The 144,179-nt window shown below is 44.5% G+C and overlaps 1 protein-coding gene across 4 annotated transcripts; it reads right to left on the bottom strand.

Annotated features, from left to right (window-relative positions):
• Positions 1–22,880: 22,880 nt before the first annotated feature.
• On the bottom strand, positions 22,881–122,660 carry LOC147429499 (UDP-Glycosyltransferase superfamily protein). Of its 4 annotated transcripts, XM_086495769.1 has the most exons (16): positions 122,484–122,656; positions 102,685–102,804; positions 102,493–102,526; positions 88,914–88,969; positions 88,701–88,835; positions 26,320–26,468; positions 25,804–25,893; positions 25,659–25,725; positions 25,397–25,593; positions 24,848–25,002; positions 24,638–24,748; positions 24,427–24,488; positions 23,997–24,049; positions 23,830–23,905; positions 23,458–23,586; positions 22,881–23,386 (listed from the first exon to the last, which is right to left on the bottom strand). In XM_086495769.1, the coding sequence occupies exons 2-16, from the start codon at positions 102,775–102,777 to the stop codon at positions 23,363–23,365; spliced, it is 1,431 nt and encodes a 476-aa protein (XP_086351895.1). In that variant the 5' UTR covers positions 102,778–102,804; positions 122,484–122,656; the 3' UTR covers positions 22,881–23,362. The 4 variants fall into 4 exon arrangements, 3 of the variants coding, with proteins under 3 accessions (XP_086351895.1, XP_086351897.1, XP_086351896.1); XM_086495771.1 differs by lacking the exon at positions 102,685–102,804 and having other exon boundaries at positions 122,484–122,654; XM_086495770.1 differs by lacking the exons at positions 102,493–102,526; positions 102,685–102,804 and having other exon boundaries at positions 122,484–122,654.
• Positions 122,661–144,179: the final 21,519 nt, after the last annotated feature.

The raw sequence follows: 144,179 nt of genomic DNA, 5'->3' as shown, positions 1-144,179 counted from the left end.
TAACACATCTCTGCATCAAATGTGGATGGTAGGGGGAAAATGATGGAGCCCTTTTGTTGCTTCTCTAATTATCTAGGAAGAGATTCATCGTTATGATTGCATTGTCCAGTACTTTCCATGATGGTCTTGTGGGTGAGAATACTTTAGTTTAGGTTAGCTATTATATATCGTTTACCCTCCATGACACCGTGTTGCATGTGGTTAGTATTAACATATTTAGGGGATAGCTAGGCTTTGTAATAGTTAATTATTTTGTTGAGATCTTGATAATTAGTGGTTACTAATGGTGAGACTGATGATTGTGTAGATTGAAATTTGAAAAGTTGAGGAGGCTACGTAGATAATCACTTCGATTCAGTTATTTTATTTCAAGTGCAATAATCAAATCATTTTATCTCAGGTTTTCATTAGCTATTTGATTCCTTTCAATAAGCAATCCCACTGGGCTCAATTTACACATATTACAATAAGTGAGAACCATGCCTTGTGGTTGGCCATGCAACATTATGTAAAGAGTGTCTCTATTTGTTGGCACTAGTCTATTTTTCAAAAAGAACAAATATCAAGATCTAGAGAGTATTGTGCACTTGGTGTAATGTGTTTAGAGCTTTTATCAATAAATTTTGCTTCCACACAAGGCCCTTATTTTAAATTTAAGAGCATTTTTAAGTGTATTATTATTTAGGGATTCCTCAAGACAATCGGTTCTAAAATTGGACTACACGCAAGTTATGTTAATTCTATGTTTTAGATCTCGGAGAATAAAGAAAAGGCTCTAGAGGCCTTACTTTTAGGAAAGTGGGTGTTGAATAATTTGTGGCTCCCGGCTAGCTAAGAGAAAGGAACTCCAAAAATAGAGGCCGATGTGAACTCATAACTAAAAGCAGAGGTCGGTCATTGTTGGGATTAAAGCCCAAGTGGCCTCTTATGCGGATATGGCTGGCATTCCGCCTAACTCACTTTGTTCTAACTCTTTGTATATACTAACTTATACTTTGTGAATACTAAGGTATTGGGAGATAACCCTTCTAACAGTTCTCTACGTACTGTACTGTGTAAGCTCACTGTGTGTGTGTGTGTGTGAGAGAGTCGACCCACGCTCCGCTCCGCGACTTCAATTGGTATCAAACCTCTGAAACATGTAAAGTGTACAGAGTTCCTGACTTGCTGCCATGTGCTACAGTCATCGAACCTTTGGATATCTTCCAAGCACTGTTCCCAAAAACTGTCACATAACCCGCATCATCCAACTTCCCTGTACTAATCAAGCTCTTTCGGATTGTTGGAACATGTCTGACATTCTTGAGCCATAAAGAAGAGCCATTCTGAAACTTCAACTGCACATCTCCCACTCCAAGTATGTCACAAACCTGCTCATTGCCAAGTCTGACATAATCTTTAGTAGCCACATATGATGTAAACCACTCTTTGTGCAGAGAAACATGTAAAGATGCCCCTGAGTCGATAATCCAATCACTCATAGCATGTCCATCCTCTGCAGCCAAGAAAACAGAATCAAGATTGCTTGTAAGGAAGATGTCACCAGCTGCTATACCAGAATCACTGTCTGAACCAGATCCTGTGACATTCACCTCTTCAATCTTCACTGAACTCTTCTTTTCATCTTGCTCAGAACTCTTTGTTTTGCCTTTTTCTTGTTTCCACTTCGTACAGTCTCGCTTCATGTGACCCTTCTTGCCACAATGGTAGCATTCTATGTCATCCTTTGACTTTGAATCACGAGACTTACTTCGGTTTTGTGCCTTCTTACCCTTCTTCTCTTTAAACTGTTGTCTCCCTCGAACGACCAAAGCACTATTGCCTTTGCCTTTGTCAATGTTCTTCCTGTTCACTTCCTCTGTGAGCAAGCTGCCTTCTACATTGGCACTTGTAAGACCTTCTGGCGCGACAGAATTACTTAACGCTGTACGAAAAGTATCCCAACTGTCTGGCAAAGTGATTAAGAGAAACATAGCCTTCACTGAATCTGGAAAGACTATCTCCTGTGCTGTTATTTGCCTGGCTTTTCATTTCAAGATTTTGAGTTTTGTGAGCATTGTGTTTATGGTAAGCAAACACAGGAACCGCACAGATCAAAGAGGAATCGTAGGGACGAACGGTTAGCTCTTGTACACAGTGACCTATGCGGACCAATGCCTAGTTTGTCACTAGGGGGAGCAGCGTACTTTTGTACATTCATAGATGACTATTCTCGCAAAGTATGGGTTTACTTCTTGAAGTACAAGGATGAGGTGCTCAAGGTCTTTAAGACATTCTTGCAGCTGGTGGAGAATCAGAGTGGTCAGAAGCTGAAGTGCTTGAGAACTGACAATGGTGGAGAGTACGTTTCCAAAGTTTTTCAAGACTTTTGTGAAGCAAAAGGGATTAAGCGGGAACTTACTGCACCATATAATCCTTCACAGAATGGGGTTGCAGAACGTATGAATAGGACCATACAAGAGAAGGTCAGAAGCATGTTGTCAAATGCTGAGTTGCCTGATGGATTTTGGGCGGAAGCAGTGGCTACAGCAGTCCATTTGATCAACAGGTCTCCTAGTAGGGTTTTGGATAAGAGTGCAGTGGCCGAGATGCTATGGACAGGCAAGGCACCTTCGTATAAGCATCTCAGAGTCTTTGGTTGTGAAGCTTATAGCCATATTCCTAAGGAGTTCAGAAATAAGTTAGAACCAAAGAGCAAGAAGTGTATATTTCTTGGCTACGGAGAATCGGGCGAGATGGGTTACCGGCTTTGGGATCCTGAGTCCAGAAAGCTTATTTGTAGCAATGATGTGCATTTCAATGAAGCCAAGTTTCACGCTAAGCCAGAGAAGACAGAGGAGATCAGAAGAGTTGTCTTCAGGGAAGATGGACCTAGTGCTAGCACATCAAGACAGCATGGTCAGGCTCAGGAACAGCCTATAGTGGCTAGAGAGGCAGAATCAGTTGTGGTGAGACGTTCTGAGCGTGTCTCCAAACCACCTGATCGTTATGTGCCATCTCTAAATTATGTCATGCTCACAGATTGCGGAGAACCATCTTGTTACAAGGAAGCATTACAAGTGGTTGACTCGAAAAAATGGCAGTTGGCCATGCAGTCAGAGATGACAGCTCTGCATAAAAACCAGACATGGAAGTTGGTTAAATTACCACAGGGCAAAAAGGCTCTACCTTGTAAATGGGTTTACAGGTATAAGATCACCGCTCATGATAGTCAGCCAAAGTACAAAGCAAGGCTTGTTGCCAAGGGCTTTAAGCAAGAACAAGGCATTGACTTTGATGAAGTCTTCTCTCCAGTGGTCAAGATGACTACATTGAGATGCTTTCTTGCATTGGTTGCTATATTGGATTTGGTGTTGCACCAAATGGATGTCAAGACAGCGTTCTTGCATGGTGATTTAGATGTGGAAATTTACATGCAGCAGCCAGAAGGGTTTGTTGAGAAAGGCATGGAACATTTGGTATGCCAGTTGTTAAAGAGTCTTTATGGCTTAAAACAATCACCGAGGGCATGGTACCATAAGTTCCACCAGTTTATGCTTTCTCAAGGCTACAAACGTAGTGAGTTCGATCACTGTCTATATACAAAGAAGGCTAAGGATGGCAGTTGGCTGATCCTTATTTTGTATGTGGATGACATGTTGATTGCTGGCAAACACTTGGAAGAAATTTCAGCTTTGAAGTCAAAGATGGCAAAATCATTTGACATGAAAGACATGGGTGAGGCAAGTCATATACTTGGTATGCGCATTGAGAGAGACAGATCAAAGAAGTTGATTTGGTTATCTCAAACAGAGTATATTGACAAGGTTTTGCAACGTTTCAATATGGAGAAGGGAAAGGCATTGAGTGTTCCATTGCCACCATATGTGAAACTTAGCAAACAAGATTGTCCTGTGTCTGAGGAAGAAAAGGCTGAAATGGATAAGATTCCATATGCATCTGCAGTGGGTAGTTTGATGTATGCAATGATTGCTACACGTCCGGATATTGCATTTGCAGTGGGAGTGGTTAGCAGATATATGTCAAATCCCGGCAAGAAACATTGGGAGGCAGTGAAAGGTATCATGAGATACTTAAAACATACAAAGAGTATGCGCATATGCTATGGTAGTCAGGATTTGAGTGTCAGAGGATACACTGACTCAGATTATGCAGGAGACTTGGATAAGAGGAGATCTACATCAGGCTATGTCTTTACATTGGCTGGAGGTGCCATATCATGGCGATCTCGATTACAAGATTGTGTTACGCAGTCTACTACAGAAGCTGAGTATGTTGCAGCAAATGAGGCATGCAAAGAAGCTATTTGGCTTGGTAGATTGGTTGCAGACTTGGGAATCAAAGTAGATATGCCAGAGTTATATTGTGATAGTCAAAGTGCTATACAATTGGCAAAGAATCCAGTGTTCCATTCGAAGACTAAGCATATTGATGTCAAATATCACTTCATTAGGGAAGTACTTGAAGACAAGCAGATACAACTGCTGAAGATCCACACCAAGGACAATCCTGCTGATCTACTCACAAAGGGACTTCCAGGAGAGGGCTTTGTACATTGTCGTGAGTTATTGGGCATTGGATAGATGGCAGCCATGTAAATCTTTGTACATTTATGTTCATAGATTTACAGTTACTTAAAGTGCCACATTGGACTTTAAGTGGGAGGTTGTTGGGATTAAAGCCCAAGTGGCCTCTTATGCGGATATGGCTGGCCGTCCGCCTAACTCACTTTGTTCTAACTCTTTGTATATACTAACTTATACTTTGTGAATACTAAGGTATTGGGAGATAACCCTTCTAACAGTTCTCTGCGTACTGTACTGTGTAAGCTCACTGTGTGTGTGTGTGTGAGAGAGAGAGTCGACCCACGCTCCGCTCCGCGACTTCAGTCATAAGGCGAGGACCAAGGGATAGTGTTATCACTATGATTACTACTTTTGGATATTTATCAATTTTGCTTGTGTTTTATTCTCAAAAAACATTTAAAAGAAGCAAATTAAATAACTCTTCTTCACCTACTATTCTTAGAGTTTAAGTGAAAAGCAACCACTTCTATTTTTTGGATCCATGCATGAAGAGAGAAAGGGAATCTCGAAATCGTGTCTTCTCGTGCATCGCACTTTTTCAGCAGAGGAATAAACTTCTTGACTCTTCACAAGGAAGACGAGCTCTTTGAGAGCATTCTAAGCAGGTGACCTCCTTTTGAAGCCAACGGAGCCATCAGAATCTCCATCAACTAATTTTATCACTTTATATTTTCATATACTCTCTTGATTGCGTAGTTCATGCTCTCTTATCTTTCATATATTTATCTTATTGTAATTGATGCTCCATGAGATGAATAAAGAGGGGGAAGGTAGATACTCAATCATATTGATTGAGGAGGATGATTGGTATCCAGTATGGCATCTTATATATTTTATCACTTTATATTTTCATATACTCTCTTGATTGCGTAGTTCATGCTCTCTTATCTTTCATATATTTATCTTATTGTAATTGATGCTCCATGAGATGAATAAAGAGGGGGAAGGCAGATACTCAATCATATTGATTGAGGAGGATGATTGGTATCCAGTATGGCATCTTATGTTTTGATTTTTGTTTATGTTATTCCCTTTGTGTGTTGTGATTATTCAATCGATCGCTTTACTAAATTTTTTTTAATTTAGTCAATCAAAGATGTGTTGAAAGTGTTGGGAGGATTTTAGGAAGACAACATTGGTATTAGAGCTTTGAAAACGCTCCAGATAGTGTGTATAAGCAAAGAAAAGTGCTTCTTGTGGGCAATTCGAATAAATTTTGGCATGAAGACTCTCAAGAAGATCGCTTTTGGAAGGTTCAAGATGCAAGAACAACAAGCTTTCTCATCTCAATAGTTCCAATCTTAACTACGAGCAACTTACTTCAACAAAAATGATGCACACTCAAGGGACAATCACAAAGTGTTAAAAAATCAGCTTTAAAATCAATCAAAGTGCCTACAATCATCAAAGAAACAAGAAGACACTCTCTCACTTGCTTCCATCCACTATTTGGATTGTTCAAAGGCTTTGCATAATCACTAGAGGTCTTCTTGGAATTGTTTTGGCTCGTTTGACATACATAGATATCATCTTATTTGTTTTCTTATTCTCTTTTTTCATGTTTTCAATTTAACTCTTGAATATATTTTGGATTTATATCTATATTTAAATTTTTCTTTTGCTTGAGTTAACCAACAATGACCACCCAAGATTCTCTTGTTATGGATCAAAAGATTGATGTTCTTTTTGAAGAGCTTAAAAATGAACGTGTTTCACGTACTCTGTGTTGGAATTAGGGTTGCAGAGAAATGAACACAACTTGGAGAAGATGAAGGAAGCTCAAGGCACACAATAGAGAGTATATTACTTAGTGTGCAATGGAAAAATAGATAGCCCTAGAGTGATGGGCATATATACAATGCACGAGGGAAAAAACCTCCTAAAGAGGGGAAAAGTGCCCCGGCGGTCCTAGTGTGTTCACACACATCACTACCACATGTATATGGTAACAAATCCCCCCTGGAGTGATGCAATGAACGAGAGTTGGCACATGAGTAAAGGGAAGTGCCATGCCCTGAGGACATGATCAATCCACAAAGGGGATTAAGCCCAAAGCTTTGCAGAAAGCTTCGAGCTTCTCATGAGACAATGCCTTTGTGAAAATATCTGCAAGGTTGTCCTGTGTTGGCACATAAGCCAAGCTGATCTCTCCTGCTGAGAGCCTCTCCCTGACATAGTGGTAATGCACCTCAATGTGCTTTGTGCGAGCATGAAAAATTGGGTTCCTTGCAATTGCCAATGCGCTTTGACTATCAGTGTAGATAGTGTTGGCAGTGTCGTGTCCAACACCATCAGCCATAAGGCGTCTGAGCCATACACACTCAATCGTAGCTGTGAAGACTGCCCTGTACTCAGCCTCACAACTCGAAGTGGCTACAGTAGGTTGCTTCTTGCTCAACCATGATATACATGAACTGCCAAGCATGAAACAAAAACCACTTGTGGACACTCGCGTGTCAAAACAACCAGCCCAATCTGAGTCCAAAAAAGCATGTAAGTCTGGTGGCAATGATCCCCCCTTGGGATAAAACAAGCCAAGATGTAAAGTGCCACTAAGGTAGCGAAAAATCCTCTTGACAACCTGCCAATGCTTAGACCCTGGGCTATGCATAAATCTGCTGACCTGTGAGACTACAAACTGAATATCCGGCCTCGTGTTGCATACATAAATGAAGCAGTCGACAACAGTTTGGTAAAGAGTGACATCGGCAAGATCACCAGCATCATGAAGACTCAATTTCAAACCTGTTTCCATGGGAGTGGCAATAGGTTTGCAATCCTCAAGTCCAAATTTACATAGCAATGTCTCTATGTAACTTTTCTGACACAAGGCAATACCACCATCACACTGCTCAAATTGTATGCCCAAGTAATGATGCAACAGCCCCAAATCTTTCATCTTGAAAGTTGCATTCAAATCAGCGTTAAATTCAGCAATATGTCTCTCATTTGGTCTAGTGATCCACTAGCTTTGTCTCAATCTCAAGGATTCAGCCACGCAACATGTCTGGTGTCTCTCCTTGGCTTGCAAGGTCTTGTTCTTGGCTGGCTAAACCGATCAATATCTCTGACTCTTCAAAAAATAGAACTACATGGCGCTTGTGTGGAGGCACTGGGTTATTTGCATTGCGTTTTGCCACTTTTTTTTCAATGCATCCACAAAAAAATAGAACTACATGGCGCTTGCATGGAGGCACTGGGTTATTTGCATTGCGTGTTGCCACTTTTTTTTTCAATGCATCCACGACCAATGCCAGTGGTGTCTAGGCGGTCCGACCAATCCACTTGCCTCCCTAGGATGCCATTCTAATAGCATTACTGGTATGATGCAGATTGTTGTTTGGTTGTTGTTTGGCATACATCTCTCTCACTGCATGAACCTTCGTAGCAACACTCATGCTAGCCCTTTGTGCTGCAAATCTGGTAGCTTCAATGGAGATGTATCTTTTGCATTGTGGTTGATTCAAAATAATTGTTGTTGCACAAAGTAATTTGGGAAAAGCAAAAAGCTTGCTGCATTTCTTGAGGCTTAGTGGCTTGCCCTACAACTTGGATTCATCCTCTTCAATACTAGCAATATGTGTGAGGGCCTCTTTCCCATATCTTACTTGATCTTCTTTGAATATCACTTGGGCTTTAGCGTGGTTGAGTTGTTCTTCCATATCTGCAAATCAAGCTAACATGTCATGATTAGAGTGCTCAACGATCAAGTCAACATGTCATCACTGTGAATTGCTTATTTAGTTATATCCAACATCATGTTGCAAGACAGAGATAGAATCACATTCAATTACATAATTTACATTTGACACCAGAAGCAAGACAAAGATCGAATCATAATTTTAGTTTCACACTAGTCCTCAGTTGGTCGTAGACCAATGGCCGTAGACCAAAAGCAATGTTGTAGCCCACTCTATGGGAACCGTTTAGACAAAAAGAGAGGTCAAAGGCGCTAGGATGGGTTGTGGGATTAGTTTGCTTGCCACTTTCAAGGTGTGTAAGCACATTGCTGAAAGATTCACTCTTGTTTTGCTCTTGCGACACTACCAAGCACTTCAAGAGGTGTTTACAAGTATGGCACATGGAGAAAACAGCCATGCATTTAGTCCAAGAGCGGGGGTTAGTAGATATACACTCGAGGTGGCCCATGGATAATCTTTCTCGCACTGTGTTCTTGTTTCTATCTACAAGTCGCGGAGAGGAGATAAGTGGAATGTAGTTTTTGTCTTTGTGCATGACCTCCAATCCATAATGCCTACATAGACACCCTCCTAGCCAAAATGGAGCATCATGTTGCTAGAGTGGAGATCATTGTGGAGGTAGTCATGTGCATGCACAACTTTAGGGTTTGGATACGAGAATTGATCATCTACAAAATATTACTATAAAACAACTCTATTGTCCCTTCAGTGGCTACGTAATCACAAATGGTAGGCTGGATACCATCTGTAGTGCACTCTTTTATCCATTGCTCTACATGGCCACCATTTCAAAATCGCTAAATGAGCATCAGACACTCCACATCATGAACCGTGGCAAGTGGATAGATAATTTCCCAATGGGCGATGTCCAAAATTGTTGATTCATCTTTAACCTGCTAATCTACAGTGGGTCCATGCAAGTGCACTTTGAAAATTTTCACAGCATACGGTGGATCTTTGAAGGCAGGATGGGTGACATCCACATGCTTCACGCGTGCCCATCTTCCCTCTCCCAGATAAGAAGCGTGTATGTTGAAGATGGTGGTATCTGGTAGAAGCTGTAAAATAGGGGGGGAGTTGAGAGAGGTCTAAAGCGGGAGCGGTTGACACAGTAGGCTCTACCCTAGGGATGAATCCTGGATCCTCAACAACATTGGAAGAGCTTGCTTCCACTCTTGCATACTTTGTTGATCTTTCAAGCTTCTCCTTGCTCCTGAACTCTGTATACAACTTTTGCACAAGTTGTATGCAAGCAGCTATGTTTGGCAAGGTAGTAATATAAGGATTTTTTAGCTCTTGAAAGGTCTTCGTGATTTGCTCAATAGTTTGCTTGACCATGTCAATAATGAACCTAATGTCATGAGTGATATATCAAAATCAGTTGGCGCAGACACGATCTGCAACTGCTCAAATATAGACTTGGTCAAAGTCTCTGTAAACTAGTAATAATGCTCCAAAGTGGTAGGGTTTAGACAACGGCAAAGCTCAATCTTTTGACATGTGGTGAGAGTGTCTTACTATGACCTCGAGATGAACTTTTGTTGATGTTTTGATAGCCTAGTGTCTACCATATCTTTAAGATATAATTGCAAACTATAAGCACTATGATATGATTGTAAACTATAGACACTATGCTATGATTGTAAACCATAAACACTATAAATGATTGTAAACTGTAGATACTATGACATGATTGCATACCATAAAAACTAGGCGAATGAACTAAAAGTCTAAAGATAGACAAAGCAGAAAGAGAGAGAGAGAGAGAGAGAGAGAGAGAGAGAGAGAGAGAGAGGTGAACAAGCCATGGGTGTGAGGTACTCTCAGTACGAGAAGTGGAATCTATTTTGTTTGTGGGGGGAATGTAGAGTGATAGAAAAAACACCTAAAGTGCCGAAAGAGTGTACACGTGAACGTCCCAACTTGTGTGAGGTACTCTCAACACAAGTCATGGATGTTGTTGAGAGAGAGAGAGAGAGAGAGAGAGAGAGAGAGAGAGAGAGAGAGAGAGAGGTGAACAAGCCATGGGTGTGAGGTACTCTCAGTACGAAAAGTGGACTCTATTTTGTGTGTGGGGGGGAATGTAGAGTGATAGAAAACACACCTAAAGGGCCGAAAGAGCGTACACGTGAACATCCCTACTTGTGTGAGGTACTCTCAACACAAGTCATGGATGTTGTTGTAATGTTGATTGATAGTTTTTAACAATCTAGTCCCTGATGAAATATGTGGGATTCATAGCACAACCACCAAAAGACAACTTAATAATCTCAAATGTAGGTCAACCATCGCATGTATCTACATCCAAGACAATACCAAGTCATCTAGTACTGATGAACAATGGTGTATCTACGGGATACAAAGCAGAAGGATAATGGGTACGTCATACTAGGATGAAGGGGGCATGGAGTGCGCATCTCTCCACTCCCAGGTTGACGAGCATTAATTCTCGTGTTTCTATATAGTACTACTGATAGTGTGACCTAATCTAAAATTGTGAACCCTATAGGCTACTCTGAAGTGAGAGGTGTAGCATCATGCCTACTGCACTCCATGAGTCGAACACCAAGGTATAACTCCTCTCTGTGGTGAGAGATAAACTATCACACCACACCAGTGAGCATCTAGGTTTGTCTAAAGCCTTCCCTGGAGTAGGCCATATGGCTGCACACCACAGGACGAGGCACTAAATTCTATACACTTCTGGAATAAGCCATATGGTTGCACACCATGAAGTGCCCGTAGGGCCTACGGCCTGCAAGGCAACTCTATGGTGAGAGAGAAACCACTACACCACACGAGTTTGGCACAACACACAAAATAGGTTACTATTCATCAAAATTGGGTGAGAGATTATACATAAGTACTGCTCTTGCTACTACTGGTGGTGGCTGGGTAACTCGCAGAGCTGCTGGTGGCAGTACGTTATTGATTGAATACGGTGGCACTATTTTATAACTAGAAATTTCGATCGAAAAGATTTTATACATGTATTTACGTATTATTCAGGATTACACCAAATAATATTGTTTATACACATCGCTTTTCTGATATGGATGTATAAATGTAAACTAGTTGGGACCTCCTAAAGCACTTGTCTCGTGCTCATGTGGGTCATCCCACTCTAAAGTTTGAATGAGATGCACTGCCTCATTCGCTCTACAAATACTACACACAGGCAGCTTACCTCGCCAAATGCTCTCCCGTTGTTTTCTCTCTAAATCTGTAACCTTCTCGCAAAGAGGGATCTTGTAAGATCATGCCAGTGATTGAGTCACCAGTTGATCCAAGCTCTCAAGCTCTCTATGAAGCTCTCGTAGAATCTCCTGTTCATCTCTGATTCAACACTCTATCTCCTTTGCAATAGGGTCAAGAACCATCTTCGTTTCACATCTGCCTCCTCCAAAGGATAACTAGCCAAGCTTAGACTGTAAAATTAAGAGTCTCTTAACCAACTAGCAATGATATTTTAAGACTTAGCTACTTGCATGACCCCAAAGCATGAAAACTACTCATGAGCTTCATGTTTGCTCGAGACAAATTTCTCCAATTGCATAGTGCTCAAGAGGTTTCAAATCTTCGTGTGTATAAAAGAGTACATGCTCCAATTGCGCTCACAAGCACCGTCTAAGAAATCTTATGAATATTTGCATGAGCTATAGGAACAAATGAAAACTACAAAAACATCCAAGCGTAGAACGTGCTATGAATTTTAAGTGACAAATTAGAATATATGTGAGAGAATATCAGGTATTGTGAGATTGCACAAATTTAGAAGACTGGCTTTGCCATAGACTTGCCACCAAATGATGGGAAACTTCATAGCTTCCTGCCTCAAGGACACACTCCTCAAGAAAGACGGTCCTAGATTGTTCAAGTAACTGCTCATCTCATTATCGATCTCTAGTTTCTCATCCTCAATGAGCATGATGTGTAGGTATTGTCATCGCAAAGTGAGCAGACTGCTCTCTGCAAAAAGCTATGGAGTCTTGTAGAGAGGATGGAGTATAGCAATCATCCCATGAATGGGATGACGCATATACGTCCATCGGCTCTCCATAATAGCCAGGATGTCATCCTACCTACAATTCATAAGACTTCAAAGTTAAGACTTAAAAGAAATACAACATACAAGGATCACAATTGGAACCAAAATATAACACCAAGCGCATTGATTTACCACTCCCATGTCAAAACGGTACATGTTGCTATGTGTTGCATCATCTGCAAAGTTAAGACTTAAAACAAATACAACATCCAAGGATCACAATCGGAACCAGAATATAGTACCAAGCGCATTGATGTCAAAACGGTACATGTTGTTATGTGTTGCATCATTTGCATAAATAGATGATACACAAGGCCAAGAATGGACCCCTCCATGTTTGTCACACACAAGAGAATGTAGATAGGCTAGATAGCCACTACAAAGGAGTGCTCCTCTACCCAAAATCTCTAGTGAAACACCCTCCTCTGTATGTACTTGGTAGCTCAGTCTGTGCATGGTGCATCAACCGCCACTTATGGTCCACAATAGTCTGCAATAGTGGATCCCTCAACCTGTAAAGCCTCTGAAGTACTAGGTACATGTATGCAAACCTAGTCTTCAAGGGATGCACCATGTCTAGTGTGTTGTGACTCCTCAATATGGCAAGTGTCCAATGTTTCTTGCTGAAGAAGTAGTCATCTTTGCCACATCGAAAACAACAGGCTACACCCAGGACAACTTGATGAGCAAGTCAAGGCAATGTGCAGAACATGGAGTTCAAACTATGCAAAGGAACTCCGTCTCAACCATCTTCCCAATGGCCTTGCAGTTGGACACATTGTCTGTGACAACCTGCAAAATCATATGACCAATAACTTATTAGTTATAGCTACTTAAAGGCGCATGAGATCTGAGAATGATCATTGATGTCAAATGAAGTGAAAGGAAGCCATGGAATGTGGAATACCTACACCACATTATCCACCCCGACCTTGATAATGGCCCGCTGAATGTGCCCAAAAAATAAACTCCGTCGAAATACATTCATCCGCCTTGCCCGTGTCAACGGCATGTAGGAAGAACTTACCAAGGTGCAAGAGGACACAAGGATGTTGATAATGTGGCACCTATGAATATCACTCCACCCGTCAAAGATGATAGTACAACCAAATTGTTTCCATCCCGCTTTCACTGGGACCAATGCTCTGTCAATAATCTCTCATTGCTCATCTAACATGGACATGCACATGCACATCTTTTGATAGTCCAAGCCACTCCATTAATCCATGGCACTAACTTGTGCAATGGCTCAAACCACTCGCTTCCACTACTCTATCCAAGCCACTCCAGTAATCCGTGGCGCTCAATAGCTCAAATTTTTGCTTCCATTACTCTGTCCACAAGGCATTAAATCGTTGCAGAGACAAAAAATAAACAGCTCCTCAAGACGTCGTCATCTTGTTCTTGGTCTACTCTACACAAGTTCTCCCCCTCCCCTCTTCATCGCAAGTGGACTACAGACACTAGTGAGCTTCACTACCCGCTATGCAACTGTGTGTGTGTGTGTGTGTGTGTGTGTGTGTGTCTGAGAGAGAGAGAGAGAGAGAGAGAGAGAGAGAGAGAGAGAGAGAGAGAGAGAGAGAGAGAGAGAGAGAGAGAGAGAGAGAGAGAGAGAGAGAGAGAGAGAGAGAGAGAATGAAATGAAATGTTATATTAACGTCTTCAAAAGGCCAAAGTGATCTATGAGACCAGAAAGTTACAATGTGGTGGATCTGATACAAAGTCAGAGTAACAAGATGACAAAATGACAAAATAAAATACTATGGAATCCTAAACTGCTAGGTGTGGACTAAGCAGCTGAACAACTAGTTGGGAGAGAGAGAGAGAGAGAGAGAGAGAGAGAGAGAGAGAGAGAGAGAGAGAGAGAGAGAGAGAGAGAGAGTGAGATAGGAAAAGCATGCATGCAAGCCCTGCACAATTGCATGCCAAAAATCTCCACTCCTCCTCTCCCCTCTTCCTGAGCTCTGATACCATTAGAGGGTAGGGGACTAAGCCTTCCTTCTACACCCAACCGCATCCCTTTCATAGACCTCTAGCCTTCCTTTAAGGAACCACCAAACTGCTCAAGCGTAGCCCCCCCCCCCCCCCCCCCCCCCCCGCCCCAGCCGGTCCTACCCTTGTCATGACTTAGTATTTCCAATTTGCATCTTTAACTTGGCCAAGTGCATCCCATTAAGATTAGATTAGAAGAATGTCTTTAGACTACCAGATGCATTAAGAAACTAAATTGAAACTATGGCGTGCCGAATGAGAGACAAGAACTAGACCAGAATGAGTGTGTCCCCTCTCTCGAAAAGCACCTGCTTATATCAGGATTCAAGTATTTACAAGGGCGTTCATTGGGGCTTGTCTAACCAAGCACCTACACACCACCACAATTCTCTACTCTTAAATGCCACAAAGCTGAGACTATTTCTATGTCAAAGAGATGCACTTCCCAGTTTGCCTTTGGATAGTGACAACAAAAGTTATTCTTTCACACATATTCTTATGGAGAAATGTAACATGCAACCCAAGTGCAAACAATTTTGAGTGTCAAGCATTGGTAGAAAGACGAAAGAGGGTCAAAACAAGCCATGTCTTCAACTCATCCTCTTGATAAGTTAGTGGTCACGCGATGCATAGTTATCAATTACTTTTTGAAACAATTGTTCCTCATGCATGGTCACACATGCACGACATATTTTTCTTATGCAACCATGCAAGGCTTTTGTAACTAGCAGATTTTGGCATAGTTGCATCAGTAACATATTATGATAATTGATGCACGCATGACCACATAAGAAGTACACCACATAACTTGTATGACCTTTCTTAGCATGTATCTGCTACTCATCCATGGCATGGGCTGAGCACCAAAACTTTTTTATATGACCCAAAAAATCCTCATACTTGGGCTCTGCTGGTGACACGCACCACATAAGAAGTACACCACAAAACTCCTTAAGGCACAGAAGAGAGGGTAAAATCTCTTGTTGAAAAAGACGAGTGTCAAATGAATGTTGCTTGTGTTTAAAAAATATTTCATTTTTGCTAATACACCCATTAACCTTGGGATAAATACCTCACATCTTGATCCAAAATTTGCCATTGATCAACCCCTAGAATTAACCCTTTAATTAGCCTATAATTTAGGCCTCAATTATAGCCATTGGAAACCAGTGGGGGTCAACTAACTCTCTCTCTCTCTCTCTCTCTCTCTCTCTCTCTCTCTCTCTCTCTCTCTCTCTCTCACACACACACACACACACACACACACACACACAGGTATAGCTTCTTCAATTAGTTAATTGTAGTGGTGTCCATACATTGCAGTAAATCTTTTGTTCTCTCTCTCTCTCTCTCTCTCTCTCTCTCTCTCTCTCTCTCTCTCTCTCTCTCTCTCTCTCTCAAAAAGAAATGACGACCTCGTGGGTAGATGTCATCACAAAGACCCAGCAGAAAGCAGAAAAGGCCGAAAAATGGATCGAGATTGTCAAGAAAGGGAAAGGCAAGGAAATAACTCCCACCCCCACACCAACCATCATCAACCTGACACTCGAACAGGAGCGAAGGAGACGTGTGCGGGCCTTACACGTAAGGGTATGTGGCCTCAGAGACCAAGATAATGTAGACAAAGAGGTGAAAGAACTCATGACCTTGGTGGGGGTCAACGAGCAGACGCATACAACGGCTTGGAGACTGGGCACTAAGAAAAGTGGGAGCAACGGAGAAACCTCGAAGGAAAGGGCACTCATTCTCCGCTTCCCCTCCATGGAAGCGAAGAAAGATTTCTTGAAGAAGAGAGCGACTCTAAAGAAGACGGGCATCTTTCTTGGAGATGACCTCACCCTCTCGCAGATTGCTCATATGCAAGAAGTAATGCCGGAAATAAGAGCCGCAAGGGAAAAGGGGAAGATTGCCTTTTACAGGGATGGAAAGGTGGTGATATTGGAGCGACGCCCTGCATGACGGTGCGAGACCTATGGACCACACTAAAGATGGCAACCTGGAATTGTAACGGGTCACTCCGTCTTGATGTGGGGCCTTTGAGGATAGCTTTATGGGGAGAGACATCATTTTCTACTCTGAGACGCATCAAGCACCGGGACAATCCATGCCACAGGTGAGCGGATATAGATGGGAGACAGCCTGCAGACAAGAGACCAGATCGGAGCATCGAGGACGGGGCTCAGGGGGAGTGGCAGTTCTATTCAGGGAGGAACTGCAACCAATGATATATATAGCACGCAAGGATGAACAGGCTAGGTACATGTGGGTGAGGCTCAGGGCAGAGACGGGCAGATACCTCTACATTGCTATTTGTTACTTCCCTCCTAGTACGTCGGTATATGCATCACCTAGAGGACAATCCCCCTTTGCTATTTTGGATAATGACATATGGGAGTTTTCCAAGGATGCTAGGACATTATTATACTAGGGGATTTCAATGCTAGGACTGCCCACCACCAGACAATGTTCTATGATACTTCCGAAGAGATGCTCAGGGAGCTGGACGTCACAGAGATGGGTCTATCCAGACTATCAGAAGATGAGGAATACACTGAGTATGGTAGATACTTGATAGATATGGGAACCGCACACAGATTGGCCATTGTGAATGGCCTACAAAGATTTTCGATAGCTGGAGTTTTTACTTGCTTTCCACACCGACATGGTGCGAGCACAGTGGATTATGTTATGGCCCAGCCAGGTCTCATCCCATTCTTTCAGGATTTCATGGTGGGCACTAGGCCAGTTGGAATAGCAGTTGATCATGCTATCGTGTCTTTCACCCTGACCTTTCAGTTCAGCACAGCTCCATTAGGTGGGGTCCCCATACACACTCGGTATACCTTCATGAGGGAGACGGATTCTGTGTATATGGATGAGATATACAGGCAGCTATGCACCCAGGAGCCGGGACGGCCACTAGATGAACTCACTCAGATTTTGACAGAGACGCTCCATGATGCAGCATCAGAGGCATACCCCCACAGCCAGCCCACACGAAGACGATCTGGGAACATGCCCCAGAACAGTTGGTATGATGAGGAGTGCAAAGAGACGAGGATCAAACTACAGAGGGAAGTGCTCACGGGTATTACCACACATCGACAGTCACGGATTATCTTTCGCCGCCTAGTGCGACAAAAGAAAAGGGCCTATCTATCTCAGCTAGAGCGGGATCTATATCAGCTATTTATAAGTCAGGACTCAGGCGAAGCATGGAGGCTATTCCACGAGCATTCACCACCACCCGCGGTCACCTCCACTGAGACATGGGGGGAATATGCCACATCTCTCTACACAGCATTAGGGCAACCACCTCTGCCGGACCCACAAGAGACATGTCTCTAGACATGTCTAGACAGCATTAGGGCAACCACCTCTGCCGGACCCACAAGAGACATGTCTAGAGACATGTTCTTTCTTTACTGCGGAGAGGGTAAGGAAAGCCATAGACAGGATGAAGACAAGGAGAGCGCATGATCATGATGGTCTAGTAGCAGAGCATTTCATCCATGCCAGGGATATGCTTGCAGAGCTCCTGGCTATGATGTTTAATTGAGCCATGTATGAAGGCTTCCCAGAGACCTGGAGTATGTCTACGATTGTGCCTATTTTCAAGTCAGGAGATCCCATGATTCCCGCAAATTATCGCACCATCATGGTTGGCCACACATTAGCTAGGTTGTATGCATCCGTCCTTGAGCAGGAGCTGAGTAGATGGGCAGAGCGAGAGGGAATAAGAGCACCAGGGCAAGCAGGTTTCAGGAGAGGTTTCTCCACTCTGGACCAGATTCTGACACTCAGAGCTATTATTGAGGAGGGTAGACACCACGGCAAGAGAATCTATTGTAGCTTTGTGGATTTCCGCAAAGCTTTTGACACAGTGCCGAGAGCCAGACTTATACACAGACTACAGGACATGGGTGTGCCTACAGAGCTGATATGGGGTATTCTGGCTCTATACAGGACAGTGATGGGACGGGTACGCACCACTGAGGGAATGTCTGACATGGTCCACTCCACTATCGGAGTAAAGCAGGGATGCCCACTATCCCCGACTCTTTTTGGGATGTATGTGGATGAGTTTTTAGACTATGTAGAGCGGCAGGGAGACAGGGGGGCTCAGCTAGTAGGGACATGGATTCCACTGTTACTATATGCTGATGATATTGTGCTGATTTCAGACTCCCCAGAGGGGATGCAACGTCATTTGGATGCTCTGCGTACATTTGCTCGTGACAGTGGATTGTCGGTCAATCTGGGAAAAACCAAGGTTATGGTGTTCAACACCACACCACAGTGGGTCAGGAGGTCGGCACCCACATTTATGTATGGCCAGGAGACTGTGGAGTACACAGATGCATATACCTATCTTGGGGTAGCATTCAGTGGACCGGTGTTTTCACTAAGGAGAGCATCAGAGACTAGACTAATGAGGGCATATGCAGCTTTGGGAGGACTGGAGAGGATGTGTTCGCAGGTTCAGTTTCAGGAACCACGAACAAAGCTATGGCTCTTTGACACTCTAGTGACTCCAGCTATGCTCTATGGAGTTCAGGTATGGGGACCCTCATTAGACCACCATGGGAGATCTGGTAATACAGATGGATGGCGATGTATGGAGAGGCCTCTAGTCTCTATGATCGCTCGGATGATTCGGGCTAAGGCCTCAGTACCACATGAGATTATCCGAGCCGAGCTAGCCGCCCCCCCCCTCGTGGTGGAGGCACTGATGAGATCGGTGTCCTTTATGCACGGTTTATGGGATCTCCCCAGAGACAAATACGCTCGGCTTGCCCTGGAGTCATCTCGACAACTAGCTCTACAAGGCGATACAGCATGTTGGTATGGACAGATGGCATCATGGTTCCAGTCGCATGGTCTCAATATGGATAGATTACCTCCGCTTCAATACTCCTTGGATGCACCCTCCTTGTCTCTCACACGGACAGAGATCACCAGGCTCATACGTCAGGATCTGATTCAACTAAATACCAGGAGCACATGGATACAACCGACACAGGAGTTGGGCACGAAGATGGCCTTCTACAGAGAGCATCTTCTCCAACTCACGGAGGACGGATTTGTGACTAGGCCACCATACATTGATACACACTTATCTCATGGAATAAGATGCGCTATTGGACAGATACGCACATCCTCACATCAGCTCCAGATCGAGACTGGCCGATTCCGAGGGGTGCTGGCAGGAGCCAGGATATGTCACCTATGTAACTTAGAGCCAGAGACAGAACTGCACTACACATGCCGCTGCCCGGCATACTATGAGATACGCGGACGCTTCCACTGATTGTTTCGAGAAGGGTTCGGACCTTTTTCTAGAGTCATGAGATACAAGGATCAGAAGTGTCTCGGATTGTTCTTGCTAGAGCTGCGCAGACTTAGGGAGAGCTTGCTGAGGACATCAGGGGAAAGACAGTCTCAGAGACGAATCACAGAGTTCTTTACACCAGACAGAGGAGAGCAAACGGAGAAGTCATTACAGCCTACTCGTACTAGAGGTACACTGCTTGACAGAGCCACTCAACTTGGCAGATCCAAACGTCCACGACCTCGGGGGGTCTCCCACTACCGACGAAGGTTGCAACAGAAGATACAGATCACTCTAGCTCAACATGCAAGACGCCCAACCAGAGTTCTGACCATGGAGGAAGTCGATGAGATCCGACAGCGACCGATGAGAGATTTCATCTGAACCCACAAACCCCCCCTTTCCCCCCCCCCTTTTTATTCCCTTTCTCCTTAGTGCCTTAGTGTTTTAGTGTTAGTTCTCTGTAACTTGGTAACTTTGTAACCTGGTAATTTCCGTACTGAGACATGGTATCAGATTCACCAATTGTAACTTTTTGGTCTCATAGGTCATTTTGGCCTTTTGAAAACGTTAATATAACATTTCATTTCATTTTCTCTCTCTCTCTCTCTCTAGCTTTGTTATTGAGTAATCACGGGATAATTAGTTAATTAGCGTTAGCTGCAATAGTTGATTTATATTAGCACTTAGCCTATATTGCAGCATCCCAAGCATGAACTCTAAAAAAATCCAACTGAAAAACAACTGCTGTGGAGGACCCAATAAAGATAAGCCAAAAAGCCTGACACTCTTGCATTCCAATCATCATCAAGAAGAATTTTTTAAGACTCCCTATATATTATTATCCTCTGAATCACTCAAGGGCAGCTTGCCAGCAAATTTTTTATCTCTGATTGAACTCTGCAAGACACTAAAAAATGATGCTGTGCTAAGATCAGATGCCTCTGCTGTAAGATCAAATTAGAAGGAAGGCAGGCCAACATCACCTCTAGTTTTAGGCATCAGCTAGTGACTGTAAAGTGCATCTCCATTCAAACTAAAGGGGGTTTCAGAGGCTTTATTGCAGAGCTTTCTGCTATCAGCAATTTGAGGCACCGCAATTTGGCCCGACTCCGAGGATGGGGAGAGGGCAAGGGCTGACTATTTCTTGTCTATGACTATATGCCCCATGGGAGCTTGGACAGCTTTCTCTATAATGATTGAGCGTGCGTAGCCCTCGACTGGGCCAAGCGCTTCAATATCTGTTTGGGTCTAGGCTCTGCTTTGCTATATCTTCATGAGGAGTGCGATGGAGTTGTTCTGCGTAGAGATGTCAAGCCTAGCAATGTGCTGTTAGATGAGAATTTCAATGCTAAGCTCACAGATTTTGGTCTTTCCAGGCTGTTGAAGCCAGTAATATCTGGGCATGAGTCAATGATAGTGGCAGGCACTAGAGGGTACATAGCACCTGAAATCTGTCGCACGGGTAGGACAACGAAGCAATCAGACGTGTTTGCTTTTGGGGCAGTGATGGTGGAGCTCACAACCAGGAGAAAGCCATTGGACAGGCGCCTGCAGCAACATTATGACGAAAACATGCATCATGTGGATTGGATGTGGGATTTGCATAGCCAGGGCAGGCTTATAGAAGCAGCAGATGGGAGGCTGGATGGTAATTTTGACTTTGCAGCCCCCTTCCTTCGATACCCACCCTCAGACCCCTTACCGAGTTAAACCCCCTATTGAGCATGTCAGATGCATCTTAAGTAGCAGTTTTGATGCCTCCCATACACAGAGTTTGAGTGATGATAAGATTCAACAACCATATACATTCTCCCCTTCTACGCCATCCCAGTATTAGCGGCACACCGCCGCTGGCCTCCCTTTGTCTGTAAGTACTTAAAGCCCTTTTCTTCAAACGCAGTTGAAAATTCTCCACTTCAGTTGTTGGCTTTAGCTATTAGGGTTTAGGAATCCTCTTGTATCTGCGCTTTCCCAACATCCAAGTCAAGATTAGATGGATTGTAACAGTACTGAAGCTTAGGCTTCGCATCATGTGCATATTATAGAAAGAGCTTCTGTCTCTAGACTGCAAATTTGAAAGGATCCAAAAGGAAATAGTCCTTGCAAATGGAACCACGAAGATGCATATGTTTCAAGAAGATTATAAGGCATGGGACACCACAGATCAGTTTCATATAATGTGACACCTACATCTTCGTATTTGTCTCCTTGGTACATGCTAACAAGGGCTGAACTGCATCTTCCACAAAGACATCTTGACTAATCAAGATATGCTTCGTTTGCAGACTACACAATGACCAGTGCTCACATACACCGCTTTGTAGTGTAAATTTCCCAGTTGAAAATTGAAAAATGCCGGTTGTAATTCCATCGGACCTTGATCGTCAATGTTAAAAATTGGGCATTTTAGTTATAAATCCTAGTAGACACCCTAGATTTCCGCATAAATCCTGGTTGTCTGACTGCTTTTGCCCATTAAAACATGGCCAAGAAAAGGGGTTCTTTTTAGCAATGGTGTGACCAAAAGCTCACCATGTGGACTCTTTGAAGTACCATGCCTGTACTTAAAATTGGCTTATAAACTCCTTAAATTTCTATTGCGGTTGCAGTTACAACAACAAGATTGTAAAGAACTGATGTTAGGTCAATCAAGTAAATAAAAGAATGCCAAGGATCACTTCAAATTGGTTGTTAGGAAAGGAGTCACATAAAACTCTGCACTTGGGGCAAAAGCTGCTTGACTACTTAGTAATTTTCCAATGGGATTGTAACCAAGTGCTTGGCCAGTGGGATTGTGTAATACATTGTGAAGTTTAAATTATATCAAACCCAAAAAGAGAAGCTTAGAGTATTTGGTTACAAAGCCAGAAGGGGTGCTTTAAAACTTGGAGATAGCCACATAATTATTGGGACTATTCTTAACCATGGTTCCGATTCACGAGTGACCTATGCTCCATTCAAGGAACATACATGAAGTAAGGAGAAAATGCTAAAGAGTTGGTAAAGAAAGAATGAACGCCCACCTCTTAATAAACAGAGTAACAAATCCTTTGACTTTCCATTGTCAATAGGCTTTTCATTTCATCTCCTACCCTTCACTTTTTCATTTTGAAAAGTTTTCTATTTTTTTAACCTATTACAGCACAAGTAATTTAGGTGTGTCTTGGGCCCAACATAGGATAAAGCTATACGACGATGCCTACTTAAAATATGCAATAGGTTCAGAACATCAACACACCTCCATTTCAGAACTTGTCTCTCATATTTACCAAATGAGACTAAACGGGAGTGCTCTATACAAATCACCGTATGGCAAAGGCCATAACTTGTATGCTTTATAATTCTAATGATGCATGTGTGTCAAGATCTCTCTTGGAGTTGTTAGACCACACTACAGAATTGCAGGCGCCAGTAGACAACGCACTAGAGATGCATGAGCAAGTTCAGGTAAAGTGAAGTGTATAAATCGAGGGTTCCCAAAGTTTTTGTCACTCACTAGGAGCACGTAAGACAGACTTAAGTCTTAGCCACCACATTTTCCTGCTAAGGGTTGTCGCAGTCGACGTTTGTCGGATGAATGACCTTCGTCCCAAGAGCAGCTGTTACTGTTGGACAGTTCTGATATCAAGAAGCCAAAGTTGAACCCAAGCTTTTTTCTGACCAAACTTATAAGGTACACTTGTGGAGGCGTAGCAATTCATCATGCATGATCTCTCTCATCAAGCTGCAAAACACAAGAATGTTTACACTTTGATGGACGCAAAAACAGGACAAATAAACCCCAGTCACTAATACCTTTCTCACAAGAGGCAAAACCTTTTGAGCCCACTCATCCCCCCATCGAGAACTTGAACCAGAAGCTACAGCTCCGCGTTGCAGCTCACTTAAAAGCTTGCAATTAAGAGGAAAACCTTTGAATAACTCCTGCAAAGAGGTTCACATAAAAAAAGGCCATGAATAAAACCCTTATCAATGCAATCTTTGAATACCTGTTCTAATAAAGAATATGCAAAGTAGGATTGGGAGAATTCTCTTTCTGTTGAACCCATGCATTATGCTGACATACAGGTGGTCCCTGAGCGCTCAAGCTAGGTGTCAAGGACCAAAGAGGGCCTCTGCCTCATTGTACAAATAGTGGGTGACATGCGGGCTATATCTCACACCTACCAAAAATTGGTTTGCTAGCTGTGATGATGTCTCAAACAAAAGACCATTTTCGCCATCCCTTACAAGCTCATTGATACTACAAGTAGAAGAATCCACAGTTAGTATATCAAGATGAAGTACCATGACAAACAGAGATTCGAATGCTTCACATGACGATAGAAGACTACCATGAGTATGAAACAGCACAAACGGGCAGACCACATCCAAACATGTCCACCACCTGAAGCACAATGAAGGAGTAAGTAAACTGCATGAGGCACAACCTATATTACCCACATACTTGGATGAATCCAGGAGAAACCCTTTACCCTTAAACCTCACCAGTGGGCATAAAATTCGGCATCAATATATGCTCCCCCCCCCAACCCCACCCTCATGAATACGTGCACATGAGTGTCAATTGATACAAAGGTCTGTGAACTGACTGTGTTGTTATATTAATTTTTCTTATCTAATGTGTCGTTCAGTGCTAGGCTTTCTTATGGATATTCCACCTTGCACCTATGGAGCCTTGACAAAAAAATGATTTAGACGGGCATACAAACCACCAAAGCTTGAAACAGTTAACACACTATCAATTAGTCATAGCTATCTTACTTTCATAGGAAGATCTAGCCCTGAAGATGACGTATGCAAACAAACTCCAAGATCTGCTGAGCCTGCATACAAACAGCATTAGATCACCTTCAACGTTCCAGACGTAGCTAGTAGCCACTAGATTTTTAAGATCAACATTCTTTTTCCTGCATTCTTATCTGCACAATGCAGTACCTGCCTGAAAACACACCTCCACTTACCAACATCTTACCAAGTAGAAGAGGATAATCCCTGGCTGTCACCCACATGGTCTGAAATGAGACACGACTAAGTCGTAATTTCTGCATCTTTTTCTCATACTCTTCCTTCAAGGGTCCCTTTCCTTACCATCAAGGAAAGAGTCAAATTCTACTTATCAGTATATTACAAACAAACAGCATGCTATCAACACAAGTATACTTGAACAAAGGCAAAGACAAACCGGTTACAATTATATGAATGGATGGAAAGGGATCATTAGCTATTATTGCTTCAGAATCGATGCCTATCAAATAATCTTCTCCTAGAAGGGCATTAACACGACGATCATAGAGCACAGCTGCTTCTAGAAGCTTATTAAAATCTTCATCAGCTGTCCTGAAAAACAAAAAAGGAAAATCAAAAACCCTTATAGAGGCAATGCCTGATGAATAAAGAAACACCTGTTTTAACAACTACAAACTAATGACAGTTACAGCTCATCTAATTGGTGTCTTCCACAAACTGTAGTGTTAAATAATGTTCCCAAATTCCCTAATATTTTGTTACCATTAATGATGCATTGCTGAAACTGAAGAGCTTGTTAAGTGTCATATAGTCCCTACACCTTTACCAAATGCAAATTGTGAGGTTCAACACTATGAAAGAACACTCATAAATCAGCTCAAAATCCATAGGCTTCCTTTCATCCACAAACTAGAATACAAGGACACTGCTTAAATCAGTACAGAAGCCCTAGACAAAGAAACTTTTAAGTGGTTAATAGACCTACCAGCTCGTACTGCTTATGATGAGGGCCGGCCTATTTCGCTTTAACATGACCTTGATTGGGTCCGACCTTTGTATATCACTTTCAGAATAGGGTGAGCTGCTTGTAAAGAGCGTAGAGTTTACGTGGTCATCACTCACTGCAGATTCCACTAAACCAGAATGACCCTTTATATGGTGCAAGCCCAGCCTGAGGAAAAGCTGCAAACAAGCATTTTAAGTAAGAAGTAACCATGAGACAACAGTGATTGTTGAAAACAACCCACCTCATGTCTCTCCTTGATTGACGTAGGATGGAAGTGACCCGGCGCTCGATCGTACAAAACAGTGGCCCTGCCCATTCATACAGTCAAGCAGAGAAAAGACAGTAAAGACCTTCACTGCAGCCAAACAAAGAAGATCCATGCTTACTGTATGCCCCAGTTTTGTGCAAGCTCTTGCTGCATAGCCTTGGTAACACAGATATGGCCATGTCCCGACTTCCCAAACTTTCTCTCATACCTGACAAAATTTTCAAAAAGTCAATAGCAGACAATGTAGAGATGCCTTTGGAAAGCACTAACAGACAATATAGTTTATGGTACAAACTAATAGTGCTTGACTATGGATGCAATATCCTTATTGGAAGCGGGTATGAGATTCAGAGGAAAAGTTAACCAAAGACAGCCTTGGGAAGGGAATATTCCTTGCCTGAGAAATATGAAACAAAAAGGACTCGGCCAAAAGGAAACTGCAAGCTCTAAACTTCTTAGAAAGCCTTGATGATAGCAATAAGTTTATCTAGCTAATTGTTAAACTGCATCTGCCTCAAGAAAAGTGATAGGCACCTGCAAGAACTATCCTTGCATGCTCATAAATAATTCACTTCGTTTGGAACTTGAAATGACATTTACCACTCAGATGGTTTGTAAGAACCCCTCTACTTACCATGAATACATCTTTACAAGTGGATGCCTTGTACCAAGAGACATGCCAAGAAGTGTGTATCCAAAATTATGCCAATCAATGATGACAGCAGATTTTCTAAGCCAGCAAGCCCATCCAACAACCGTGAATGTTGGTATTGAAGGAGGATTCTGATATGCAATACAACATATATCAGGACAAGCATAATTGTAACCTCATGAGAGTCGTCACAGCAGCACAATAATTTGAACTCGACAAATTGTTCCAGTAACATGTGTTTCAATAAATGAGACTATAATATCAAACAAAAACCACATACAACAATGATGTCACCTTTCAAAAAAATAACCAGATAGATCATAGTACATACAAAAAGGATACTCTTTATTTGAGTTGGGTGCAGGTAAACAACAAAAGCCCTATTATTTCTGGCAGAGACCATAAACAGAGTTCACCCTCAACCTTATTGGCTCTATCCCTAAGTCGGATAAAATTTATGGCAGTTTCAATTAAAACCTCCGCTAAGCACCCTCCATATAACAAAACTGGCTAGTCTTCATCTTACACGCCCAGATTGACATAGGATGGAGCTAGTCAGCTTGATGCACTTCCCTGAGCATATAGATGTGCACCCATTCCCCCTAGAGATAGAGCTTCCCCCCTCCCCCCCCCCCCCCCCCCCGCAAGCACCTCCCCCGTAATATACCATGTATCTTGTATGCACTCACACACAAATCCTAAACCTCTCTAGCTAAACAACATGACAAGAAGGGCAACTTGCTCTTCTTCAATGTTCCTGCACTGGATACCCTCTCGGGGCTGCAGATTCTAATTAGTGGGCTCTCACACAAGCAACCTCTTTGCATTTTAGATGGAGAAATGCTCTTCCAATACCAGTTCTCACAATGAAACCATACAGGATAATATTCTGCATAAACAAAATTTCAGCACCAAACTTCCTCTATACGTGCTGTCACAAAGTGATGACACGGCATCACTGACCTGAAGGACTTGCCAAGAGGACAAGCGGTTAGACTTGAAAACTCTAACCTAGAAGAACTGTAAAAGTTGTGGTCGAGGGGCCTAAAAAGGGGTTAGGATTTTTCAAACCTAACCCACCAATGTGACCGACTTGAAGAGCACCAGCCGAGGGGCCTAAACCCTAAAATACAAACACATGAAGACTGAGCAGGATTTCCGTACATTATGCTAACTGATGATGTGGCAAGCTGTACGGACTTCTGCGTTTTGTGTTGGCTGTTTTGGGTAATTTTGAAAGCCTAGCTTTTAAATGCAGTTGATTTTGGTGCCGTCTGCTTTTGGACCATAGCTTTTCGGGCTCTACTCTTGGGCATCCCTTGTACTGTTTCTCACAAAGTGATGATGTGGCATGCCCAACTAGCAGAGAGATGGTTGAGAGTTCAAGAGAGACTGAATTGACCAACTTAAAGAACTTATGAACACCGGCCGAGGGCATAATCCTAAAAATCCCAAAGCCTGAACTCTGAGGAGGATTTCCGTAAAATGCGTTGACATGCTAACGTGGCAGTCAGTACGGAATTTCTGTGTTTTGCACTGCTAGTGCCAGGAGACAAGCTGTACGGATTTCCGCAAATTATGCTGGCTGCTTTTAGGAGATCCTACCGCTAGCTTTTGAGAGCAAATGCTTTTGGGAAGAAATGCTTTTGAACTGATTGCTTTTGGGGGCTCTGCTTCTAGGCAACCCTTGTACTGTTTAGAAAGAACCCTTGGGGCCTCACTCTACAGAGCATCTGGACGCAGAGTCTGAGAGCAAAGAACACTCGGGAGTTGTACTTTGCTGTAAGCAATAATAAAGAAATACCGAAAGCGGCGCCAGTCTTTGGGGCCAGTGCTTCAGGGCGCGAAACTCTGTCGTGCCGTGTCAACTCTCTCTCTCGGGTGTGTGTGTGTGTGTGTGTGTGTGTGTGTGTGTGTGTGTGAGCTAATAAAAGAGGAAAATGGTATAACCTTTCTATCACCCAAGTGTGGTAGATTGGTTATGCCATTTCCCTCTTGGATAACAGGTCTTGAGTTCAACTCTCCTCGTCGGCTAGATCTTTAAGGTCTCTTGGGATAGTTTCCTACGACGTTAAAACTCTCTTCTTCTCAGGGGGGGGGGGTTGTGTGTGCTAATAAAAGAGGAAAATGGTATAACCTTTCTATCACCCAAGTGTGGTAGATTGGTTATGCCATTTCCCTCTTGGATAACAGGTCTTGAGTTCAACCCTCCTCGTTGCCTAGATCTTTAAGGTCTCTTGGGATAGTTTCCTACGACATTAAAACTCTCTTCTTCGCGCGCGCGCGCGCGCGCGTGTGTGTGTGTGCGCGCGTGCGTGCGCGTGTGTGTGCGCGCGCGCTAATAAAAGAGGAAAATGGTATAACCTTTCTATCACCCAAGTGTGGTAGATTGGTTATGCCATTTCCCTCTTGAATAATAGGTCTTGAGTTCAACTCTCCTCGTCGGCTAGATCTTTAGAGTCTCTTGGGATAGTTTCCTACGACGTTAAAACTCTCTTCTTCTCGGGGGTGTGTGTGTGTGTGGGTGTGTGTGTGCTAATAAAAGAGGAAAATGGTATACCCTTTCTATCACCCAAGTGTGGTAAATTGGTTATGCCATTTCCCTCTTGAATAACAGGTCTTAAGTTCACCTCTCCTCGTCGGCTAGATCTTTAAGGTCTCTTGGGATAGTTTCCCACGACGTTAAAACTCTCTCTCTCTCTCTCTCTCTCTCTCTCTCTCTCTCTCTCTCTCTCTCTCTCTCTCTCTCTCTCTCTCTCTCTCTCTCTCTCTCTCTCTCTCTCGCGTCAAAACCCTAAGGAAGCTTCAAGCGCGTCTTTCCCTGGGCGAGGACGGCCCTGTGGGGGGGCGTCACTGCACCTACGCCGCCCAAGAACCGAGCCTAAGACCCGTTGTCGCTCCCACCGACATGCCAAAGGCCCGAGCTTCACTGAAGCTCTCGCTGCTGTCGCTCCTGCCGACATTGACATCAACCTCCTGTCGCTCCTGCCGACACACACCTACATACCTACATTCCTGCACAGAGCCCTGCTGTCGACCCGACTACACAGAGCTCCCTGCCGCCGACCCACTACATAGAGAGCCATTTTCTTAATTTTCTTAATTGAAATTAAGCCTAAGCCCCTACTTTAAACTAAAATAAGCCCTGTTTTCTTGTCCGAGTGCCTACCATGGACACTCGGGCCTCATCTCGAGGGAAGCCCACATTTGCTGGCATCGTGGCAACACCCCCAAAGGTGGACAGCATGGCCCGGCTGCAAAATGAACTCGACAGACTTTGCAAGGAAAACAAAGCTTTGAAGGAAAGGCTCGCAACCATCGAGTCTCGACTCACCAGAGTGGAAAACTCCAATAAGGGAGAAATGGAAGAGAAGGAAAGCAACCCAATACGGAGGTAGACATCACCCTCATAGAGAAGGTCAAGACTCAAGTGCAGGATGCCATCTTCCGCAAAGTTGAAGATCGTGTGGCGTCCACACTACGCGAACCACAGCGACAAGATGCTCTTGCTCTCAATGTTCGCATCGGCGGGCTCTCGAGTGATTGGCAAGGAAAGGAGGACCCCAAGTTCCACGAGTCCTTCGATCGCATCCGAACAACAACCCCCATGATACAATGGGATCCGGTAACAATCACCACTTTTGCTCACGAGCATCACACCAACCATGCAATTCTTACCTTCAAGACCAAAGCAGATCGAGTCAAGCTCCTTGAGCAATCGAAGCTTCTCAAGGACACAAAAATTTGGTTTGCTGAAGATCTTACACGCACCCAACTCAAACAGAAGAAGGTTGAACTCCAAAAGATGCGAGAAGCGCGCACAGCAGGGAAATGGGCAGTGTATCAAGGAGGTAAAGCCATCATCCAGGAGTTCAAAACTCCCAAATTGGCTCCCTCCTCCTCACCTACCTCATCTTAGGTTTTGTTCATCCCACCTTATCTTTTTCACCCTTTTTTCTTTTTCTACCCTTCGATGGACCCTCAGTCTTTAGCTGATATGTGTCAGACGGAATCCTTTGTACTGTTTTGCTTCTGGTCCCATAGGTCATATATGACCTCCATGGACGATAATTCAATCTCTCTCTCTCTCTCTCTCTCTCTCTCTCTCTCTCTCTCTCTCTCTCTCTCTCTAGAAAGATCTCGCCGAAGCACGATCAAGCAACACACTGGAAGAGGGTGAATTGCCACCCTCATTAATCAAAGAAATCAACACGATCAAGGAGCAAGTACGGGCCATCAAAGAGAGAGAAGAGCAACACAAAGGGATGACGACTTCTTGGGTGGATGTTCTTACCAAAACTCAGCAGAAGGCGGATGAAGCCGAGAAATGGATCGAGGTGGCCAAGAAAGGAAAAGGCAAGGAGATAACGTCCACGTCCACACCCACTATCATTAATCAGACACTAGAGGAGGAGCAAAGAAGACGTGTGCGCGCTTTACATGCGAGAATTTGCGGTCTTAAAGACAAAGGCAATGTGGAAGAAGAGGTAAAAGAACTCATGGCCTTGATGGGGGTTCATGAGCCGACACACACAAGAGCCTGGAGAGTGGGCAACATAAAGAAAAATGGAAGCAGTGGGGAAACCTCAAAAGAAAGGGCACTCATCCTCTGTTTTTCCTCCATGGAAGCGAAGAAGTCCTTGAAGAAAAGGCCAACTCTTAAAGAGACGGGCATTTTTCTCGGGGATGATCTTACCCTCTCGCAGATCGCTCATATGCAAGAAGTAATGCCGGAGATTAGAGCGGCAAGGGGAAAAGGCAAGATTGCCTTTTACCGAGATGGAAGAGTAGTAATACTGGAGCGACGCTCCACATGACGGTGCGAGACTTATGGGACCACACTCAAAGTGGCGGCCAGGAACTGTAATGGATCCATGCGTCTTGGTGTGGGTGCTTTTGAGGATAGCTTTATTGGAAGAGACATCATCTTTTACTCTGAGACACACCAGGCCTTTGGACAATCCATGCCTCACATCAGTGGATATAGATGGGAGACAGCTTACAGACAGGAGACACGCTCAGAGCACAGAGGACGAGGCTCGGGGGGAGTGGCAGTGTTATTGAGAGAGGATTTGCAGCCATTGATACATATAGCCCGCAGGGATGAGCAGGCTAGGAACATGTGGGTGAGATTGAAAGCAGAGACAGGCAGATATCTCTACATTGCTATTTGCTACTTTCCCCCGAGTACGTCGGTCTATGCATCACCCAGAGGACAGTCCCCCTTTTCTATTTTGGATGATGACATATGGGAGTTCTCTAGAGATGGTGACATTATCATTCTAGGGGACTTCAATGCTAGGACTGCCCATCACCAGACAGTGTTTTATGATACTTCAGAGGAGATGCTGAGAGAGCTAGATGTTGTAGCGACGGGCCTGTCCAGACTATCACACAATGCGGAATATACTTAGTATGGGCGGAACCTGATAGACATGGGCACCGCACATGGACTGGCCATCTTGAATGGCCTACAGAGGTTTCCTGCTTCGGGAGGCTTCACATGCTTCCCACACAGACATGGAGCCAGCACAGTGGACTATGTCATGGCACAACCGAGCCTCATCTCTAGTACCCAGGACCTCACGGTTGGACCCAGACCTGTTGGTGTGGCAGTGGATCATGCTCTTGCATCGCTCACCATTTCTTTTCAGTTTAGTGTAGCACACAGGCTACAGGCAACAGCCCCTACTCGCTACACCTTCACGCGGGAGACGGACTCTGTATACATAGATGGGATCTATAGACGCCTGTGCACAGAGGAGCCAGAGCGACCTCTGGAGGAGCTTACTACTATACTGACACAGACACTACATGATGCAGCAGCAGAGGCATACCCACATACCCAGCCTGAGCAGAGACGCCGTTCGGGGAACATGCCCCAGAACAGTTGGTATGATGAGGAATGTCGGGACACTAGAGCTAGACTTCAGAGGGAGGTGCTTTTGAGGGATATCACTCATAGGCAGTCACAGATTGACTTCCGACGCCTAGTGCGGTGGAAGAAGAGGGCATTTTTGGCTCGCCTAGAGCAGGATCTATACCAGCTATTCTTGAGTCGGGACTCACATGAGGCATGGAGGCTCTTTCATGCCCACCCCCCCCCCCCCGCCCCTGCCATCACTTCTACAGAGGCTTGGGGCCAGTATGCATCATCTTTGTACACAGTTCCTGAGCAGCCCCCCCCCTTCCCGATCCATGCCCACACACATGTTTTTTTTTCACCGTTGAGATGGTGAGGAAGGCCATTGACAGGATGAGGACTGAGAGAGCATATGATCATGATGGCTTAGTGGCTGAGCATTTCATGCATGCCAGAGATTTACTAGCAGAGCTTCTAACAGTTATGTTTAACCGTGCCATGTGTGAGGGCTTGCCTGATACCTGCAGCCTATCTACTATTGTACCTATCTTCAAGTCGGGAGACCCTATGGAGCCTGGGAACTATCGCACTATCATGATTGGACACACATTGGCACGGTTGTACGCATCTATTCTTGAGCAGCAGCTGAGTAGATGGGCAGAGGGAGGGGATGCGCGCAGCCAGGCAGGCAGGTTTCAGGAGGGGTTTTTCTACTCTTGACCATATCTTGACACTCAGAGCCAGCATTGAGGAGGGCAGATCGCGTGGGAGACGGATCTATTGCAGCTTTGTGGATTTCCGTAAAGCATTTGACACAATGCCCAGAGCGAGATTGATGCGCAGATTACAGCAGATGGGAGTACCCACAGAGCTCATTTGGGGGGTCATGGCATTATACAGGTCAGTAGTGGGGCATGTACGCACCCCAGAGGGTCTATCCACACCGGTTTATTCCACTATTGGGGTGAAGCAGGGCTGCCCTCTCTCTCCTACTCTATTTGGTATGTATGTAGATGAGGTTTCTGAATACATTGAGAGAGATGGTGATAGAGGTGCACAGCTGGCGGGGACATGGATTCCACTATTGTTATATGCTGATGATATTGTTTTGATCTCTGACTCTCCGAAGGGGATGCAACTTCACCTGGATGCTTTGCATAGGTTTGCCCAAGAAAGTGGTTTGTCCGTCAACCTTGGTAAAACCAAGGTCATGGTATTTAATACCACCCCACAGTGGATCAAGAGGTCAGCACCCGCCTTCACATACGGCCAGGAGAAGGTGGAGTATACAGATGCTTACACTTACCTTGGAGTGGTTTTTAGTGGGCCAGCATTTTCATTGAGGGCAGCAGAGACTAGATTGACCAAAGCCCATGTAGCATTGGGTAAATTGGAAAGGATGTGTTCACAGGTTCAGTTTCAGGAGCCTCGGAAGAAGCTCTGGCTCTTTGACACTTTGGTGGCTTCTGTATTGCTCTATGGAGCTGAGATTTGGGGACCTTCACTGGACCATCACAGGAGGACAAGCTACAGTGATGGATGGGGGGACATGGAGAAGCCTCTGGTCTCTATGATCTCACGGCTCATTAGGGCCAAGACTTCAGTACCACGTGCTATTATACGAGCAGAGCTAGCTGCCTCCCCACTGGTGGTTGAGGCGCTCACTAGATCTCTCTCCTTCATACACCGCATGTGGGAACTTCCCAGAGACAGATATGCACGCCTTGCACTTGAGTCCTCTCGACAGTTAGGCATGCAGGGAGATACAGCATGCTGGTATGGGGAGATGACGTCATGGTTTCAGGCGCATGGGTTCAACATAGACAAATTACCTCCTTTCCGGGACTCACTCGATGCGCCCTCTCTGACTCTTACACACTCCGAGATCACCAGGCTTATTCGCCACGACTTGACTCAGCTAGACACCAAGAGGACATGGATATAGCCAGTACAGGAGCTAGGCACGAAGATGGCTTTCTACAGAGAGCATCTCCTCCAGCTTACGGAGGATGGTTTTGTGACGAGTTCCAAATCCATGGACACTCACCTGTCTCATGGGATACGATGTGCTATTGGCCAGATACGCACATCTTCACACCAGTTGCAGATCGAGACTAGGAGATACAACGGAGTACCAGCAGAGGCCAGGACATGCTCCTTGTGTGACATCGAGCCTGAGACAGAGTTGCACTACACATGCCACTGTCCCGTCTACTACGAGATACGAGGCCGCTTCCAAGTTCCATTGCTTGTTCAGAGAGGGCTTTGGACCATTCTCTAGAGTCATGCGGTACGAGGATCAGAGATGCCTGGGTTTGTTTTTGCTCGAGCTGCGCAGACACAGAGAGAGCTTGATGAGAGGAAAGACTAGCCAGTCTCAGAGACAGATCATAGACCTCTTTTGAGCTGCCACTGGACACCCGGAGGAGTTACTACCACAACAGAGCTCGTCGCTTTACACCAGAGGCATATTGATCGACCGAGCGACTGAGCTGGGGACATCCAGACGCCCACGACTGCGGAGGACTACACAACATCGACAGAGGCTGCATCAGAGGATCCGGGTCACTTTGCCTCGACATGCACGACGCCCGGTCAGACTACTGACCATGGAGGAGATTGATGAGATCCGCCAGCGACCGATGCTAGATCCCCTGTGATCTAGCTATCCCAGCTAGTTGTTTTAGCTGCTTAGTCCACACCCAGCAGTCTAGGATCTCATAGTATTTTATTTTGTCATTTTGTCATCTTGTTACTCTGACTTTGTATCAGATCCACCACATTGTAACTTTCTGGTCTCATAGATCACTTTGGCCTTTTGAAGACGTTAATATAACAATTCATTTCATTTCATTTTCTCTCTCCCTCCCTCTCTCTCTTTCTTCTGGGAGCATGCCCCAGAATAGTTGGTATGATGAGAAGTGCAGAGAGATGAGAACCCAGCTTCAGAGGGATCTTCTTTTAGGAGTCATCACTTACAGACAATCTTTGATTGCTTCCCAGTGCCTTGTGCGACGTAAGAAACGAGCTTACTTGGCCCAAATGGAGCGAGACTTGTATCAGGTGTTTTCAGGAGAGGCATGGCGATTCTTTCATGAGCACTACCCTCCCCCAGTGATTACTTCTCCTGATGTGTGGGGCCAGTGTGCCTCATCGTTATAAACAGTTCTTGGACAGGACCCCCTTCCAGATCCTACAAAGCCATGCCCACCTACCAGCACCTTCTTTACCACTGAGATGGTAAAGAGAGCCATTGACAAGATGAGGACCAGCAGGGCATATGATTATGATGATCTAGTAGCAGAGCACTTTATACATGCTAGAGATATGCTGGTAGAGGTTCTTGCAGTGTTGTTCAATCGTGCTATGTGTGAAGGGTTACCTGAGACTTGGAGGTTGTCTACTATTGTGCCTATCTTCAATGCAGGTGATCCTACAGAGCCTAGGAATTACCGCACTATTATGGTTGGGCACACATTGGCACGGTTGTATGCATCCATTCTTGAGCAGCAGTTGAGTAATTGGGCAAAGGGTGAGGGTGTACGAGCAAAGGGCCAGGCCGATTTCAGGAGGGGTTTCTCCACTCTTGATCATATTCTGACACTCAGAGCCATCATAGAGGAGGGCAGGTCACATGGGAGACGGATTTATTGTAGCTTTGTGGATTTCCGCAAAGCATTTGACATGGTATCGAGAGCTCGAGTGATGCACAGACTGCAGGAGACGGGGGTGCCCATAGTGTTGATTCGGGGGATTATGGCTCTATACAGATCAGCGATGTGACATGTATGCACTCCGGAGGGGATATCTGATTTAGTTCACTCCACCATTGGGTGAAACAGGGTTTCCCATTGTCTCCTACTCTATTTTGGTATGTATGTTGATGAGGTGTGATTACATTGACAGAGAGGGTGATAGAGGTGCCCAACTGGCAGGGACGTGGATCCCATTGTTGTTATATGCTAGTAATATTGTGTTGATCTCTGACTTACCAGATGGTATGCAGCGACAATTGGATGCATTACACAATTTTGCAGAGGATAGTGGATTGTGTGTAAACCTTGGTAAAACCAAGGTTATGGTGTTGAACACCACACCATAATGGATCAGGAGATCAGCACCGACTTTCACATATGGTCAGGAGATTGTAGAGTATACAGATGCATACGCTTACCTTGGGGTTGTCTTCACTGGGCCGAGGTTTTCTTTGGTGAGAGCAGCAGAGACTAGACTGACTACGGCCTTGGGAGGCTTGGAGAGGATGTGTTCGCAGGTTTAGTTCCACGAACCTCGGACAAAGTAATGGCTCTTTGATACTTTAGTAGCCTCAGCTATGTTGTATGGGGTGCAGATATGGGGACCTTCTATAAGCTAGGATGGTTGGAGACGTATGGAGAGGCCCTTGGTATGATCTCTCGACTGATAAGAGCCAAGGCCACCATACCACACGCTATCATTCGAGCAGAGCTAGCTGCCCCTCCTATGGAAATTGAGCCGCTTACCAGATCAGTCTCCTTTGTGCACAGCTTGTGGGATACTACTAGAGACAGATATGCTAGACTGGCCCTTGACTCTTCCAGACAGTTAACTCTTGAGGGGGACATGTCACAAGACATGCACCACGTGCCAATAATAAAGAACAGACTGAACAGACTTTTAGCACTTCAATAACAACTGAACTGAGAGAGAGAGAGAGAGAGAGAGAGAGAGAGAGAGAGACGACACGCGACACGGAGTGGCGGAATTCCACCCAGAGAGTATTGGCCCCAAACCTTGGCGCCCTTTTCGGTATTTCTTTATATTGCATCAACACGGTACAAGCGAGTACTCCAATCTCTGCACCTTCTCCAGGAAGCATGCCAGAGAATGAGCCCTAACCTCATATTTAAAGGCCCTTGGCCTGAAAAGTAGTTACAGTGAAAAGCCTTCAAAACTGAAAAGCTTCTGGTCCAAAAGCAATGCCAAAAAGCTGCCAACGCGTTTTGTGGAATTCCATACAACTGCCATGTCAGCAGTCAACGCAAAATGCGGAGCGTCCGTACAGCTGCCACGTCATCAGTTTTTTTTGTGTGACTATGTGTGGATCCTGCTTTATTTTATGTCACTCGTGCCCCATCGGACGGGGTCCCCATAAGTTAGTAGGACTTCTTCTTCTGTTACTTGTTCTTCTTAGGGTTTAGGCCCCTGGGCAGGATTTGCAAGTTGGCTCCATTCTTCAAGGCTTTGACACATCAGCAGTTTGTGACATTCCCCCTTCTTGAAAGAAAGTAATCGTCCGCGATTACAGCATATCTGCAAAACAACTCAAGTTAGCTCAAAAATTTCCGAGGGTCATTCTGAGGGACATTCAGTTTGCTCTTTTTGTTAAGGAGTTAGCTTCTCCTTTCAGCTCTTTTGATCAAGGAGTTGGCTTCTCCTTTCGTCCAGATTAGAACTGTTGATATGATGGCATAGTAAAATTAGTCATCACACCCAGACCACATTGATCTTCCATTGGTGTCTTGATGCACTAAAATTACATACCCAAGCAATGTCATCCAATTAAAAATATTCAATAGTTGGCATATCACAACACAAATGCTTACATATGCATGTTACAAGACACAACAAACAGCGCTGTTGAGCACTCCTCGGAGACAAACACTCTGCAATATGAAGCTACTCAACGACTACCTCGTCACTCCCCCCGCAAATAACCTAAAAGGTCCGGGCCATGAGCTCAGAATACTGTACAACCAAACGCTCCTCAGACCGCAGTCTGCGTCGCTTGGAGGTTCAAGCATACAACCAAACGCTCCCCACGCATCGGCCTGCATCATTTGGAGGTTTTCTAGCATACAACGAAACGCTCCCCAGACATCGGCCTGCGTCGTTCCAAGGTTTTCAAACATAGAACAAGCTCCCCAAGCATCGGCCTGTGTCGTTTCGAGGTTCAAACAATACCAAGACAGTATTTCTAACTTCTCCACCCGAGAGTAAAATCACCAATCATTGAAGCAAGTATTTAAAACCAGAGTCAAATAATTCAAATCGGCACCAAGACAGGTTTAAAACAGATAGCATCCATTTCAAACAAACTTCAAACAATACTTTCTCAAACAATGTTCAAAAGTATCTAACTAGAAAACAACTAGAGAGGTCATTCAGGCATAGTCACAAGGGACGTCCTTTTTCGAGCTTCCCGTCCCTACTTTTCTATCCCCACTTGCCGTCCCGCCCTCTTTTTTACACTAAAAATCCATTTGAGCCCCGTGTCCCCCGTTCCCCGTCCCGGAATGCGTCCCTTGTGACTATGTATTCAAGGCTTTGTTCGGACAACCGAACTTTGAGGACAACTGGCTTGCCCTTCTACATCACGATGATGGTTCGGTTCCGGACCTGGAGAGTTGCATCATTCTTGTCATGCCAGGGCATGCCCAAGAGAACGTCGCAATTGCCCAACTTCATAATGTGGAAATCTGCTTTTCCATGATAACCTTGTTTAGTCACTGGAAGTACACCAATGAGCGGTACCACTTTCTAAGTTTGCCCCGTGGCTAGCTCAGCTTCAATTTCTCCACCCTCTGCATCATAATCAAAGTGCATCTGCTTCAAGAATTCTGGATGGATGAAGTTCTCCATAGCTCTGGGGTCAAAGAAAATAAGGGCTTTCAAGCCGTTGACTTTTCCATAAGCTCTGCATAATTCATTAAAACTCTCGAGGTGTATACCATAAATATCGGGTACTTGTCCAATAGCAGGTCTAGCCTTCTTGGCCAGAGGTGGCCCCGGGGATCTGTCTGAGGTGGGACTGAGGACGTCGAGGCTCGCTTAGGACATGTATTGAATGTATGCCCTGTTTGGAAACATTTGAAGCATCGGCCTTCTTATAACAAGACGTCTCGTTGACGTTGTGTCAGACGAGGCCATTGAGGTTGGTTTTCACAGGATTCTTGAGAATTTGTTCGTTGTTGCCGGGAGTTCTTGTTAGTGGCCGGAGGTTTTTCTGTGGTAAACTCCAACTTTCCAACTTTCCTTTCATGAGCTTGTAGCCGACCGTGGCATGGTCCATAAGCTCTTGCATGGTAGAGACTTGCTTGGAGAGACAATATTCCTGCAATGGTGATGGTAGTCGAATGGTGTAGCGCTCGCACTGGTCCTCCAAGGAAATGAACTTAAAGGACACCGGAAGGTACACGTCGAGAAACCTTCGGTTATAGTCGTCCATGCTTTCGGTGGCAAGCATTTTCAAGTTGCCCCACTCTGCCAAAATCCGGACTTCAAAGATCGAAGTCATGTAACTACGTGCAAAAACTGTCTTGAAAGCTTGCCAGGTCCTTGGAGCATGCGGTGGTGTCGCGATTGAACTCTACCATTGGATAGCATTATCTTTAAGAAATCCCGCTACTCGAGAAATCTTGGATTCTTCTGTATAGTTCCCCAAAGCATAGATGTTGTCGAATTGTTGTAGGAACTGCAATGCTTTCTTGCGATCTTTCACCCCGGAAAAAGTGAAAATTTTGATTGTCGTGCCGCCATCTTTGAAATCTTTGGGTTGGTTAGGCGCATATCCCGGGTATGGATAATAAGGGTATCCATATGGGCTCCAACCATTGTAGCCTAGTGGCGGCGCTGGTGGCAATGGCGGTGGCAAAGGCGATTGCACTGGATCAAGGTCAGATGGCTGCACCATATTCCTGAAGACTCCCCTGATCGAGACAGACGGCTGAGAAGGTTGCCAGTTGGAAGCTCTCATACTTTCTATCACAAACTGGTGACGTGCCTGCCGAGTACACACACACCCGCCCTGCTGAAAATGCTGATGTGGCAGTTGCAGTGTACAGAAAAAGCTAACGTGGCATGACTGTACGGAACCCCGCGTTTTACGGCGCACTTCACGGCAGAATGGGGCTGCTTTTTGCTATGCAAAAGCAAGCTGAAAACTCTACACTAGTGTTGCTTTATTCTACGCAAGCTAGGAGAGAGAGAAGGCTTAATTTGAATTGCTTTATTTTTAAAAGTTGCTCTATTTGAGAATGCTTTTAATGGGCAGCTTTTGGGACAGCTTCTGGGACTCTGCTTTTGGCAACCCTTGTAACTCTTTATAAGTGTGGTTTGAGCTCCCACCTCTCGGAGCATCTGGACGCAGAGTCTGAGACTGAGACCCAATCACTCCCTTGTACTTTGAGCACAGATTTTAATACAAAAAGAAATACCGAAAGAGGCGCCAGTCTTTGGGGCCAATACCTCTTGGCACGGAACTCTGCCGGACCGGTGTCGAATCAAATTGTGAACTGTTTTGAAGTGAATTCCTGTCGTGTCGCGGTAGATTCTTGACTTGGAGTGTCCAAGTCCGTTACAGTGGTATCAGAGCACGGCCAATTTCTCTTCTACCGGGAAATCCGATCCTTTTTACGCGGCACTTATGCATTCAAGCAAAGGACAGTCGACTTCCTCTGCATCCGGAGATGCGGGAAGAGATCACGAAGAAGATTCATGCGAGGAGTATGGTCCGCCTCGGCCTACTCAAGCAGAGCTTGATGAGATGGAACATCGGAGGTTGGTCGATGAGGCGACAAAGTTGATGATGAATTTTGCGAAGGACCCTAAACTTGCAAAATTTTTCACCCAGACCTCCTTTGACGAGGTGCACTCACAGTGGCGGCAAACCATGGAGCCACCCCTCAAACCGGCGCTCAAACAACCTCCTACGCCAAAATGTTTACAGAGCAAGAATTAGAAGAGGTGGTTCATGCACGGATTAGCCAGCTTTTGGACGCACAAATAAAAGCTCAAAAGCACGACAAAAAGCAAAAGAAAGGAATTGACTTCCCATGTTATTTGGGTCGTCAATGTACTTTTGCCTCGGCAAGAAAGCAGAAGAAGCGTGTGCGATTTGAAGGAGTACCCAGTTCTTCTTCTTCTTCTTCTTCTTCTTCTTCTTCTTCTTCTAACAGTTCTTCTAGGTCTTCTGACTCCAGCGAAGAAGACAGAAAAGGAAAAAAGCGAAGCAAAAAGCAACGCTTTGGAAAGGGCAAGAAAAAGGTAAAGAAGCCTAAGTCTCGCCCAGTTTCAGACAGTTCTACAGAGGACTCGTCTTCGGATAGTTCGGACTCCGACGGCAGCAGATTTTATGCAAGGAAGAAGAATTTTTATAAAGCCAACCAGTATGACTTTCTGGAAGATAACAGCAAGAAAGTCTGAGAATTTAAAGAAGGTGGACACTCAATTAAATTTGACACCTTTTCTGGATTTCGAGATGCTTCGAAGGCTTTGGCCTTCATACAGCAGTTTGACATAGCTTTCTCTAGAGGACATTACTCAGAGCACTCCAAGATTCGGAGGGCTACCTCTTACTTCACGGAAAATGCTTAAACTTGGTGGTCCACTCTCTATTGAACAAGACAGCACCATTTAAATGGCTGAAATTTAAAAGGCTTTTTCTTTCTTCATGGCTGACTCGGGAGTACGAGCGCGACATACGAACTGCTTGAAACCATCTTCGGATGACCAAGAAGGATACATTGGACGCATATTGCAAGAGATTCTGGAGCTCTTTTCTACCAACTTCTTCATTTAAGAAGATCTCGTTCAAAGAACAGATTGAGCGGTTTACCTTGGGACTTCCTATAGAGATCCGAGATCACTGCTTAGAGCAAAAATTAGATTCCATTCAGGAACTAATGAGTCATGCGAAACGGGGTTTTGCGATTCATTCAAGCAATTTGACTTACCCACATATGAGATCATGACGCAGAGAACCGAATAGACTTCTAGCAATGAAAGTAGAAAGAAGAAGAGTAACCCAAAAAAGAAAGAAAAGGATGCACGACCCCAGCTCACTCTTCGAGAGAGGGTCAGCTATATCAAAGAGGGGAAGTGCTTTGGATGCGGGGAAACTGGGCACATCTCCGCACGGTGCCTTAAACAGGCACCGAATGAACAGGATGAAGAAAGGTCAGAGAGTTCGAAAGCAGCTGAGGAACGTGCCAAAAAAGGCAGATGAAAGCTGAACTGGTACCACATTGCGTGGGGCCCAAACCGAATCAAATGAATGAAAGTACAAAACTTTGCCGCTTTTAGGGCAAAGTGAAAGATCAAGAAGCCCTCTTTTTCTTGGATGAAGGAGCCAAGGCCAACTTCTTTTCACTTGAATTGGCGGCTCGATTTGGAATTGCGCCCAACGGGCTGAGGCCACAGGCGGAGTTAGTTCTAGCGGCACCCGGACGAGATGCTGCCATTACACCGATCATTGGCAAACTTCGTTTGCAATGTCAGAGGTGTTTAGGGCACGAGGATTTCTACGTAATTCCCTTGGGAGGTTGTGACATCCTACTCGAAATCCCTTGATACCACAAGAACAACGCCGTGATTGACTATCGGGCCGAGAAAGCGACTTTGACAAATGAAGGACACAGAGATTGTACTTGATGAACTTCAGTTTCTTTACTCGATTTTCTGGAGAGAACTGAATGATGATTGAAGGTTGAAAATGTTTTGACCTGAATGAAGAATGCCACGATTTTTCTCCACACTCATGCCGATTGCTTTTTAGAGGGTCTGCCAGGCAAGTTGCCACCAGCTCGTCCTGAGGATCATACCATTGATCTGATACCTGGAACCACACCACCGCACCGGCCACCTTACCGTGTGAGCCGAGCCCAGAGATACACTTTTTGGGACACTTTGTCTCAGTAGCAGGAGTGCAGATGGACCCGGCCAAGATAGAGACTATCCGTGATTGGCCCGATTTGAAGAATGTCCATGAAGTTCGAAGCTTCTTGGACTTATGTTCTTACTACCGACGGTTCATCACAAAGTTTTCAGAGTTTGCTTATTCCTTTGCATATGTTGACACAGAGAGGAGTCCCTTTCTCGTGGGGACCCACAGAGGTGACTGCTTTCAGAAATTGAGACAGAATTTGACTACAGGACCAGTTTTGACTTTGCCGGATTGGCAGATGTAACAGACTTGGACACTCCAAGTCAAGAATCAATCGCAACAGCACCAAATAACCACTTCAAACAATTCAAAGATCACAATAGATTTGCACTGGCCCGGCGAAGTTCCGTGCCTAGAGACATTGGCCCCAAAGACTGGCGCCCCTTTCGGTATTTCTTTTTGTATTAATCAGTTCAAAGTACAAGAGAGTGGGTCGGGTTTCACTCTAAGACTCTGCGTCCAGATTCTCTGAGAAATGAGGCCCTCACCACTAATTTAAAGGTTACAAGGCATACCCAAAAGCAGAGCCCCAAAAGCTTGAAAGCAAAAGAAAATTCTCTCTCTCTCTCAATGAGAGTTAAAATAAAGCAATTCAACTCTCTTTCTCTCATCCAAAATCCTTGCGTAGCAAAAAGCTAGGATTTGCATCGCTCATTAAAAATAAAAATTAAAAAAATCCACCTCCGCGATTTCCGAAAATTAGGGTTTTTGGCAGAAATTAGGGTTTGCAGGAATTTTAAGGTTTTTGGCAGAAATTAGGGTTTCTGCTGTCCGTAGCCACGTCATCACTTTGTGACATACCCCCTCTTTAAAGCATTGTAATCGACCGCGATTACGCCTGCAAAACCGACAAAAGCCATAAACCGTCTTAGCAGACACTGACTGTTAGTACCTACGTACTAGGAACACACATCTAGCACATGTACAAAATCGACAATCACATCTCACGACATCACAGGACATCACCGTACATCACAGGACATCACTTGACATTCAACATTCATTCGGATCTTAGACCATGATTTATCGGCAATGTAGCTAGCAATCACATCTAGGTCCAATCGGGACCTCATCGATGTCCGATTGACTAACCCCTATTGCAACCATGTCTATTCGAGATCAATCAGACCGAAATGCTGCAGTCATTTCGTCTATCAACTCCTGCACTCAAAAGAAGTCAAGAACAAATAGTATCTTTATCACGAATTCCATCTCATAAAGTCATTAAGCAGAATACTGTCAGCTCTCAGTATCCCTGAAACTCAAAGAGACATCAGTGACTTTAGTATCAATATCGAGGCATCTGTTGACAAAGGAGCGGAGTAACTCCCCTCTTGTGCATCCCACTGCACCAGATCTTCGGCCAAGCTGAATTTCTGGGTTCCGTTTGGAGTAGACTATGCCAAACCAAAACATCGAGGTAAAGTTTCACAATCCGAGGAGTATCTGCTAGGTCCTCCTCCTCCATCCACTTCGCATCAAATTCAGGATAGTTCTTGAACTTAACGAAGAACCGCCTTCTGACTTTACCTTTCTTCGTGTCCTTATGTGCCAAAATCTGTTCAGGAACAAGGGTCTCCTCGTTTTCTTCCACTTTGGGTTGCTCATCAGGCTCCCCATCATCAGGCACATCACCCTTAAAAGGTTTCAAGAGACTCACATGCAATGCATTGTGAATCCTCCAAGTATCTGGCAGTTTCAATCAGAAGGAGACATCATTTATCTTTTCAATGATCTCGAAAGGTCCGTAGTATCGCATACTAAGCTTTGGAAAAAGCCTCTCCTTTCCCTTTTTCTTTCTTAAGCCTGCCTTCTCAAAACGTAAGAGCACCCAATCATCCTCCTTCAATTTCAAGTCACGACGATGGCATTCCGCTTCCTTTTTCTATCGTTCTTGAGACTTCTGCAAAGTCTCGTGAACCTTGGCAAAAGCCGTATCCAAATCTCGCGAATATTCATCCGCTTCAAATATCTAATCTTTCGTGCTCAGGAAGGATGGAACCTTCGCAGCACTTTCAACAATCTCAAATGGCGTCTTCCCCGTCGAAGAGTGTATCTTGTTATTGTAGGCAAATTCCACCAAAGGTAAGTTCTTTTCCCATTAAGTCTTCTGATATGAGATACAAGACTTAAAAAAATCTAAAACCACTGAATTGGCAATCTCAGATTACCCGTCAGTCTGCGAGTGGAACAATGACGAGAACTGCAACCGCGTGCCAATGTTCTCCCAAATTGCCTTCCAAAACAAACTCATAAATCTGGGGTCTCTGTCGGAGACAATCGTCTCAAACCTGCCATGTAATCGGAGAATCATCGTGATCATTCTGTGTTTTCGGGAGATCAAAAGTGAAATCCATTTCAATATTTTCCAGGGGCGGGTGGGTATGGGTAAAGGCTGTAACAATTCCTGTGCCTTATGCATTTCAAACTTGACCTTGTGGCATACTGCGCACAAACTCTTCCACATCCTTTTTGAGTCTCGGCCAAAAGAAGTATCTCTCTACCCCTTCATGGTGGTAGCAATGCCGCGGTGACCCGTAAAAGGTGGACAGTGGCATTCAGTCATAACCTTTTCCCGCAACGGTTGTGTAACGCACAACATAGTCTTTCTCATCAAGTAGCCTTCCCGAAGGGAGTATCCAACTATTGTCTCCCCATCCCGTATCCGTGTGAAAATATCAGCAAAATCTGTATCTGTGGCATACTGATCGACCGTATCCTCGAAGCTCCTATGATGTATCGCGGAAATAGCCAGAACCAACGACTTCCGAGACAAAGCATCTGCCACCACATTCTTTTGTCCCTGCACATGGACAATCTGGAAGTGAAACTGTGACAAGATGTTCGCCCACTGCATCTGCTTTTCCGAAAGCTGCTTCTGTGGCAAGAAGTAGCGCAAACTCTGATGGTCTGCAAAGACAGTAAAATCCGCTCCAAGTAGGTAATGCCGCCACTGAGTAAGAGCATGGACAACCACCAAAAGCTCTTTCTCATAAATCTGTGCTGTCATCTCCGGCCTAGAAAACAATCGGCTCTCATAAGCAATGACATGGCCTTCTTGCATGAAGACCGCACCCAGACTACGACCGTAAGCATCACAAAATACTTCAAATGACTTCTGCAAGTCCGGCAAAGTCAAATCTGGTCTTGTAGTCAATTTCTCTTTCAATATCTGAAAGGCAGTCACCTCTGTGGATCCCCACGAGAAAGGGACTCCTTTCTGTAACAAGATATGCAAAGGGGAAGCAACCTCTGCAAACTTTCGAATGAACCGTCTGTAGTACGAACACAGTTCCAAGAAGCTTTCAACTCCATGGACATTCTTCAAATCGGACCAATCACGGATAGTGTCTATCTTGGCCGGATCCATTTGCACTCATGTTGCTGAGACAAAGTGTCCCAAAAAAAAATGTATCTCTGAAGCATATGATCTCTGTGTTCTGCTTCATTCTTGGAGAAAACAATGATATCATAAAGAAAGTGCCAACAAATAGCCTGTACTCTTGAAAAATCCTGTCCATCATCCGGTTAAATGTCGCAGGAGCATTGGTTAAGCCAAAAGGCATCACCAAAAACTCAAATAACCCAAAAGTCATCCGAAAGGCTGTCTTGTAGACGTCTCCCGACGCGATTCGGATCTGATGATATCCACTCTTCAAGTCAATCCTGCTAAAGCACGAGGATCCCTGTAACCTGTCGAGTATATCATCGATCCTAGGAATCGGAAATCTGTTCTTGATGGTGATTTTGTTGAGAGCGCTATAAGCGATGCACATTCTCCAAGATCCGTCTTTCTTCAAATCCAACAACGGTGGAGAGCAATACGGTGAGGTACTATGCTGGACAAGACCCTTTTCCAAGAGGTCTTTCATTGGGTTCATAATCTTTTCATTCTGTACTCAGCTCACACGGTAAGGTGGCCGGTTCGGTGGCGTGCTTCCAGGTATCAGGTCAATGATCTGATCTTTAGGCCCTCTAAAAAGCAATCGGCATGAGTGTGGAGAAAAATCTTGGCGTTCTTTTGATCAGGTCAAAACATATTCAACCTTTATCTATCGTTTAGTTCTCTCCCAAAAGAATGAGTAAAGAAATTGAAGTTCATCGAGTACAATCTCTGAGCCCTTCATTTATCAAAGTCGCTTTCTCGGCCCGGTAGACAACCACGGCGTAGTTCTTGTGGTACCAAGGGATCCTGAGTAGAACGTCACTCGCGTGCCCTGAACACCCCTGTCATTGCAAACGAAGTTTGCCAATGCTTGGTGTAATGGCAACATCCCATCCGGGTGCCAGTCAAATTACCTCCGCCTGTGGTGTCAATCTGTCGGGCGTAATTCCAAATCGAGCCGCCAATTCCAAGTGAAAAGAAGTTGGCCTTGGCTCCTTCAAAAGAGCTTCCTGATCCTTCACTTTGCCCCAAAAGCAGCAAAGTTTGTACTTTCATTCATTAGATTCGGTGAAGGTCCCACGCCATGTGGTACCAGTTCTGCTTTTCTATCTGCCTTTTCTGCCACGTTCCTCAACTGCTCTCGAACTCTCAGGCCTGTCGTCATCTTTATCATTCTGTTCTTTCTGTGCCTTTTTAGGGCACTTCGCGGAGATATGTCCATGTTCCCCGCATCCAAAGCACTTCCCCTCTCTAATGAAGCGAGCTCTCTCCTCAGGAGTAAGCTTGGGTCGTGCATCCTTTTTCTTTGGATTGCCCTTTTTCTTTCTACTTTCATTCCCAGAAGTCTGTTCGGTTCGTTGTGTCATGGCCTCATCTGTGGGGTAGGTCAAACTGCCAGAGTGAATGGCAAAGCCCCACTTCGCATGACTCATCAACTCCTGAATAGAAGCTGACTTCTGTTCCAAGCAGTGATCTCGGATCTCTATAGGTAGACCCAAGGTAAACCGCTCAATCTGTTCTCTGAACGAGATCTTCTTGAATGAAGAGGCGGGTAGAAAAGAGCTCCAGAATCTTTCACAATAAGCATTGATTGTATCTTTCTTGGTCATCCGAAGATGGTTCCAAGCAGCTCGTATATCTCGTTCATATTCTTGCGTCAACCAGGAAGAAATAAAAAGCTTTTTAAATTTCAGCCATTTAACTGGCGCAGTCTTGTTTAAAAGAAGCGTGGACCACCAAGTACGAGCATTCCCCTTAAGGTAAGAGGTAGCTCTCCGAATCTTGGAGTGCTCTGAATAGCGTCCTCCCGCGAAAGCAATGTCAAACTGTTGTATAAAAGACAAAGCCTTCGAAGCATCTGAGTATCCTGAAAAAGTATCAAACTTGATGGAGTGGCCACCTTCCTTAAACTCTCGGACTTTCTTGCTTTTATCTTCGAGAAAGTCATACTGGTTGGCTTTGTAAAAATTATTCTTGTTCGCATAGAAGTTTCCATCATCAGAATCTGAGCTGTCTGTAGACGAGCCCTCAGTAGAGCTGTCAGTCTCTGGGCCAGATTTAGTCTTCTTTGCCTTTTTCTTGCCCTTTCCGAAGCTTTGTTTCTTGCTTCGCTTTTTACCTTTTCTGTCTTCTTCGCTCGAATCTGAAGAGCTAGAAGAATTGTCAGAAGAAGAAGAAGAAGAACTGGGTACTCCTTCAAATCGAACACACTTTTCTGTTTCTTTGCCTTGTCGAATGTCGACTAACGACCCAAATATCCCGGGAAGTCAATGCCTTTCTTCTTCTTTTTGCCGTGCTTTTTGGCTTTCTTTTGCGCGTCAAAAAGCTGAGCAATCCGTGCATCAACCACCTCTTGTAATTCCTTCTCTGTATACTGTTTGTGATCAGAAGGTTTCTTGAGAGCGGGTTTCAGGGGTGGTGTAGTGGTTTTCTGCCACTGTGCATGCACTTCCAGAGAAGAAGTCTCGCTCATATATTTTGCCAATTTCGGATCCTTCACAAAACTGAGCATCATCTTTGTTGCATCGCCGATCAATTGACGACGCGTCATCTCTCTTTGCTCCGTCTGAGTAGGCCGAGGCAAGCCATACTCTCAGTCTAAATCTTCGTTGTGATCCCTACCCGCATCTCCAAATGCAGAGGGAGTCGACTTATTAAATGGGAGTAATAAAACCTTATAAGTTTAAAACAATGCTTTTCACAACATTTCCCAGGCGGCCCTGGATGCAACCACATGCACGAATGCAATGCAAACATAGATTCCTCGCGGGAAAGCGTCTGCTCTTCCCGGAAAACTCGTTAAAATATTCCGCTTTTTAAAAAAAGCTTCTCAGAACCCATCTTTATTCTTGTGCTTGCGTCTTTACGCGTATTCCTCTTTTCAGTTCGGATTTTCTCTTGACTATGGATATCCCCTTTCCGATGCACCCGTCACCCACCTTGTGACGCATCAGGAATACCCATCACCTAGTCCTTTCCTACCGAACTTACGGTACAATCCCCTCCACGATGCTCTATGTCACCCATCCTATGACGCATCAGAGATGTCCGTTCCCGACGGATGGTCGGATACTTCTTTCCGATGCTCCCTGCCACCCATCCGATGTGACGCATCAGAAGTACCCGTTCCTAGTGGCCTTACAGATATTCCCGTTCTCAGTGCTCCCGTCATTACTTTGAATGACGCACTAAGAATACTTTGTACTCGGATGTCTCCAGTGAGAAAAGCCGTCTCACTTAAAATTCCAATAATTCATTTAGAATTATTTTTCCTTGGTGTTCCAAGCGAGAAAACCCTCTCACTTAAAAATCCAATAATTCATTTAGAATTATTTTTCTGTCAGATAAAGCCAATTTAGCAACAACTTGCAAGAGAAGGATCCAGATTTGTTTCAAGTCAGTGTTTTTCTCAGAAGCAGTGCCATGCAAATATTGATGTCTATAGCTACCAAGCCGCACACTCCAAGTACTTGGCAAGCTTTCAAGAAAAAAAAAATTGCCCGAAGTTATATGGTTTCGGACATCTTCCTTCAGAGTGCAACTTCTGGCAGAGTGAAGTATCCTGAAATGCTTGCCATGGAAACCCTGGTAGATTATATCTTGAAATTTCTCGACATCTCTCAGTAGATGTCTCTTCACAAGCAAATGACCTTGGAGGTTTAGTGCGATTGCTATCTTGGGACTACCATCACCGCCAAAGAAACACTGTCTGTCCAAGAGCTGATGGACCATGCTGTGCTCGGCTACGACCTCATGGAAGGAACCTAACCCTAATTTTTGGTGCAGGTTTCAAGATGGAAAGTCAATCGACTTTTCGAGCTCGACTGATGTCGAGATTTCTTTTTAAGTTTGAGTTCTGTTTGATCTTGTTTGGTGATCCTGTTTGGAATTTGTTTGAAATGGATGGTATCTGTTTTGAACCTGTTTTGGTGCCGATTTGAATTGTTTGACTCTGGTTTGATACTGATTTCAATGATTGGTGATTTTACTCCCAGCGGGTAGAGAAGTGAGAAATACTATTTTGGTATTGTTTGAACCTCGGAACGACGCAGGCCGATTCCTGGGGAGCCTTTCGTTGTATGTTTGAAAATCTCCGAACGACGCATGCCGATGCGTGGGGAGCATTTGGTTGTATGCTTGTGAAATAATTGTTGTTGTGACTCCCGGCCCGGACCTGGATGGTTATGCGGGAGGAGTATTAAGAAGTCAGAGCAGTGGTTACTCTCAGCACCTCCAAACGACGCAAGCTGCGGTCTAAGGGGCGTTTAGTTGTAAAAGGCCTCTATATCTCCCGGCTCGGACCTTTTTAGGTTATGGGGGAGGAGTGATGAGGGAGTTGTTGAATATCTCCCAGCCCGGACCTTGTTAGGTTATGCGGAAGGAGTGTTCATCGACGGCTTTATGTTTCTATGTCTTGTAACATGCATATGTGAGCATTTGTGTTGCATTGTGATGTGCCAACTACTGAATATTCCTAGTTGGATGAGATTGCCTGGGTATGTAATTTTAGTGCATCAAGACACCTGTGGAAGATCAGTACGGTCTGGGTATGATGGCTAATTTTACTACGCCGGAATATCAAGAGTTCCGATCTGGACGAAAGGAGAAGCTAACTCCTTGATCAAAAGAGCAGAACGGAGAAGCTAACTCCTTGATCAAAACAGCCGAAAGGTGAAGCTAACTCCTTGATCAAAAGAGTAGAAAGGAGAAGCTAACTCCTTAATAAAAAGAGCAAACTGATTGTCCCTCGGAATCACCCTCGGAGCTAACTTGAGTTGTTTTGCAGATATGTTGTAATCGCGGACGATTACTCTCTTTCAAGAAGGGGAGTGTTTGGAGGTGATAACAACATACAAGTGCCCACCTAGTCAAGGCGCCCGTTGGGTCAGCCGGCCAAAGTTTTGATGTGGTCACATTATTTTTCTGATGTTTGATACATCAAACCTTGTAAAAGCCTAATGACAATCGTGTCTGAGTCAAAGATATAATTTTTCCAATGATGTATGTAAAGGTCCATGAGAAGTTGGCCGCCAGCCACTTTAGAAAGCCCTAGGTATATAATACACTAAGGTTAGTGGGAAAGGGAGATTACTTTTTGAAGATAAGTGACTATTGCGTTACGCACAGAGAGCTACCTCTTTGCTCCAACTTGTAATCATCGCTTCTATGGCTACGGTAATCCAAATTCAGTTTTGTTTCTTGCATTGTGTTCCTCTTACTCTGCTCTTTCATTCAAGTGTAAGCATTCAAGATTCGGTCAAGGTTTCAAACGCATCTGTTTAGGCCTTAAATCGTTGTTTTGAGTGTTTATATGCGTATTTTATGTTGTTTTGACCCTAGGAGAAGCTTTAGGGACCCAAAAACGACCCTTTTGGATCATCCGTTTACTATTTTTGAGTACCGTGGACGAACGATCGCGATCTTTGTACCTCTCCAGAATACTGTGACAATGATAGGATATGTTCCTGATAGTCCCCTGTAGCTTCCCTTCAAGTTTCGTGCGATTCCGATATGATTTGCATGGTAAACGGGCGTGATGACTGTAGAGCTGCGTAGAAGGACATACTTGGCTTTAGTGCGTTTGATTTGCTTGTAGAGTTAGTAGTTGCATCTCTTTGAGTTCACTTCACTAGGATTACCTAGTGAGTTTCCATGCCTCATCCGAGTCGCTTCCCCTGTATTGATAATTTTATGTTGATGCTTGAGAGCTATGCTATGGACGTCCGTCGCGGCGACCCGCAAACAGGGAGATGTAACAAACTGCTGACGTGCTGAAACCCTAATTCTGCCGAAACCCTAACCCTAAAATCAAAAACCCTAATTTTACCCAAAATCCTAATTCTGTCGAAAGCCTAACCCTAAATTCAGAAACCCTAATTTTGCCCAAAACCCTAATTCTGCTAAAACCCTAACCCTAAAATCAAAAACCCTAATTTTGCCCAAAACCCTAATTCTGTTGAAACCCTAACCCTAAAATCAAAAACCCTAATTCTGCTTGAAACCCTAACCTTAAAATCAAAAACCCTAACCCTAACCCTCACTCTGATTTGCTGACGTGGCGAGCTGACATGTGGCCTGCTGTACAAAAACCAGTGCGATTTATGAAAAGCTGACAGCTTTTGGCATTGCTTTTTCGACCAGGAGCTTTTGAGTTTTGAAGGCTTTTGAGTTTTGAAGGCTTTTTAGGCCAAGGGCCTTTAAATATGAGGTTAAAGCTCATTCTCTGGCATGCTTCCTGGAGAAGGTGCAGAGTCTCGAGTAATGGCTTGTACTGTGTTGATGCAATATAAAGAAATACCGAAAGGGGTGCCAAGGTTTGGGACCAATACTCTCTGGGGCGAAATTCCGCCACTCCGTGCCGTCTCTCTATTTCAGTTCAGTTGTTATTTGAAGTGCTTAAAGTTGTTCTGTCTGTTCTTTTCTATTGGCACGTGGTGCTCGCTTTGTGACACTCTCTCTCTCTCTCTCTCTCTCTCTCTCTCTCTCTCTCTCTCTCTCTCTCTCTCTCTTGCATAATTAAATAAAGCAAAAGGCTTCTCTCTCTCCCAAAAGGCTTCTGCCGGAAATCACGCCGCAATTCGCAGGGGTCCATACAGCTGCCACGTGTCAGCTCTGCCACGTCAGCAAATTAGGGTTTCCTGCCAGTTAGGGTTTCCTGCAGCCTTGGACAGCCATGTCAACAAATTAGGGTTTCATGCAACCCTGGACAGCCACGTCACAGTTTGTGACATACCCCCCTCTTGAAAGCATTGTAATCACCCTCGATTACGGCTGCAAAAAAGACAAAGGCCATAAACCGTCTTAGCAGACACTCACTGTTAGTACCTATGTACTAGGAACACACATCTAGACATGTAACACACATACCAATCGACAGTCACATCACACCACATCACTCGACATCACAGGACATCACATGACATTCAACATTCATTTGGATCTTAGACCATGATTTATCGGCAATGTAGCTAGCAATCGCATCTAAATCCACTCAAGAATCTCATAGATGCCCGATTGACCAACCCCTATTGCCACCATGTCTATTTGAGATCAATTAGACCAAAATGCTGCAGCCATTTCGTCTGTCAATTCTTGCACTTAAAAACAAGTCAAGAACAAATCAGTTTCATAATCCGGAATTTCATTTCATAAAGTCATACAGTAGAATACTATCAGCTCTCAGTATGCCTGAAGCTCAAAGAGACATCGGTGCCGCTAGTACTCTAAAAATCGAGGCATCTGTTAACAAAGGAGCGGAGTAACTCCCCTCTTGTGCATCCCACTGCACCAGATCTGCGGTCAAGCTGAATTTTAGGTTCCATTTGGAATAGACTATGCTAAACCAAAAGCTTCAAGGTAAAGGTTCACAATCTGAGGAGTATCTGCTAGGTCCTCCTCCTCCATGCACTTCGCATCCAATGCAGGATAGTTCTTGAATTTAACCAAGAACCGCCTTCTTACTTTACCCTTATTCTTTTTGTCCTTCTATGCCAAAATCTGTTCAGGAACAAGGATCGGACATCTGTTCAGGAACAAGGATCCTAGGAATCGGAAATCTGTTCTTGACGGTGATTTTGTTGAGAGCTCTATAATCGATGCACATTCTCCAAGATCCATCTTTCTTCAAAACCAACACTGGAGAGCAATACGGTGAAGTACTAGGCTAGATGTAAGGTGCAGCGGAATGAATGTTTGAACTTTGCTCAAGATGAGTGCTCCGAACCTCTTCTGCCAATTAGTGCTAGTCTAGGTTTGCTTATATACAAACTTATTCAATTTGCTCTACCTACTTTCCAACAAAAGTCACTTAAAAATAATAAGTGAAAAATGTCAAAAATAGGTAAAATAGGCTAAATGCATTGAAAAAATTCCCCTGAAGGATTCTGATGGGAATGCTTATGATCATGATGCGTGCAACCAGAGGATATGCATCTACACTAAGTGTCTGGGCAAGCACGGTCTGCGAACAGACTCACAAAAGTGCCAGATCACTTCTAAATCTAGACTGATTGAACTAATTGAACCCTTGTCGTGTTGTAGCTTGTCCACGGACACATAGGGTTGGATGTGTCACGTGACATCCCCTCCTTTTCAAAGGGAGGTACTAGTACCGAACTGTATGGCGTCAAGGGAGATCGCCAATAACATTCGATATCTTGGAAACGACTCTTCGCCGGCCCACTTTGATGCGTGGGTCATGCGATACTTGGAACTTCATAAAGGTCTGCAACACTTGCTTCTTTGGGCCGCGCCGAAAGCAACACAAAGTCTTATGTGGCTCCTTCGATGCTTCAACTTCGTCGAAATTCATGCTTCTTTCTTCTTCAAGAATCTCCATGGCTGAAAATTCATGAAACCATTTCCAACACAAAACCATGAACATACCTATTCCATGTAAAGTGACTGCAAAAAATCTTGTCTTCCTCAAAGACTGTGCATGCAATGTAGATGAACAATTAGACGGAGTGTCAAACCGTTCACCACAAACACGCAAACAATGAGATCGAGTCTTTCTCTTATGATCTAAAGCAATCAACTGTGGCAATTCGCAACGGAAATACCCATGCTTGGTGCTCATACTTTCATGTGCTCTTTCTACAACTATGTCGTGCCAAGGAAGAGACATGGAAGGTGACTTCCTTGAATGGATACTTTTCAGCTTTTCATGAACAATCCGCATATATTCGTGTTCATTCATGAGTGAAACGTGCTCAACGTACAATATGTCATGCCTAGGAAAAGGGATCACATAAAGACGCTGACGAAAATACAGGAAACAATCATGAATGAAACACGCAAACAATACGTGCTGACGAATCATTCGAACACATAGTACTTCCTGTAAGGATTCTTTGGACCTAGGCTTGAGAGCCAAGATCGGTTCGTCATGTTTGATCAAATCTGCCTTGGGGGTGCTGTGGACCTCAACTCGAAAGCCAAGATCGATTCTTCGTGATTGATCGAATCTACAACGAGGTTAGCTTTGCTAGAGAAAGTATAAACTAACACATCATCCTTGTGAACAATCACATCTCGTGAGAAATCACATCTTGATCATGATGCAAATCATCATGTTTGTGAGAAATCACATCTTGGTCAGCATGCAAATCATCATGCTCATCATTATCATCCAAAACATCATGCTTATCATTGTCAGGCAATTCATCATGCTTATCATCATGCAAATCCTGTGTGTCATGCTTTGGAGAAGAAGAGACTGAGAGATTCTCCTTTTCCCAAATCTCTTGCATTTATGCCTGCACTTGAGAAAAGAGTCGCAACAACTCTTGCATGTGTCGCGCTTGCTCATGCTCACGCTCTATGGCTGCCTTTCTTTCGGTTGCCTTTCTTTCTGCGTGTCTGCAATCCATTTCTGCCATTCTTTCTACTCTTCTTGCTTCGCGTTCCAACTTCATGTCCATAAACATCTACTCCAACTCCTCCATAGGAGTTAGTGCAATCCTTGGCGTAGATGGGGAAGGGGGAGGGTCGGAAAAACCTCCTGGTGGGGAAAATTCTTCTTCGCCTCTCTCATGCTCATCACCTCCAAGCGAAGTATCCATTCCACTTCTAGTGATGACTATCCACTAAAGTCTTGGATTCTTGTGGGTTCTTGTGGTCTTGGGTTCTTAAGTTCACGAGGAACTTGGGTTTTTGTGGGTCTTGGTTCTTGAGGGTCTTGAGGTTCTTTCGCTTGCAATCTGTGTTAGAGAAGGACCTTCTCTTCACCCGAGTTCTGCTCTTTTCTGCGGGCGCACCCCTTAGCAGCCTTGCGCTCACACCAAGGTTGCTTTTTCCCACCTCACGTCGATTGGCCGGCCACTAAGTGCACGGTCCGCTCTCAATGAGTGAAAAGAGGCACAAGGGGAGGCTGGACAAGCCCTTCTTTCTTGAGATTCCTGTCACTCTTCAAAAACACGATTAGGAATCAACACGCCAAAGCGAGCTTGGATTAGTGTGACTTCAACAAGAAAAAAAAATCCTGTGTGGTTCTTGTGGTTCTTTCCTTGAGTGATACAGAACATTGCCAAAGCTCTGATACCAATGTAAGGTGCAGCGGAATGAATGTTTGAACTTTGCTCAAGATGAGTGCTCCGAACCTCTTCTGCCAATTAGTGCTAGTCTAGGTTTGCTTATATACAAACTTACTCAATTTGCCCTACCTACTTTCCAACAAAAGTCACTTAAAAATAATAAGTGAAAAATGTCAAAAATAGGTAAAATAGGCTAAATGCACTGGAAAAATTCCCCTGAAGGATTCTAATGGATTCTGATGGGAATGCTTATGATCATGTTGTGTGCAACCAGAGGATATGCATCTACAATAAGTGTCTGGGCATGCACGGTCTGCGAACAGACTCACAAAAGTGCCAGATCACTTCTAAATCTAAACTGATTGGACTGACTGAACCCTTGTCGTGCTGTAGCTTGTCCACGGACACGTAGGGTTGGATGTGTCATGTGACACTAGACAAGACCCTTTTCCAAGAGGTCTTTCACTTGGTTCATAAACTTTTCATTCTGTGCTCTACTCACACGGTAAGATGGCCGGTTCGGTGGTATGCTTCCAGGTATCAAATCAATGGTATGATCTTCAGGACGAGCACGTGGTAACTCGCCTGGCAGGCCCTCTGAGAAGCAATCGGCATGAGAGTGGAGAAAATCTTGGAGTTCTTTATCAAGTTCAGACATATTTGTCCTATCCTCATCATTCAACTCTTTCAAAAAGATCGAGTAAAGAAACAGACTGGATATCTTTAACTTTGAAATGGTCGAAGCCAATACAATAGGGACAGACTCGCCCTTAAGTTTAAAGTCAAGTACAATGGTTCTGCCCTTTTCTGTGGTCAATGTCGCTTTCCTCGCACGATAGTCGACCACGGCGTTGTTCTTGTGGTACCAGGGAATTCCCAAGAGAACATCACAACCTTCCAGAGGCATTATGTAAAAGTCCTCATGCCCCAAATACCCCTGACAATGCAACCGAAGTTTGCCAATGACAGGTGTGATGGCTACGTCCTTGCCAGGTGCCAGTAGAACTGCCTCCGCAAGTGGTCTCATCCGATCGGGAGTGATCTCGAGCCGCGCCGCCAATTCCGGTGAAATGAAGTTGGCCTTGGCTCCTCCATCAAAGAAGATCAGGGCCTCTTGGTCTTTCACTTTGCCCCAAGCTCGGCAAAGTTTTGTACTCTCGTCCAACGTGCTGGGATCGGTACCCACGCAATCTGGAACTAGTCCTGTTTTCATCTTGACTTTTCTTCCACGTTCCTCAGCTGCTCTCGAACTCTCAAGCCTTTCGTCGTCCTTGTCATTTTGTTCTTTCTGTGCCTTTTTAGGGCACTTTGCGGAGATATGTCCTGTTTCCCTGCATCCAAAGCACTTCCCTTCCCTGATGAAGTGAGCTCTCTCCTGAGGAGTAAGCTTGGGTCGTGCATCCTTCTTTTCTGGGTTGCTCTTTCTCTTTCTACTTTCATTTGTTGAAGTCTGTTCGGCTCTTTGTGTCATGATCTCATCGGTGGGGTAGGTCAGACTGCTAGAGTGAATGGCAAAACCCCCGTTTCACATCACTCATCAACTCCTGAATGGAAGCTAACTTCCCTTCCAAGCAATGGTCTCGGATCTCTGTACGTAGACCCAAGGTAAACCGCTCAAATTGTTCCTTGAACGAGATCTTCTTAAATGAAGAGGCGGGTAGAAAAGAGCTCCAGAATCTATTGCAATAAGCATCCACTGTATCTTTCTTGGTCGTCCAAAGATGGTTCCAAACAGTTCGTATATCACGTTCATACTCTCGAGTCAACCAAGAAGAAATAAAAAGCCTCTTGAATTTCAGCCATTTAACTAGTGCAGTCTTGCTTAATAGAAGCGTGGACCACCAAGTTCGAGCATTCCCCTTAGAGTAAGAGGCAGCTCTCCGAATCCTAGAGTGCTCTGAGTAATGTCCTCCCGCGAAAGCGATGTCAAACTGCTATACAAAAGACAAAGCCTTCGAAGCATCTCTATATTCCGAAACCTGTCAAATTTAATTAATTGTCCACCTTCCTTAAACTCTCGGACTTTCTTGCTTTTATCTTCCAGAAAGTCATATTGGTTGGCTTTATAAAAATTCTTCTTCTTTGCATAAAAGGTCGTCAAAGTCTGAACTGTCTGTAGAAGAGTCCTCAATAGAACTGTCAGTCCCAGAGCGAGATTTAGACTTCTTTGCTTTTTTCTTGCCCTTTCCGAAGCGTTGCTTCTTGCTTCGCTTTTTGCCTTTTCGGTCTTCTTCGCTCGAGTCAGATGAGCTAGAAGAACTGTCAAAAGAAGAAGAAGAAGAAGAAGAAGAAGAACTCAGTACTCCTTCAAATCAAACACGCTTCTTCTATTTCTTTGCCTTTTCAAATGTCGACTGACGACCCAAATAGCCCGGGAAGTCAGTGCCTTTCTTTTGCTTTTTGCCGTGCTTTTCAGCTTTGTTTTGCGCGTCAAAAAGCTAAGCAATTCGTGCATCAACCACCTCTTCTAATTCCTTCTCTATATACTTCTTGGAAGCAGGAGGTTTCTTGAGAGCGGGTTTTGGGGGGGGTGGTGTGGTTTTCTGTCACTGCGCCTACACTTTTTCCAGAGAGGTCTTGCTCATACATTTTGCCATTTTCGGGTCCTTGGCAAAATTAAGCATTATCTTTGTTGCGTCACCAATCAATCGTTGACGCTCCATCTCTCGACGCTCCGCCTGAGTAGGCTGAGGCGGGCCATACTCCTTGCCGGAATCTTCGTTGTGATCCCTTCTCGCATCTCCAGATGCAGAGGGAGTTGATTGATCTTTGCCTGAAGCCATAGGTGCCATGGAAAAAAAAAAATGGGATCGGATTTCCCATAGAAGAGAAATCGGTCGTGCTCTGATAGCATTGTAACACGCCTGGACACTCCAAGTCAAGAATCTACTGCGACAGCACCAATTAACCACTTCAAAACACTTTACAGTTCACAATTTATTCGACACTGGCCCGGTGGAGTTCCGTGCCTAGAGATATTGGCCCCAAAGACTAGCGCCCCTTTCGGTATTTCTTTTTGTATTAATCTGAGTTCAAAGTATAAGAGTGCGGGCAAGCACTCACACTCAGACTCTGCGTCCAGATGCTTTGAGTTGAGGCCTGCTCACGTATTAAAGTTATAAGGGATGCCGAAAGCAAAGCCCCAAAAGCTTAAAAATCAAAAGCCCAAAGGCTGCATGCTTTCCACAAGCTCTCTCTTTAGCCAAATAGAAAAATAAAGCAAGGGTTTTCTCTCTCTCTCTCTCTCTCTCTCTCTCTCTCTCTCTCTCTCTCTCTCTCTCTCTCTCTCTCTCTCTCTCTCTCTCTCTCAATAAAATAAAGTAAAAGGCTTTCTCTCTCTCCCAACATGCGTAGGAAAAAGCAACATTCAAAAGCTGTCAAAAAAAAAACTGCCGCTGGTTCTGTCCTGCTGTCGAAAATCACGTCGCAATTCGCGGGGGTCCGTACAACTACCATGTATCAGCTCTGCCACGTTGTTAGGAGTTTTTTGAAAGAAGTGATTGCGCATATGTACATACACCTGCATGGTGCATCAAATAAAGGATTGCCCATTTTTCAGAGCCAGGTGGTTGCGTGGGGCCCACATGTGTATAGGTAGGACAGAGTGTACGTACTACATCGATTTTCATTATCACCAGTACCAATGTGTTTTTCCTATAATAATGAGGAGTTGGTAGCATGTAAAACTTCTCGGAAAAGCTATCCGCGGGCCGACGACATGAGGTAAGCAGGTGCGTCAGATGGCATCTAGTGGCATCAAGAGGTCGAATGGGGTCATTGCTTACACGTGGGTAAACCAGGACACAACGTAGGTGTTTTCTTGTGATAATTATACAAAAAGGTCATCATGAGAACTATATTTGGGGGCCACTTCACGTGATTGCGGGATGTATTATTGAAAAAAGTTGAGTGCCAGGTGTGCCGATGGACGTAGAAGGGTAACAAAAATCCACTGCGTGGCCAGTTTTTGGCCTGTTCGGGGTCCATTTGAGGTCAACTAAAAGGCCAAAGGTGCCCAAGGGATAAAGTGAAGTGTGGACACTGAAAAACCTAAGAAAAAGACCAACAAAACGTGGAGAGAAGAGAAGGAACAGCCGCAACTCAGTTTTTGCTGTTTTTAGAGCCTGTTTTGGCCATAAACTGCTCATCCGAGGTCGGATTTGAGCACTGTGATATTGTAGACTGGGATTTTGGGCCGTTCCAAACGCGATGGCGCTGTCCATTTTGCCAAATTCCTCACTGTTTTTTTGTTGTTTTGGCTGTGTAAGTTTCTCTCGTGAGCGAAGTCTCTGCTCCACTTTGTGATTGTATCCGGCATCTTTCATCCATATTGTGTGAGCTATTTGCCCCATTGGTGCTCGACCAAGCTCAATTGTATCTAATCATCAGAAAACTTCCTCCTTTGAGCTGAGTTTTTTGGGTGGGTGTGTGTGTGTCTCTCTGTTGAGTGGGCAAATGGATAGTCTCTCTCCTCTCACTTCATCGGTGTGTTCCCTGTCTCGGCCAGGTGGGTTGTGTAAGCCGAGTGGTGCCCCATAGTGTGTGTGTATCATCCCAAGAGTGAGTCGGTCATTATAGAGGCGTGTGTGTTTACATCCCGCTCACATTCTTTTGGTGCCTCTACGGAGGACCTTCTTCAATCTTACCTTCAGCTTTGGGATTGCAGGTTGCAGATTACAGGTTACGGGTTACAGGTTACAGGTACTGACAAGTGAAAGTCACTTACAGTTGCCGTGGGTATGCATCATTGGACGCGTGTTTGAGCGCATTGTCTTGTATTGTACGTTACTTGTGGATACTGCCATTGTACGCCTTTGTGGAGCCATACTTGGTTTTATTGGGCACTCCCAGCCATTTCTGCTAGAAGATAGTCATTTCTGAGACTTGACAATACGAGATTTGCATAAGCTTTCGTGAGAGGGTCGATAGCATGAGGTTTTATTGAGTTGGGGGATTCTTAAATGTGAGATCCTTTCGGTCACACAGGTGGCTGGAGCACCCTTTTCGTGACCTCGCCATAGGCTATATACTAGTGATTCCTACTTGATGCTCGGGTTCTATTGTTGGCAGGTTATGCATACATATACAGATTATATTTTGGATTCTTACTGCTCTACTTCTGGGGAAACTCTGCCAAAAATTTTCCAAGTTGTGATGATTGGTTTTTTGGTCTTTTGAGCCATTTATGTTGTTATGCTGCTGAAATTCTCGAAAAATTAGAGGATAAGTCAGGTGTGCCTTCTTGGGAGCTACATGGATCGATTTTAATGGATAATCACGACAGACCTCAATTCACTCCATTTCATTTAACACAAAGAATCTAGACAAATGTTCATGTGTCCAGGAAGAAATTTTTCCAGGAGCGCGTAGTCTTTATGTTCGGGCCAAGAAGATTAAGAGAGATATTGGAATCCCCTTTGCCTGTTGTAATTCCGATGATTAACTATGAAAACTCATTTGATGTGCATGTGTTTGTCCTTATCTAAAGACGAGCTCCATTGAAGTTTTTGGGGATAGAGTCAGTAAAAAGTTTGGGTTCTTGCACGTGTGTTAGAAGGGGTTCTCAAAGCATTGAAACTTGGGTAGCAATGGCTTTCTCTTATCCGGAGTTTCATGGAAGAAGAGATCAAGATGTGGAAGATTTTTTGGAAAAGATGGAGGTTGTCTGCATTAGCAATCAGATTCACGATCGTGCACAGATGTTACGTCTTCTCCAAATCTGTTTGGTGATGTACGAGTTTGGTCCAAAGCATTTGAAGAGGAGTTGCGTGCGGCGGATCCACCTGTGACATTAAGTTGCGACAATTCAAGACATGGATTGGAAGTGGAGTTTGTGAAGACAAAAGATCTTGACAAAGTGTGGCAAGAAGTACAGGATTTAGTGCAAAGGGAAGGTGACCCAGTAGATGCATACATATGTAAGTTTTCACTGGCATGGGAGCGGATGTGCAAGGCCTTAGCACCACAGGTACCCCCACCTGACATGATGAAAAAGGACAGGTTCTTGGTTAGTCTTTGGGAGAATATACGTTGGAGAGTGGAGCTACAGAAGCCTAGGACATATGAAGATGCACTAGATGTAGCGAGAAACAAAGAGTGGAAGCTAAGAAGAATGAGCCAGCTAGGAGTAGAGTCTTTGCCCAGGAGGTTTGAGTTTCAGCCTATGGATTCTTTGCAAGGTCGCATGCCAGGGGTTCATCATGAACCAGTGGTTTCGGTTACTCCTCAGGTTATGCCATCAGTGGTCACTGCAGTGCAAGATGATGGGCTAAGACAAGACATCAGGCAAGTGGTAGATTTAATGAAGAATCTCAGCCTAAACATGCTAGGTAATGTAGGAAATAATCGCAGTGGGGGGAGGTTTGCAAATAAGCCAGGAGATAAAGAAAAACCCAGTAATGGTGTTGGACAAAGCATGGTAGTAATGGTGTTGAACAAAGCATAGTAAGTTCTGGAGGCAGACACCCACGTGTTATAACAGTGGAGAGTTGGGCCACATTAGTCTGCAATGTGATAAGCCACCAAGGATGGAGGGAGACATGTATCCATTGCCAAGACAGGTGCTAACTAGGTCAAATGATTATGGCATTGAAATTAAGGGTGAAGAAGGAACCAGTGGATTAACCCAAGAGCAAAAGGGAAAGACAAAAGTGATAAGTGTGGTCACCTTGGAGAACGCAGCAAAGCTGGAGGATACATTAGTGATGCCTATTGGGAAGAGGACCACACAGAATAAGGAATAAGAAGTGCCCCAGGTCCTAGTAAGAAAAAGGGAAAGAGCCATGAAGGCGAGGATATCAAGGCCAAGAGGAAAAGAAGGGCTCGTCGCAATTTTCATGTTTCACATTTTCCACTAGGGGATGGGCAATTAAGTTATGACTTGAAGGAGGATCTGACAAGCATGAAAGCAGATGTTACTCTTGGGCAGCTTATACAGATGGTGCCTAAGCTAGAGCGACAGTGGAAGAGAATGATTAACCCAATGGAGAAAGAACCAGAGAGAGGTTCAGTGAAGGTGTTGGCGATGGATGAGCTACCAGACATTTGTCCAATAGTAGATGTGTGGCACAAAAGAAAAAATTTGAGACAAGTTTATGTTGATGGCGGAGCCCAAATATGTGTCATAACACACTCATGCGTTGAGAAGATGGGTCTTACAATGACTGGGGTGTCAAGCTTTCGGATCAGATTGGCAAACCATCAGAAAGTAAAATGTTTGAGTGTTGCTAGAATTGGAGACGTATGATGGAAAGTCGGTGGTTGATTTTCATGTGATGCTAGTGGGGTTGGGAGCATATCCTATTATACTGGACAGACCGTGGTTACGTGCAGTGGGAGCTGTTCAAGATTGAAGAAGTAGTAGGATTAGCCTCTATGGAAAGACAGGTGCCAAGAAGCTACATAATATGGACACAAGGAAAGTATTGGAGGAACTTCATGAAGATGAAGATGAATCTAGTGATGAAGACTATTCCACAGTGTCTGACGAGGACAGTGATAGTTCTACCAACAGTGATGAGGATATTGATGTTGCATTTCTTCTGATGGACAAAGAAATCTATGAGTTGGGTTTAGTTGCATTTGCAAATGAGATTGAAGATGAAAGTGAAAGGCCAAGGGCTGATGCAAACCAAGGTTGAATTTTCAAAGAAGCATGAATTGATGACACAAATGATCAATGGAGACCTCTTTGCTATGAAGAAGGAGATATATTTACACATGCAAGTCTATGCCAAAGTAATTGATGGTTTTCTTGATACAAGGTTGATATATCGCATCTCTACAGGTTTTCCTTGGAAACCAGGTGGAAGCTTGATTAAGCTTTTGATGCAGGGAATGCCAAGTGTTTTTGTGTGGGATCCAGGTGGAATAAGCATCTCTTTTTGCTGTTGCTGATCATGAATGATCTAGCACGCTACGGGATTGGCAAATTATGTTCGGAGTATTTTGAAAGAAGTGATTGCGTATATGTACATACACATGCATGGTGCATCGAATAAAGGATTGCCCATTTGCCAGAGCCAGGTGTTTGCGTGGGGCCCACATGTGTACAGGTAGGACAACGTGTACATAGTACATCGATTTTCATTATCACCAGTACCAGTGTGTTTTTTCTATAATAATGAGAAGTTGGTAGCGCGTAAAACTTATCAAGGAAGCTATCCGCGGGCCGACGACATGAGGTAAGCAGGTGTATCAGATGACATCTAGTGGCGTCAGGAGGTCGAATGGGGTCATTACTTGCACGTGGGTAAGCGAGGACACAACGTGGGTGTTTTCTTGTGATAATTATGCAAGAAGGTCATCATGAGAACTGTATTTGGAGGCCACTTCACGTGATTGTGGGGTGCATTATTGGAAAAAGTTGAGTGCCAGGTGTGCGGATGGACGTAGAAGGGTAACAAAAATACACTGCGTCGCTAGTTTTTGGCCTGTTCGGGGTCCGTTTAAGGTGAACTAAAAGGTCGTTTGTGCCCAAGGGATAAAGTGAAGTGTGGACACTGAAAAACCTCAGAAAAAGACCAACAAAACGTGGAGAGAAGAGGAGGAACAGCCGTAACTCAGTTTTTGTTGTTTTTGGAGCATGTTTTGGCCATAAACTGCTCATCCGAGGTTGGATTTGAGCATTGTGATAATCCAGACTAGGGTTTTTGGCCGTTCCGGACGCGATGGCACAGTCCATTTTGCTAAATTCCTCACTGTTTTTCTGTTGTTTTGGCTGTCTACATTTCTCATGTGAGCGAAGTCTCTGCTCCAATTTGTGCTTTTATCTGGCATATTTCATCCATATCGTGTGAGCTATTTGCCCCATTGGTGTTGCCGAAGCTAAATTGTATCTATCATCAGAGATCTTTCTCTTTTGAGCTGAATTTTTAAGGGGGGTGTGTGTGTGTCTCTGTGTTGAGTGGGCAAATGGGTAGTCTCTCTCCTCTCACTCCATCAGTGTGTTCCCTGTCTCGGCTAGGTGGGTTATGTACGCAAAGTGGTGCCCCATAGTGTGTGTGTATCAATTCAAGAGTGTGTGTCGAGTCATTATAGAGGCGTGTGTGTTTCCATCCCGCTCACATTCTTTTGGTGTATCATCCCAAGAGTGTGTGTCGGGTCATTATAGAGGCGTTGTGTGTTTCCATCCCGCTCACATTCTTTAGTCCGGTCATTATAGAGGCGTTGTGTGTGTTTCAGAATGTGAGCGACACACACTCTTGGGAAGATACACACACACACTATGGGGCACCACTCCGCTTACACAACCCCTCTGGCCAAGACAGGGAACACACCGATGGAGTGAGAGAAGACTATCCATTTGCCCACTCAACACAGACACACACATACACTAAAAACTCAGCTCAAAAGAGGAAGATCTCTGATGTTTAGATACAATTGAGCTTGGGCCAACACCAATGGGGCAAATAGCTCACAGAATATAAATGAAATATGCCAGATACAATCACAAATTTGAACAGAGCCAAAACAGAAGAAAAAAGTGAGGAATTTGGCAAAATGCACAGAACCATTGCGTCCGGAGTGACCAAAAACCCCAATCTAAAATATCACAGTGCTCAAATCCAACCTCGAATGAGCAGTTTATGGCCAAAACAGAATCCAAAAAAAGCAAAAACTGAGTTGCGGCTGTTTCTCCTCTTCTCTCCACGTTTTGTTGGTCTTTTTCTCAGGTTTTTCAGTGTCCACACTTCACTTTATCCCTTGGGCACAAACGGCCTTTTAGTTGACCTCAAACGGACCCCGAACAGGCCAAAAACTAGCCACGCAGTGCATTTCTGTTACCCTTCTACGTCCATCCGCACACCTGGCACTTAACATTTTCCAATAATGCATCCCGCAATCACGTGAAGTGGCCTCCAAATATAGTTCTCATGATGACCTTCTTGCATAATTATCACAAGAAAACACCCACGTTGTGTCCTCGCTTACCCACGTGCAAGTAATGAACCCAAAATATAGACTGTATATGTATGCATAACCTGCCAACAATAGAACCTGAGCATCAAGGAGGAATCACTAGTACATAGCCTATGGCGAGGTCACGAATAGGATGCTCCAGCCACCTGTATCACCGAAAGGATCTCACATTTGAGAATCCCCCAGCTCAATAAAACCTCACGCTATCGACCCTCTCACGAAAGCTTATGCAAATCTCGTATAGTCAAGTCTCAGAAATGACTATCTTTCAACAGAAATGGTTGGGACTGCCCAATAAAACCAAGTATGGCTCCACAAAGGCGTACAATGGCAGTATCCACAAGTAACGTACAATACAAGACAATACGCTCAAACACGCGCCCAATGATGCATACCCACGGCAACTACAAGCTGTCCTACCTGTACACATGTGGACCCCACGCAACCACCTGGCTCTAGAAAATGGGCAATCCTTTATTCGATGCACCATGCATGTGTATGTATATATGCGTAATCACTTCTTTCAAAAAACTCCTAACAAATTAGGGGCCCTGGACAGCCACGTCACAGTTTGTGACAGGGTATGCACAAGAGGGGAGTCGCTCTACTCCTTTGTCAACAGATTGCCTCGATTTTTTATACCAAAGTCACTGATGTCTCTTTTGAGTTTCAGGGATACCGTGAGCTGACAGTATTCTGCTGTATGACTTTATGAACTGGAATTCCCGATAATATGATACTAATTTATACTTGACTTGTTTAAGTGCAGGAACTGATAGACGAAATGACTGCAACATTTCGGTCTGGAAGATCTCGATAGACATGATTGCAATAAGGATTAGTCAATCGGGCATCTATGAGGTCCCGAGTGGATCTAGATGCGATTGCTAAATACGTTGCCGATTAATCATGGTCTGAGATCCGAATGAATTTTGAATGTGATTTGTCATGTGATCTCCTGTGATGTCAAGTGATGTCGTGTGATGTGACTGTCGATTAAAACATGTGCTAGCTGTGTGTTCCTAGTGCGTCAGTACTAACAGTCAGTGTCTGCTAAGACAGTTTATGGCCTCTGTCTGTTCTGCAGGTGTAATTGATGGCGATTACAATGCTTTCAAGAGGGGGGTATCTCACAAACTGGTGACGTGGCTGCCCAGTACACACACCCGCCCTGTTGACATGGCAGTTGCAACATACGGAAAAAGATGACGTGGCGTGACTATACGGAACCCCGCGTTTTGCGACGCACTTCACAGCACAATGGGGCTGCTTTTTGCTACGCAAAAGCAGGTTGAAAACTCTACGCTAGTGTTGCTTTATTCTACGCAAGCTAGGAGAGAGAGAAGGTTTAATTTGAATTGCTTTATTTTTAAAAGTTGCTCTATTTGAGAATGCTTTTAATGGACAGCTTTTGGGGCTCTGCTTTTGGCAAACCTTGTAACTCTTTATACGTGTGGTTTGGGCTCTCACTTCTCGGAGCATATGGACGCACGGTATGAGAGTGAGACCCAATCACTCCCTTGTACTTTGAGCACAGATTTTAATACAAAAAGAAATACCGAAAGGGCCGCCAGTCTTTGGGGCCAATACCTCTTGGCACGGAACTCCGCCGGGCCAGTGTCGAATCAAACTGTGAACTGTTTGAAGTGAATTCCTGTGGTGTTGGGGTAGATTCTTGACTTGGAGTGTCCAAGTCTGTTACACTTTCTGATGCCGAAGGAGGAGGTACTGAAAGCAGGAGGCACAGAGCAGCAAAGAGCTAGCGCTAGAGATCGAAGCAAAGAGAGAGAGAGAGAGAGAGAGAGAGAGAGAGAGAGAGAGCTCACGTTTTCAATAAGTGAGTTTTGGGTTTTCCCACTTTTATTATAAGTGACTTTGAAAAAATGTGTCCAGGTTCACAAAGTATAAAAATGTACAAAAAGGGGTTATTTAGGCCTTTAACCCAACAACCTCCCACTTAAAGGCATAAATGACTTTGTCAGGAGTTTTTTGGAGCAAGGGATTGCGCATATGTACATATACATGCATGGTGCATCAAATAAAGAATTGCCCATTTTTCAGAGCCAGGGGGTTACGTGGGGCCCACATGTGTACAAGTAGGACAAGGTGTACATAGTGCATTGATTTTCACTATTACCAATACCACTCTGTTTTTTCTACAATAAGGAGGAGTTGGTAGCGTGTAAAACTTCTCGAGGAAGCTATCCGCGGGCCGACGACATGAGGTAAGCAGGTGCGTCATATGGCATCGAGTGGCGTCAGGAGGTCGAACGGGGTCAATACTTGCACGCGGAGAAGGATGGACACGACGTGGGTGTTTTCTTGTGATACTTATGCAGAAAGGTCATCATGAGGACCACTTTTTGGGGCCACTTCACGTGGTTGCGGGATGCATTACTTGGAAAAACGGAGTGCCAGGTGTGCGGATGATGCAAAAAAGGTGACAACTATGCACTGCGAGGTCAGTTTTTGGCCTGTTCGGGGTCCGTTTGAGGTCATCTAAAAGGCCAAGGGTGCCCAACTAATAAAGCTAAGTGTGGGAACTAAAAAAACAGAGAGAAGACTAGAAAAAACGTGGAGAAGAGAGGAGGAACAGCCGCAGGTGTGTTTTTGCTCATTTTGGAGCTTGTTTTGGCCGTAAACTGCTCATCCGAAGTCGGATTTGAGCACTTTGACATTGTAGACTGGGGTTTTGGGCCGTTCCGGACGCGATGGCGCCGTCCATTTTGCCAAATTCCTCACTCTTTTTCTGCTGTTTTTCTGTGTAAGTTACTCCTACGAGCGAAGTTTCTGCTCCAGTTTGTGATTATATCTGGCTTATTTTACCCATACTGTGTGAGCCATTTGCCCCATTGGTGTTGGCCCAAGCTCAATTGTATCTAAACATCAGAAATTCTCCTCTTTTGAGCTGAGTTTTTTGGGGGTGTGTGTGTGTGTGTCTGTGTGGAGTGGACAAGTGGATAGTCTCTCTCCTCTCACTCCAGAGGTGTGTTCCCTGTCTCGGCCAGGTGTGCTGTGTAAGCCGAGTGGTGCCCCATAGTGTGTGTGTATCTTTCCAAGAGTGTGTGTCGGGTCGTTATAGAGGTGTTCTGTGTGTTTCCATCCCGCTCACATTCTTTTGGCGCCCCCACGGAGGATCTTCTTCGAGTACCTTCTGCTTCGAGATCCACCCTCAATTCACTCCTTTTCATTTAACTCAAAGAATCCAGATAAATGTTCATGTGTCCAGGAAGATTTTTTTCCAACAGCGCAGTCTTTATGTTCGGGCCAAGAAGATTAAGAGAGATCCTGGAATGTCCTTTGCCTATTGTAATTCCGATGATCAACTATGAAAACTCATTTGATGTGCATGTGTTTGTCCTTATCTAAAGTTGAGCTCCATTGAAGTTTGTGGGAATTGAGTCAGTCGGAAGTTTTGGGTTCTTGCACGTGTGTTCAAAGGGGTTCTCAAAGCATTGTAACTTGGGTAGCCATAGCTTTCTCTTATCCAGAGTTTCATGGAAGAAGTGATGAAGATGTGGAAGATTTTTTGGAAAAGATGGAGGTTGCCTGCATTAGCAACCAGATTCATGACCCTACGCAGATGTTACGTCTTCTCCAAATTTGTTTGAAGAGTGATGCACGAGTCTGGTCCAAAACATTTGAAGAGGAGTTGCGTGCAGCGGATCCACCTGTAAGATTGAGTTGGGACAATCTAAGGCATGGGTTGGAAGTGGAGTTTGTGAAGATAGAAGATCCTGACAAAGTGTGGCAAAAAGTACAAGGTTTGGTGCAAAAAGAAGGTGAGCCAGTAGATGCGTACATACGTAAGTTCTCATTGGCATGGGAGCGGATGTGCAAGGCCTTAGCACCACAGGTACCCCCGCCTGACATGATAAAGAAGGACAAGTTCTTGGCTAGTCTTTGGGAGAATATACGTTGGAGAGTGTAGCTAAAGAAGCCTAGGACATATGAAGATGCACTAGAGGTAGCAAGGAACAAAGAGTGGAAGTTGAGAAAAATGAGCCAGTTAGGGGTGGAGTCTTTGCCCATGAGGTCTGAATTTCAGCCTATAGAGTCTTTACAAGGTCGCATGTCAGGGGTTCATCATGAACCAGTGGCTCCTATTACTACTCAAGTTATGCCAGCAGTGGTCACTACATCGGTGCAAGATGATGGGCTAAGGCAAGACATGAGGCAAGTGGTAGATTTGATGAAGAATCTCAGCCTAAACATGCTAGGTCAAGTGGGAAATAATCGAGGTCGAGGGAGGTTTGCAAATCAGCCAGGAGGTGAAGAAAGGCCTAGGAATGGTGTTGGACAAAGCAATGGTAGGTTTTGGAGGCAGACGCCCACATGTTATAATTGTGGAGAGTTGGGTCACGTCAGCCCGCAATGTGATAAGCCACCAAGGATGGGGGGAGACATGTATCCATTGCCAAGACAGGTGCTAACTAGGTCAAATGATTATGGCATCGAAATTAAGGGAGACGAAGGAACCAGTGGACTGACCCAGGAGGGAAAGGAAAAGACAAAAGTGCTAAGTGTAGTCACCTTAGAGAAGGCATCAAAGCTAGAGGATACATTAGTGATGCCTATTGGGAAGAAGACCACAGAGGATAAGGAAGGAAGAAGTGCCCCAGGTCCTAGTAAGAAGAAAGAAAAGAGCCATGAAGGCGAAGATGTCAAGGCCAAGAGGAAAAGGAGAGCTCGTCGAAAGTTTCATGTTTCAGATTTTCCACTAGGGGATGGGCAATTAAGCTATGACTTGAAGAAGGATCTGACGAGCAGGAAGACAGATGTTACTTTTGGGCAGCTTATAGAGATGGTGCTTAAGCTAAAGCGACAGTGGAAGAGGATGGTTAACCCAATGGAGAAAGAGCCAGAGAGAGGTTCAGTAAAGGTGTTGGCAATGGATGAACTACCAGACATTTGTCCAATAGTAGATGTGTGGCATAAAAAGAAAAATTTGGGACAAGGTTATGTGGATGGCGGAGCCCAAATATGCGGAGACCCAGTGGCTGGGGTGTCAAGTTTTCGGATCAGATTGGCAAACCATCAAAAAGTAAAATGCTTGGGTGTTGTAAAGAGCTTAGAAGTGGAGGCATATGATGCAAAGGCAATGGTTGATTTTCATGTGATGCCTGTGATGCCAGCAGAGTTGGGAGCATATCCTATTATACTGGGCAGACCATGGTTACGTGCAGTGGGAGCTGTTCAAGATTGGCGACATGGTACGATTAGCCTCTATGGAAAGACAGGTACCAAGAAGCTTTATAATATGGACACAAGGAAACGATTAGAGGAGCTTTATGAAGATGAGGATGAGTCTAGTGATGAAGACTCTTCCACGGTGACAGATGAGGACAGTGATAGCACTACTAGCAGTGATGAGGATGCTGATGTTGCATTTCTTTTGATGGACAAAGAAATCCAAGAGTTTGGTTTAGTTGCATTTGCGAATGAGGTTGAAGATGAAAGTGAAGGGCCTTATGAAGTGATTAAAGGGCTGATGCAAACTAAGGTTGAGTTGTCAAAGAAGCAGGAATTGATGACACAAATGATCAGCAGAGACCTCTCAGCTATGGAGAAGGAGATATATTTGAACATGCTGGCTAGTGTTCCTGATTTGTTCATTACTTCATATGAAGAGATCAGAGGGTTCAAGGGTGAAGAGATGCATATAGAGCTGAAAGAAGGTGCTAAACCAGTGCGGCAAAGCCTAAGAAGGATGGGTCAAGAGCAAATGGAAGCCTTGCGAGAAGAGGTGGACAAATTATTGAAGGCAGGGTTCATAGTCCCTGTGGAGACCACAGAATGGGTGAGTCCAGTTGTAGTCAGTCCAAAGAAGGATGGGAAGTGGAGAATTTGTGTAGATTTTAAACCCTTAAATGCAGCCACTAAGAAGAACCCATATCCTCTTTCATTCATCGATCAGATCTTGGATTCAGTGGCTGGTTATGAGAGGTACAATGTGTGTGATGGTTTTTCAGGCTATTTTCAATTGAAGATTGCTCTTAAAGACCGTACAAACACAACTTTTATTACGCCATGGGGCTGCTATTGCTACACAGTATTGCCATTTGGGTTGTCAAATGGACCATCTTTCTATCAAGAGAGAGCAAATTGGGCATTGGAACCATTCATTGGTAGTTGTGTTAAAGCTTTCATGGATGACTTCTGTGTCTACAACAGTAGGGTTGAACATCATGAGAAGGTGCAGATGGTATTGGCTCGATATGATGAATGTGGAGGACAACTAAATCCAAAGAAATGTCATCTAGCACAGCCAAGGGTGAAGTTATTGGGCCATATGGTGTCAGAAAATGGCATTGAGGCTGATCCAGATAAGGTTAAGTCTATTATTCTTCTTCCATCACCTACGAGTACGAAGCAATTGGCAACTTTTATACACAAAGTGAAGTACATGGCACGGTTTATTCCATTGTCTTCGCAGCTTCTTTATCCATTACAGCAAGTGGCAAAGCATGATCCATTACAATGGGATGACAAGTGTGAAGAAGTGTTTCAAGAGATGAAAGAGGTGTTAGGGGGGTTGTCAGCCATGCAGGCTCCTGATTGGGAGAAAGTGTTTTATGTAAATCCATCAGTAGGGGATGATGCCATTGGAGCCATGCTATTGCAAAAGGGCAAGGGCAGCCATTATATGAGGCCAGTGTATTGTGCAAGCCGAGTGAAGTTGGTAGCGCAGAGAAAGTTCTCGGAAGTAGAGCTAGTGATGGCCAATGTAATATTTGCTTGTCGACGATTTCGTCATTACTTGCTACCACGACCTTTTGTTTTCTTGACGAGTTATGCCTTTTTGCCACAGTTAATTAATGGCACTAACATGTCAAATGTGGTCAAGAAATGGGTAATTGAGCTGCAAGAATTTGAGTTCTCTTTTCTAGTGGAAGATAGTACAAGGGCTACCCTAGCTGATTTGTTGACCTACAAGGAGAATCCCCTTATTGCTAAGGAAGAGGTGGTGAGAAAGGTAGTTGAAGAAGTGCCACAGATCAGCAATGCACATGTGTTGTTCTTTGATGGTTCATACAGAAAGAGCCATGATGCGGCTTCAGGAGGTATAGCACTTTATGATCCAGAGGGGAAGCTAGTATGCAAGAGAGGGTTCAAATTGGATGCTCATAGTAACAATGAGGCTGAATATGCTACTTTGGAAGCCGGATTACACATTTGTTTGAAGCATGGGGTTCGAAGGTTGAGCATAAAAGGTGATGCCTTGTTAGTGGTGAAGCAAGTGTTGGGTGTGTGGAAGAGCAAGAACACCTCATTGAAGGAAATGTGCTTCAGAATTAAAGGCCTGTTAAAAAAGTTCGAAGCATGGAGCATCAGACACATTGAACGTGCTCTAAATGGAAAGGCACATGAAGCAGCTCAAGGCATGATTGGGGAGCTATTTGTGTTGAGGACCACTTTACCTCTTTATCATGGCCGGGAAAGTTTGGCTCAAGAAGAGGAGTTTTTGCTAACAGGAATCATTCCAAAGGAGATTCAGAAGTCTAAGAAGTATGGCTTTGTGCGTAGAGCATACAGGTACAAATTGATTGGTGATGTCTTATACATGAAAGGGGCTAATCTCGTGTTGAGACGTGTACCTTGGCGGAAGGAGCTTTACAGAGTGTTGGAAGAGAATCATGAAGGCGCATGTGGTGGCCATTTTGCTCTAAAGATCACCTTGCATAAGATTTTGCAAGAGGGGTATGTATGGCCTAGTTTGCACAAGGATGTTCACCATTGGTGTAGGTCTTGCAATAGGTGTCAAGCATTTGGGAAGAGAGTGTTGAAGCCAGAGCTACGAAAAACCATTATGGCGTTTGATGTGTTTGAAAAGTGGGGGATTGATGCAATAGGCCCGTTACCTATCACAAGCAGAGGTAAAAGCTATATCTTGACGGCAGTGGACTATCTCTCTAGATGGGCAGAGGCTATAGCAGTAAAAGAGATCACTGCAAAGGATGTGGCAAAATTTGTGTATGATGAAATATGTTGCAAGTTTGGGGTGCCATTAGAGCTACTTTCAGATAAGGGGCCAGGATTTAGAGCTAAACTGCTAGACTTCTTATGCACAAAGATGAAGATTAGGCACCAACATACCACTCCTTATTACCCACAGTGTAATGGCTTAAATGAAAGATTCAATGGTGAGTTGGTACAGATTCTTTCGAAAGTGACAGAGCACCAAGGAAAGAATTGGGATTTGGAATTGCCTAGTGCATTATGGGCTTACCGTACTTCAGTGAAGACAGGTACAGGGTTTACTCCATTTCATTTGGTGTATGGAAAAGAAGCACTATTGCCTGTGGAAGTAGAGTTGCCTGCGGTCAAGATGTTAGAGAAGTTGCTTGGGTCGCCTAGTGATGCATTCAAAGAGAGGCTCTTGCAGTTACAAGAGGTCCAGTTGGATAGGATGAGCGCATTGGAGCATTATGGGCAGATGCAGGATAAGGCTTTGGCAAAGATAAATGAAAAGGTCAAAAGTAAGGGTATCAAGAAGCATGACTTGGTTTTGCGCTACAACAGTAAGCTGGACAACACCTTCCAAAAGAAGTTTCAAATTAAGTGGGAAGGCCCTTTCAAGGTAGTGGAGTGTTTTCCGAATGGTACATATCAGTTGGCTAACCTGGATGGGGTTCTACATAAGTCAAGGGTAAATGGATTGCGTCTTAAATTGTATCATGCCAGGTTAATGATGGTGGAGCAAGATGAGCTGTCTGTGGATCAAACAATGTTGGTGAGGGATGAGGAGACCTGTGATGCGGCGAGTCTCATATCTCTCTTTGCTGCTGCTGATCATGAATGATCTAGCAGGCTAGGAGATGGATAAATTATGTCAGGAGTTTTTTGGAGCAAGGGATTGCGCATATGTACATATACATACATGGTGCATCAAATAAAGAATTGCCCATTTTTCAGAGCCAGGGGGTTACGTGGGGGCCACATGTGTACAGGTAGAACAGGGTGTACATAGTGCATCGATTTTCACTATTACCAATACCACTGTGTTTTTTCTACAATAAGGAGTTGGTAGCGCGTAAAACTTCTCGAGGAAGCTATCCGCGGGCCGACGACATGAGGTAAGCAGGTGCGTCAGATGGCATCGAGTGGCGTTAGGAGGTCGAACGGGGTCAATACTTGCACGCGGAGAAGTATGGACACGACGTGGGTGTTTTCTTGTGATACTTATGCAGAAAGGTCATCATGAGGACCACTTTTTGGGGTCACTTCACGTGGTTGCGGGATGCATTACTTGGAAAAACGGAGTGCCAGGTGTGCGGATGATGCAAAAAAGGTGACAACTATGCACTGCGAGGTCAGTTTTTGGCCTGTTCGGGGTCCGTTTGAGGTCATCTAAAAGGCCAAGGGTGCCCAACTAATAAAGCTAAGTGTGGGAACTGAAAAAACAGAGAGAAGACCAAAAAAAAACGTGGAGAAGAGAGGAGGAACAGCCGCAGGTGTGTTTTTGCTCATTTTGGAGCTTGTTTTGGCCGTAAACTGCTCATCCGAAGTCGGATTTGAGCACTTTGACATTATAGACTGGGGTTTTGGGCCATTCCGGACGCGATGGCGCTGTCCATTTTGCCAAATTCCTCACTCTTTTTCTGCTGTTTTTCTGTGTAAGTTTCTCCTATGAGCGAAGTTTCTGCTCCAGTTTGTGATTATATCTGGCTTATTTTACCCATACTGTGTGAGCTATTTGCCCCATTGGTGTTGGCCCAAGCACAATTGTATCTAAACATTAGAAATTCTCCTCTTTTGAGCTGAGTTTTTTGAGTGTGTGTGTGTCTGTGTGGAGTGGGCAAGAGGATAGTCTCTCTCCTCTCACTCCAGAGGTGTGTTCCCTGTCTCGGCCAGGTGTGTTGTGTAAGCCGAGTGGTGCCCCATAGTGAGTGTGTGTGTGTGTGTGTATCTTTCCAAGAGTGTGTCGGGTCGTTATAGAGGTGTTCTGTGTGTTTCCATCCCGCTCACAACGTCTTTAAGTTAACCAACTCCCACCAGTTGTATGCAATGCTCATGTTGAGCCTTAACAAGACTCTTGGTGAGAACATCTGCAAGGTTATCCTATGTGTGGATCTTAATCAAGGTGACTAGACCATCCTCCAATACCTGACGTATGAAGTGGTACCACACATCTATGTGTTTGGTACGCGCATGAAACATGACATTTCTGGCTAAATAGACAGCACTCTGGCTATCACAACCCAACACGGGTGTATGAGCAAGCATGCCAAGTTCTTTTGCAAGTCTACCCAACCAAATGGCCTCCTTTGAAGCCTCTGTGGCTGAAATATATTCAGCCTCAGTAGTACTCAATGCCACAATTTTTTGCAACCTAGAACACCAAGAGACTGCACCACCAACAATGGCAAATACATATCCACTGGTAGATTTCTTGGTATCCATGTCACCTGCCATGTCTGCATCACAATATCCCTGCAACTTTAAGTCACTTTTTCCATAACAAATACACTTTGATTGTGTACCTTTCAAATATCTCAGAATTCCCTTGATAGCTTGCCAATGCGCTTTGCCAGGATTCGACATGTATCGACTAACAACTCCCACTGCATAAGCAATGTCGGGATGAGTGGCAACCATAGCATACATAAGAGAACCATAAGCTGATGCATAAGGGATTCCCTTCATTGCTTTCAATGCCACCTCATCCTTTGGGCAATCTGCTTTGCTAAGCTTAGTGTATGGAGGTAAAGGTACCCCAAGAGGTTTAGCATCAGCCATATTAAATATGTCAAGTTCTTTTGCAATGTACCTTCCTTGAGATAAATAATAATTTCAGCTTTCTATCTCTTTTAATACGCATGCCCAAAATATGTTGCATCTTCACGACAAATGTTGAATTTAGCTTACATTTTAGAGCAGGCAAGTAGCATGTCATCAACATAGAGAACAAGTATGATAGGACCACCATCTTCATCCCTTTTCGTATACAAACAATGATCTGCATGGCTACATTTAAAGCCTTGAGAAAACATAAAAGTAAGAAACTTCTTATACCACTGTCATGATGATTGTTCAAACCATACGGAGCCCTTTTCAGTTTGGATACAAGTTCCTCACGTGAAGGAACTACAAAACCTTCAGGTTGTTTCATGTATATGTCCTCTTCAATGTCACCATGCAAAAAGTTGTCTTTACATCAATTTGATTCAATTCCAAATCAAGCACCGCAACGAGAGCAAAAAGGACACGTAAAGTAGTAAGCTTTACAACAGGGGAAAAGATTTCTTGAAAATCAATTCCTTCTTTCTGTGCATATCCTTTTGTAACCAATCTTGCCTTGTACTTGGGTTTTTCATCCACAATCTTAATCTTGTATACCCATTTGTTAGGAAGAGCCTTTCTCCCTTTAGGCAATAGCACAAGATCCCAAGTATCATTTGCATACACGGATTTCGTTTCCTCTTGCATTGCAAGCTCCCACTTACTGCTTGACTCACATGATTTGGCCTCTTTATATGTAAGAGGTTCACCCTCATCTGTCAACATTACATGATCTAAAGAGAGATTAAATCTCTGCGGTTGCCTTCTCAAACGAGTTGACCTGCATACCCAATGATCTACATTCTCAGGTAACGGCTCTACATCATAAGGCAACTCATTTTCAGCTCTATCATGCTGCTGAAAATCATTTTCAGCCAATCCAGGTAGCTGCCCATCCTCATTAGGAGCATCAATATCATGTCCTACCTCTTCTGGCTCAAGGTTAACCGGCTGATTATCAATTTCAGCTTACGGTAATGCATCATGAGGCTCTTTTTCAACATCAATGGGTGGCAGGAAGGCTGAAATCTGACTGTTTTCTTGTCAGTATCAGATTTTGTAGCATTCTTAAGCAAGTTTGCCTCATTGAACACTACATCTCAGCAGCGTATTACCTTTCTAAATTGTGGTAACCACACTCTATAGCTCATTTCACCTTCTTCCCCATAACCTATAATGGACTTCATATCAAGCTTTGTTCTCAAGTCATTGCGTCATGAACAAAAGCTTCGCAGCCCAATACTCTCAAATGATCATAAGAGGCACGATTGCCAGACCAAACCTCCTCTGGAATGTCATTTTTTAGCGTACTATTAGGAGAGCGATTGTAAATATGAACTTCAATTTTCAATGCCTCCCCCCAAAACTCTTGGGAGAGATTAGCGGTGGACAACATACAACACACTCTCTCGCATAAAGTACAATTATACCTCTCAGCCACACCATTAGAAGACGGATTATAAGGGGCTGTCAAGTCACTTTTAATCCCATTTTCATCACAAAAACACTGAAATTCAACAGATACATACTCTCCTCCATTATCAAATCTCAGACATTTAAGCTTAGTACTCTTTCGCGTAGTGAAAAAAGCATGAAACTTCTTAAAAGCATTAATACTAGTCCTGTAAAAAAATAGCCATTTTTGTGGCTTTTTGAGACTTCCGTTAAAAATTTCTCAACACTATGTTAGTTATCTAAATAGAAAATGGTTTCAGGGAATTATGGCCAACACTCAATATGAGTTGATAAAAAATAGTACAGAGCTAATTGAAGGTCTAAAGGTGTCTTTCCATTGCCATCTTCTACAACTAATTTGTGCAGATGGACAAAATTTTTCTATTTCCTTCTAAAAGTAAATCAAATCATTGTTAAGCAAGCCCAAACTTATTTGAAAAATCCCTCAATAGCTAGGTGATAGATGTACCAAGCGTTTTTAACCCATATACAAAGACTACCAACATTTTTTACTTCTCCAAGTTAAGTGTTGAAGTGCAGTTTTACATAAAATTTACTAATTTTAGAAAAGTAATTTTTGTATTTTTGAGCTTTTCATGTAAATTGTGTATTTAGAAACCTTTTTCATATCTTGAACCCATAATTAAGAAGTTTCATGAAATTTTGATAACATATACAAAAGTTATACTTCATTTACTAGAATCCTAATGTGAGCCATTTTTGTGGCTTCAGCCAGTTTTGTGGCCAATTACAAGTCTAGTGTTAAAAGTCTCACTCTTACTTTTCAACAAATGCACCCATCCTTTCGTGGTACAGTCATCAATGAATCTAACAAAAGGCAATGCACCACCAAAAGACTTAACAGGCATAGTACATACATCGGAGTGAATAAGATCAAGAGGATGAGACACCAAAGTAATAAGAAGAATTCTTTTGCTTTCCATAAAAACAATCGTTACAAAAATCCAAATTTTTGCCTTTTACATCATCCCTCTTCAGAGAGGAAAGCACATCAATACCCTTTTGGCTCATATGGCCAAGCCTCTTATGCCACAATTCCGTGTATGAAGCACCTTCAGCAACAGCAAGAAACTTGCCAGGCAAAGCTTTGTATCGAAGATAGTACAAAGTACTTCTTTTAGACCCTTTTGTAACAAGCATAAAGCCCTTGAGCAACTTCCATGAACCCCAGCAAAAATGGTTGTATAACCATGTGCATCCAATTGGCCAACAAATAGTAGACTTTTCTCAATGCCTGGTACAAACCTGACATCATTCAACACAAGCTCTTGACCATTGTTAAGAGCCAAACGCATAGTACCCATTCCCTCAATATTACAAGCAAAATTATCATCAAGGTACACCTTGCCATAATTGCCTGAAGCATACGTAGCAAAACACTCCAAAGATGGTGTCACATGAAATGAAGCACCAGAATCCACTATCCAAGACTGGGATAGGCCATCATTAGCACTAAGCAATGCATCAATGACATCTTTCTTCGAGATAAGCATGTCTTCTGCATTAGCTATCACCAAATCTGAGGGACATGAAGCTGCAACCAAAATTTCCTCAACGTCTGACAACTCCTCAATGACCACACTAGAGGATACATTTGCATTCTTAGCATCCCTGGAGGAATCACCTGCTGATTTTTCCCCTTTCTTCTCATCTTTCTTTTTCTTATCTTGCGTTTTGTTCTTCATTTCCTGCTCTTTCTTGAAATACGTGCAATCAGGTTTCTTGTGACCCTTTCTGCCACATTGATAACAAGTGACATCCTTATCCTTTGTCTTGCTCTTACTTCTATTTTGAGTCCTATTGCCCGCATCACGCTTTTGATTTCTACCTCTTGCATTGTAGGCAAAACTACCACCTTCCCCACTAGACTTGCGTCTAATCTCTTCATTGAGAATAGACCCTCAAGGAGACAACCAAGGTTTCCCAAGTATCTTGGAATGTCATAAACAAGAAAATAGCTTTCAGCTTATCATCGAATTGTTGAAGCCCACTGTCCTGCAACTGACTCAACACACCTGTAAAAGCACTCAAATGCTCAGAAGCTGACTTCGAGTCATCAAGCTGCATATTCACCAACTTTCGCATCAAATGCACCTGGTTCACAGGCGTGGTGTTTTCATAATTGGACTTTAGCTTTTGCCACATTGCATAAGCAGACTCCAAACGCTTGATATCCATCAAAATGTCATCATTGATAGCCATTTTGATGTAGGCTATAGCCTTCTTATTTAACCTGGCCCACTCTTCGTCAGACAAACCTGGTGGCTTATTCTGTTCCAATGCATCTTCACAATCCTTTAAGAAAAAAATACCTTGCATACGTTCTTGCCAAAGATCGAAGCCTTGACCATCGAATGTCTGATTTCCATCAAACTTATAGTGTCAGATGCGAAAGAGGAAGAAGCCATCTTAATTCAACCACAAGTGTGTATACAAGGGAGATGCAATAGGCTGAAAATTTCAGCAAATAGTAGCAACTACAAGACTTTGCATACAAAGAGCCACAGTTTCTTTACATGAAACAATCTAAATCTAAAATTTCAGCTGAAATGTGCAATTTCAAGCACCTGTACTCAGCTTTTCACTCAATTTGTCACTACAAACATCAATACACGTGATCCCACAACTTTGGTATACCTGCGTATTGTTGTTTTGACCTGTAATGACCTGTATCACCTGTTTTGACCTAAAAATAGCCTATTTTGGGTTGTTTTGACAGTTTTGGTGATCTTTTCGACCCCGGAAGCAAGGGGCTTCGCGATGGAAGCGAAATTCAACGAGGGAGAGCAAATTTAACTCGCTGTCCAGCAGACTGCGCAGGGTTGTTTTGAAACCCTAGGACTCTGATACCAGTTGAAAGCGCGAAGCAGAAGGTACCGGTAGGTGCGTGTCGCGATGTAGTGCAACATTGGGACAAGAAGCAGGAGGCACAGAGCAGCAGAGAGCTAGCACTAGAGATTGAAGCAGAGAGAGAGAGAGAAAGAGAGAGAGAGAGAGAGAGAGAGAGAGAGAGAGAGCTCACATTTTTGGGGAAAACTCAATAAGTGAGTTTCGGGTTTTCCCACTTTTATTATAAGTGACTTTAAAAAAATGTGTCCAGGTTCACATTGACAAAGTATAAAAATATACAAAAAGGGGTTATTTAGGTCTTTAACCCAATAGGTACCACTTGGGGCATCAGAGGGGGTAACATGTAGTTCAAAAATTGTTGAAAACTTTGCAGCATTGGAAGATTCTGTTGAGGATGCCGCGAAAGAATGTCGTGAAGCTCTTAGAGCAGAAACTGCAAATATTCTGCTAAATCCATGAATTCTATGACTTGGGTTCTTTATGGCTTATGCCCTGTAAGACAGAGCGATGAAGACGAGCGTGTCCGATGCGCGATGAAGTAAGGATGCGAGTGGCTAATAAGTCCGGGGTCGGGACCAAAGATACTTCAAGTAAAAATTCTAATAGCTCTGTCTGCTCTTTTGTAGGACTGGTGTGCTTTCAGAAAAGCACATGCTTGATGCTCCGATACCACTGTTACAAGACGGACACCACATGCCAATAGAAAAGAACAGACTGAACAGACTTTTAGCACTTCAATAACAACTGAACTGAGAGAGATAGAGACGACACGCGACACGGAGTGGCGGAATTCCACCCCAGAGAGTATTGATCCCAAACCTTGGGGCCCCTTTTGGTATTTCTTTATATTGCATCAACACAGTACAAGCCGGTACTCCAGTTTCTGCACCTTCTCTAGGAAGCATGCCAGAGAATGAGCCCTAACCTCATATTTAAAGGCCCTTGGCTTGAAAAGCAGTTACAGTGAAAAGCCTTCAAAACTCAAAAGCCACATCATCATTTTTTAGTTTTTTTGTAGGTCCTGCTTTATTTTACTTCCTTTGTCATTGGGGCCCCATCGGACGGGGTCCCCATAAGTTGGTAGGACTTCTTCTTCTATTACTTGTTCTTCTTAGGGTTTAAGCCCCTCGGCCAGGATCTGCAAGTTGGCTCCATTCTTCAGGGCTTTGACATGTCACCAATTTGTGACAGGACACTTCATGCTGGTATGCACAAATGACATCATGGTTTCAGACACATGCCTTCACCATGGACAGGCTGCCTCCTTTCCAGTACTCTCTTCAAGCACTCTCGTACACAAGTGGAGATTACTAGATTCATTCGACCTGATCCAACTGGATACCATGAGGACGTGGATAGAGCCGCCACAGGAGTTGGGCACGAAGATGGCTTTCTATAGAAAGCATCTTCTCCACCTCACAGGAGATGGGTTTGTGATTCGACCCAACTACATGGACACACATATGTCTCATGGTTTGCGGTGTGCCATTGGTCAGATACGCACATCCTCACATCAACTGGAGATTGAGACTAATAGATTCAAAGGGATACCATCAGACAAGAGGATATGCCGCTTATGCCAGCTAGAGCCAGAGATAGAGCTACATTACATATGTCATTGCAAAATGTACTATGAGATACGGGGCCGTTTCCACTGCTAATTCAGAGAGGGTTTCGGTCCTTTCTCTAGGGTCATGACTTATGAGGATCAGAGATGTCTTGGGCTATATCTACTACACTTTACTGGGGAGAGATAGAGAGAGAGAGTCCCAGAGACACATTACAGATTTCATTTTCACTAGATATGGGACAGCCAGAGGAGCAACCATCACTGCAAAGCTCGGCGCACACTCATTCGCCCACTATTGGCCCTCTCATCGACCAGACCTGGAGCTACTGAGATCCAGACGGCCACGATTGAGGAGAGGGGCTACACAGCATCGATGGAGACTACAGTAGAGGATTCGAACCATACTCCCTCGACATCCAGAGTGGAGATGAGGATGGATTCTAGTAGTAGTATCTTTGTTCTAGTTCTTTTGTACCCAGACCATAGTCACAAGGGACACATTCCGCGAAGGGGAACCGGAAACGGGAGATGGGGCTCAAATGGATTTTTAGTGTAAAAAAGAGGGCGGGACGGCAAGTGGGGACAGGACGCATAGGTCATTTTGGCCTTTTGAACACGTTGAACAGGTTAATATAATATAGCATTTCATTTCATCTCTCTCTCTCTCTCTCTCTCTCTCTCTCTCTCTCTCTCTCTCTCTCTCTCTCTCTCTCTCTCTCTCTCTCTCTCTCTCTCTCTCTCTCTCTCTCTCTCTCTCTCTCTCTCTCTCTCTCTCCACATCATCGCGCAAGATGATGGCTTCTCCACACAACAAAACACCCCCCAGGACGTTGAAGGCGACTTTCATGCTCACACACAAACGGCTCACAAGGATGGAAAAAGAAATGAAGCAGTGGAAAGCGTAGATGGAAGGTTGGAGGGAGAAAAAGGCAGGTTTCCTCCAAAAGCAAGCTAGCAAAGAGGAACAATTGAAAGCGGAGGAGGACATGCGGGCTGAAATCGACGCGCTCAAAGGGGAGGTATCGGCCCTTAAAAAAGAGCTGGCTGAAGTTAAGACAAGAGGAACTCCAAGAAGAAGAATTTCAGCCCTCAGTGTGACCGAAGAGCTCAAAGTCATCAAGGAGCAAGTGCAAGCGATCAAAAAGGATGAGAAGCAACATGAAGCAAAGACGTCTACATGGTGATCACCAAGACACAAAAGAAGATGGATGAAGCGAAGAAGTGGATAGAGGTCGCCAAGAACGAAAAAGGGAAGGAGGCATCAACCCCCACACCAGCCATCATCAACATGACACTAGAGGAGGAACAACAGAGACGCTCGCATGTTGTACATGTGAGAGTTACCGGTCTAAAAGATCGAGATAACGTCGAGGAAGAAGTAAGGGAGTTCATGGGGTTCTTATAGTCATTCTCAAGTGATACCAAGCCATGGTGACATTTCTTTCCTATTCATCTGATATCCAAGTTGACGTGAAAATTTTCTTGAATTTTAACCACGTCGCAGGTGCTTCTGTGCAGAACAAGAGAGTAGACCTCCACGTCTATGTAGTTCCTTTCAAGTAAGATGCCACCCTTCGCACCTTGGAGTGTTCTGTGAACCGATCTCAAGAGAAGGCGGCGTCAAACTGTTGTACAATTTCAAGGGCTCGATGGGTGTCCTGATAGCCGGCCTTCTTGCACCAAGACTGCTTCCAAACTGCAACCACATGCATCACAATAAAGGTCAAAGGGCTTTTGGAAGTCTGGTAAAGCCAATACTGGTCCGGTTGTCATATTTTTCCTTGAGAGTCTGAAAGGCTGTAATCTCTGACGGTCCCCAAGTAAAAGGAACCCCTTTCTAAATCAACACATGCAAAAAAGAAGCTATCTTTGCAAATTTTCAAATGAACCGCCGATAATAGGAGCAGAAATGCAGAAAAACTTAAAATTTCATGAACATTCTTCAAATCGGGCCAATCACAAATGGTCTCAATTTTGGCCAGGTCCATCTTTACACCTTCCGTTGAGATGATGCGTCCCAGAAAGTCTCTCTCTCGCAAGAAAAAAAAAACTCGCTCTTTTCGCATTTACAACTAGTTTATGTTGCCGCAGTGTCTAGAAAACTTGTAACAGATGGTGTCTGTGCTCTGTCTCGCCCTTAGAGAAGACAATGATGTCGTCAACAAAAGTGCCCCACAAACGATCGGTACTCTCTGAAAATCCTATCCATCGTATGGTTGAATGTTGGAGCATTCATAAGGCCAAATGGCATCACCAAATATTTAGACAACCTCAAAAGACGTCCTGAAAGCTGTCTTGTAGACATCTCCAGGAGCAAATTCGGATCTGAAGATATCCACTCTTCAGATCAACTCTGCTAAAACAAGAGGACCCCTGAAGTCTGTCGAGAATATCATCAATCCTTGGGATAGGGAATTTGTTCTTGATGGTGATTTTATTGAGAGCTCTATAATCAATGCACATTCTCCAAGATCCATCTTTCTTTAGTACTAGCAACACCGGTGAACAGAAAGGTGAAGTGCTAGGTTGGATGAGACCCTTTTCAAAAAGTTCTTGTACCTGGTTCATTATTTCTTCATTTTGGGCTCGGCTAACTCGGTAAGGTGGCCAGTTCGGTGGTGTACTATCAGGAATCAAATCAATCGTGTGATTTTCGGGACGTGAAAAAGGCAACTCGCCTGGTAAGCCCTCAGGGAAAATAGTTAGCCTGAGCTCACAGAAAATCTTGTCGTTCCTTTTCGAGGTCAGACATATTTGACCTTGATCATCATTCAGTTCTTTTAAGAAAAGACTGGATTTCATCAAGTGAGACAGACTCGCCTTTCAGATTTACATCAAGTACAATCTCTTTGCCCTTCTCATTCTTCAAGATGGCTTTCCTTGCCCTATAATCGACCACGGCACTGTTCTTGGGGAACCAAGGGATTCCTCGGAGAACGTCACACCCTGCCAAAGGCATGATGTAAAAGTCCTTGTGCCTTAAATACCCCTGACAATGCAAACATAGTTTGCCAATGACCGGTGTAATGGCAACATCCCGTCCGGGTGCCTCTAGAACAGCCTCGGTCTGTGGCCCCATTTCCTTGGGCGTAATACCAAGTCAAGCCGCCGATTCAGTTGAAATGAAGTTGGCCTTGGCTTTTCCATCAAAGAAGAAAAGGGCTTACTGGTCGGGCACTTTTCCCCATGCTTTGCAAAGTTCGGTACTTTCGTTCATCTAATCAAGGTCAATCCTCACAAAGTTTGGTACCAGTCCGACTTTCGTCTTTTCTTTTCTTCCGTGCTCTTCAATTGCTCTGGAATTCCCTGGCTTGTCTTCTGGTGGTCCTTTGGTTCTTCTTTTCAAGAATTCTATCCAGCTCTTTCTGCGAGTACAGGTTCCGCTTTTCTGCATTCGTCTGTCCTTTCAGCTTTCCTTTCGATCTGGGAGGAGAATCAATGGACTCTCGCCATCTCGAGTAAATCTCATCAATCGGGTAATTCTTCAGGTGTTTTGTAAATCTTGGGTCTTTAGAGTACTTGACTCAATCTTTTCACACAGGTGTCAACCTCCAGTTGACGTTTGTACTCCACTCTAGCAAACTTTCCCGCCAAGAATTGTCCAAATCTTCATTCTTTTCTTCAATTCCCGCACCGAATTTTCAACTTTTCTTTGCATACCCACCGAGAGCTGTTATCTCTGTCATATTCTCCGCAAGAACCCATGTGTAATTTGAGGTTCTTTAGGGCCTATGCCCTGTAAGAGAGAGGGATGAAGACGGAAGCATGCCCAATGCGCGATGAAGTAAGGGTGGGAGTGGCTAATAAGTCCGGGGTCGCAACACGAGGATTCCTTCACATACGATTAAAATCTCGACTGTTTTATCGTGTTCTCCTCGAGAATCTGTGCGCTGCAAAAGGGATCGGATCCTCCATAGAAGAAGAATCTTCCTAAGCTTGATACCACTGTAACAGGCTTGGACACTCCAAGCGAGAAATCAATAGCAACACACGAACAGAAACTTCATAATCACTGAACTTTAATAGAGAGAGAGAGAGTCAAACACGAGTTCTGTGCCCAAAGGTATTGGCCCCAAAGTCTGGCGCCCCTTTCGATATTTCTTTATCATTAATCATTGCCAAGTACAACTCCCGAGGGGCCTCTGCTCTCAGACTCTGCATCCAGATGCCCTGCAGAGTGAGGCCCCAAGGGCTCTTTTATTCTTACAAGGGTTGCCTCAAAAGCAGAGCCCCAAAAGCAATCACATGAAAAGCTACAAGTTCCAAAAGCATCTGGTCCAAAAACTAGAGCCAAAAGTTGCCAGCGCAAATCACAGAATTCCATACAGTGCCACTTCTGCAACCAACGGAAAACGCAGAAGCATCCGTACAGCCCTGCCACGTCAGCACGTCCACACGATTTAGCTTTTTTACTTATTCTAGTGTCCCCAGGGCCGGGTACCCTATAAATTGGAACAACTAATAATCTTTGACATCTGTCCGTTTTCCGGGTGGACATGCCACGTCATCATTTTGTGACAACCTCAACAATGTGCTCCTGCTTGCAGATCTCTGCCTCGATCGCCAAACACCTCTCGTCACACTCAGCTGCCTCCAAAAGCTCTTGTCAACGGGACTCCTCTTGTGGCGCCATCATCTTTATCACGACTTCCATCGGATTGGAAGGAGGTGGAGGAGGGCTAATTGCGGCTAAGAGTCACAACCATGCAAGAGAAAACTCCAGTGAATGACGTGGTAACAGTCTTCGTTCCAAGGAACTATCTACCGCCTTGCAAGCGAACCACGACTATAATACCTAGTATACAGAGTTCGCTATTCCTACACTAAAGATGAGATGTACAATCCTACGCACAATGGTAGGTCCTCAGTTTTGAAAGTTAGAAGAGTCTTCCTTGCGGATCCACTAAAAGCCTACACTCATAGACATGAGAAAAAAGCACTTGGCTTATGGTTGGTGCAATAATGAAAGCTTTGATACCAAAGTCAGGCATAGCAAACAATAAATGTGACACAGATCAGAAATCACACTAATCCAAACACCCCTTTCTTGCTTGGTTGTGCTACTACAAAGTTCTTTGGCTCTTTGCTTAGAAAAGGTTCCTTTTTTTCTGTTTTCTTTTTTTTTTTGGGGGGGGGGGGCGGGGGGGGGGGGGGGGGGGGGGGGCGGTTGTGGTTCCCCACTGATGAAACCCTACCTCTACGCGCTAAAACACCTTCCTCTGTGCACAAGCCCAGCCTGCCCACCCGCATCCTCTTCATGTGTGCGCACCCAGTCTGTGCCGCTGTGCTGCTACTGCGGCGCTGTAACATAAGCCCCCACTGCAACCATATGAGCTACCGTCAGCAAAAGCTGACCCATCAGGTTGTCCATCATGCCATCTTACTTTTGCTGCACCCTACTACAACGTTCGTCATCATCGTGAGGTTGTGACAGGTTGCCATTCTTTGCATTCAACAGGTCTTTTGCTCTCAGTCTTGGCGTGTCGCCATCAACCTTGACCAGCCAACACTGCGAAGGCTGTGAGAGCTGTCCCCTAGATTGGCAGTCCCTCCGAGTCTCACATTAAAGCACTTCTGTGTCTTTTACTGTAACTCTTTTCAATCTATTCCAAACAACATTCTTCAAATCTATTCTAGTAAATTTCTTTTGTTTTTGCCCTTACAACATGGTTTTCAGATTGCAAGCACTCAATTAAAAGAAAGGTAGCATCCAAGACAACAGACATCAAAATCCTCCATATATTTAAGCGCAAATAAAACGACAAGCCAAGTCAGTTTACCTGAATTATAAAGAAATCAGGGGCAGAAATCCGGAAAAATAACACCCAGACTAGTGTTGACAACTGCTGGAGAAGCTTTAGCGGTAATACCACCAAATACAAGATCCTTGGTAAGCCCTGAAAACCTGGAGGATGCTGTCCAGTCAAAAGACATTCGTCAACGAATTTGCATTTGAATAAAGTAACAGGCAGGAAAAACACAAGTTGATGTACCATCAAATGTAGATGTATTTGAGGATTATGAAGTAGATCTGGATGAGGTTCACTTCCTGTGTTTTGTCACAAACCAACCAATGTCAAAACCAAATGGGGCTGCCCCAAAACAAAAAATGCCTAGCTGGGCATTTTACCCAAGTTGAGAATCACTATCTGCATCATACTATCCAAAGTAACTTCCCATTGGTAAAGATGTTGCTTGGTTACAAAACATGAAAAAGAAAAGGGCCGGCTTATTGCAGCAAAAGATGCATGCTAGCATCTTGCTGAATGCTTTGTGGTACCAAATCTTGCTTGATGAGCAATGATGAGTGCAAGCTTTGTAAATGGCAAAGTATCATATCATTTAAGACAAGCTAATTCAACCAAAAGGGTTGACCTTTCTTTTGGACAATGAACCTCCACTAAACCAAAACTGATTATAAAATGCTCATTACGAAACATTTGCTTCTCCCAGATCACGATGTATTGCATACGCGGCAGTAACTGATGTTTTTTGTGAAACCATTATATCTCAAAATGATCCTATGGTAGAATCACGGCCAGAAGTGGACAGGCTGCAGCTTGAACGCCCAGTTTGCAGTGGAAGTGCGCCGCAAATCGTAACGCGATTTTTGGGGAGCTGTGGGGATGCCAATAGATGCCGCAGCAGCGGCCCACATGTGCTTTTTGGCCAGTTGTTTATAAAAACAGAAGTCAACAACTTGCTTTTGAGCCATAAGCAGTTTTTTTTTATGCTTTTTGCAGTCGGAAGCACAAATAAGTGCCATTGTGCCAGTTGTAGCTTAAATTCTGAGAGTGGGCTGAGCACTGGGCTCTCCAAGCAAATTGTATACTTTGCCAAAATTAATACAAATAAAGATATACCGCCAAGGGGGGATATTTGGGGGCAAATCATCTCCGAGGGGAACTTCTCTCTCATGGAGATTTCTCGTGTCCAATGGTTTTAGAAGTTGACAGTTATGTTTCAAGTTCAGTTGTTTACCACCTACCATGTGGTGCCAGCAAGCTACAGTGGTATCAAAGCTCTATCAATCGTTCCTCTATGGACCATCCGATCTAGGCTTTGTAGCAAACTTGCAACATGGAAGCAAAACCATCGTCTTGCAGATGAAGAAGTAGATTACAAAGAGAGAGAAGCAATGAAGAAGATGAAGACAAACCATCAAAGAGGGGCACCCTTGCTACAGTGAAGTGCCATGCATGTCAAGCGCAGTGGATGACAAATATGACACAAAGATCATACATCACACTAACACAGCGACTCTCTCTCTCTATTAATTAGTTCTTTGGTTCTTTGCTTAGGAAATGTTCCCAAGAGAGAGCGGGAGAGACAGAAGAAGAAGAAGAAGAGAATTTTAACGTTGTAGGAAACTATCCCAACAGACCTCAAAGATCTATCCACAAAGAGAGAGAGAGAGAGAGAGAGAGAGAGAGAGAGAGAGAGAAGAAGAGAGTTTTAACGTCGTAGGAAACTATCCCAAGAGACCTTAAAGATCTATCCACACACACACACACACACACACACACACACACACACAAATGAAATGAAATGAAATGTTCTATTAACCTCTGCTAAAGGCCAAAATGACCTATGAGACCAAAGAGTAGACAGAGTGTCACGTGCCTAGATAGGAGAGTCTAGAATCCTAGGAGGATTAGTACTTGCAATTTTGTGAGCCTGTTCGCAGGACCTGTATGTCCGGACGAGTCCTATACATTTGGTTTTCCAATTTTGGAACCCTCTTGCATAAATGGTTTGTACAAGCGTTTTGACAAATGTTACTACACTTCGGTAGGCATTTGACATGATGAGCATGTACGTCTAGGTTAGGGGAGCACGTCCATCCAATCGGTTCGTCAAATGGTTCACCAAGCAGTGAGTTATCGCCCATGTCCGCACATTTGCACATTTTTACCGACCTAATCTAAATTTCCTCACTTGGTCAAAAGTCCTATAAAAGGAGCAGCTTCCTCAGCGTTCTCTCATAAATTGGGAGCGTTACAGATTAACCAGTGTTTTTGCACCAGCTTGCAAATGAGCCCAGCGTTTTCGCAACAGCTACAAGCCTGGTGTTTTTGGCACTCCACAGCGAGCCACTCCCTGGATTAGCAATTCAGTCCAGTGTTTTCAGATTTCAGCCCTTTCCCTTGCCGGAATAGGCCCGGATCTGTCACTGCTAGCCTCTCCGCTGAAGCCCGGACCTTCGGCAACCCATTCCCTCGTGGCGTCAAGTGCTCCCATTGCTGCCCATCATCTGCTCCATCAAGAGCTGCGTTCTCAGCCCCACTTTACGCGACGGATCCTGCATTTTGGCAGCCAAATCTGCATTTTTGCAGCCAGATTTCAGGCCTTGTTTCCTCTCATATCGGGAGTGTAAATCAGCCCCAGATCTACCCCTTGGTGGCCATCAGCAACCCCTCATCGAGACCGATCCAAAGGTGTATCAAATCAGCCCCGGAGGTGCTTCATCTTGAACAATTACCGCGGCGACATTCCCCATTCAAGTCAATAGACTCTACGCTTGAAGTGTTGCATGTCTGTAGATTGCATTTACGCAATCAAAAACAAATACCACATCTGCAACAATGTGGGGAGCCCTTGAGAGGGTTGATTGTGACCCCATCCAGTGTCATTCTTTTCTCTTTCTATCTCCCTTTGCACATCTCTACCTCTCTTTCATTCCCTCTCTTCAAGAAAATTGTCACACACACACACACACACACACACACACACAAGCTTACCGTTACACCTAAAAGCAAATAGGACACATGTCAGGCATGCAACAAAACCCCCAATAGGTTTGCAGATTCAACCCGAAAAACGCAGATTTCAGCATCTGCGTTTTCGGCGCATCGTCGTCACCGTCGTCATCGACATAGAGTCAGAATTCAGCAAATAAAGATTTGCAGATTTCAGCCCTTAGCGTTTTCAGATTTTAGCCCGTCTCGTCGTCATCCTCATCATCGTCGATAGCGTCGACAAATCCAAAGCATTGTAGAGTTTGTGCAATCAATAGTAGACCGCTCTCGCCATAGAGAGTGGAGCCTTCGGAGGAGGGTTTGACAACATTCTAGTGTCGTATTCTTCTCTCTATCTCTCAGTCTCAGCACCTTCATTCACAGTGTTTATCCACTTTGTTTGTGATCATTTACACTCTCTCACTAAAGGAAAGGAAGGCTCTCCCTTCCGTAAGTAAAAGGAACCTTGAGCACAGTTCGCAGCACTCATCTTGAGCAAAGTTCAACATTCACATCCGTTGCACCTTACATTGGTATCAAAGCTTTGGCAGTGTTCTGTATCACTCAAGGAAAGAACCACAAGAAATTTTTTTGCTTGTTGCGGTCGCACGTAACCCAAGTCCACTTGGGCATGTCAATTCCTAATCGTGTGTGTTTGAAGAGTGACAAGAAACCCAAGAAAAAAGGGCTTGTCCAACCTCCCCTTGTTTCTCTTTTCACTCATTGAGAGCGAACCGTGCAATTAGCGGCCGGCCAATCGACTTGAGGTGGGAAAAAGCAACCTTGGTGTGAGCGCAAGGCCGCCAAGGGGTGCGCCCGCGGAAAAGAGTAGAGCTCGAGTAAGAGAAGATCCTTCTCTAACACAGATTGCAAGCGAGAAAAGAACCTCAAGAACCTCAAGACTCCAAAACCTCAAGAACCTCAAGACTCAAGAACCCAAGAACCAAGACCCACAAGAACCCAAGACTTGAGTGTATGGTCATTACCATGAAGCGGAATGGATACTTCGCATGGAGGTGATGAGCATGGCAGTGGCGAAGAAGAATTTTCCCCACCAGGAGGTTTTTCTGACCCTCCCCATCTACGCCAAGGATTGCACCGAATCCTATGGAAGCTTTGGTCAAATCGATGATGGACATGATGTTACACCAAGAAGCGCAACGCGTTACCTTGGAGCGTGAGCGCCAAGAAAGACAGGAATCCATGAAACGGGACCGCCAAGAAAGACAAGAATCCATGAAAGACAGGCATCCTTGGATCGCGAGAGTGAGCAAGCGCGCTTGGCAACCGAGGAACGAAAAGAAAGAAAAGCAGAAAGAAAGGCGTGAGGAAGCCTGAGCGTGAGGAAGCGCGCTTGGCGGCTGAAGCAAGAAAAAAGGCGGCCGAAGAAAGACAGGCAGCTATTGAGCGTGAGCGTGAGCGTGAGCAAGCGCGCTTGGCGGCCGAACCAAGAAAAGAGGCAGCCGAAGAAAGACAGGCAGCTATTGAGTGTGAGCGTGAGCAAGCGCGCTTGACGGCCGAACCAAGAAAAGAGGCGGTCGAAGAGAGACGAGCGGCCTTGGAGACAGAGCGTGAGGCGTAGAGAGACCAAAGCATGCAAGAGTTGGTCCAACAGGTTCTCACCTCGAAACCCGAGCCGGCCAAAGATGTTGGTGGTTCCTCAAGTAGCGCAAGCCGAGATTCGGACTCCAACAACCCTGTCACCAAGAAGTTGACCTTCAGCAAGTATGACGGTAAGATGGATGCTAGTGTTATTCATTCTTGGTTGCATCAATTTAATGCTTATTTTGCGACAACTAAGAAGACAAGTAATAGCAAGGTTTTTTATGGCACCTATGTACCTTGCCGGTGATGCCATTAATTGGTACCACGCATGGCAAGAGGCACAGTTGACCGCGCACCTAGAGGAAGCCGAGGAAGGCACGCCCCTTTCTTTCAATTGGGCTGACTTCCAAGACAAGCTCAAGACGCGGTTTATGCCACCACAGTACCTAGCGCGGTTGAAAGAGGATTGGTGCAGCCTCAAGTAGAATGGTATGCCGGTCATGTCTTTTCTAACCGTGTTTTGCATCTCGGCACCCAATTACGCAAATCGGATGATGAGCGCAAAGAGGCTTTCCTTTTTGGGTTAGATGAATATATCAAGTTTGATGTAGAAGTCTTCAACCCCGCGGATCTCAACAAGGCAGTAGCAATTGCTCTCTCCCAAGAGATGAAGCACAAGGGAAAGCCCAAGGGAAATAAGTCGTCTCAAAGTACCTCCCAGACTTCTAAGAACCCTCATAATAGTAAGAACGGTAAAAACGGTAAGAATGGTAAGAACGGTAACTCTTCTAGCCAATCTTCCTCTAATTCTTCCGAAAAGAACTCTAACAATGAATCTAAGGGTAAAGCTAAAACACCTGCTAAACCTAAACTCACTCAAACTCACCCCTGATGAAAAAGCCGCAAAAGGAATTGTAGGAGGATACATAACGGCAGAAGAACAAGTCATTTATGCTAAGGAAGGTCGTTGTTATCAATGTCACGTCAAGGGTCACATTAAAGCGGCTTGTCCTAAGACAACCCCACCTAAAGAACCTAAGGCACCCACAGCAACCACAAGCACTTTAATGAAGCAAGCTGAATCTTCTCATGTCTCTGACACACACATTGATGAGTCTCTCATGAAGTGTTATGGTCATGTAAAGGATCAACGTTTTGTCATATTGTTTGATTCAGGCAGTATGCATGATGTGATTAGTGCCTCTCTTGTAGAGAGAGCCCGCCTAGAGGTTAGTCAGACATCTCCTCTTGAGGTGTCGGGCTTCGCTCTCGGTATGGACTCTCTCATCACGCAAGAGTGCCTTGATGTGTTGTTTATAGTTCAACAAGATGCTTTCCGTAGAAAATTTGTCGTGTCTCCTCTCTCAGGATGTGATATGCTTTTGGGCATTAGATGGTTTCGTGAGCATAACCCTCTCATTGATTGGGAGGACAACACTCTTACATTAAATGCCAAGAGTGACTCTCCCATGATCGTTCGTGCTGAGGAGGGTCTGCATTCTTTGCCTCTCATTTCTCATGTGCAGGTAAAGCGTGATTTACGACGAGGAGCACAAGCGGCATTCATCTATGTTGCTCCAGTTACCCAGAGCATTCAGGCTCCAGACACGTATTCAGCTTTGTTTACCAAATTTAAGTATCTCTTTTTGCAGGATGATCTTCCACCCAGTCTCCCACCCAAGCGGCCAAAGGACCATCGCGTCGAGCTTAAGGAGGGAGCACAGCCGGTCAATAAGGCTCCCTACTATCAGAGCTCAGTATCAGAGCTTCAGGAAATCAACCACGCTGAACCCAAGGAAGGGGGAGGCTCCAGGACTCAAAACGGCACGTACCCAACCTCCGGGGCCGCCAACGCTGCTGCTACAACCACTCCTTGCCGAACCCAAGAGGGGGGAGGCCACGGGCTAAAATACGTCCCGCTACCACTACTCCTCACTTCGCCAAACCCAGGAGGGGAGAGGCCACGGGCAAAACTACGTCCCGCTACTACTACCACTCAGTTCGCCAAACCCAGGAGGGGGGAGGCTACGGGCAAACCTACGACCCGTCACTCAGTTCGCCAAACCCAGAAGGGGGGAGGCCACGGGCAAACCTACGACCCGTCACTCAGTTTCGCCAAACCCAGGAGGGGGGAGGCTCCGGGCAAACCTACGACCCACCACTCACTTTGCCAAACCCAGGAGGGGGGAGGCTATGGGCAAACCTACGACCCGTCACTCAGTTCGCCGAACCCAGGAGGGGGGAGGCTACGGGCAAAACTACGTCCAGCTACTGCTACCACTCACTTCGCCAAACCCAGGAGGGGGGAGGCTACGGGCAAACCTACGACCCGTCACTCAGTTTCGCCAAACCAGGAGGGGGGAGGCTACGGGCAAACCTACGACCCGCCACTCATACTACTACATGACCCATTCAAGTGTACAAGAGACCAAAGGGGCACCGAGCTAGCCCGCCAAATGAGGTCCACACAGGGACCAACTAGGATCAGTTTGACGATTGAAGATTCAGCCAAAGCCTTCATGGTGTCATGACGACCAAAGCTACTTCAACCTAAAGACTGCATCTAACCAAGTAACCTTACCCAATTCAAGATTCAGCGATTGGAAACCAAAGCTGGTGTCAGCCTAAGTCTACAACGCGCGTCAAAATGACGGTAAGTTTCCTTGCAACTTCGCAAGGGCTGCATTGCGACGGACTTTACTCCAAATTCGGCTTTCAAAGAAGTCTCCGCGCGGGCCAACGCAGCAGGTGGCTCCGCGCACCCCGGGTTACCTTTTTGGGGAATGCTCAAGTATGGGGAATTCTACTTGGGTATTCAACGCATACATTTTTCAGCCTTCTGCCAAAACCCACAAAAATACACACACTTTATTCCAAAAACTCCAAAAACAAAGCATGCTATCTACTTGCATTTTCGGGTACAGTTTTCACGCACTTTGCACTATATGCACCCCTTAGACCTTTGGCCCATGCATAGCCAAGCTCTCTTTTTCCCCTTCGTTCGACGAGGATGTCGAACTTTCTTCAACCGGGGGTGTATATAAGGGGTATGAGCCTCCCGAAACGGCCACGGGAGGGGACCCCCCACCTAGACACGCTAGCCTCACTCCACGCACTCGTGCACCGTGGGGGCTCCGCGCAAGGTTCCCCAGGGCACGCTATGACCCTCCGTGAGTGCGGGGGAGCTTGAGGCTACGTGGGGCTAGGGATCCGGAACGCAAGACCCTCGGAACACACCACGGCCGCCGACCCACGGAACGCAACACGACCCGAGCCGGGCGTCTTGAAGGCAAACCCCCACACGACCCAAGCCGGTCCCGCCCGAGCCGGGCGTCTTGAAGGCAAACCCCCACTTGACCCGAGCCAGGCTTCTTGAAGGCAAACACAACACGACCCGAGCCGGGCGTCTTGAAGGCAAACCCCCACTTGACCCGAGTCGGTCCCGCCCGAGTCGGTCCCGCCCGAGCCGGGCTTCTTGAAGGCAAACACAACTTGACCCGAGCCGGTCCCGATCCGAGCCGGACCCTTTGAAGGCAGACGCGCCCACCACGCACCTTTCCCGTGACGCGCCCAACCCCCGGGCCGTCACACTTGGTATCAGAGCACCGTTTCCATGACGCGCCCAACCTCCGGGCCGTCACACCTACCGTTTGAACAAGACGCAGGAAGAAGAGTTAGAGCGGCAACTCAAGGAGTTGGTGGCTAGAGGATTCATACATCCTAGTGTTGGTTCGTCTCGTTTGTATGTTGATTACAAGGCATCAACAAGATGACCGTCAAGAACAAGTTTCCAATGCCTCGCATTGAGTATATCCTTGATAGGCTCAATGGGGCGAAGGTCTATAGTAAGGTTGATCTCAAAAGTGGATACCATCAGGTAAGGGTATTCAAAGGCGACATCTTCAAGACCACTTTTCGCACAGAGCAAGGGCAATGGAAGTATGTGGTTATGCCTTTTGGATGACAGGTGTTGTGGGTACATTTAACCGTCTCATGGTAGGCCATTTTGACGATATGATTGGTATATGTGTGTCCATCTTTCTTGATGATATTCTCATTTTTTCTGCATCGTGGGAACAACATGAAAAGGATGTAGAAAGGGTATTGACCCGTTTGGATGAGTATCAATTGTACATTGTATCTAAGAAATCTGAGTTTTTTCTCATTGAAGTTACTTATCTAGGTTATATCATTTCTGGAGAAGGCGTCAAGCTAGACCCGGCGAAGGTGGAACAGGTAAATAATTGGGATTTGCCCAAGACTGCATATGATGTGAGTTCTTTTCTTGGTTTATGTCAAGCATATAGTTCACACATAGAGAATTTTGCACGCATTGCCGCACCTATGACTGATGTTTTGAAAGAGGTAAAAACTCGTCGTCAACGCGTGGATTTACCCAAGGCAGCCATTGAGGCTTTCGCAGCTCTCAAGGTTGCGGTGACAGAAGCGCCATGTCTCATCCTTGTCTCTTGGGATGACCCCTTTGAGGTATGGACGGATGCGAGTAATGTCGCCATAGGCGCTGTGCTTCAACAGCATGGTCATCCAGTAGCTTTCCTTAGTCGGAAGCTCAATAGTGCAGAAAAGAACTATTCAGTGTATGATAAAGAGCTTTTATCGGTCATTCACTCTCTTAAGCATTGGAAGCATTTTCTTCATGATAGAGAGTTTACAATTCGCACAGATCACCAAGCCCTCAAGTGGCTCCAATCTATGCCTAGTGCACATTGGAGTGATCGCCAAGCACGATGGTCACAATTTTTTGAGCAATTTGAAGGTTTGATTGAGTATGTGCTTGGAAAAGCTAACCCTGTTGTAGATGCATTAAGTCGCAAAGGACAGATTTTGGCTATTGAGTCAAGGTCCACAGTTTCTCTTCAGGGTGTGTCTTTCGACAACATGAAGAACCAGTATACGGATTCCGAGTTTGGTAAGCAATGGTTGCAGGCTCTTGCTTCCCAAGGGCCAAGCAACTATCTCATTCGTGATGGTTTATTGTATTTTCGTCAACGTCTATGTGTGTTGCCCTCTCAGGCCAACCATATTGCATGATGCACATGACTCTCTCACGGGTGGACACAGGGGAATAAACACCATTTTTGAAAAAATAGAGAGATTCTTTTATTGGCCTAAAATGCGAAAAGATGTGTTTCATTATGTCACACAATGTACTATATGTCAAAAGGTAAAAGCTCCTCGAGGTAAACAACAAGGCCTCTTGCTTCCGGTGCCTATTCCCGATGGACCTTTTCAAGATATTTCCGTGGATTTTGTGACTAACCTTCCACCTAGTTTGCATTCAAGGAACACTCAATGTTTGACAATTGTTTATCGTTTCAGCAAGTTTTGTATATTAATTACTTGTAAGGCCACAGTCACTGCATAGATGTGGCACGGTTGTTCATAAAACATTGATACCCCCTCTGTGGTTCGCCAAAATCGATTGTTTCAGATAGGGATAATAAGTTCACGTCCAATTTTTGGCGCGCACTCTTTGAAAATTTTGGCACTAAGTTGAATTTTTTATCAGCTTTTCATCTACAGTCAGATGGTCAGACAGATATTTACAATCAGTTGGCTTTTGATGTTTTAAAGTCATATGTGCATGATCAACAGTCTTATTGGAAGCTCTATCTCCCATTGGTTCAAGCTATTTTGAATGAGTCTTTTTCCTCTGCCATTGGTCGAACTCCGTATGAGGCAGCTTTTGGCCGTCCATTCCAATCACTTTTGACTCGCTCGGTCAGTCAAATATCTGATGCCAATGCTGAAAGTCAGTCGTTGGATGAGATTTCTGAGACTGTGAAGCTTCGACTAAGCAAGGCTCAGAAGTCTTACTCACGGCAGGCTAATAAGCATCGTCAGGAAGTTTCGATCAAGGAAGGGGATTGGGTGTATTTAAGAATCATGAAGCAACGTCTTAAGCAAATTGGAAAGAAGTGTCCAAAGTTGTCTTTTCGAATATATGGTCCATTTCCTGTCATTAAAAAGATAAATGAGGTTTCAATGAAATTGCAATTGCCTAACTCATGGTCAAAACACAACGTTTTTCATATTTCTTGGTTGAAAGTATTTCAAGGAACGCCTCCAAAGGACATTTCGGAAGAGGAAGAACCAGGGATCATTGATGAAGCTGAAGTCATGGAGCCGGTGCAAGTGTTGTTACATCGGTTTTGCCATGGTTCAAAGAAGCAAGTGAGACACTACTTTTTGAAGTTCAAGGATCGAGGAACCCACGAAGCAGTGTGGGTTGATGAAGAGTTTTTCAAAGACTATCCCAAGATGTTGGCAGCCTACAAGGAAGCCATGCAGATCGGTACCAGTACCTCACTTTAAAAAGAAGGGGATGTCAGGTGCACATCTAACCCTATGTGCATGTGGACAAGCTACTTCATGACAAGGGTTCAGTCAGTCTAGCCTAGGAAGTGTTATGGCACCTCTGTGAGTCTGTTCACAGACCGTGCATGCCTAGGCACTTAGAGTAGATGCATATCCTCTGGTTGAACACAGCATGATCATCAGCATCACCATCAGATTCTATCAGGATCATTTTCAAGTGCAGAAAAACTATTTTTCCTATTTTAGCCATTTTTTCACTTATTATTTTGAAGTGACTTTTGTTGGGAAACTGGGTAGGGCAATTCAGTCAAGCAAGCATATAAGAAACCCTAGCGCTAGCACTTTCTAGCAATAGAAGCAGAAGACCACTGTCAAGTGCACCTTCTCAGCAAGAACAGCAAGAAGACCCTAGCATTTTCAAGCAACCAAGATCAGGCAGCGTTTTCATGTGCATTGCAGATCAGTCAGCGTTTTGCATTGCAGATCCAAACCGGCGACAGCAGGACACAACAGAAGCCTAGCGTTTTTGTTGCAAACCTCAGATTTAGCCTAGCGTTTTTACATCAGATTTTCAGCCTGGCGTTTTTGCAAATTCCTGGCGTGAAGACATTCTCTGCATCAGCATTTTCAGTTTTCAGCATCTAGACTCCGCACCGCAAGTCCTAAACCTCGCAGATCTCACCTTCTCGCAGTGGATCCTCGCCGCACGGTCAAGCCCGTAAAACGCAGATTTCAACATCTGCGTTTTCAGCGCGTCGTCGTCGCATCGTCGCCATCGCCGTCATCATCAACATAGAGTCAAAACCAACAAATAAAGATTTGCAGATTTCAGTCCGTCTCGTCGTCGTCCTCATCGTCGTCGACATCATCGGCAAGTCCAAAGCATTGTAGAGTTTTGTGCAATCAATAGTAGACCGCTCTCGTCATAGAGAGTGGGGCCTTCGGAGGAGGGTTTGACAACATTTTGGTGTCGTATTCTTCTCTCTCTATCTCTCAGTCTCTGCACCTTCATTCACGGTGTTTATCCACTTTGTTTGTGATCATTTGCACTCTTTCACTAAAGGAACGGAAGGCTCTCCCTTCCGTAAGTAAAAGGAACCTTGAGCACAGTTCGGAGCACTCATCTTGAGCAAAGTTCAACATTCACATCCGTTGCACCTTACAGAAATACAATGAATCATCTCTCATGCTAAGCACCAATCATTAACACAAGGAAACAAGTAAAGATTTGTGGAAGTGTGAAGTCTAGATCTTCACCAATTCAATTCAGCTACACTTGATATTTGTATTAGAGCTTTGAAGATTTTGCACTAATCCGCTAATTTCCAAGAAGCTTTTTTCTCTCGAGTTTTCGGCTGTGTTTGTAGCACTTCGGTGATACTCCTTCAACTCTTGGAACAGCAGGCCTGCCATAGCACGTGCGACCATGAACCTTGAGCGTCGGAAAATAGCAACCAATTGTATAGGGGGTAGATAGTCTCCCAAGGATTAGTCTACGACCTTCCTTGAACCGAGGGAAGAAATCCTTGCATGGTCAACACTTGTAGCGGTATGGAGATCTCCCCCAATTTAGAAGGCGAGCACATTCCCCCTTCGGATCTTTCCATCACTCCTCCCCCTATTCCTCCATCCTTGCCACCAAATCCCATGGATTCCATGATGCGGATGATGATGGAGATGATGATGCGGCAAAAGGAGACACGTCGACAAGAGCGTGTAGAAGCGGTAGAGCGAGAGGAACGTCAATTGGCAGCCAAAGCCAAGGCTCGTAGATGGGAGCACAAGGCAGACGCAGAGGCTCGTAGGCACGAAAGGGCAACCATGTGTGATCTCATCACAACTTTGGCGGTCTGATCTGATATCTCTTCATCAAAGCCGGATTATGAAAAGCTTGCAAAGACCATCGTGGAGGCGACCAATGCTACACGAACGACCAACAAACCAATTCCCGAGAAGATACGTTCAGTAAGTATGACGGTAAGATGGATGCTTTTATCATTTATTCTTAGTTGCATCAATTTACATCTTATTTTGCGGTTTTTAAAAATTTTGATAATAAGAAAGTTCTCTTGGCTTCCATGCATCTCACGGATGATGCCATCACCTGCAAGGATGAGTGGTGGAGAAGGAGGAGGATGCCCACAAGGCGGTCCATTTTGAGTCTCTCCTCCTTCCCCCTCTCGAGCTTCATTGGGAGGAGTTTGAGGAGGATCTAAAGACTCACTTCTTGCCTCCACAATACCTGAATCGATTAAAGGAGGATTTTTGGGGCTTTGTCTCAACAAGGTAAACCTACCCCGCAAGAAGGCTCTAAGAAAATACATCTCTCTAGCAAGAATAAGCATACTTGAAACCAATATTCCAAGGCCATTGCAACATACTTCTTGAAGGCAAGCAATGCCATAAAAGATGCATCAACTAAATTGAGTCCAACATAGCAAAATAAAAAAATACACTATTAACATCTACAAGCAAAAAATTCATTCACCAAGCGCAACACTCTATTCATAGACTTCTACCTACTTTCATACATGGATTTGATGTATGCATGAGAGATTTCTGAGCTAAATTGCATGCATGAGACAATTTCTAAGCCAAATTTACAAAGGTTCTCTCAAAATGCGCTCTTCTAAGGTTAACCTTTATGTTGTATCTAATAATAGAATTTACATGTCCTAGAAGTCATATGCTTGTACTTAAGGCAATTACACTGCATTTAAAAAAAATTGTATCACAACAAATGATCATTAACTTCATACATTCACTTCTGTTTGCACATAACTTAGCTCCCTGCACATTGCAAGTCTTCCAATGCACTCTTTTTGCACACCTCTGTAAAGCTGAGCTACATAGATGAACATATTGAAGACTGAAATCTATGCAGGTACCCGTATGTATTATAGAAACCAATCAAAAGGACGCGTGTGCAAGCATGGGTATTAAAAAGTACCTGAGTAAGCAATGACATCAACCTCAAGTCCGACCTACAAAAGTAAATCATGGATCCCATCAAAAGTGTAGAGAGAGAGAGGGAGAGAAAGAGAGAGAGAGAGAGAGAGAGAGAGAGAGAGTGTGTTGTGTGTGTGTGTGTGTGTGTGTGTGTGTGTGTGTGAGAGAGAGAGAGAGAGAGAGAGAGAGAGACCTGAGAGGCAAGAGAAAGAGCATGATATTGCATACGCGGGCTTCGTCCAAGATCGCCAAGAACTACCACAGCAGCTCGATTTCGCTTGCCCATCTCCGTTCTACTTCAAATTATGGTTTGCTGAGCAATTTGAAAACAAAAGATAATTTGTCACTGCGCATATTTCACACCTTCGTGTTACCCGTTACCGACCGTGAACTTAAAAGAAGCGATAGGTGTGAAAAAAATAGATTTTGCCCAAAGTTTCAAAGCTTAGCCATCAGATGGTCACACTCCATATGCCTACCCTCATTGTCGTGCGTCCTTCGCTCATCATCAAACCGCATCCACTTGAACTTCTCTACACCCACAAACTTGTGCTTGTTGATAAAACTAAGCTTGATGCGACAGAAGTAAGATACAAGTGATGACGGACACCACGAATATGTGCAATAAAATGGTGAAGATCTAGTTTTACACTTCCACAAAATCCTTTCCTTCTTTCCTTGCGTTAGTGAATGCTTTGTACTTCAATGAATGTTGTCAGGTGCAGCGGAATTAAAATGGTGAAGATCTAGTTTTACACTTCCACAAAATCCTTTCCTTCTTTCCTTGCGTTAGTGAATGCTTTGTACTTCAATGAATGTTCCTTTTATGTTCCCCTGAAGAGAGGGGTTGAGAGAATGCGATAGAGATGTGTAGAGGGAGAGAGAAAGAGAGAGAAGAAGAGAGCGACACCCGATGGGGTCCCAACCAACCCTCTCAAGGGGCCCCCCCATACCGTTACTGATGTGGTATTTGCTTTAGATTGCGTAAATGGAATGTATACACAATGCAATACCTCAATGCAGACTCTAATGACTTGACGACGACAAATCACTACAAGAGGCACCTCCGGGGCTGATTTGATGCACCTTTGGATCCTTCTCGATGTGGGATTGCGGATGGCCACCAAGGGTAGATTTGGGGCTGATTTGCACTCCCGATGTGAGAGGAATAAAGGAGCAAATGATGGTTGCAAAAACGCAGACCTGCGACAAAAAACGTAGTAGATCTCTCGCGTAGAGCAGGGCTGAAAACGCAGATCTCGATGCCGGTGATGATGGGCAGCAATGTGAGCACTCGATGCCGACGAGGGAATGGCCGAGAGGAGGCTCAATGGATTGCCGAAGCACCGGACCGCAAACGTGAAGGTTAGATCTCACCCGCACCGCGACAACGATGGGCATAAAACTGACAACGCTGGCTGTTATGCAGGGCTGAAATCTGAAAACGCTGGTTGCTCCTCTTCAAAAACGCTGGCTGAATTGCAATCCCTGAGAGAATGAGAATAGCGCTAGCTCCTTGGGTGCCTTTATAGGGAAAGAATAGGCCTTAAGTAATTATTAGGCCTTAGGTAGGGCAAGTGTCCACCAGTTTTCCCAACAAATAAATCATAAAATGATTTATTAAAAATTGATCCAAACTTGGTGAGATTGTCGCACATCTGCCCACCTGGGAATCCGATCGACGCGCAGTCTGGCACGTCGGATTCCTCTAACCTAAAACTACATGCTCGTCATGCTAGATGCCCACCATAGTGTAATAACACCTGTCAAAACGCGTATACAAACCATTTATGCAAGAGGGTTCCAAACTGGAAAACCTAATCTAATGGATTTGTCCGGACATACAGGTCCTGCGAACAGGCTCACAAAATTGCCAGTACTAATCCTCCTAGGATTCTAGACATCCCTATCTAGGAAGAACGGGAAAATTGTCTCTGGAAGTCGATGAAGTATGTCCACGTGGAACACAGAGCCATGTGCACGTGACATCCCCTCCTGCTTAAGGTGAGATACGGTTACCGATCTACATGGCCTCCTTGTATGAGGCTAGCAACTCCGGGTAATCGATGAAGAATTCCTCGTCCACCCACGCCGCTTCATGTGTCCCTCGATCCTTGAATTTGAGGAAATATTGCTTCGCTTCTTTCTTATTGCCAAACTAAAATGTAAGCATTCGAAAACACTTCGACTTGGTGACTTTGACTGGAACAATCATCTCCGGTGGTTCTGCTTTTGGATTGCTCCTTAAAAGTCCACCCTTGTGGCGACAACTCGATAAGTCCACTTTGGAAACTCATTGTGCCTCCTGTGGACGTTCCAAAGGAACGGCCACGTGAGGTCTCGTCTTCTGGAATTTGACCATCCTTGACTTGAGTGCCCTGAAATCCACACAAAATTGAAATGAGTTTGATTTCTTACGAACAAAGAGAAATGGTAAACCAAAAGACCGTACCTTGGGAGGACGAAGCCTCCTAAATGAGAAATCATATGGTTTTGGCTTCTCTTTATCTGATGGAGAAAAAGTTTTACCTACATGTTCCTCGTCATGCAATTTATCGGAGACAATGTCCATAGGTCGATGGGGAGGGTGTGTAGGGGAATGATGATCCTGGGAAAACACCGAATTGACCTTAACAAAACCTTCACTATACCTGTCAGAAATACCCAAGTTCCTTGATGTGGGGTTGACATAGATGACCGTTGCTTGGGCTCCTCGACGTAGTTCTTTGTTTGCCTGGATATGAGAGATGAGAGGGAGAGAGGGAATACCGCTCTCGCCTCGAATGAGGACGGGCTGCGACACGTTATCTTTAATGAGAAACGTGAGCTTCTCCCAATCGATAATGGGTTTGAACATGCGAAACCACTTAATTCCCAAAATGATATCACATCCTGCAAGTTTAGAGACTACAAAACGATGAGTAAATTGGGTTCGTTGAATGATCAACTTGAGATCATTACATTCTTGAAAAACCGAAGCATCCATGCCTTCATAGAACCCCTGCACTGGGAGGGTGGGGATGGGAGAAGTCTGAAGACGTGCACATTTCACAAGAGATTCACTTATGACATCTTGAGAACTTCCAGAATCAAACAACACAATGACCTTTTGACCACTAACATGTCCATAGCATTTATGAGTTCATCCTCTTCGAAAGTCCCTTCCTGCGTAGCTTCTTGCTTTACCACACTCATAGCATTCACTTGATGGGTAGCATCAGAAGTTGACGCAGTAGAGGTTTCCTTGTTAGATTCTTTCTTAGGACATTCCCTTTTCATGTGACCGACTACATGATAATGAAAACACCTATGTTCCTTTGCATACAATGCTTGTTCTTCTTCACTTAATTGACCACCTAAAACTCCTTGGGCAATCTTTTCATCAAGTGTGAGTTGAGGTTTATCAGATTTTCCTTTACCCTTATCCTTAGAGTTATCGCCCTTAGATTGAGATCCAAATGGAGAATTAGATCGAGAAGAAGAACTGAGAGAGTTCTTTTTATGGCCACCATTCCCAATAGAATCCTTGTCCTTTTCCTTATACGAGTCATGAAAGGAAGAAGTACCATTACTTGAGGCCGTCTTAAGCTTACCCTTGTTGTGCTTCATCTCTTGGAGTTAAGCCAAGCGGATTGCTTCTTGCAATGTCTTTGGATCACTGGCCTCCACGTCAAACTTGATCAAGTGGTCCAATCCAAAGAGAAAAGCCTCTAACCTCTCCTCATCCGATTTTCGCAATTGTCCACCTAGCTGTGACACACGGTTAGCAAACGACATCACCGGTTTACGTTGTTGAGACAAAGCCCGAAAATCCTCCTTCAAACGCTTCAAGTATTGTGGAGGGAGGATGCGAGTCTTGAGATCCTCCGCGAACTCCTCCCAACTAAGCTCGAGAGGGGGAACAAGGTAGGACTCAGCATGGGCAGCCGCATGGGCCACCTCTAGCTTCTCCATCCATTCATCCTTCCAAGTGATGGCATCACACGTGAGATGCATGGAAGCCAAGAGAACCTTGTTATTTTCAGACTTTCTAACAACCACAAAATAGGATGTAAATTGATGCAACCACGAGTAAATGACAATAACATCCATCTTATCGTCGTACTTAATGAACGTGATCTTCTCGGGAATTGGATCACTGGTCGTCCGTGTAGCAATGGTTGCCTCCGTGATGGTCTTGACAAGCTTTTCATAATCGGGCAAACAAGATGGGGGATCGGGCCGCACCGCCAAGGTGGTGATGAGATCACGCATGGAATCCCTTTCCAGCCTACGAGCCTCGGCTTCGGCCACCAATCGACGCTCCTCACGCTCCGCCGCTTCCACATGCTCTTGTCGCCGAGCTTCTTCTTGCCGCATCATCATGCGCATCATAGAATCCATGGGATTTGATGGCGAAGGTGGAGGAGTTGGGGGAGGGCTTGGAGGATCCACAGGTGGCTCTTGCTCGCCTTCTTGATTTGTGGAGGTATTCATACCGCTACGAGTCTTGACCATGCAAGGATTTCTCCTCTTGGTCCAAGAAAGGTCGCAGACTAATCTTCGGGAGACTATCTACCCCCTCGTCGACGCACCCCGCATGCAACACCCGGTATACAATTGGTTTCTATTTTCCGACGCTCAAGGCGCACGGCTCTACGCGCAATGGCAGGCCTGTTGTTCCAAGAGTGGGAGGAGTATACATCGAAAGGCTGCCAACACAACCAAAAAACACAAGAGAGAAAAAAACTTGTTGTGGATTAGTGGATTAGTGCAAAATCTTCAAAGCTCTGATACTAGTGTCAGGTGCAGCGGAATTAAAATGGTAAAGATCTAGTTTTACACTTCCACAAAATCCTTTCCTTCTTCCTTGTGTTAGTGAATGCTTTGTACTTCAATGAATGTTCCTTTTATGTTCCCCTGAAGAGAGGGGTTGAGAGAATGCAATAAAGATGTGTAGAGGGAGAGAGAAAGAGAAAGAAGAAGAGAGTGACACCCGATGGGGTCCCAACCAACCCTCTCAAGGGCCCCCCCACACCGTTACCGATGTGGTATTTGCTTTAGATTGCGTAAATGGAATGTATACACAATGCAATACCTCAATGCAGACTCTAATAACTTGACGACGACAAATCACCACGGTAACTCCTCAGGAAGAGGCACCTCTGGGGCTGATTTGATGCACCTTTGGATCCTTCTCGATGTGGGATTGCGGATGGCCACCAAAGGGAGATTTGGGACTGATTTGCGCTCCCGATGTGAGAGGAATAAAGGGGCGAATGATGGCTGCAAAAAACGCAGATCTGCGACGAAAAACGCAGTAGATCTCTCGCGTAGAGCAAGGCTGAAAACGCAGATCTCGATGATGGCGATGATGGGCAGCAATGTGAGCACTCGATGCCGGCGAGGGAATAGCCGAGAGGAGGCTCGATGGGCTACCGAAGCACCAGCGGACCGCAGCCGTGAAGGTTATTTCTCACCCGCACCGCGACGGCGATGGGCCGAAAACTGAAAACGATGGCTGTTGTGCAGGGCTGAAAACACCAAGGGCTGAAATCTGAAAACGCTGGTTGCTCCTCTTCAAAAACAATGACTGAATTGCAGTCCCTGAGAGAATGAGAATAGCGCTAGCTCCTTGGGTGCCTTTATAGGGAAAGAATAGGCCAAGTAATTATTAGGCCTTAGGTAGGGCAAGTGTCCACCAGTTTTCCTAACAAATAAATCATAAAATGATTTATTAAAAATTGATCCAAACTTGGTGAGATTGTCGCACATCTGTCCACCTGGGAATCTGATCGACGCGCACTCTGGCACGTCGGATTTCTCTAACCTAGAACTACATGCTCGTCATGCAAGATGCCCACTGTAGTGTAATAACATCTGTCAAAACGCGTATACAAACCATTTATGCAAGAGGGTTCCAAACTGGAAAACCTAATCTAATGGATTTGTCCGGACATGCAGGTCTTGCGAACAGGCTCACAAAATTGCCGGTACTAATCCTCCTAGGATTCTAGACATCCCTATCTAGGAAGAAGGGGAAAACTCGCTCTGGAAGTCGATGAAGTATGTCCACGTGGCACACAGAGCCATATGTACGTGACATGCAGAAACCCCAATTGAAAGCTAAAGTAAAACTTTTTTTTGGTGCACCTCCATCGCTTGATGGAACAAAAAAAGCATAAAGCACTTTCAAGCTCATTTAGGCACTCCTCATGCACAATAAAGTCTTCTCGACATTCAGTTGAGGGGGGATGTTGAAATAAAATAAACTATGCCAGTTGTACGCCTCGAGAAGTGAAGAGGCACGGAAACCTCTTCATATCCAATCTTCTAACCTTATAAAATTAACCCTGATGTAACTCAATAATCAATCACAACCTATCGCCTATCTCTGCGTATGTCTCTCTCTATCTTCTCTCACTTTCTCTGTGTAACACAGACACATAATGTAACACACACGACAGTGGTCGCCCTCCTAGCATCCTACAACAACATTGTGCACGCCAAAGCCACCAACCAGCATAGTTACTGCATCCACCAGCCTGCCCAGATAGCTTCCGGAAGGCCACTGCTGGCCGCAGCACAGAGGCACCTGCATTTCAGAGCTCTCAGGTCTACCAATTTCTTCTCCTACTCTGACATAGAGGAGCAAGAAGAAGTTAGTCTCTCTCTCTCTCTCTCTCTCTCTCTCTCTCTCTCTCTCTCTCTCTCTCTCTCTCTCTCTCTCTCTCTCACACACACACACACACGCTCTCACACAGACAATAATGGATTGCGGTACCAGAGGGTTTGCATAGTTCGAAACCTTCATGTGCGTTATACAGTAACCTTTACAGTCGTGCTTGCTTGGACCGCACCTTGCATGCATGCTAATCTCCATCCATCATGGCGGGATTTCCGGCCGCAGAGCTTCTTGGAATTCTGTGCAAACATACCCTCTATCTCCAAAGATTAAAATATGAAATACACAATTAGAGAAATATGGTGTAAAAGCAACGATATGTAAAAGGAGCTTGAGCACAAGGCTAATTTGAATGAAGAGGAACTACACAAAAGCAGCAGTGACGGTACACATGATAGAAGAAGTGAATGCCGCAGTTGAGATGATGACAAAAGTCAAGGAAGTGATGATGATGGAGATTGTAGTAGACATGATTACGATTGCAGCAGAAGAACTCACGATGATATTGTTAGTCACGAATTGTTGAAAAAAGATGCTATGCTTAGCACAGTCTTGGTAACAAAAGCGCGGACCAGCTGATGGTTAACACCTACATTGCGGGATATTCTCCAAGCAACAGCCGCACAGCCTATAGTGGCCGCAAGGAAGCAGAACGTGTTGTCTTTTGGGCAGTCGTACAAATGTTACAAATAGTTAGATCCTCAACTTTGTCTCTCAAAACAGTCACCTTTGCTTGAGCTTGATTAAGCAAGTCTCTCAAAGACGACACTTCCTGAGCCTGATCAGTCGACTGTGCTTGAGCTTGATTGAGAAGGTCTCTCAAAGACGACACTTCTTGAGCCTGATCAGTCAAGTATGCTTGAGCTTGATTGAGAAGGTCTCTCAAAGACAACACTTTTTGAGCCTGAACAGCCACCTCTGCTTGAGCTTGATTAAGAAGGTTTGACAGAAATGCATTCTGCAGTTGCATGTGTTGCTTGGTTAGACCAAGATGATCTTTCACAGATGCGACTTCTTCTGAAAGGTTGCTAACAAGACCAATATGTTCTCTCAATAGAGCCACTTCATGTTCTAAATTGCTGACAAGAACATTCTTGCGTTGCTCATTTACTTTTGAGACATAAAGTTCATGATCAACAGCCATCTTGTGAACAAGCTACTCCCTGTCACGAAAGTAAATGAGCAACGCCAGAATGTTCTCGTCATCAATTTAGAACATGAAATGGCTCAATGAGAGAACATGTTGGTCTTGTTAGCAACCTTTCAGAAAAAGTCGCATCTTTGAAAGATCATCTTGGTCTAGCCAAGCAACACATGCAACTGCAAAACGCATTTCTGTCAAACCTTCTTAATCAAGCTCAAGCGGAGGTGGCTGTTCAGGCTCAAAAAGTGTCGTCTTTGAGAGACCTTCTCAATCAAGCTCAACCACACTTGACTGATCAGGCTCAGGAAGTGATGTCATTAAGAGACCTTCTCAATCAAGCTCAAGCACACTTGACTAATCAGGCTCAGGAAGTGTTGCTAATTGGACTATTTTCTTATTTTTAATCATTAAATCTCTTTTTTAGGGTATTTTATTATGTGCACTAAGAACTGTTAAAAGATTGTAGCTACAGGAACTGCCATCAAGAACGGACAAACTCTGATGTGTCATTTGATGGGTGACGGTAAACATCGCGAAGGAGTTTCCGTAAGTTCGGTGGAAAGGGCCGGGTTACGAGTGCCCCTGATGCGTCACATGATGGGTGACGGGTGCATCAGTAAGGGGGCATCCCGTAGGCTAAGGAGGAAATCCGAACTGAGTAAGAAAGTACGCGTAAGAACGCAAGCACAAGAATAAAGATGGGTTCAATGACGCTTTTTTACGAAAAGCAGGAACAGACGCGGGAGGACAGATGTTTTCCGGCGAGGAGTCTGTGTCTGCATTGCATCTGTGTCGTGTCCTGCACCCGGGGTCGCCTGGAATGTGTCCATGTAGCATTGTTTTCACTAACTGAGTGAGTTTTAAAGTTTGAACAGGTTCACACTTTATTTTATAAAGTGACCGGTCACTTTTAAGTGACCGGCCCCTTTATTAATAAAATAAAGCAAGCAAGGCTCTTAATAAAAAAAAGCCAGCGCTAAAACAAAGGCAGGGGGCTGAATTGCAATCTCTCTCTCCTCTCTCTAGAAAACACGATTTTCTCTCTCCTCTCTCTAGGAGCGCCAAGCTCTGCTTTTGGACCCCTATTCCTGCCGGGTGTCAAACCCTATAAAAGGGTAGCAGCGTTTCAGTTTGAAGGAGCCGGAAGCAGCGGAAAGTGCAAGTGCTGGGATTCTGGAGCAAAGCCTGGCGACAGAATTTGCAAGTATTCGCGTGACGACTGATTATGGAGGTCTATTCTCCGAGCAAGGAGCGACAAGTATAAGGTGTTGATATGCATTGAGAATTATTGCTCTGTGTGGTTTATTTTGCAGGAATCTCCCGTCTTACGGGAAGGCCCTTCACGGGAAGTACGGCTTCACACCTAAGTCCCTTATGGGAAAGTACGGCTTCACGCCTAAGTCCCTTACGGGAAAGTACGGCTTCGCGCCTCATAGTTACCCGGAACGCGGAACGGGAACGGCGATGGGATCCCTACGGAACGGGGGAACGGCTAGGGGTCCGGAACGGGAACAGCGCGGAACGGGAGGTATAAAAAACACCCAAATAGTGCATTTTTAGCTCCTTGTGTTTAAATACAAGGAGTATTAGAGTGCTTTGACTCTAATACTCACAAAAAACTCGTTTTGAAGACCATTCAACCTTGCTATGACTAGATGATGATGTGAGAGAGAGAGAGAGAGAGAGAGAGAGAGAGAGAGAGAGAGAGTGAGAGGGAGAGGGAGAGATTTGAGAGAGTGGGAGGGAGAGGAAGAGAGCTTGAAGGCGTGAAGTCTTGAGCCTTGAGAGAGTGAGTCTTGAGAGGGAGAGATCTTGAGAGTGTGAGAGGGAGAGAGCTTGAGCCTTGAGGATTAGCTTGTGGAGAGAAAGGGGGAGGGGGGTGCATTTTATGAGTCCTTGAGGCCTTGCACACTTCAAAACAAAGCCCAAACATTTACTTCAATTTTTTCAATTTTTGCCAAATTTGTTTGTAGCCGTTGGCCGTTCCAGGGGCGTTCCGGAACGTTCCGGAACGGCCGTTCCGGTTTGCACTGGCCACCCGGAACGTCAAACGTTCCGGGACGTCTCGGAACGTTCGGGAAGGGAACTGCCCCCCGGAACGCCGGAACGGGAGCTAGGGGGCGTTCCCCGGTAACTCTATCGCGCCTAAGTCCCTTACGGGAAAGAACGGCCTTGTGCCCAAGCCCTTTTACGGGAAAGCACGACCTACGGGTCTAAGATTACAGAACGGAGGGGTTTCCTCGGGTTCTCGTGCTTGTATAAGAATTCTCCCTGAATAAAAGAATACTCTTAACGGGGGGGGACCAGCCCATCTTCTGGTCCCCAATACTGTGTCGATCTTCTCCCTTCTCTCATGTTTTCAAAGAATTATAATTTTCAGATTTTCTAAGTGCTTGTGTACGCTCCCTTCTTGTGACAGTGGTATCAGAGCTCGGACTCCTCTCTTTCTTTGCAAGGAAGGACGATTCCGGGAAGAACGGGAAGAACCATGTCGAGCCAAGGGAGAAGCGTTGAAGAGGAAATTCAACAAGTGCAAGCTCAGCTTGCGGAGTTGCAACAAATTTTACTGTTGCCGGACGTCCAAAAGCTTTTGGGCGGAATGAAGAAAACGAATGGAACTGATGCAGCCAAGCATCCAGACAACACTGTTGGCGTGAGACCACAGGAGGCAAGAGAAGAAGTACGTGCCGAGGTGCACAAAAGATCTTTGGATCAGAATGAACGGCCTACTTCAAGGAAAGGCCAAGAAAAAGCGTTCTCTCTGCTAGACGAGAGCAAGGACATCTATATCTCATCTCCATCTTACTCTCCTGATTATACTTCTACTTCTCGATCATCTCGTCAGAAGAAGGAAGCCGCCACTACTGCCATTACCCTACAACAACCTAAAGATAAGCCTCGATTCAAGAAGCAAGGTCGCAAGTCTCAACATCGCATGAGAGTCTTCAAATCAGGCGACAAGGACATCAAGTTCGAAACCTACAACGGACGGAGAGACATCTCCAAAGCACTGCCCTTCATCAGACAGTTTGAAGTCGCCTTTACCAATGGGCACTTCACAGAAAAATCCAAATTACGCCATGTGGGGATGCACCTCAAGGAAACGGCAAATAATTGGTGGTTAGCCAAGATTCTGGAAGGTTCTCAGGCCAGAACTTGGGAGAGCTTCAAATCTGAATTTTATGAACAATTTCTTCCGCCTAACTTCGAGCAGGACATACGGAAGGAATGGGACTGGCTTGCCCAGAAAGAACATGAAAGAGTAACGACTTATGTGGACAAGTATTGGTCGTTCTTCTAAAGGTCACTCCCTTCATGAAGATTGCCGACGAGGAAAAGAAAAGAAAGTTCGAAGCGGATCTCCAACCGCAGCTTCGAAAGAGTATGAAAGTGTATCCTCATGATACTCTTCAAAGGATGATGGAGTCAGCAATCATTGCTGAGGATTTGCACTCAACTGGGACGCCCAGAAAGATGGAGCATAGCACTTACCATGCAAGACAAAGAGGGGTCTACGATGACCAAGGGGGCCAAGGAAGAAAACGTCCTCCATCTAGAGACGATGATCGTTCTAAGAAGCCAGAGGGCCCTCGCAAGAGAACTAAGTATCTTTCTCCTACTCAACTTCAAACTTTCAGAGAGGAAGGAAGATGCTTCTACTGTGGCGAGAAAGAACATATGAAACCGGACTGCCCGCTAAAGCAGCAACGGCGAGAACAAGCCTCTACGAGGCAAGAAAAAAGCAAGGAAGGAACCCGCACCGCCAAGCTCGAACTCAATCCCAGATGTTCAAGGAAACACAGAATCTGAGAAAGGGAAGCGTCAACTTCTAAAGGGCTGGGGGTCTTTGAACAACCAGCGAGTACTGATTCTTTATAATTATGATCCAGGATCCACGGATAACTTCATCTCCCTGGATACTGCGGAACGATTGTGCCTCACACCGGCTCAGCTTGGCACACCGGTTACATCCGGATCGGCATTCGAGGGGTTGATAACCACAAGGACATATACCTAGATGAATCCAGGATATACCCAGATTCACCCTTGAAGGAAAGTGCAAGGTATAGACTCATGGTAGTCACCCACGAGACAATATAACCATCAGCTCCATCATGCATAGTATTGACTAAATACCACGACATCCCCACTAACATCGTCAGTGCAAGGACAGCTCAATCTTCGGATTGGCGAGTACAAGGACTGCGAATCATTTTTGATGGCACCCATCGAGGGATGTGATATCATCTTGGGTATGCCATGGCACTTTCACATGACACCTATTCCCGATTATGTGGAAAAGACCCTCACTTTTGATCATGGGGGTAAGAAAATAAAGATTCAAGCTGATGCAAGAGATTGGCAGTTCCCAATTGTAAGCCATATCTCCATTAAGAAAGAAATGAAGAAGTGTGTTTCTGCTTACTTGATTTTTGCAAAGGATAAAACTAGTAGGCACTCTCTCTCTAGTCTGGAAATTAAGCGTCTTCAATTTATTGAAAAGTACAAGGATTGTTTCACGGAAACACTTCCTGATGAACTCCCTCCGGTACGCCCGAAAGATCACCGCATAGATCTCATACCGGGTAGCTCGCCTCCCAATCAACCCCCTTATCAGGTAAGTCTTGCTCAGCAAGAGGAAATTTTGAAGCAAGTCAACGAGCTTCTAGAGAAAGGGCTAGTACAGCCCAGTGCTTCACCCTACTGCTCTCCAGTTCTACTGGTGCAGAAGAAAGATGGCACGTTTCGAATGTGCATAGACTATCGGTCTTTAAACAAGATCACAATCAAGAATCGCTTTCCGATCCCTCGGATTGATGATATACCTGATAAGTTGCAAGGTGCAAGTATCTTTAGTCTCATAGACTTAAAGAGTGGGTATCATCAGATACGGATCGCCCCTGAGGATGTCAATAAGACTGCTTTCCGCACAACCTTTGGACTATATGAATTTTTGGTAATGCCTTTCGGCTTGACCAATGCTCCTGCGACCTTCAATCGCATGATGGCCCGCATTTTCAGCCCGTATCGAGCTTTTAAGGGAGTATTCTTTGACGACATACTCATCTTCTCTAAGTCAAAAGAGGAACATCGGAAGCACTTGGACTTAGTGTTTCAAGAATTGCGAAAGCATGAGTTGCATGTGAATGCAAAGAAGAGCGAGTTCTTTCTCTCTGAGATACACTATCTCGGCCATATAGTCTCTCACAATAAAGTGAGTATGGATCCTGCCAAGATCCGAGTGGTAGAAGATTGGCCTATTCCCACTACGGTACATGATGTACGTAGCTTTCTGGGATTATGTTCATATTATCGAAGGTTTGTCCGAGGATTTGCTCATGTAGCAGGACCACTTCATGACTTGACAAAGAAGAAGATTCCTTTCAGATGGGATCGAGACAACAAGGAGCTTTTGATCGGCTCAAGTACTTACTAAGCCATGGACCTATTTTGATAGTGCCTGACTTGAGGAAACCATTTGAGGTTCACTACGATGCTTCAGGCGATTGCATCGGAGCAGTGTTAAACCAAGAAGGCCATGCAGTGGCATATGAAAGCAGACGGCTTAAGGATGCAGAGTTGCATGCATCAATCTACGAAAAGGAACTCACAGCTGTGATTCACGCCTTATCCAACTGGAAGCACTATCTTCTAGGAGCGGATTTTGTGATCAAGACTGATCACCAGAGTTTGCAGTATTTTCTTACGCAAAGGAAACTATCTGAGAAGCAGATGAGATGGGCAAACTTTTTGTCTATGTTTCACTTCCAGATCCTTCACACGGCTGGGAGTAAGAATGTAGTCGCAGACGCATTGTCTAGGCGGCCAAGGGTGAACGCTATCACTTCGGTGTATCACCAAGAATTAGAAGCACTACCGGATTTATATCCAAATGATCCAGACTTCTCCACCATTTGGGGAAAGCTACATCGTGGAGAGAATGAGTTTCCCTATTCCATTCGGGACGGTTATCTCTATCACCATCAGGCCCTATGTGTGGCGGAACCATTAATCATGGATGAAGCCCACGCTTCGCCTTATGCGGGTCATCGCGGTATTCTCCCTACGACCTTAGCAATGGAAAGATATTTCTTTTGGCCTAGCCTTAATGCAGACATTGATAAGTATGTCAGGGAATGCTTGGTTTGCCAAAAAGTGAAGTATGATCAGCATAAGACGCTTGGGTTGCTACAACCTCTGCCGATGCCTAATGAACCTTGGGAAAGTATTGCCATGGACTTCATCATGGACCTCCCTAGAACTCAGACTGGAAATGACGCGATCTGGACCATTGTGGACAGGTTTAGCAAGTAAGAACACTTTATACCAGTCAAGAAAACGATCAAAGCAGATCATATGGCTAGGGTCTTTCTAACACAGATCTTTAAGCATCACGAAATGCCTAAGTCTATTGTGAGCGATCAAGATCCTCGCATGACTGGAAATTTTTGGCGTGCCTTGATGGATAATCTTGGTACAAAGCTGAATTTTTCATCTGCCTACCATCCTCAAAGGGACGGGCAAAGTGAGATAGCCAATTCCACAGTATTGGATATGTTAAAAGCTTATGTGTCAGACCGGCAATCTGACTGGGAGAAATATTTGCCTCTTGTCGAGTATGCGTATAACAATACCATACACTCATCGACGGGGAAAGCACCTTTTGAGATTCTCTATGGTAAGCCTTTGCTTCCACCCATCCTTTTAACTAAGGATAAGAGCTTTGCAGCAGATGAATTTGTCCGGGATTTGGACACAGCCTACGGGCAAGTTAGGAGAGCTATTCTACGCTCTCAGGAAAAGCATAAGAAAGCTGCAGACAAGCACAGAAGGAATCTAGACTTAACAGTCGGACAGTTAGTCTTACTCAAGTTTGAGAAGGCAAGACTTAAGAAACAAGCGTCTCATAAGGGGAAGGTGGTAAAACTTTCTACCCGTTACTATGGGCCGTTTAAGATCACTGAGCGAGTGAATGATGTCACTTTCCGATTAGAGCTACCGCCTAATTGGAGGATCCATAATGCTTTCCATGTCAGTTTACTCCGGCCGTATGTGGGACCGCCTCCAAGCCAGCCTAGTGCTGAGGAACCTCCTGAGGTTGAGGAAACAGAAGAAATACTCCAACCGAAGCAGATAGTAAGTCATCAGAAGCGGTCTCTCAAATCCGGAAAGATAACACTGAAGTATTTGGTTAAGTTTAAGAACTATTCGAATCTAGATGCTCAGTGGATGACGCAAGAGGAATTAGCAGCTTATCCCGAGATATTGGAGGTATATGTCTAAGCACTACAGTTGAGGTCAACTGTTTAGAAGCCAGAGGGATGTTGCTAATTGGACTATTTTCTTATTTTTAATGATTAAATCTCTTTTTTAGGGTATTTGATTATGTGCACTAAGAACTGTTAAAAGATTGTAGCTACAGGAACTGCCATCAAGAACGGACAAACTCTGATGTGTCATTTGATGGGTGACGGTAAACATTGCGAAGGAGTTTCCATAAGTTCGGTGGAAAGGGCCGGGTTACGAGTGCCTCCGATGCGTCACATGATGGGTGACGGGTGCATCAGTAAGGGGTCATCCCGTAGGCTAAGGAGGAAATCCGAACTGAGTAAGAAAGTACGCGTAAGAACGCAAGCACAAGAATAAAGATGGGTTCAATGACGCTTTTTTATGAAAAGCAGGAACAGTCGCGGGAGGACAGATGTTTTCCCGCGAGGAGTCTGTGTCTGCATTGCATCTGTGTCGTGTCCTGCACCCGGGGACGCCTGGAATGTGTTCGTGTAGCATTGTGTTCACTAACTGAGTGAGTTTTAACGTTTGAACAGGTTCACACTTTATTTTATAAAGTGACCGGTCTCTTTATTAATAAAATAAAAGTGACAGGTTCACACTTTATTTTAAAAGTGACCGGCCCCTTTATTAATAAAATAAAGCAAGCAAGGCTCTTAATAAAAAAAAGCCAGCGCTAAAACTAAGGCAAGGGGGCTGAATTGCGATCTCTCTCTCTCCTCTCTCTAGAAAACGCGATTTTCTCTCTCCTCTCTCTAGGAGCGCCAAGCTCTGCTTTTAGACCCCTATTCCTGTCGCGTGTCAGACCCTATAAAAGGGTAGCCAGCGTTTCACTTTGAAGGAGCCGGAAGCAGCGGAAAGTGCAAGCGCTGGGATTCTGGAGCAAAGCCTGGTGACAGAATTTGCAAGTGTTCGCGTGACGACTGATTACGGAGGTCGATTCTCCGAGCAAGGAGCGACAGGTATAAGGTGTTGATACGCATTGAGAATTGTTGCTCTCTGTGGTTTGTTTTGCAGGAATATCCCGTCTTACGGGAAGGCCCTTCACGGGAAGTACGGCTTCAAGCCTAAGTCCCTTACGGGAAAGTACGGCTTCGCCCCTAAGTCCCTTACGGGAAGGAACGGCCTTGTGCCCAAGCCCTTTTACGGGAAAGCACGACCTACGGGTCTAAGATTACAGAACGGAGGGATGTCACAAAGTGATGACGTGGCGAACATCAAAAACCCTAATTTCTGCCAAAAACCCTAATTTTCGGAAATCGTGGAGGCGGATTTTTTTATTTATTTTTTTAAGATTTTTTTTTTTTGGGGGGGGAATTTTGAGCGACGCAAATCTCAGCTTTTCGCTTTGATTTGGGAGAAAGAAAGAGAAAAAGAGAACTTGCTTTTTACTGACTCTCATTGAGAGAGAGAGAGAGAGAGAGAATCTGCTTTTGCTTTCAAGCTTTTGGGGCTCTGCTTTTGGGCATCCCTTGTAACCTTTAAATAAGTGGTGAGGGCTTCACTTCTCAGAGCATCTGGACGCAGAGTCTGAGAGTGAAACCCTAGCCACTCTCTTGTACTTTGATTTGATTAATATAAAAAGAAATACCGAAAGGGGCGCCAGTCTTTGGGGCCAATATCTCTAGGCACGGAACTCCGCCGGGCCAGTGTACATCTATTGTGATCTGTGACTTGTTTTGAAGTGGTTATTTGGTGCTGTCGCAGTTGATTCTTGACTTGGAGTGTCCAAGTCTGTTACAGTGGAAAAAGAGAACTTGCTTTTTACTGACTCTCATTGAGAGAGAGAGAGAATCTGCTTTTGCTTTCAAGCTTTTGGGACTCTGCTTTTGGGCATACCTTATAACCTTTAAATAAGTGGTGAGGGCTTCACTTCTCAGAGCATCTGGACGCAGAGTCTGAGAGTGAAACCCTAGCTACTCTCTTGTACTTTGATTTGATTAATATAAAAAGAAATACCGAAAGGGGCGCCAGTCTTTGGGGCCAATATCTCTAGGCGCGGAACTCCGCCGGGCCAGTGTACATCTATTGTGATCTGTGACTTGTTTTGAAGTGGTTATTTGGTGCTGTCGCGGTTGATTCTTGACTTGGAGTGTCCAAGTCTGTTACAAGGGGTTTCCTCGGGTTCTCGTGCTTGTATAAGAATTCTCCCTGAATAAAAGAATACTCTTAACGGGGGGGACCAGCCCATCTTCTGGTCCCCAATATTGTGTCGATCTTCTCCCTTCACTCATGTTTTCAAAGAATTATAATTTTCAGATTTTCGAAGTGCTTGTGTACGCTCCCGTCTTGTGACAGGAAGTGTCGTCTTTGAGAGACTTGCTTAATCGAGCTCAAGCAGAGGTGACTGTTTTGAGAGACAAAGTTGAGGATCTAACTATCTGTAACATTTGTACGACTGCCCAAAAGACACACGTTCTGCTTTCTTACTACAGGCTGTAAGGCGACTGCTTGGAGAACATCCGCAATGCAAGTGTTAACAATCAGTTGGTCTGCGCTTCTGTTGCCATCCCCTCCCCCCCCCCCCCCCCCCCCCCCCCCCTTTCGCGCCTCCATGGGCCGCTCAGTGTCCATGTCTTCACCCTCTCGATCTCTAGCGACGCTGGTTTTGCTGCCAGCAAAGAGACATCACACCGCCCTCTTGATCTCTATCATGTTGGTTTTGCTTCCAAGAAAGAGACGTCACATGGCTTGCTAGCAGTGCAACAAGGCCACACACACACACATACACATAGAGAGAGAGAGAGAGAAGAAGAAGAAGAGAATTTTGACGTCATAGGAAACTATCCCAAGAGACATTAAAGATCTATCCAACGAGAAGAGTTGAACTCAAGACTTGTTATTGAAGAGATTTTCTCCACTCTCAGTTCATTACCCATGGATTCCAGTCCACTCAACAAAAAAATTCACTTTCACAAAGTAATCACAACACAACGATCGAACTTGTACAACATAGGAAAATGGAATGCATATGAATAACTACGTGGTAGTAGTGTGAATACCACATAGTAGGAACAACAATATTCCTAGTTCTAATTAGCAACAACATCTAATTGCTATATAGGAATTCCAAAGCGAGTATGATTTTTCTAGTTCTATTGGGCAAGTACACAAAATTGCTATGTAGCAATTGCTTGGGAGTTAACATTGCTACTTCCATCTAGCAAATAAGCTAAAAAGGCCACCATATTTGCTAGTTTGATTACGCTCACACACAAAACTTACTATTTGCATCTAGCAAATATATCAAATGCTGGCAGTATTTCACCCTCCCCAAGGTCTCCATCTCTGCTTGCAATCCCTTCCCTGATTGTGATGACCACCGCAGCCGCTTGATTGCCAGGATGGACCCATCTGGTAAAACACCCTTGTAAACGGTGCCTGTCCATCCTTCTCCTAGTATGTTATCTTTGCCGAAATCATCGGTAGCTGCCATGAGGCCACACAACTTGAGTTTTTCATAGGCACCTCAACAAGGATACAATCACTGATTTAATGGCGCAGGTACACTTTGCCCAATTGTGCTCCTCCTATGCGAGAGCAATTTCCATCTTGCGGCCTTTGAAGAAGAAGCACCAAACACCGGTTGCGCATAGACATGCAGTACTGGATGCCACTGTGACTATGATACCCACTATCAAGCCTATGTTGCGCTTTGTAGAAGCCAACCCATTAGCAAAGTTGAATGGGATCAGTCCAGTGAGTGAATTCCATGACACATCCAAAGAGGATAGTTTGGGCAAAAGGTCGATTCCACCATGCAGCTCGTCGGAAAGCTTGTTATGCTAAAGATTTAGGTCTGAAGATGCTGGCAATCCTCCAAAGTGAAAAGTATTTTCCTAAGAAGCTATTCTGTGAAAGATCAAGGGAAGCACTATTAGGAACCTGCTTGCAGAGATTGTTGGGTATGGACATTGGGTATGGACCCGGTGAAGTCATTCTGCCACAAGGCAAGGTTCTGAAGAGCTGTACATTGAGTCAGTCCAGAGGCGAAGGACCCCGCAAGCCCTGCATTTTGGAGCTTTATTGCCAAGACCTTGTTCTCCCCGGTATTCCAGCACGAGACGCCAATGAAGTTGCAGTCAGACCTTTCCAACGAATTGCCAAATATCCAACTGGACTGATGATTGGTGGGATCTTTCACAGAGGCCTTGAATTCTTGCAAGCATTGAGAATCATCCTCTGCAAGAGCTTGACTAAGGATTGAAAGGGCGAGAATGCAGAGAAAAGGGCCAGCCACAAGCCGCAACCCATTGCATTTTCTCACAATTCCAACATAGATGCGCAGATCAGCACAAGAAAGACTCTCCCAATGACGCACAGCCGAGCGCTTCTTCCAAGGGATTTGTGAAAGTTCTATGAGGATTGACATCTACAAGGAAGGAGGGAGAGGCACAGAAAGCAGGTGAAAATATACCCCAGTCTTGGAGACTTCATGCTCAAACCAGGCGAGGAAAGAGAACTCTTCCCTCCTCGAATCCTCAGAACCATGAACAAAAAATACAACAAAAGAGGGTGATGTAAATACTCAGCTATCAGATAGGCAAAATTGTTTCATTTTGCATCTTCAATAAATATATAGAGTAGCCAACGCATGTTGTATCAACAACTGACTAATTGCATAGGCATTGTCCTTTTTAATCAAACTATGGTCCCATTGTACTTAGTATAATTTGCAACTCTCACCACAAGCATGGCCAAGCACTTCCAAAACACACTGCTTGCTGCCTGCTGAAATCCTTTTCTGGTCTGTTCAAGGCCTGCTTTACAATCCATAGCCAGGTTCCAGTTTTAGTTTAATTGGTCTTTAATTTCCACAGCACTGCTATCTCCCGGGGTCTTCTCAACCTTCGCAAACAAAGCTAAATGAGAGAGAGAGAGAGAGAGACCCAACCTGCAAAATTGCGATGAGCTCATCGAGCAGACAACGTTGCTCTGACCACTCTCAGCTCGCAACTACGTCGGAGTCTGGAGATCGCTCCTCCAACAAGCGCACAGTTTAGTGTGCCTCAGCTTAGCCTTGAGCCGGTTGCAAAATCAAAGTAGTCGGTTCAGGGGAGGGCAAGAACGAGAAAATTCCGCTTAAAATACATGGAAAATAATGTAATTTTGCAAAAAAACTGGCTAGTATTGTAAAATCTCCGGTTCAGATTTGTCTTGGAGGGATTTTTGTATGTTTGTGTAGGCCGTAAAAAGCAAACATGTGAAGTTCCCGCAATACACGAGCCGAAAATTGCTTCGCATATACCCCCCCTTTTTGCCAAAAGGCAGTGCCAACAAATGGCAGATACTATATGAAGCCAATGGGTAGCACAACAACATGGAATGCTTATGCGCACTATAATTGATATATAAGTAGAAGGAGAGAAGGTATTTATAAGCAAGTACACTAAAAATAATCGCAACCCTAATTTTTAAATCTAGAGCATTACTAAGGTTGGTCTCAGGTCCTCTCAACTCTCAGATTCTCAAGCCTCTTGCACTGAGCACATAAGACCTACCAACCAACCATTACTATATAGGGGTGTGTGTTGATATGGCAACCCAGTTTTGGGTGACAAAGGTTGGGACACTAACCCAAGCCTATTGGGGGTTGGTTTTCTCAGCTAGCCAATTGCCCTTTTTAGATACATTTTCAACTCAAGATGTAGTTGTTGCTTTTATGAGCTCAAAATTTGGGTGAGCAAAGGTTTGTTTGCTAGTTGGCTGGGGTTATGTGCTAAAGATTGGAGGTTTTAGCCGAGGGAGGGAGAGCTATCAAATGCCCTTATGTGTTAAAGCTATCTCTCTCAATCGATACAACATTATGAGAGAGAGAGAGAGAGAGAGAGAGAGAGAGAGACCCTTTGATACCCTCATGATTGGAGGTTTTAGTTGAGGAGGGAGAGCTACCAACTGCCGTTAAAGCTATCTCTCTCGAGCGAATACAACATTATGCGAGAGAGAGAGACCCTTTGATACCCGCACGATGTACTTGGCCTTGCCCCACCACCATGAATTGATTTACCCATAGACAACAACCCCTAGTCAATGAAGAAGAGACGGTGAGAGGCATAAATGCAATTGCAGCAAGGGTGGGAGCTTGGGAGGAAAAATTTGGGGGGTGGAAGGAGGAGCTTATAAAACCCCATCCTCTCATTTCAAGACAACCTTGTCTCCACCACGCAATTAATGCTCATGAGTGTGAGTGCAAATCAAGGGTGGTTGTAGCCCGCACTTCGAGAATTGTGATGATGGACATTGTAAAAGCCTAAACAAAAAATGCTATGGAAAAAATGTCAAATGAACTAACACATGCAACCCCCCCCCCCCCCCCCCCCCCCCACACACACACACACATACACACACACAAAGAGAGAGAGAGAGAGAGAGAGAGGAATATCTAAAAAAGACTAACTATAGTGGTGTTACTAAGCCAAGTGAATAACTTCTCTTTCTTTCATACATTGCCCCTCCACATGCGTGGAGTGCTCATCAATACTTCAAAAAACTCACCTTTCCATCCACCACATCACTTGCAAAACTCGTCAACTTAAATTAGCATATTGGTGCTCCACGGGGAATATTTTTGGCGAGCATTTTTCGACGAGCGTTTTTTTGGAATCTAGTGAGCAAATTCCAAAAAGATGTTTTTTCTCTTTCCTCAACTTTATTCTCTCTCATGATCCTCTCTCTCTCTCTCTCTCTCTCTCTCTCTCTCTCTCTCTCTCTCTCTCTCTCTGATTTTTTTCCCTTGCCAAACACACCTCGATCAAACATCGTCGTCACCATTGCTTTTGCTCCTTTTTTTCTCTCTCTTGATCATTCGTCGGCCTCGGTCTCTTCGGCCTCTCTCATAGATTTTTCCTTTGACGAATCCACCTCGATCAAACATTGTCGTCACCATTGCTTTTGCTCCTTTTCTCTTGTTCTCTCTCTCTCTTCCCACCCCCCCTCCCCTTCCCCGTGGGAAGCGCCCCCCTCTCCCCCTATCTCTCCTCTCTCTCTCTCTCTCTCTCTCTCTCTCACACACACACATACACACACACCCCTCCCCTCCCCCTATGGGAAGTCTCTCTCTCTCTCTCTCTCTCTCTCTCTCTCTCTCTCTCTCTCTCTCTCGGTAACTTGAGTCTAGTGGATATGTACACACATTGTATGCAATTATATGAGCAAGAAAATACTGAAAAAATGCCATTTTATGGTTCACTCCCATGTATGCCGTCTTTTTTTACTATTGAGGATGTATGCGGTGGGCTTGAAAAGTTGGCCACTCGCAAAGCGGGAGATCTTCAAGGTATCAAGCCGGAGATGATCAAATGGACGGGAGATTTTACCCATGAGTGGATGTGTGATATGTTCAACCTTGCACTTCAACATGGTATGCCTTATGATTGGAGTACTAATTGGGTTAAGCCTTTGCATAAAGGAGGGGATGTAAAGAATGTAAGCAACTACCGGACTATAATGATTGGGTCTCTTATGGCAAAGTTATTTGGGTGCATAATGGAGATGAAATTGAGTGATTGGGCTGAAGAGAATGACAAGCGTGCAAAGGGACAAGCGGGTTTTCGTCAATGCCATAGCACCATTCATCATCTTGTCACTCTTCGTGTTCTCATGGAGGAAAGTCGGTTGAAAGGCAAGTGATTGTATTGTTGTTTTGTGGATTTTAAGAAAGCCTTTGATATGATTCCACGTAACAATTTGTGGAGAAGGATGGAAGAACTCCAAGTGCCAAGTGAGTTTATGCTTGCGGTTTCTCGAATCTATGAGAAGGTGATTTGTCAATTGCGCATGGGAAGAGAAATTTCAGGAATTTTTGTAAGCACTATTGGGGTTAAACAAGGATGTCCATTGTCACCAACTCTCTTTGGTCTATGCATCGATCAATTGGAACAAATGGTACTTGACTTTATGCAAGAAGAAGGCATTGAAGAGGTCACTATTTGCAATGTGGTAATCATGCTTTTGTTGTATGCGGATGATGTAGTGCTTCTAGCACACACTTTAGAAGATGCACAAAAGCTTATGGTTGTCCTTGAGAACTTTTGCTTGCATAGTGGGCTGATTGTAAATGAATCCAAAACAAAGGTTATGCTTGTGAAAACCAACCATAAGGAGAAGCCATGCATTGTGTACAACAACGAGACACTTGAAGTTGTTGAGAGCTTTAAGTACCTTGACCTTGAGGTTCCATCCAATCACAAGTGGCATGAATGTGCTATGCGTCGTTTGGAAGCGGGAAAGAGAGCATATTATGCATTTGAGAACATGTGTAATGCGGGAAACATCAAGTGTTGGGTTCTCAAGAAGTATCTTTTTGATGCATTGGTGACACCGGTTCTTCTTTATGGAGTTGAAGTGTGGGGTGGGAGCATCTCAAAGTCTACTTGGAAAGAGTTTGAGAATGTCCAAAAACGTTTTCTTACAAACTTTCTCCAAGTTAAGACACAAACACCATATATGCTCCTACTTCTTGAGTCGGGATCTCTTCCAATTGAGGTTATGGGCATGGAAAGGGTTGTGGAGTACATGATAAAGATGCGTCAAAACCCCTCACATCGACTTCCTACAATTGCATGGGAAGCAAGCAAAAAAGTTCAAAAGACACATAAAAGCAAGATCTTGAGCACGGGATGGATGCAAGACATAAAGAAGTGGTTTGGGAGATGGGATGCATTACACTTGCTACATGATGCTTCAATTGACTCTCAAGTGAATGAAGCTTTTCTACAACGCCAATGTATTACGGCTTGGGAGAAATCCGGTGGGTCACGCTTCATACATTACACCACCTATATTGCCCCCAACTACAAAACCATGTTCTTCGCTGAGAGAGGAAACCGTACTCACACTTACATGCTTGAGCCTATTCCCTTGTCCGCGATACGCACTATCGCAGCAATTCGGCTTAGCTCCCATTTCCTTCGATGCGAGATAGGGCGTTGGGGCAATGGAGAAGAGTCAAATCGATTGTGCACATTATGCTCACTGCAAGTTCGAGAGTCTGAGTACCACACACTACTAGAGTGCTCAGCTTTTGATCACATCCGAACTTGCTTCTCTCACATTTTCAGCCATAACTTAGACCTACACACTTTCCTCTCCCAGCCAAAGTGTGGGCTCTCCATTGCGACTCTCATCACTACAATTTTGGAGCATCGAGAGTCACTCATCAGCCATACACATACTACATCACATGTAACTTTGGTCCCATAGGTCATATTTGACCTTCGAGGACGATAATAAAATCTATCTATCTATCTATCTCTCTCTCTCTTCCCTTGGCAAACACACCTCGATCAAACATCATCGTCACCATCGATTTTTGCTCCTTTTTTCTCTCTCCTGATTCTCCGTCGGTCTCGGCCTTTATCTCTCTCTCATAGATTTTTTCCAAGCAGACTTGATTTAATATTCATTACTTTCTTACTGATGTGAGACCTCAATAGCCTCATACCCTATCGCACAATCTCTCTCTCTCTCTCTCTCTCTCTCTCTCTCTCTCTCTCTCTCTCTCTCTCTCACGCGCACACACACACGTGCATAAGGAGAAGTATACATCTAAATCAATTTACATCAAGATTAATGATAACAAAAAGAGAAACAAAATGATGTAGAAACCAAGATAATCTAAAACATCTTAGCCAAAGGTCCAATGACTACCGAATCCATATCAACTTCGTCAGCTTCAATCCATGGCAAAAAATGTGCACAAAATTATACAATCATGGGGCTTTACTTTAAGTTTGAATATGTGCATTCACGGCTAAGAGCATTGTAGACATCTACTTTGCTTATCAACGGGTTGATGTTTGAACATGTTTTCATTTTGGCTCAATCCAAGAACTCTCAAGAAAATGAAGTACAAGTGTTTGTTGCAAGCCAAATAAGATTTTTTCTTTGCCTCCCTGTCGGTGAAATCAAGACATGTGTAGTAGGGCTCATCCTTGATGTGCACCTCGTACACCCCCACATGTTCGTCTATTGCGTGATGTTCAACCTTGAAGACTTTATGTGATTTGTCTACAATGCATTTCTCTTCAATCACCTTAGCCTTTAAACAAAGAGCCACACCAATTTTCTTAGCTGCCTTCTCTGAAATGGAAGTTCGAAATTTGACTCTTATGCCATTTTCTTAGTATTGAACCACTACTACCTTCTTTTGTTGAAGTGGAAGAGGAATCACCTCCACCCCTAGGAGGAGTCTGGATTGTTGCACTCTCTCGAACTTTTTCAATTGTCTCCACTTGAAATCCTGCTTCAAGCAATATCTCAACTTCTTCATCGGTGAGATTTGTGTTAGGTTTAATAGCCATGTGGCTGACCGCCCATCACTAATTGCTACTAACCCTAAGTGTTCAGCTATACACTTGTGTGAGCCACTAACACTAAGTACAATGTGTATTGTGCCTTAGTGCATAAGATAGAGAAGAAAGAAAGGGGGCACACAGTTTGTGTCGGCTCTCCCCCTCCAACCTGTGGCTATGGTGGTGTGTGTGTGAGTGTGTGTGTGTGTGTGTGTATTCCTCTTCCTCTTTTGTTGTGCTCATGGTTCCTCTCCTTCATTTGGTATCAGAGCGGTTTCATTCCCAAAATCGCTTCCACACGCGTGCACTTTCAAGAGTGCAAACAGGAAAATTCAGCATTCCGAGAGCGTTTCCAGCATGTGTCTTAGGATTTTACCCCCCTTTCGGAGCCATTCGTGTCATCAGAAACCTCATTCGAGCTACGGTTCAGGAGCTGCATTTTTTAGCCCTCTTTTGGTAGTTTGTGCTACAGAGCTTCTATAGCCATTACAGGTACCATTGTCGCAGTCCCTTCCATCTATGAGAGCCCACGACTCATTCGGGAGTGTGTAGCCTCTTTCGGAGTGGCCTCATACACACACATAGAGTGGGAGTTTTGACAGCATTGTCTTCTTTGACTCGGGTATAGATACAGGTACACGTACAGGTACATAGAGCGGCTTGGTTAGCTTTCTCTGTGCTTTTCGACCTCGATCTCGGGTTCGGCTACGGCATCAGCATCAACTCACAGGCTATAGGTTTCAGTGCTTCCAATATTCTGGTTCCAGTGGAAGGAGTTTTTTATGCATACATGCATATGTTGGCACGTTTGACAGTGTTTGAGCTCTTTTGAGAGAAGTTTGACTCCCTGCAGGGAATTTCTTTGCATGCACATGCTTTTGGTGCCTGTTTGAGCATCATGACAGACTTGTATGTCTTTGTGGATACTGCCATTGTACGCTTTTGTGGAGCTATCTTTTGGCTAGTATGGCAGTCCCGGCCATTTCTAAGACTGGTCCAGATGAGAGCCATTTCTGAGGCTTGGCTATTGTTGGGATTCAGGCCAATAGGCTGGACATCCCACTTACTACTAACCCATCTACTAACTTAACCATGTATACACTTATTCTTTAATACAACAGAATAAGGAGCTGCAACAACAAGATAACGTTGTTGTGCGCTCCACCCAAAGCAGGTTTCTCTCTCTCTCTCTCTCTGCTCTCGCAATTGCACTCGCACACGCTTCCCTTGGCACCTTCAACTGGTATCAGAGCAGGGTTTGTGCTTTCCGTTTTCACGTCCACGCGCGTACTTTCAAAAGTGAAAACAGGTTTCCGATTTTGGCATCGGCAAATTCAGCGTTCCGAGAGCGTTTCCATCAAGTGTCTTCGGGTTTTACCCCCCTTTTGAAGCTATTCATGCAGTCGAAAGCCTCATTAGAGCTACGCTTCAGAGTTGTATTTTTTCAACTCCACTTTTGCTACAGGTACAGGTACAGGTGCAGGTTGTTAAGAGACTATTTTGGGATGGTATATAGCCACTTTATGGCTATTATGTGCTATTGAGATAGTGTTTATAGGCTGATTAGGAGCACTTTTTGGCATCGACATTGTCTCGGGTTTTTCAGGCATCCATCTCCTCACAGGTTCTTGCATACATACAAGACATCCAGGTTTCTTACAGGTTGCAGTGTTTAGCATCAACACAGATTTTAGTGGGAGTATTTGATGCGGATATGCATCGTTTTGGCACTTTTGATAGTGCTTGAGCTCTTTTGAGAGCAGTCTTACTCCCCATAGGGATTTGTTTACTGCTTGCATATTTTGTTTAGCGCATGTTTGAGTGCGTATACTGCACCTTGCAGTATTGTTGACAGTGGATGTACGTTGAGTTGCGGAAACTGCCATATGTACCTTTTGTGGAGCCGATTTGGCTTGTTTCTGGCACTCCCGACCGTTTCTGAGACTCAGTTCAGAGACCCTTTCTGAGATTGGGCTGGTTTCTTGTCTGCATAACCTTTTGTGAGGGTCGATAGCGTGAGGTTTTCTTGAGCTGGGGGACTCTCGAATGTTGAGATTCTTTCGGTGATACAGGTTGCTGGAGTACCCCTTTTTCTTGGCCTCGCCATAGGACATGTATAGAGAGGGCTAGGTGCATTTGACGCCGCGTTGGCAGTCTTGGTCAGCTTTTGACTTTTTATGCACAGTTAGTGGTTGATGCGCCTGTCTTATGCTTTGAGAGCATTACTTTTGATGCGTTACTGATCTCTTGTGACAATTTTGGATTGAGATTCTGTCACTTTTTCTGGGGAGACTCTACCGGATTTTTTCCAGAACTACTAGTGTTTATCGCCATATTATCTTTAGCTTGCAGCCATGTCATCTAGCGGTGAAAAGGATATTTACAATATCCGGAAATTTGATGGGACAAATTTTGCAATTTGGAAAGAGCAGATTCAAGATGTTCTTATACAAAAAGGCCAGTTGGATCCTATCATGGAGCGCCCAGAGGGCGAGTATACAAATGTTGAGTGGCAGAAACTTGATGCTAAGGCCAAATCTACCCTCTGTTTGCATTTGGCCAAATGTGTGTACTTCACTATAGTTGGAGAGAGAACTGCTAGAGATGTATGGGATAAGTTGTGTTCCAGTTATGAGAACAAAAGTGCCACTAATAAGGTTTTCTTGATGAAGAAGTTGTTTGACCTTCGTATGAAGGAAGAGGGCACTATTTCTACTCACATTAATGAGTTCAATATCATTTTCACTCAGTTGACCACTCAGGGTTTGGTCTTCGATGAGGAAATCAAATGTATCTTCTTGCTATGCAGTTTACCCTTGTCTTGGGATACATTCTGTACCGCGATTAGCAACTCAACACCTGGTACTGGTCTAGTGTACAATGACTTCCTTGGGAGTCTGTTTATCAGGAAGATTCGTAGAAAATCTCTTGAAGGCAAGAAGGATGGTGATTCGAATGTTGCTCGTGATAGACAGAGGGGTCGCACTCAAAGTCGTGCCAAAAGCAAGGAACGTGGAGGCTCACGCAGTAAGTCTCGGGGTTCTATGCGTAATGTCGAGTGCTATCACTACCATAAAAAAGGGCATGTGAAAGAAGGATTACAGGAAATGGCAGCAAAGCAAGAAGGATAAACAATCCAGTGAAACTTCTAAGTCTGATGATTCAAACAAGAGCAAAGCAAAGTTAGAGGAGATCAATGTGTTAGAGTCCTCAAATGCTCCTATTGTAGAGACTCTTCCAGCGGTTGTTATGCCACTTACCTCTGACGTATTGGTCTTCACAGCAGATCTACCTGTCGAGGCTCTTGTTACAGAAGATGCGCAGTATGCACATAATTGGATAGTAGATTCTGGGCGATTTTCCATGTGACACCACATAGAGAGTGGTTCTCTACTTATTCTCACTCTTGTGGCAAAGTGAGACTTGGTGATGCTCATGAACTAGACATTGAGGGTGTCAAAAACGTCAAATTGCATCTAAGGAATGGCACACACTTTACTTTATGTAATGTCAGACATGTGCCCAAGTTGACTAAAAGCTTGATTTCTGTTGGTCAGCTTGATGATTTGGGCTACAACACCACATTTGGCAATGGTTCGTGGATAGTACGCAAAGGTAATCTTGTTGTACTCAAAGGTCAGAAGCATGGTACCTTGTATTCTATGCATGTGTCAGATGTTGGTCATGATTACATATCTATAGCCGAGCTGCCTTCTACTGAGTTGTGGCATTGTCGGCTAGGTCATATTAGCCAAAAAGAAATGAGAACTCTGACTCATTTTGGCTACTTACCTGTCTTGTCTTATGTTGACTTTCCTGTTTGTGAGCACCGTATCTATGGCAAACAGACTAGGTCCGTGCACTTACCATTGGGTCAAAAGCGAGATGAACCTCTAGATTTAGTACATAGTGATGTTTGTGGTCCTATGTCAACCAAATCTCTAGGGGGGGCCAGCTATTTTGTAACATTCATAGATGACTCTACTCGAAAGGTGTGGGCATATCCTTTGAAACATAAGGATCAAGTTCTTCCTGTGTTCCAGAAATTTTTAGCAGTCATTGAGAATCAGTCTGGCAAGAAACTCAAGAGGTTGAGGACTAACAACGGTGGAGAGTATGTCTCCAAGGAGTTTGACAATTTCTGTGCTACAAGGGGGATTAAAAGGCAGTTTACTGCACCATATACACCAGCTCAGAATGGAGCTGCTGAGTGCATGAATTGTACGATTCAGGAAAGAGTCACAGCCATGCTTTCTAGGGCAAATCTCACACAAGGCTTTTGGGCAGAAGCCGTCTTGACCGCAGTGCACATTATAAATTGTTCGCCTAGTACACCATTGAATAATGAGATTCAGAAGAGTTATGGTCTAAACGTAAGCCCCACTATGACCATCTACGTGTTTTTGGTTGTGAAGCTTATGCTCACGTGCCTAAACAACTTCGACAGAAGTTAGAGCCAAAGTCACACAAATGTATTTTCATTGGATATGGTGTAGATGGAGAGATGGGATATCATCTCTGGCACCCAGAATCTCATCGAGTCATCTGTAGTTTAGATGTGATCTTCAATGAGTCCAAAGTGCATAAACAACCTATTAAGGAAATAGAGTTTCGGAGAGTCACTTTTGAGGATGTTGCCTCGGAGACAGTGAAATCAACTCAGTGGGCTAGTGATGTACCTTCCACTAGCAATGCTTCAGAGGGAGCGGATAGCAATGGTCAAGGAGTGAGACGGTCTACTAGAGTCTCTCGTCCACCTACGCGTTTCGAGCCAAGTCTTGATTACATAATGTTGATCGATTGCAGTGAGCCAAGCTGCTACCAAGAAGCCATGATGACGGATGATGTGATGAAGTGGGAGCAGGCTATGGAATCTGAGTATAACTCGATTCTTGCTAATGACACTTGGGACTTGGTAGAACTGCCAAATGATGCTAAAGCTTTACCTTGCAAATGGGTTTACAAGAAGAATTTACCTCGGGTGATCCAAATCCAAAGTACAAGGCTAGACTTGTAACCAAAGGGTTCAAACAGCAAAAGGAGTTGATTTTGATGAAATCTTCTCGCCTGTGGTCAAGATGACAACACTTAGAACCATACTTGGTCTTGTAGCGATTGGGACATTGAACTTGTCCAAATGGATGTGAAGACAGCATTTCTTCACGGGGATCTCGATGAGGATGTTTACATGCAGCAGCCTGAAGGGTTTGTTCAAGAGAACGCATCTTGTGAGGAGCTAGTATGTAAGCTCAAAAAGGCACTTTATGGTTTAAAGCAGGGTTCAAGGCAGTGGTATCATAAATTTGATGCATGTATGAGGTCTCAAGGACATAAAAGGAGCGAAGAGGATCACTGCTTGTACACAAGAAAGCTAGATGATGGCTTGATGATCATTCTAGTTTTGTATGTTGATGACATGCTTATAGCTGGGAAATCCATTGCAGAAATTGCCAACTTGAAGAAAATACTTAGCAATAATTTTGCAATGAAAGATTTGGGGGATGCTATACACTTTCTTGGCATGCGAACCAGAAAGATCTCAAACATCATATTCTTAAGTTATCTCAGGAAACATACATTGAGAAAGTTTTGCAGTGTTTCAATATGCAGGGGGCGAAAGCATTGAGTACCCCAATACATGCATTCTTGAAACTCGGCAAGGAAGATGCACCCAAATCTGATGCTGAGCGAGCTGAAATGGCTAAGGTACCATATTCTTCGATATTGGGTAGTCTCATGTATGCTATGGTGGCCACAAGACCAGAAATTACTTTTGCAGTGGGAGTGGTGAGCTGATATATGGCAAATCCTAGCAGCAAGCATTGGGAAGCAGTGAAGCACATTCTTAGGTACCTCAAAGGTACGGTCTGCAGGCGTTTACGCTTCGGGAATAGTGATGCATCCATCGTGGGTTATGCGGATGCAGACTATGCGGGTTGTGTCAACAATAGAAGATCGACATCTGGCCATGTCTTCATATTTGCTAGAGCAGCAGTATCTTGGAGGTGATGTCTTCAAGATTGTACGTCGTCTTCCACTACGGAAGCAGAGTACGTTGCATTGTCGGATGCAAGTAAAGAGGCTATATGGTTATCTTGCTTAGTCAAAAATCTTGGCATTGATGAGACTCCAATGATATATTGTGATAGTCAGAGTGCTCTTGCATTGGCAAGGAATCTCGTGTTTCACTCCAAATTGAAAAACATTGAAGTCAGGTATCATCTCGTGAGAGATTTCTTGGCCAAAAAGCTCATTGATTTGGTCAAGGTACACACTTACAACAACCCAGCAGATGCTTTGACAAAAGGCTTAGCTTTGGAGCGGTTTACACATTGCAGTGAGTTGATGGGTATAGGTTGAAGCCACTAGATTGCTTCATGGTTGTACATACCAAGTCACTTGGGCTGCGTTGGCCTTCAATAGGGAGTTTGTTGGGATTCAGGCCAACTAGCCGGACATCCCACTTACTACTAACCCATCTACTAACTTACCCATGTATACACTTATTCTTTAATACAACAAAATAAGGAGTTGTAAACAACAGGATAACGTTGTTGTGCGCTCTACCCAAAGCAGGTCTCTCTCTCTCTGCTCTCGCACTTGCACTCGCACACGCTTCCCTTGGCACCTTCAGCTATATGTTTTGCTGCATAACCTATGTTGTTGAGGGTCGATAGCATGAGGTTTTCATTGAGTTGGGGTATTCTCAAATGTGGAGATACCTTCGATGATAAAGGTAGTTGGAGCATCCCTTACGAGACCTCGCCATAGGACATGTATAGAGTGGTATAGGTGCTTTTGACACCGAATTGGCGGTCTATGGTCATTTTGACAGTTTATGCACCTCAGTTGATCTCTATGCAGTGTGCTTTTGAGAGGCATTGCTCTCTTTTATGCTTTGTGAGTGACATACTTGGTCATTTTGTCTCGTATTTTGGTTGACATAGTCACAAACACAAAGGAGACTCTGCTGAAATTTTCTGGAAATCTTTTGGTAGTTTTGCCACCATGTCTACCAGCAAAGATCGTGACATTTATGATATAAAGAAGTTTGATGGCACTAATTTTCAGCTTTGGAAAAACCAAATGCATGACGTGCTTGTTCAAAAGAAGCAAAAGCTGCCTATTGCCTATGCGGCTAGAACTGAAGATATGCACATGACTCAGTTTTAGTGGGAGGAGCTTGAAGAGCTATGCAGGTCTACGATTAGATTGCACCTTGGTGAGTCGGTGTACTTTTCAGTGTTAGAATGCGAGACTGCTCATGCTTTATGATAGAAATTATGCGACACTTACGAAAAAGATACGGCTAGCAGTAAGGTTTTCCTAATGCGAAAACTTTTCAACCTTTGAATGAAGGAGTCATCTCGTGTTGCCAACCATATTAATGATTTTGATTCTCTTTTTGCCCATATTTGTGCACATCGCATGACCATTGATGATGAGATGAAAGCACTCTTTTTTCTTTGTCCGTTGCCACCCTCTTGGGATATCTTTTGCACAATTGTTAGTAACTCTGCTCCTAATGGTACGCTAAAGTACGATGATGTTACTAGTGCACTTTTGTCAGAGGAGATGCGTCGGAAGACCATGACTAGCTCGCATTATGGTGAAGCTCATTATGTGCAAAGGGATGATAAGCAATGTAAGGGCGGTTCTTCGCAACGTGAGTCCAAGAAAGAGGGTAATAGAGATGCATCAAAGGGTAGATCAAAGTCTCGTGCTCGCCGCAATGTTCAGTGCCATTATTGTGATGAGTTTGGTCACATGAAGAAGGATTGTTATGCTTGGAAGCATGACAAAGAGAAGGGCAAAGGTAAAGGCAAAGATCATGATGGTAAAGAGGAGAAACCAAAGAGATCGGTTAAGATTGAAGAACTGAACATAGTTCAGGATGACAGTGATGTGCAAGACATTAATATGTTGATTGAAAATAATGATGTCTTTTATGATGCACATGAAACTTTATCTTTGCAGAGTTCTATGCCAGCTTAACTCCTTGTTAGTGGTGAAGTATCCCATACATGGATTCTTGATTTGGGTGCTTCATTGCATGTCACACTTCATAGGCATTGGTTTACTACATACGAGGAAACCATTGGCTCTGTTACACTTGGTGACAGTTACTCTTGTGATATTGTTGGCGTAGGTGATATTGCCATGGTGTTATCATCCATAATGTGCGTCATGTTCCATCCTTGACACACAATCTGATTTCGGTTGGACGTCTTGATGACCTGGGTTACAAAGTCACTTTTCATCATCAATCTTGGCATGTTGCGAAGGGTCATCTTATTATAGCCCATGGTTCTAAAGTTGGTTCACTTTATCCTCTTTATGTGTCTGATAAAAAAAGTGTTCTTTCTATAACCGAGCTGCCAACCATTGCTTTGTGGCATAGCCGACTAGGACATATGTCAAAGAAGGGAATGGAGACACTCTTTTGTTTGGGCTACTTACCGTCTTTGTCATTTTTTGATTTTCCCTTTTGTGAGCACTGTCAATATGGAAAGCAAATACGGACACATCGTACACATTCTTTTGACAAAGAAAGAAACCCCTTAGAGCTTGTGCACATTGATTTATGTGGAACTATGTCTTCTAAATCCCATGGTGGTGCGTCCTATTATGTTACATTCATTGACGATGCAAATCGGCATGTTTGGGTCTATGCCATGAAGTCCAAAGATGAGACCTTTTCTTACTTCAAGAAGTTCTTATCTAGTGTCGAAACTTTGTCTGAACATAAGTTGAAAGCTTTGCGCACAGACAGTGGTGGAGAATATGTCTCCAAAGAGTTTACAGACTTCTGTTCAAGTAGGGGAATTAAGCGTGGGCTTAGAGATCCTTATACCCCCACTACAAGAGGTTGTGTGCTCTTGTGACGCTGTTAGCGACGGAAATACACTGGGTTTTTATAACCCCCGGCGTCGCTAAAACCGTCGCTACGAGCGTTGCTACGAGAGCGTCTCTATATAGAGACGCTCATAGCGACGGTTATAGCGACGTTTACACTGAAGACTATAGCGACGCTCATAGCGACGCTACAGAGCCATAAATAGCGACGCTTATAGCGACGCCCGAGAGATTTTTTTTTTGGTGGCAGGGCATTGAATGCCCTGCCACCCATCAACCATATTGTACTTGATTCACTTTTTTAAAAAAGTGCAAGGGTAGATAATAGACCCAAAATAGTCACCCACAAGACGCATTGTTTGCAAAATTGACAATTGTACACATCATAGGCAAAATGAATTGATTGGCAAATGTAATAATGACAATTGTACAACATCATAGGCATAAAGAATTGATTGGCAAAAGGAACTGCGGTGACAAATGTAATAATATACATGGTTCAAAAAGACGTATAGAATCCGTCTCATGATACATAAGCTATGAGAAACCCTAAACTAATGCTATCTAGCTACGGCTAAACTGACGTCGTCTAGTCAGACGTCTCATCGCGTCCAAGCGGCGTATCTGTCGGATTCTGCAAAAAAAGACAATAAGACAGCTTTCAGTAAGTATAAACATATAACGACATTTATAAAACAATACAAAAAATAAAAAAGAGTAAACCCTAATACTAACCATGCCGCTGCGAGAACTGAGAATGTCCATCAGGGCGTTTAAGCCCTTCCTGCCTGCGTACTCGCGCTCGTACGGTGTGGGATCACGTCCTGTCATCGACCACTGTCAAAACATACAAAGATTTCATTATGTTAGAATTAAAAAACTCATAAACCCTAAACTATCGAACATAAAGAGCAATGCGAAAACACTTACAAAATCGGCCTCAAATGATGCCCATCCACCGCTCCCCAAGTGGTGCGAGCTCCCTGCCTCTACTCGCGCTCTGGTGCATCCTTTTGTTGCTTCCACTTGTCGGGATTCTCGCGCGCTGCGTTCTTCGCATTCTTCCAATCTTCTTTGGCCAGCCAATCTGGCCTGTTCCACCCATTCTTGATTGCTTTTTGCACTTCGGAACGCTTGTGTTTGCAGTATTCGCGCATTCGAATCTTCATCAGGTCTTCATTGAAGTGCTGATCCCGTGTTGGAACGGGAAACTCATCATGAAGTATGCTGATGACTCTGTTTTTTAAATCACTTGGTACTTCACTCCATTTGTTTAGTATGTAGTGTCTAAACAGCTGAGAGCAAAGACCACGCATGCGCGAGATCACCTTCTTGCCGTCATCATCCATGATGATGCCGCCGCTGAAGTCGATGGAGTAAGACAAGCCCTCTGGCCGGTGACGCGTGAACCTGGGTGTCCCGGCAGGGGTCTCTAGCGGCGTGTCGATGGGGGTACGGACGTCAGGTGTCTCCACCGGCGTCTGGGCCCCGAAGCGAGGAGTGTCGAGTGGGGTGGCTCCTGGCGGAGTAGGTAGAGGTGTGTAGCTTCTAGGAACAGTCAGCCGTGCAAAACCTGGCGTAGATGGAGATGCTGTGGCTGGTGTGGGGGCGGGCAAAGAAGGGGAGGGTAAAGAGCCTCGTCGAACACGAGGCGGTGTGGAGGCATCGGTGGCGGAATCCCCACAGCAACCGCCACCGCCACCACTAGAGCGCCGGTGTCTAGACGAGTGTGAAGATCGTCTCGTCGACGCCGAAGCTTCGGAGCGCGCCGAATGCTCCGAAAGAGAGGGAGATGCGGATGGAGTAGGAACGCACGATGATGCGCTAGAGCGATGACGCTCCACGTACCAGTGTCTCTGCTGCGGTGACAAAGAAGAAAGAAACTCCTCATCATCCATACCTGCATTTAACACATGAATACAATGACGCAATGAATTGAGTGATAGAAGAGGCAAGTCGAAAACTCAGAATTTTCAATCAAAAGATGTGAGCGCGAGTAGAAAAGAGCGTTATACACCATGGAAGGTACTTAGAGAGCCAGAGCTTTTACAACACGGAGCAAAATTGTTCAAATACAATATTTGTGGCTTTAAGAGATCTCTCTCTCATCCTCGCATAACTCAGCATAACTTCCTATATCTATATAGAGCTCTCCGTTTAAACACATATCCTTTGTTTCATTTTGTAGCCTCTGCATGCACCCCATATAGAGTAGTAGCATCTTGATGCTCGTCAGGCACCACCGCAGCGGCTTCTGATTGAGCATCTTCTCTGATCTCCTCCATTGATGCCGTTGTGATTGGCACATGGTAGCCTTCATACGTCCTTGCACTACGAGGGGCTACCTCTATGACGTACCACCAGTTTGATGTAGACTTTGTAGGATGAAATATTACCTGCCAGAGCCACATAACTTACATGAGAGCTTTCAAGCACATAACTTGTAAAAGGGGGATGTTAACTATTTACATACTTACTTGTTCACAATGCTCGGGTAGTACGAAAGTGTCTCTTAGGTCAGTCCATTTCTTAGTAGAATCCACCTCAAGAAAACCAGACTCTCCTCTACGCACAGTAGCGTTGCGACCCTCCATGATTATCTTGAACCATTGCACGTCGAACAAGTCGACAAAAAATCCTCTGTAATCGATCCTCAAAATCTCTTGCAGCGTGCCGAAGTAAGTGAGTTCCGCCACCACAGGATCTGCATCAGAGGAACGTCGTCGACTAGACTGTTCAAATTTTGCCATGATTCCACAATCTTGAGTAAAACGCTTTTTGTCGATTCGTTCCACCCTAAAATGTCGACCTTTACACCATGCTGCTGTGTATGACTTATACTACAACGAACAAAGATTATGAGTGGCCGTTCAAACGTTTATAAATAAAGTCACTTGCTAGTCGTACATTGCAAACTTACCTTGGTCGCGCAACCCCGAGAGTACTCCCACTCTTCCTCAGTCACTTCGTCACCGCATTGTTGTGCGCTTTTCAATTGGTTGTGCAACCATCTTAAGCTCATGAAGGTTGGTAGGCTCTCCAGAACCGCTGGATAGTGCATCGGTGGTCGTCTTCCCGTCTCCACTCGATTCGTGCCCTTTGTCGCTCTTGCTTTGCATCCTCATATTGTGAAATCCACTTTTGCATCACTGGATTGTGAAGCATGCAAAATCGGTTGATTTTAGCCTCTAGATCTTCCGTCATCTTCTCTCAACACCGAGATTGCACATGACAATCCCAGATATGCGCTCATCATCTATGGTTCGCCATAGCGTGTCCCGGGCTTTATCAAATCCGTCTAGCCACTCTCCAATGTACACTAGGGACTCTGATACCAACCAACCTTCTGCCATGCTACCCTCCGGACGTGCCTTTTGACGCACATATCCCTTAAGCGTTTTCATGAAACGTTCTAAGAAGAACATCCATCTGGAATGAACTGTGCCAGCTATTTCCACCTCATCAACTATGTGAACAAGAAGATGCACCTGAATGGTTAGCATTGTAGTAGGAAAATGTTTCTCAAACATGCACACAAGCTCCGCAGCATTTAGTTTGGCGAATGGTATGGAGTCTACGTTGATCTCCTTTTGTGAGATCCATTGCACCAGCTTTGCAAGTTTGTAGATTGTGTTACGGATGTCGAGAGACAAACATCCCTCAATGGCAACCGGTAAAATAAACTGTAAAGTATGTGCAGCAATGATATTAAAGTCCACATTTTATGCAATGATATTAAAGTCCACTATGAACGTACCTGACACATTTTATGCCAATCGTGTGACTTCAAACCGGTAAGCTTTCCTTCTTTAGTAAAACACGTTCGGAGCGAGTGCATTACGCCAGTGGGGGTCCGCAAAGATCGAATGGTCTCTTTTACTTTGCGTTCTTGGGCTCCTGTGAAAATCCATGGTGCTTTAGGGAGTTTTATCGATCCATCAGACGCTGTTTGCGGCCAATATTGCTCCATACGATCCACATTTCTAAGGTCAACTCTGGCTCCCAAAGTATCTTTCTTGCCGGTCAGATGGTCCCATAGTAGATTACCCACATTCTTGAATATGTGCATTGGATCGAGCAAGTGATTGATCATGAGTCGGGGCCAGTATGGTAACTCGTACCATAGAGATAGTCTCTTCATCCCTGGAGGCAATCCGTCATCGCACATCTCCTTCTGCTCTAACCATGCTTGTGCAGACATCCTTGGTGGCTCTCTTCCCAAAAAGCCGTCGCGTAACACATGATTCTCTGGAAGATACGCTTGATGACCTTCGTAGATTTGCTTCTTCAGTGAGGGTGCCCTACGTGCATTCAGTCTAGGTCCACATGTGACACATGCTCTGTATCCGCTTGTTTGAAGCCCTGCATGTATACACATGATAATAGATCAACTATGGGAAAAAACAAGATTTACAGTGTCTGAGTGAGGAGTGTCAATAGATCACCTGAGCATTCTGTTAGCCCGGGATAGTCATGCATGGTCCACATTAGAATGCCTCTGATCAAAGCATTCCGTCGTCCTGTGTGTCGGCTCATATCCACCACCTCTATGCCAATCCACAATTGTTGTAGCTCTTCCAATAGTGGACGAAGATACACATCCATATTCCCCACTTTATATCGCCCTGGCACAATCGAGCTTAGCCATAGGTGCCCCTTCTTCGTAGTCAACCACGGGGGAATGTTGTAGTTGACGATGACAATGGGCCATACACTGTAAGATGTTGATCTTTGACCAAATGGATTTACGCCATCCATAGCAGGCCTAAGCGCAAATTTCGAGCTTCCCTGGCAAAATCCGACCATGTTCCATCTATATGTTTCCAGGCTACGCAATCTGCAGGAATTCGTAGCACACCATCCGAAGATTTATTCTCCTCATGCCATGATGCTAGGGCGGCCATGGACTTACATTCGAAGAAATGCTTGATGCGAGGAAGCAGAGGGAAATGTCGCAAAACCTTTTGTGGAATTTTTGTCCCGTGGAGATCTACTAGATATCTTTCGGAATCACATTTCGGACACTTCTCCATGTCTATGTATTCCCCTCTGAAAAGAATGCAGTCATTAGGACAAGCGTGGATAGAATTGTAATCCATCCCCAAGTTTCGCAAAATCTTTCTTGCTTCATCTCGGGAATCTGGCATCACATTGTCAGCTAGTAGTATGTGCTCTTTCAGCAATCTACACAACATAAAAATATGATACAGTCGTGTAAAAATCTATCAGATCATTATACATTTAGAGTTTTATTAAAGTAAACTAATTGTAATAGATCACCTGAAAAGCGTTGTGACGCTAGTGTCACTCCATCCAAACTTTGCCTGCATGTTGAGAAGAACCAGGAGTGCTTTCAATCTAGACATACGTGCTCCATTATACAATGGCGTATCGGCTTCACTTTTCATATCATCATAGATAAGCCTTTCTGAATCCATGATCGTCTCGATCATTTCATCAATCTCGGGCTCAAACATTGCCTCGTTGGGAATGTGCTCTGCATGATCATCCCCCGAGCTGTCAAAGGCTACATCTTGTGGCCTCACATATGCTGCTTGACCAAAGCGCCTGCGAACACGTCTATTGGGTTGCAAGATTGCTGCTTGTTGGCCAGCGTCAGAGTCCGACGAGTTATAATTGGCAACAACTCGATCTATAATAGATGGATCGAACTCGCCAAATTCGCGAACGTGCTGCAAAGAAACACGTCTTGTCCGTCGCACAACATGCTTGCATTGATTACAAGGACATAAGACCCTCGTTGAGAGATAGGTGTTTCGGTTGGACGGTCCCACATCCTCGTCACTACTCATAATGAGGATAAAAAACTTATAACCTGGACAACAAATTTAATATTCTATTGGCATTCTTCGTCTTATCTCTCTCTCTCTCTCTCTCTCTCTCTCTCTCTCTCTCTCTCTCTCTCTCTCTCTCTCTCTCTCTCTCTCTCTCTCTCTCTCTCTCTCTTTACCTCACATTCTCTAGTCATGTCCAATCCCCGCACACCTCGGTCTAGAGGTGCACGGAGATCAGAACCACCGGGTTATAATCTCGTCTTTATTGGTCAATACCTATATTTGTGGGTACGAGAAATCTACACACCCACGTCTACATGATACTGCATGTAGTGGACAAAACCCCTTTGCCTCTTCTCTAGCTGTAGCACTTCACAGCATCTTAACATCTTTTCACAGTAGATCTTTTCACTGTTCGTCTAACTCTAAACCCTAAACCGTAAGTAATTCTTGCGTGGACTCGATCTAACGTAAATAAGCGTAAATCTAACTAAAAATAAACCTAAATCTAATTTAACGTAACTCTACATCTAACCTAATCTTTAACGTCTTTTGGGATAGTTTCCTACGACGTTAAAACTCTCTTCTTCTTGTGTGTGTGTGTGTGTGTGTGTGGGTAAACCTAAATAAACCTAAGTCTAATCTAATATAACATAAATCTAAATCTAACGTAAATTATGTTATATTAAAAACAAAGAACTAAACTAACAGGGATTATAAGAACCTTAAAATTGATTTAACACATAATTTTTCACATAACTCGGCAAGAGTTGGCATTCTCATCACTAAAGATGTGAGAGTTAACTTCCGGCGGTGACGCTGCCTCATCTCTATCCACATCTGATGACAGCAATTGGCCCTTTAGACCGTTCTTGCTCTTGTTACTAACTTTGAAGTTGCTATTGAATGACTAGAGGTTGTCTAGATGGTCATTGTGTCGGGGATGTAGTGACTCTTGCCGCCCTGAAGATCCACCTTCTTCCCTATCTTCTGAAGACATTTCACCAGTACTTTTGGATCGACGGAGCCCACCATGAGTGAAGGCAGCAATACCCTATATTCCATTGAGGGCTTTCTTCACCCGCTTCATGCAGGCATCGCAGTCTATGGAGACCTAAATCTAATCTAATATAACGTAAATCTAAATCTAGCGTAAATAAACGTAAATCTAGTTAAAAATAAACCTAAATCTAATTTAATGTAAGTCTACATATAACCTAATCTTTAACGTCTTTTAAGATAGTTTCCTACGACGTTATAACTCTCTTCTTCTTGTGTGTGTGCGCGTGTGTGGATGTGTGTGCCAATAAAAAGAGATAAATGGTATAACCTTTCTATCACCCATGCCAAGTATGATAGATTGATTATGCCATTTCCCTCTTGAATAATAGGTCTTGAGTTCAACTCCTCGTCGGCTAGATCTTTAGGTCTTTTAATTTTAATTAGTTTCCTACGACGTTAAATTAGTTTCTCTCTCTTTCTCTCTCAATGTGTGCGTTTTTTTGGATCGTATGCATGTTTTCTCTCTCTTTTCCTCTCTCAATGTGTGCGTTTTTTGTTTATGCATGTTCTCTCTCTCTTTTCCTCTCTCAATGCGTGCGTTTTTTGTTTATGCATGCTCTCTCTCTCTCTTTTCCTCTCTCAATG

Source organism: Adiantum capillus-veneris, chromosome 22, assembly GCF_014529385.1.
Source record: "Adiantum capillus-veneris isolate H3 chromosome 22, ASM1452938v2, whole genome shotgun sequence".
Classification (NCBI taxonomy): domain Eukaryota; kingdom Viridiplantae; phylum Streptophyta; class Polypodiopsida; order Polypodiales; family Pteridaceae; genus Adiantum; species Adiantum capillus-veneris.
Note: the sequence above shows the minus strand (reverse complement) of the source record. Positions and strands in the feature narration are given on the sequence as shown.

What these genes read in the sequence shown, in the direction of transcription:
- LOC147429499 (XM_086495769.1), bottom strand. Translation starts at nt 102,777, where the DNA reads ATGGGCAAGCGAAATCGAGCTGCTGTGGTAGTTCTTGGCGATCTTGGA. An exon ending in CTCTTTCTCTTGCCTCTCAG is followed by an intron (nt 102,527 to 102,684) that starts GTCTCTCTCTCT and finishes TTACTTTTGTAG; the next exon opens with GTCGGACTTGAGGTTGATGT. An exon ending in CTTGTAAAGATGTATTCATG is followed by an intron (nt 25,894 to 26,319) that starts GTAAGTAGAGGG and finishes AAATTTTGTCAG; the next exon opens with GTATGAGAGAAAGTTTGGGA.